The following is a 144,179-nucleotide window of genomic DNA, read 5'->3' on the forward strand; positions in this document are numbered from 1 at the left end:
CTGGCAGCCAAGAGGAGAGGGAGGGGGAAGGGACCTCACTTCTGGGGCTATACCACTTCCTGCGAATGCCCAGAAGGGACATCGTGTAATGGACGTAACACTCTAGGATTCAGAAAAAACTCCATGAGTCTGGAAATCCTAGAGTGTCACCTTGATGTCATGTCAAGGACATGATATCATCCTCCAGTTGTGCTCTACCCATCACTGAATCATCCCCTGTCCAACCCAACTTGTGTTGATCATTGGCTAGTCCCTTGCAGGAAATCTTCTGAACCTAGCCTGCCACTAGCTACCCTATCAGACAAGACAGTGACGATGACATTATCCACCTTCTCAGGACAGCATCTTTCTATGTGGTATTCTAGGACAGTGGTTCCCACCTTTTCTGTGTGGTGACCCACAAGTCCAAATTTACATGATATGGTGACCTATCATTGGCTAGCCCAAGGTTTTTTGGTGTCCTGAGAAAACTAACACCTTGGCACCCGTCTAATTCAGTATTCCATCTGTGTGGCCAGCCAGATGTTTTTGCAAAATGAAGGAGAAGGAGAAGAAAATAAGAGTTGGTTGTTGAAAATGGAAGTTCACAGTACCTCTAGTGAACGTGTAAGAAGAAGTGTTGGTTTTTATATCCCGGTTTTCTCTACTGAAAGGAGTCTCAAACCAGTTTACAATCCTCTCCCCACAACAGACACCTTGTGAGGTAGGTGGGGCTGAGAGAGTTCGGAGAGAACCATGACTAGCCCAAGGTCACCCAGCAGGCATCATGTGGAGGAGTGGGTAAACAAACCCGCCGGTTCACCAGATTAGAATCCACCACTCATGTGGAGGAGTGGGGAATCAAACCTGGTTCTCCAGATTAGAGTCCACTGCTCTAATCCACTACACCACGCTGGCTGTCAATGGGTGCTGCCCCACTACAAACTCCTAGCCAGTGGCATTCCAACATACACAGCCTTTCATGTGGAGGTTACATTCCAGCCTTTGACCACCCTCTACTTCCCCATTATTCCCTCTAATCCCCCCTAGGAAGGAAGGGCCATAGCTCAGTGGTAGAGCATCTGCTTAGCATGCAGAAGATCCCAGTTTCAGTCCCTGGCATTACCAGATAAAGGGACTAGGCGATTAGGTGATGTAAAAGACATTTCTCTGCCTGAGACCCTGGAGAGCCTTGGAGAGGGGCCATGGCTCAGTGGTAGAGCATCTGCTTGGCATGCAGAAAGTGCTAGGTTCAATCCCTGGCATCTCCAGTTAAAGGGACTTGGCAAGCAGATGATGTGAAAGACCCCTGCCTGAGACCCTGGAGAGCCACTGCCAGTCTGAGTAGACACTACTGACTTTGATGGACCAAGGTTTTGATTCAGCATAAGGCAGCTTCATGTGTTCATCTGTTCAAGATGCTAAGAAACTCACTCTAGTAACCATCAGGACAGGTTCCTTGATCAACATGAATATTCAGGGAAGAGAATAATACCAGCTAATATTTGACATGGAAGATACTGTTTCCAGGGTCAGATCTTGGTTTCCAGAGTACAAAAGAGAGTGACTAAAAAGATGGGGTGGCCGTTAGGGTGGGCTGGCCCACAACTCATTTTCAGAGGCTTCACGATCCACTTTTGGGTCCCGACCCACAAGTTGGGAAATACTGCTCTGGGGGTCCTTTGCCCCACATAGGCACAATTTCAGGGGTGGTAGAAGAAGGCCAGAACTGACCCTATAAGCTAAAATGACTAAAATTAAGCTATCATATTTTGGTCACATTATGAGAAGACAAGAGTCACTGGAAAAGACAGTCATGCTAGGAAAAGTTGAGGGCAGCAGGAAAAGAGGAAGACCCAACAAGAGATGGATCGACTCAATAAAGGAAGCCATGGCCCTCTGTTTCCAAGATCTGAGCAAGGCTGTCAAAGATAGGACATTTTGGAGGACTTTGATTCATAGGGTCGCCATGAGTCGGAAGCGACTTAGAATCATAGAATCATGGAGTTGGAAGGTACCACCAGGGTCATCTAGTTCAACCCCCTGCACAATGCAGGAAATTAACAACTACCTCCCCCCCCCACATCCCCAGTGACCCCAACCCTCGCCCTGCAATGCAGGATCAATCAATGCACTCCCGACAGATGGCCATCCAGCCTCTCCTTAAAGACCTCCAAAGACGGGGATTCCACCACCCTATGAGGCAGTGCATTCCACCATCGAACAGCCCTCACCATCAGAAAGTTCTTCCTAATGTTTAGGTGGAATCACTTTTCTATTAGTTTAAATCCATTACTCCGTGTCCTAGTCTCTGGAGCAACAGAGAACAAGCTAGTTCCCTCATCAACATGACATCCCTTCAAATATTTTAACATGGCTATCATATCTCCCCTCAACCTTCTCTTCTCCAAACTAAACAAACCCAACTCCCTAAGTCTCTCCTCATAGGTCATGGATTCCAGACCTCTGACTATTCTGGTCACCCTCCTCTGGACACGCTCTAACTTGTCAACATCCTTCTTAAATTGTGGAGCCCAAAACTGGACACAGTATTCCAAGTGAGGTATGACCAATGCAGAGTACAGTAGTAGTATTACTTCTCTTGATCTAGACACATTATTCCTATTGATGCAGCCCAGAATTGCATTGGCCTTCTTAGCCGCCATATCACACTGTTGACTCATGTTTATGGTCCACTAAGACTCCCAGATCCCTTTCACATGTACTGTTGTCAATCCAACTATCTCCCATCCTGTACCTGTGCTTTATGTTGTTTCTGCCTAGGTGAAGTACCTTACACTTCTCCCTATTGAAATTCATTTTATTACTTATGGCCCAGCTCTCCAGTCTATCGAGGTCATTCTGAACTCTGACCCTCCCCTCCGGGGTATTAACTACCCCTCCTAACTTGGTGTCATCTGCAAATTTGATTAGCATGCTCTCTATTCCATCATCCAAGTCATTTATAAAAATATTAAATAGTACCGGTTCCAGGACAGACCCCTGTGGTACCCCACTAGTCACGCCTCTCCAGGATGAAGTTGTGCCATTATGAGCACCCTTTGGGTTCGGTTGGTCAACCAATTACCAATCCACCTAACAGTAGCGGTGTCCAGCCCACATTTTACTAGCTTTGTTTCAAGAAGATCATGGAGGACTTTATCAAAGGCTTTACTGAAATCAAGGTACACTACATCTACAGCATTCCCTTCATCTACCATACTTGTCACTCTATCAAAAAAAGATATGAGATTAGTTTGGCATGACCTGTTTTTGAGAAACCCATGTTGAATGTCAGTGATCACAGCATTTCTTTCTAAGTGCTTACAGACTGTCTGTTTAATTATCTGCTCTAGTATTTTACCTGGTATTGATGTCAGGCTGACTGGGAGATAATTGTTTGGGATTTCTTTCCTCCCCTTTTTAAAGATGGGGACCACATTAGCCCTCCTCCAGTCTGCTGGAACCTCTCCTGTTCTCCTTGATTTCTCAAAGATTATTGCCAGTGGTTCTGAAATCACTTCAGCCAGTTCTTTTAACACCCTTGGATGCAGTTCGTCCGGCCCCAGAAACTTGAATTCATCAAGAGTAGCCAGGTATTCCCGTACTATCTCAGATTCTATACTATGCTGTAATCCCCCTATTGCATCCTCTGCTCCATTATTCCCAGGTTGAGCACTATTCCCCTTTTGGGAGAAGACTGATACAAAAAAGGAGTTAAGTAATACTGCCTTTTCTGCCTCCCCTGTTAACAACTCACCATCCTCTCCACGCAATGACCCGATCGTTACGTTGATCTTCCTTTTGTTATGGACATAACCAAAAAACCTTCTTTTTTTTTAAACTTCCCTGGCTAGTCGGAGCTCATTCTGCACTTTAGCCTTCCTGACTTTCTCCCTACATGTGTTGGCTACTTGTTTGAATTCCTCTTTGTTGATTTCTCCCTTTTTCCATTTCTTGTACATGCCCTTCTTAAATCCTATCTCAACCAAAAGTTCTTTAGACATCCACCCTGGTTTCTTCAAACCTCTACCTTTTTTTCTCCTCATGGGAATTGATTTAAATTGCGCCTTCAATATCTCCCTTTTAAGAATTTCCCATCCTTCATGTACTCCCTTCTCATTCAATAGTCTCACCCAGGGGATCACACCCAGTAGTTCCCTAAATTTATTGAAATCAGCTTTTCTAAAGTCTAGATGGAACTTAACACACACACAGAAGAAGGCAGCCAGAAAGCCGTCAGGTATGCAGCAGCAATAGGCTCACATTGCATACGATCCAAGCTTGTGTCCTGGATTTCTCCAATGTGCCACTGAAATATCTGTGATACATGACAACTGCTAAATATTCCTTCACACAGCTTTGCCAAAATGGTTGATCTCCAGAGCTGTCTCACACGTGCTTCTGATGAGATGCAAACAGTTTTTTTTTAAAAAAAAAAATAGCACTTCACTGTATTATGTCACTAGAGGAAGACTTACCAGTGGGGAACATTTGGAACACCATGTTAGTGTTAACTGAAATAACCTGTGCATTTTAGCAACTGTGCTTATGTAGGCTACTGGGACTTGTCTGTTTACACATGTTCTCCCTTCCCCCAACTTACATCTGTCAGATAAATCAGAAGCCTCCTAAGAAAATTTAGCACTCAGCAATATTACCTGGATAGGTGTTATGCTCTCAGAAGAATGTTGGAGGAGCAAAAAAATCAATAAATTACTCGGAAATATATAGCGGGGGGCTTTAAAATTCTGTCTTCACCTTTAAGGAGTTTCATGTCTTCTGGGGTAAATTCCTCCTGTGTAACAGACAATTTCACTTGGGGGGAGGGGGGAGAGAGAGAGAGAGAGAGAGAGAGAGAGAGAGAGAGAGAACGAAGTTATTTAGACTATTCCCATGGCTTAAAAAACAACAACTCTGAGATACAAAATCACAGGCTGGAAACTATGGAGAAATAACAAGATAGGGTCAGACTAGAAGTATTGCTCAGTCAGATGAACACCGTCTCTTGAATTTCCCAGCACTGGGCAGAAAAAACTCTCAGAGAGGGTGATTTTGGTTAAGGAATAGCCTTGAAGGAAACAAAGAAATAAATGAACATTCACTGCATAATGTAATTCTAGAGATGCAATCTACCCTCCAGTGGCCTCCAGGGTAGGGAAACCAGCTCTCCTACTTTACCTCCTCCTTTCCATATTTGTTACTTGCTGCCCCACTTAGGGCTAATGGGAGGAATTTTTTTAAATGGTGCCGCGGGAGTGGCACCTTGTTTGGCCCTAAGAATGTCATCCAAGTACATGAGATAGGTAAGACCATTTGAATATCGGATAGGGCTGTCGATTCGGTTCGTCCCGAACCGAAAAAACCGCTGAATTTCCCCCGATTTGGCGGTTTTCAGTTCAGATGGAACCAAATTAAAAAAAAGTCGGGAAAATGACGAGCCGAATTCAGCGAGTTCTGGGCGATCACTGCATAAATTCGGCAAATTCGGGGGCTCCGAATCAGCAGCATAACCGTCAGTTAGTAAGCAACTAGCAGCATTCTCCCGCGGCCAATGGTGGCCAAGCCGGGTCTTCTTCTGGCCAATCAGTCACGGTTGAGTGCGTGAGCCCAGCTGCTGTGCAGCCCGGGGAGAGAAAGAGAGAGTGTCTATTTGTGTGTGAGAGAGATCCCCGTGGGAGGGGGTGCGTGTATACATTTGCGCCTTTCCGTGGCTCTGGGGAGGCATGTTTGGAGGTAGAGGTCCCAAAATTTCAGTGTAGATTGAGGGGACCCTTCTTGAAAGAACCCCCAAGTTTTGTGAAGATTGGGTCAGGGGCTCCCGAGTTATGAGGCCCGGAAGGGGGTCCCAGATCTGCCCATTGGAATAAAGCCATTAAAAACACATTCGCGGCTTTCCACGGCTCTGGGGGAGACATTTTTGGAGGTAGAGGTCCCAAACTTTCAGTGTAGCTTGAGGGGAACCTTCTTGCAAGAACCCCCAATTTTTGTGAATATTGGGTCAGGGGCCCCCGAGATATGGGGCCCGGAAGGGGATCCCCCATCTGCCCATTGGAATAAAGCTATTAAAAACACATTTGCGGCTTTCCACGGCTCTGGGGGGGATTTTTGGAGGTAGAGGTCCCAAACTTTCAGTGTAGCTTGAGGGAACCCTTCTGGCAAGAACCCCCAATTTTTGTGAAGATTGGGTCACTGCCCCCCAAGATATGGGGCCCGGAAGGGGTCCCCCCAATCTGCCCATTGCAATAAAGCCTTTATTTGGCTGAATTTTTTCCCGAACTCCAAACTTAGTGCCGAATTTCACGGATCTGAATCGGGGAAATTTGGACTTTGGCATTTCCCAAATCAAAACGGGTTGAATTTTGCCAAATCCGAATTTTACCGAATTTTTTTTTCAATAGCCCTAATGTCGGACTTTTCAAGACATTTAGGGTGTCTTGAATCCTGAAGGAATGTCTTGCCCCCACAAACCACCCATGGACTGTTTTGATACCAGAGTTGATTGCAATTCAACTAGATGCAGGATCATATAGTTTAGTAGCAGGATCAGTGTGAGGGCTAGTAGGGATGGATTCCTAGATATACCTCCTCTGGGTATAATGTTGCTTTCCTATGAAGTGTGAACACCCTGCAAAAAGCCATTTAGATAAAAGAGTTTGCATGAAAGTCCCACTAAGAACATGCAAATGCATTCACATTTGCTTAATAGATAAAAAATAACACACACTGGCTTGTATCCAGAGAGATTTGCTCAAGGAGCAGATCTTGGGGAGAGGAACTTTGTTGAAGTACGACACTGAGCCCCTGGCCAGTGTGTTTTGGGGGCAAAGTGGGGGTCTGTACTGTGGGGGAACGTAGGGAAATGTTATTCTCTTTCAAAGGTGGAATTGACTTACCATCTTTGGACTGACTGGTTGGATTCAAGCCGGTATCCATATAGAGTATTGGGTGTTTGCCCTGACCTGGATGACCCAGGCTAGCCTGATCTTGTCAGATCGCAGAAGCTAAGCAGGGTTTGTCCTGGTTGGTTCTTGGATGGGAGACCACCAAGGAAGTCCAGGTTTGCTACATAGAGGCAGGCAATGGCAAACTATCATCATCAGATATAGGAAGCTAAGCAGAGTTGGTCCTGGTTTGTTCTTGGATGGGAGACCACCAAGGAAGTCCAGAGGCAAACAATAGCAAACCATCATAATCAGATCTAGGAAGCTAAACAGGGTTGGTTCTGGTTGGTTCTTCAATGGAAGAACACCAAAGAAGTCCAAGGTTGCCATGACAATATTGGCCTAGCCTGGTCCATCCAGGTCAGGGCAGACAAACAGAGGCAGGTTTGCCATTTCCTGCCTGTGTATAGCAACCCCATCACTTGACAACACTTTCCACTACCACCACCACTGTGTGCTCAGTTGATATATTGCCTTACAACAACCTTGTAAAATAGGTCAATGTTTAAATTCTTGTATTGCAGATAAAGGAGCTGAGGCAGAGTATCTTGCCACATGGATGATTTTGAATTCCTCGCCTCTGCTGCTTCGTCCCGAAAATTTGGATTTTTCCCTTGTACAAAAAACACCATTGTTCTTTACTTTCGTCCCATATTCCATTCCTTGCACTATTTCCCCCCAGAAAAACATTCAATTTTCAGGATCCTTTCTGGGTCAATAAATCAGCATTATATATTTTCTATATAAAAATGGCATATGCATTGTATGTGTAACTCCCATATAAGTTGTGCATTAAAAAAAAACAGTGCACACAAACCAAAGGAATCTAGAAACCTAAGGATAAAAAAAATATATGAAATGGAGCTTTAAAAAACTAGGAAATAAGGACTATTTGCTCAACCTCACCTAACCAGGAGCTGTGGCTCAGTGACAGAGCAGCTGCTTGGCATGCAGAAAGTCCCAGGTTCAATCCCCGGCATCTCCAGTTAAAGGGACTAGGCAGGTAAGTGATGTGAAAGACCTCTGCCTGAGACCCCGGAGAGCCACTGCCTGTCTGAGTAGACAATACTGACTTTGATGGAGTGTGGGTCTGATTCACTATATGGAAGCTTCATGTGTTCATGGGTTCAACCATCTCCCAGATCTAGGGGGGGCAACCTCCTGGTGGTGGCTGGAGATTTCCTAATATTACAACTAATCTCCAGGTGACAGAAATCAGTTCACCTGGAGAAAATGGCTGCTTTGGAAGGCAGACTCTATGGTGTTAAAACCCAATGAAGTCCCTCCCCTCCCCAAACCCCACCCTCCTCAGGCTCCACCCCCAAAATCTCCAAGTATTCCCCAACCTGGAACTGGCAGCCCTACCAGATACTAGTCCAACATTAACCACCACATCAAAGCCGAGTTAAATATAAAACGTATTAATTGACAAGTTTTGCAATTCTGCTTCAGTGCCAGACTGAATCAGCTAACCAATGCCTTACAGAAAATCGAGGGACTCTTTAGACAATGCATCCACTCAAAACGCAGAGCTTCCTCCTTAACATTTACAACCCAAATGTGCTGAAATCAATGAGGAGCTCCTCGCTCGAGCTCAGCGAACAAACCGGTAGATGTTTTGATGTCTTTTCGTCTGAAAGAGCAAAGGCATCCCTGCAGAGAAGAAGCCTTTGCCCTTCGCAAAAGAGAGAGGTATTGAAACTAAAAATGGAAACACCTGATGTGCTGCCAAGCAAAAGCCGGGAAATGGGGACGATCAGAAACTCTCAAGAAGGAGAGCCTGCCAAATTTGGTGCCTGGCCTTTCAAACCTTCAGGTACTAGCTGGAGACCTCCTGCTATTACAACTGATTTCCAGCCAACATAAATCAGTTCCCCTGGAGAAAATGTCTGCTTTGGCAATTGGACTCTATAGCATTGAAGTCCCTCCCCTCCTCAAACCCTGCCCTCCTCAGGCTTCACCCAAAAAATCTTCCCCCAGTGGCGAAGAGGGACCTGGCAACCCTACTTGCTTCCAGTGTATCTTGTGAGGAGGAAAATCTCAAGGGGGGATAATGCAGAGACTCTTACCAGGAGGGGGGTGGACCTAGGGTTGCCAGGTCCCCCTGGCTACCAGCCAGTTCCAGGTGGGGAAACTCCTGGGGATATGGGGATGGAGCCTGGGGAGTGGACCTCAGTGGGGTAAAATGCCATAGAGTCCACCCTCCAAAGCATCCATTTCCTCCAGAGGAACTGATCTCTATAGTCTGGAGATGATCTATAATTCCAGGGGGATGCCCAGGTCTCACCAGGAGGCTGGCATCCCTAGCTGGGTCTCTTAAAATAGGGGTGCCAGCACTGCCTTGGCAAACGTTGGGAGATTTTGAGGGTGGTGACTGGGGAGAGCCTGGGGATCTCCAGGCGACAAAGATCAGATCCCCTGGAGAAAAGGGATGCTTCGGAGGGTGGACTCTGTGGCATTGCTCCCCATGAGGTCCCTGTCCTCCACATGCTTCACCCCCAAATCTCTAGGAATTTTCCAACCTGGAGTTGGGAACCCTGGGATACAGCTCTTGCATTGTCTGGGGAATATGGAATGTTGATGTGAGATAGGGTTGCCAGGTCTCTCTTCGCCCCGGGAGGAAGATTTTTGGGGTGGAGCCTGAGGAGGACAGGGTTTGGGGAAGGGGAGGGACTTCCATGCCATAGAGTCCAATTGCCAAAGTGGCCATTTACTCCAGGTGAACTGATCTCTATCAGATGGAGATCAGTTGTAATAGCAGGAGATCTCTAGCTGGTACCTGGGGGTTGGAAACCCTAATGTGGGAGCACATTTGAAGCTTAAAATAATAATAAAATAAAATATTTTAAAGCCAATTTAATATTTTTATTAAATGAAAACCAGACTATCATTTTCATTGTCTCACTTTTATATCTTGTTATATGATCAGGTATTGTATACTTATACTACACTGCTGAGTCTTAAACAGGGTCTCTCTCTCTCTCTCTCTCTCTCTCTCTCTCTCTCTCTCTCTCTCTCTCTCTCTCTCTCTCTCTCTCTCTCTCTCTCTCTCTCTCTCTCTGTGTGTGTGTGTGTGTGTGTGTGTGTAATCTCACAACAACCCTGTGAGATATGCTAAGAGAGCGTGACTGGCCCAAGGTCTCCCAGCAAGCATCCATGGCAGAGCAGAGATTCGAATCTGGATCTCCCAGACCCTAGTCTGATGGTATAATCACTCTACTGCACAATCATTCTTGTTGACTGACTAATATTATTATGGATTCAATCACTTCTTGAGTGCCATTCTTAATCTGTTTGAAATTTACAGGGCTGTATTAATGTATCCCTAGATACTTTGAAATTATCCCTTGAAACAAATGAGCATTCCTTTAATTACTTTTAGAATTCAGGGCTGGTAGGACTCGGAGGATCTTGCTCAAAGATGTACTGATACTGTTTGCATATTTCTAAGTGATTTACAAAGAGTTGTTTTAAGAATTGTATTGTTTTCCCTTTGGTGATCTTCAATGCCATCCATCATTTAAAGTTGTCAGATAGCCAAAATGCCCCTCCTTATCTCTCATTATTCACCATATTTCATTATTTTAGAAACAGAATCGGTTTGGGATTTATGGAAAAGCCCATATTTTCCCTAAAGAAGCAGAGACTCTAATGGAGTATTTTCTATCTACAGCCAACTTGAAGATATGATTCTGTATTTATTTATCTTATATTCCAATAGTCAAGTGAGGGCCCATTTGCTAATAAATATATCCGCAGAGTGGGTCCACACCAACCAAAAAAATCAGAGAACTTCAAACAAAATTGAAGTGGGGGATAAATTCCCCCACAATTCACTAACACTAGCATTTTATGCATGGCTGTTTCCATTGCGGTCACCCACCCCGACTAGTTTGGGGCTTTGTTTTGACTATGCACGCATTTTCTCACCTTCAGAGGTCACCTCACTCTCCCTGCGCATTTTCCCCATGTTTAGAAAGCATCCAGAAATCGTGGGGAAAATAGGCAGAAATTCGGGGGAGAGTGAGGCGACCTCTAAAGGTCAGAAAATGCTATAGAGTTCACCATTTTCTCCAGGTGAACTGATCTCTGTCGCCTGGAGATGTTTTAATAGTGGGAGATCTACAGCCACCACCTGGATGTTGGCAACCCTACTGTCTCCCCAGGCCCACTGTGGACCTATGCTTAGAGTTGCCAAGCTCCAGGGACTAGCTGGAGATCTCCTGTTCTTACAACTGGTCTCCAGCTGATAGAGATCAGTTGCCTTGGAGAAAACAGCCACTTTGGCAATGGGACTCTATGGCATTGAAGTCCCTCCCCTCCCCAAACCCAGCCCTCATCAGGCTCTGCCCCTAAAACCTCCCGCAGGTGGTGAAGAGGGACCTGGCAACCCTACCTATGCTCCAGAGATGAACACCAATTGATTAATAACAGGAACTGGGGTTTAAATTTTTTTTAATATATGTATTTACACAAGTGTGGTTTTATTGTATTCTATTATAACTGATGAAGCTAGCTTTCCTGAGCCCAGCCTCAGCTGGGATGGAGGGCAGGATACAAATCGAAATAAATAATAAAAGAATAAATAATGTATCGTAGACACTAGATAATAAGTTCATGTATCTCTTGGTAGAGATACAGGAGCTAAGGAATTACTATATATTATAAGGAGGAGGAGAACAAGAAAGCCAGGCAATTTTGGTTGCTCATAAAGTTCTTTCATTTCTTGCTGTACCTACAGGCTAACATAGTAGGGGGGAAAACACTTCAAAGTGACACTTCAGGTGTACTTCACATACCTTTTCCCCAACCTTAAAGACATTTTGGAAGCAATTTTTAGAGTCCTTTATCAGTGACAGAGAGAAGGTTTGGTTTCTCAAGGGGGCTGTCATGTTTCTTGAAGACAAGAAGGGAAACCCGCTTCAAGACTTACGATGCGTCGAGAAAAACGGGCGGCTTTTTTGCATGCACAAGTGTTTGGCCACGCTCCACGAGGACAGGTGAACTTATCAGGTAATTGTTCTGTTTCTCCAACGGGCCTTTGTAACAGACAACTTTTTTTAAAAATGGTTTATCACCACTTTTAATTGGGGAAACCGATAAAGGCATGTTTATCATCGAGACTGGTTTTGAAAAGCCTTTTCTTCTTGTCGTATCAATGGACTCATGTAGTCACTTCACATTTGTTTCCAGTCCTGTTGAGAAGGTTTCTTTAATTAGTTGCACTTCTCATCAGCTTGGATGCTTTCTCCGGGGAGGTTGTAGAGGTCCATCACTTGAGAGGACAGACATGGGAATGACAAATTCAAATAGATCTTTTAAAAATCTTAGCTCTGGTTACCTCGTCTATTGTGAGCTTTTACAGTTTAATTTACTCACTCGTTTGCGATGTTCAATATTCCAGAAAAAAAGGTAAAGGTCCCCTGTGCAAGCACCGGGTCATTCCTGACACATGGGGCGACGTCACATCCCGATGTTTATTAGGCAGACTTTTGTTTTATGGGGTGGTTTGCCAGTGCCTTCCCCAGTCATCTTTCCTTTACCCCCAGCAAACTGGGTACTCATTTTACCGACCTCGGAAGGATGGAAGTCTGAGTCAACCTTGAGCCGGCTGCCTGAAACCGACTTCCGTCGGGATCGAACTCAGGTCGTGAGCAGAGCTTGGACTGCAGTGCTGCAGCTTACCACTCTGTGCCACGGGCAGAAAAAAAGCCTATTGAAAATGTGTTTGTTGCCTTCCCAAACTGGGTAGGCTTTGTGTCTTACCATTGGTCTATTTGAATCAATTAGTCAGCTGTTCTTCAAGTTGCCACTTCTTATGGCTGCACGGGGCATCTTGAAAAGAGGCAGACAAAACCCGTGAAAGAGGAGGAGTCAAAGGGGATGGAAGATATGACTTCCACTGTTCCAAAACATGTCATTTGGATGGACTGCAGAACTCCCTGATAGAAGAAGAGTTGGTTTTTATACCTCACTTTTTCTCTACCTTTAAGGGGTCTCAAAGCAGCTTACAATCCCTTCCCTTCTGCCCTCACAACAGACACCTTGTGAGGTAGGTGGATGGAGTTGCCAGATCCCTCTTCAACACCGGTGGGAGGTTTTGGGGGGTGGAGCCTGAGGAGTACAGGGTTTGGGGAAGGGAGGGACTTCAATGCCATAGGGTCCAATTGCCAAAGTTGCCATTTCTTCCAGGTGAACAACTGATCTTGATCGGCTGGAGATAACTTGTAATAGCAGGAGATCTCCAGATACTACCTGGAGGTTGGCAACCCTACAGGTGGAGCTGAGAGAGTTCGGAGAGAAGTGTGACTAGCCCAAGGTCACCCAGCAGGCTTCATGTAGAGTAGTGGGGGAATCAAACATGGTTCTCCAGATTAGAGTCCACTGCTCATGTGGAGGAGTGTGGAAACCAACCCAGTTCACCAGATTAGACTCAGCCGCTCATGTGGAGGAACGGGGAACCAAACCCAGTTGTTCGGATTAGAGTCTGCCACTCTTAACCACTATACCCACTGTCCCATGGCTAGCAGATAGGGGTGTGCATAATGAAAAGCCCGAGCTGAAGATATAACCAAAAATTGCATTTATTTATTGAATTCATTCATTCATTCGGACCCTGCCTTTCTCCCCAATGGGTTCCCGAAGCGGCTTACATCGTTCTCATTGTCCCCTTTTTATCCTCACAGTAAGCCTGTCAGATTGGTTAGGCTGAGAGAGTATAACTGGCCCAAGGTTACCCAGCAAGCTTCCGTGGCATGAGTGGGGATTTGAACCTGGGTCTCTCAGATACTAGTCCAGCACTCTTAACCACTACACCACATTGGTTGTTTCGGTTTATTACCATGATTTTCGAGAACAATGTTAGGAATCCAGGATTCATATTGAAATGAAACGACCATCCCCAAAAAAATCTGTGTTGCTTTCAACCATAGCTGCTGCTGTGCTAGCAGGAAGCATGTACTCATATCCTTCCTTGATTCTGCTCTGGTCTGGTCCAGCAAGGCTAATGCATTTTTTAGATCAATATATCTTTGGATATTATGTCCCCCTAAAAGTGACTGTAGATTCTCATTCTAATCTAAATTATATGATAAATTGTGGAACTCCCTGCCCCAGGATATGGTGACGGCTGCCAACTTGGAAGGCTTTAAGAGGGGAGTGGAGATGTTTATAGAGGAGAGGGCTATTCATGGTTACTAGTCAAAATGGATATATGTCATGATGCATGCCTATTCTCTCTAGTATCAGAGGAGCATGCCTATTATCTTAGGTGATTTTGAACACAAGGCAGGATAATGCTGCTGTAGTCGTCTTGCTTGTGGGCTTCCTAGAGGCACCTGGTTGGCCACTGTGTGAACAGACTGCCGGACTCGATGGACCTTGGTCTGATCCAGCATGGCCTTTCTTATGTTCTTATGATCCACCAAATTTTGGGCAGTCTCTATATAACGTACAACACAACATCTTGCTTCAGCACCATTTTGACTGGTGCATTTTATTTATTATTTAGCTCTTGGGGTGGGGGAATCCAAGTCTTGCATATCAGCCTGAAAAGCTCCCTTTTATTTCCCCAGCATCTTGTAGTAGCACCGTCATCCATCTCTGTTCTTTTCAATTCCGCCATTACCTCCGGTGTGTTCTTTTGTTTATATTACCAGTACTTCATTTGACTACAGCCGGTAGTTTGCTGTACAAAAGTTCTCATTTCGAGCTGTTTGCATAAGTGAGATCCCATCAGAGACCTGCCTGCAACTCAGATCTTGACAGCAAGAAGTTTTTCACTTCACAATAGGAACAGGGTGGGAAAGGGGGGAAGGGGGGAACACAATGCTGCGGAGACTGATAACCTTGAAATTAAAGTTTGAGAAGAAAGAAAGCACGCGAAGAAAGCCCTCGCCCTATTGTCCCTGCTCCCAATGATCAATACTCTGTATCTCTGCTGATCTAATTAGTAGGCAGTAGAAAGGGCCTTCCTCATTAATCAACTATTTAGTGATTTCCTATTAAAAATTTCCAATTGAATTTCTGCATAAAACATGATGCCTTTTTCTCAACCTCTTGAAAGTCCCCCCCCCCCACCTCCCCAAGCAGCTGCCTCCACAATATCTGTCGCTGGGAACCAAAATGTTGGGGTCGGCTGGGGGGCAGGGAAAGGGAGCAATAATGCTCATGAACACATGAAGTTGCCTCATACTGAATCAGACTGATGGTCCCTCGAGGTCAGTATTGTCTACTCAGACTGGTGGCAGCTCTCCAGAGTCTCAGGCTGAAGGCTTTCACATCACCAATTACTAGGGTTGCCAACCCCCAGGTACCATCCAAAATAATAAGGCACCTCCGTGCTGATACCAAATAGTTAGAAAAAAATGCAACTTCCAATACAAAAGTAGCAAAAAATCTTATTGGTGCTTACACACAAATGACAATAACAGAACAGAGTGAAAAACATTTGAAAATATATACAATATGTACAGTATAGGTTTTAGTGCAGTCTCTATGCACAACAATGATTTGCTTTTCTAGGTATATATTTCTGTTTTCTTCATTGAGTCCTATAATAGGTACAATAGTCCCAAAAGTGTCGCTTTTGGGGAAATGATGGGGTTAGGGTTAGGGTTAGGTAACCCTAACCCTAACCCCATCATTTTCCAAAAAGCTAGGATGATCATGCCCCCCTTTGCTCCCACTTTCCACCTAGGGTTGCCAGGTCCCTCTTTGCCACCAGCGGGAGGATTTTGGGGCGGAGCCTGAGGAAGGCGGGGTTTGGGGAGGAGAGGGACTTCAACATCATAGAGTCCAATTGCCAAAGTGGCCATTTTCTCCAGGGGAACTGATCTCTATCGGCTGGAGATCAGTTGTAAGAGCAGGAAATCTCCAGCTAGTACCTGGAGGTTGGCAACCCTATTTCCACCTGCCGATCAGTTGAGCACCAGAGGAGAAGGGTTGCAATTGCCTGGAGGTTTCCATAAGAGGACAAATGGGAACCCTATGCACTACCATAAGCAAGATGGGCAAGAAGAGCTGTAATAGCCGGAGATCTCCAGCTACAGCCTGGAAATTGTCAGCCCTACAACCATCCTGTGAGGTAGGGTAGACTGAGGGAGAGTGACTGGTCCAAGGCCAACCAGGGAGCATCACAGCTGAGTGGGGATTTTAACCTGGTTCTCCAAGGTCATAGCTTAACACTCTAACCACTACACAACACTACCTTGAAGAGATGCATTGGGTCCTCTATTCATTTCCAAACAACTTGTAAAAACAAACCCTCTGCCACAAAGAATTGTCTTTCTTCTATTGCCATGTTTGTGAGGCCATGCAGATTTCTATTAACTCCACACCATTTCAATATTCCTATGTTTTAAGCGTTCAATTTCGTCCTTTTAGGTTCCATTGACACGTATGTAATACGGATAAAAACGAATACTGAACCTGAGGCCACTGAGAAATCGCTCTTCTGAAATTCTTCGTATTGTGAAAATGACTGTGCTGAAGCTGTTCATAATCATGAATACAAATAAATCCTTCCAAATACCTTGGAGCACGGGGGAAGGGGTTGTATTAAATTGTATATTTGTTTAAGATGTATATTTAAAATGTGCATTCCGCATGCTGAAACAAAACATCTCAAATGCCGTGGTGATGGCAAAGAGTAGATCAGCAGAAAGCTTTGCCCTTTCATTTGTAATCATTTACCAGTGATGGCTTAGAAAGATAATTCACTGGTTTACAAAGTGATGGTTCACAAAGGTCGTTTACACATGGGAGTTTTATCTGAGGTTCATTGCTTGCTGGACCCACACTTTCCTATTATGAGTCTATGCAAGAAGAAGAAGAAGAAGCAGAAGCAGCAGCAGCAGCAGCAGCAGCAGCAGCAGCGGAAGAGTAGGAGTTGGTTTTTATACCCTGATTTTCTCGACCTTTTTAAGGAGACTCAAATTGGATTACAACTGCCTTTCCTTCTTCTCCCTACAACAGACACCTTTTGAGGTAGGTGGGGCTGAGAGAGTTCAGAGAGAGCTGTGACTAGCCCAAGGTCACCAGCAGGCTTCATGTGTAGGAGTGGGGAATTGAACCCAATTCACCAGATTAGAGTCCTCTGCTCATGTGGAAGAGTGGGAAATCAAACCCGTTTCTCCAGATTAGAGTCCATTGCTCCTAACCACTACACCATGCTGTCTCTCCATTCTGTTCTATTCAGCCGTTGGTAAATCTAGCCTGGGTACAAACCTTTGTATTTGAACCTCATTTGGGCTCCATACTGTGAACCCATTCTCAGTCCAGATATTAGAACTTTTTTTTTTAAGGGGGTCTCTAAATACTATAAGAGCCTCGTGGCGCAGAGTGGTAAGCTGCAGTACTGCAGTCAAAAGCTCTGCTCACGACCTGAGTTCAATCCTAACGGAAGTTGGTTTCAGGTAGCCGGCTCAAGGTTGACTCAGCCTTCCATCCTTCTGAGGCTGGTGAAATGAGTACCCAGCTTGCTGGGGGCAAAGGAAAGATGACTGGGGAAGGCACTGGCAAACCACCCCGTAAACTAAGTCTGCCTAGTAAACATCGGGTTACGACATCACCCCATGGGTCAGGAATGACCCGGTGCTTGCCAGGGAATTACCTTTACCTTTTTTAAGATCATGGCGCTAGGAGCTCTGCTCCCATCCCGAGTTCGATCCTGACAGAAGTTGGTTTCAGGTAGCTGGCTCAAGGTTGACTCAGCCTTCCATCCTTCCGTGGCTGGTAAAATGAGTACCCAGCCTGCTAGGGGTAAAGGGAAGACGACTGGGGAAGGCAATGGCAAACCATCCTGTAAACATAGTCTGCCTAATAAGTGTTGTGATGTGAAATCACCCCGTGGGTCAGTAATGACTCAGAGCTTGTGCAGAGGACTACCGTTACCTTTTCACTAAATACTATGTTAACTTACTTGAGAGTCAGGCTCGGTGAATGTAATTTGTTTCTTTCCAAATAAGCATGCATAGGGTCAGGCTATTCGAAAGATTTAAGGCTAAAGCTAAAATTTCCTGGAAATAGCATTCAAGTAATACATCCATAACAGACAATTACAGTATACAGGAACCCGCAACTAAATGGGGAGGAAATAATAAACTTTTAACATGGAATTAAAATCAAATTATACTTCCATAATTATAGCCAGTTTTATTTGAACAAAACGGTTGTATGAAATGAAACTCAAGCACACTTGACACGGGTGAGTTATGTTCTCCAATAATTTCAAACACATCTTTCTGAAAAGTCAAGTAGACATTGATTGCGTTTTGGAAAATTGGTTACATTTTTCAGGCTCTGTGGGGAAAGAAACACATTTAAAATGGCCAACAGTACTTCACTGCAGGCACATTACACTTATTTTTTACTGAAATGCTTCTTTTGGGTGAAGGGTTAAATTTGAACATTGTGAACCTCCACACATTAGAAGAACTAAAATGAACAAGACACAGGGCTGGCTCATACGAGTACTTAAGATGCTGGGCTAGTCCCTCAAGCATTCACACATAATGGGTTAGATCGAATGATCATGGGGGATTTCAGATGTTTTCCCCCCTCCAGCAGTTTTTTTGACCCTGAGAAAGTAGATTACCAGGATTATGGGACCTGAAAGTAGGTGGGTTGTGGTGAGGAGACAGAAGAGGCTAAATCACTCCTTCCTCATCCTTTCCTCATTGCTGCTCTGGAATCTTCTTTCTTGGAGAGAGGAAAGCCCATTGATGCCACACTGCAGGTGACCAGCGGAAGCCATATTTCTTCATTCATGCCATCTCCACTCAAATATTCACTCACGGGGTATATGAGGAATGTCTCCTGTGTCTGATGTGACTCTGGTCCACCCATCCCCACTGTCAGCGACACAGATGGGCCTGCCAGCATGGTGTAGTGGTTAAGAGTGGTGGTTTGGAGAGCTGATCTGGAGAACTGGGTTTGATTCCCCACTCCTCCACATGAGCAGCAGAGGCTAATCTGGTGAACCGGGTTCGCTTCCCCATTCCTACACATGAAACCACCAGGGTGACCTTGGGCTAGTCACAATTCTCTCTGAATTCTCTCAGCCTCACCTACTTCACTAGGTGCTGTTGTAGGGAGAGGAAGGGGAGGTGATTGTAAGCCAGTTTGATACTTCTTGAGAGCCAGCAGGGTGTAGTGGTTAAGAGTGATGGCATCTTGTGAGGTAGGTGGGGCTGAGAGAGTTCTGACTAGAGAACTATGACTAGCCAAAGGTCACCCAGCTGGCTTCATGTGTAGGAGTGGAGAAACAAATCCAGTTCACCAGATTAGCCTCCACCACTCATGTGGAGGAGTGGGGAATCAAACCCGGTTCTCCAGATCAGAGTCCACCGCTCCAAACCACTGCTCTTAACCACTACACCACACTGGCTCTCGTGGGGTAGAAGGCCAGGAGCAGATCTGAAAGCAATCCACCCCCCGCCGCTTCTCCAGAGCTCCTTTTGGGCTCCCTTTATTGCTGTCTTTTCCCCATACTGGTTAAAAAAAACAAAAACCTGAAAAATACTGAAGTTATTTTTGGGGTTTTCAAAATTTTGGGATATCAATATGCACACCCCAATTGAGATAAATAGATTTCGTACAAGGGTTCTTCATATATCCATGTGTATGGGGCAGGAAGCAGTAATGATTGCACGGGGTGGGGGCATCATTGTGGTGGAGATGTAACCTGTCCACCATTCATGACCAATATGTGGTCAGCCTTTAACAACAAGGGCTCCCCCTTGGGGAGGATGAATGTAATGCATCTCTGAAATATTTGGGTCTTTCCTGCACTCATAAGAAACATTTTACTACTAATAATATAAATGTGATGTGCTGTCTTCTCATAATAGTCAACCTTCTAGTATTACAAAGTTACGAGGGTGGCGAAGAGAGGGTCACAGCCATTTTGACGAGCTCTTTGCCATATTGTATGCTATCTATTGTACGCAGGGAGAGGGGGCAATGAAACAATCAAAGAAAAATGCACAGAGAATTTGTCACCTGGAAAACAATGCAAGAAAGACCCCGGAGTTTAGGAAGACATTTGACTGCCATTGGAAAGGCTCAAGGAGGAAAGAATCAATATTTATTTCTCGGAGAGTGCTGGCCACGGCATGTGGTATCGATGTTTTCAAGAGGACAAAAAAGCTTTTCACAGCAAGACTTACACTTTTCCTCACCCTTGGTAGTGATCTAGGCATTAGTTGAATATTATCCAGTAACACCTTTCTGGCAGCATACAGCTATGTATCTAGATATGTATAGACTCACACACGCCAGGGCTATTATGTTAACTTCTCCGTCACTTTATCCTGAGTATACGACCACCCCATCTTTTCGTATATCGAGTCGACAGCTTGCTGGTGAATTTATTTGCCTCCGGGAAACCTTCCCTGCAAAATTACAAGCTGTGCCAAAAAGCAAGATTCACTTTCTTTGAACCCCAAGAACAAAAGCGAATGCCCTCTCCCCCGCAACGAGTCTACATCGCTTGCTGATCACAGCACAGCCTATTGACATCTTTTACCAATCTTGTTCTCTCCTCAGGACCACTACTGATTGCCCTTACAAATGCATTTATAGATTACGGGGACCTCCCTCGGTTGACTTTCTCCCATATTATTCCGTGTTTGATGCACACAGGATCTCCTTAATGATCACTAGTTCTCTGACCTCTGGCGTGTTGGAAGAAGTGGTGCCATTTCCAAATGAACTGTCTCCTGACCCAGGCATGGGATTCTCTGCTAAAAATGAACTTTGATTGGCGTGTCTTTGACCCAGCCCCTCTCTGCAGTGGCGTTTCTGACCTTCATATATTTATATAGTTGCTCTCTTGTCTTGCGGTGTCGCACAGGGGAGGAAAAAACCCCAGCTCATCCACTCTGAAAAGCAAGGAAGAGAACAGAATCCATTTAAGAAAAGAATCGGGAGTGTGAAAATAGGATCTGTCAATGTGGACCCTGCTGTTAATAAAGCTAAAAGCTTCTAACTAGCTAGCTTGAAATAACCTTTGGAGACATTTTTACCCTCCTGGGATGGAAATGACACTTTGGTAAGGGGAAAATTGATTAGCTAGCTTGTGCGATGTCTACAGTGTAGTCCTACACAGAGGTACTCCAGTCTAAACCCCTTGAAAGCAATGGGCTTAGACTGTGTTAACTTTGTAGAGGATTACACCATTAGTGACGTTAAGCTCTGGTGGGAAGCTCCAGAGATGCTATATCTCAAATTATACTTGTGTGGATGATTTCAGGTGGGTAGCCATGTTGTTCTGCAGTTGTGAGCACTTGCCCCATGACAATCCCATAAACAACATCCACAGACAAGTAGTCCAAAAGAGAGATGATTTATTGGAGAATCCACAGGTTAACAGAAGCTAGGAATCAAGACGGCACTTATGAGAACTAAAAGCTTGGTGCTGGGTATAAATGAAAGAACACAGAATGACAGAGGAAACCATGGCAACCCCCCTCCCACCGGAATAAGTTCCCACGAAGTTCAGAGTCAAAATGCATAGTTGGCAGTTGACCATTGGTGAGGCTGACCTTGGGCAGCACCTGGTGAAAGCACACCATTCTCTGTCAGACTATGCCTGGCATTCTCTGTACATCACCCAGGCTAGGCCTGACAGCAGTACACATTAACAACAGCCTTATTTTGAATCAGACCCCTGGTCCATCAAAGTCAGTATTGTCTACTCAGACCGGCAGTGACTCTCCAGGGGCTCAGGCAGAGGTCTTTCACATCACCTACTTGCCTAGTCCCTTTAACTGGAGATGCTGGGAATTGAACCTGGGACCTTCTGCATGCCAAGCAGATGCTCTACCACTGAGCCATAGCCCCTCCAGTAGAAGAGCAAGATTTCAGTCCAGTAGCACCTTCAATACCAACAAGATGGATCATTGTGGATCTGAAGCTATCTCATTAAAAATATATCCCCTGGAAACAGAAATACTACATTTCTGAATTATCAGTTTTTGCTCCCTAAGGGAGCATTCAAATATGCACTTTCTGCCATTACCACAATCTTCAACCTAAGATCACACTGTGGTTGAGCATCCAGATTAGGGCTGTCAATTCGGTTCGGCCCGAACTGAAAATCAGCCGAATTTCCCCTGATTCGGTGGTTTTTAGTTCAGGAGGAACCGAACTCAAAACTGGCGGGCAACCGGGGGGGCCGAATTCAGCGAGTTCGGGAGTTCGCGAATAAATTTGGCAAATTCGGGGCCGTCAGTAAGCAGCATAACCGTCAGTAAGCAGCATTCTCCTCCCCCGGCCAATCGGTGGCCAAGCTGGGTCTTCTTCTGGCCAATCAGTCAGGATTGAGTACTGGAGGAATCAGCTGCTGCGCGGCCGGGCCGGGGAGAGAGAGAGAGAGAGTGAGAAAAATCCTCATGGGGGGGTACATGTGCACATTCCCCTCCTTTCCGTGGCTGCAGGGGGTGCATTTTTGGGGGTAGAGGCCCCAAAGGTTCAGCGGAGCTTCAGACAAGCCTTCTTAAGAGACCCCCCAAGTTTTGTAAACATTGGGTCAGGGGGTCCCGAGATATGGGCTCCACCCCTTTTCCCTCCCCCCTTTTCCATTTCCGTGGCTGCAGGGGGCGCTTTTTTGGGGGGTGCAGCCCCCAAACATTCAACATAGCGTCTGACGAGCCTTCTTAAGAGAACCCCCAAGTTTTGTAAACATTGGGTCAGGGGATCCCGAGATATGGGCTTTCCCCTTTTCCCTATTGGGATGAATGGATCACCAGATCCTGTATGCATCTCCAGAGCGGCAAATCCAAGGCAAACCTCCCGTGCTTAAATAGAATCATATTGGATTACCCAGTCCTCCCAGCCCCTCCTGATGGAACAGAAGACAGCCACAGTAAGACCTCTTTGGGGGCTTTAATCGATAATTTTTCTCCTATGTGTGTGTGTGTGGGGGGGAAGCAGAGTCTCTGTGTGTGTGGGGAGGGAGCAGTTTCTGAGGGTGAGTGGGGGAAGCCAAAGGGGGCTTTCGCCCGTTCTGCCTGGGGTGTGTGTGCCCTTTCGAGTCTCTCTCTCCCTGGTTTGAGGGGGGGCTTCAGTTGTGTGTCCTCAGGTTTTCCCTCATTCATAAGATCGGTTAGGTCTATTTTGATGCTTGCTCAAAACTGGTTTTCAAATGGTGACTTAAAGAATGCATTTTCCTGGTCCCGAGTCTGATGCAAAAGGGGAAATTCCACCCCTCCTACTCATTATGCATAGCTAGCTGCGCCGCGGTCCCATGCGCCCCCGACCCTCCGGGGGAGTCCCCACCCCTGGAGGACCAACCCCACTTATCGGGTCGGAGGGTGGAGGAGGCGAGAGCAAATGGGCAAGGCGGCGGCGCAATGGAAGGCGGGGCAGGCGGGAGAGACGGGAGGGGGTCGGGACCTGAACCCCCATCGCGGGGGGGAGCGTGCCGGCCAGCGGCGGCTGAAGTGGACCCTGGGGGCGAGGCGGGGATGGCTCCCCCCCAGGCAACGAGGGCCCTGAGGCCGGAGACGCCGGCAGCAGCCGAGGCCCGGTCCCGTGATCCAGCGGGAGGACAGGAGCCCGGCACGGTTGGAGATGGCTCGGAGGGGGTGTCGGAGGGGAGCAGGGAGAGAAAGGGGGATGGGGGCGGGAGTGATCACCCTCAAAGAGGCTGGGGCAGTCGTGCGAGGCAGCGCGACCGCGGGAGCAGAGGAGGATTGAGCCAGCGGCCGCGAAGGGCGGGGCTCGAGGCAGGCATTTCAGCGGAGGGATGCCCATAAAAGCAGCAGCTGAAGCAGAGGCTGAGGAGGAGAGGGAGGCATGTTGGGTGGCAGCCAAAACACCCTATGCTGGGAGAAGAAGGTGAGAAAAGCATTCTCACGGGAAACTCCAAGTCTGAAGCCTGGGAAGCTGATGCCCGCTGGGCTGTAGGGCGCGGTGGACCCGTCATTGGGGGTAGGTCGCGGGGCAGCATGTCAGACACCCTGTGAGGTAGGTGAGGCTGAGAGAGTGTGACTAGCCCAAGGTCACCCAGCCGGCTTCATGTGTAATAGTGGGGGATCAAACCCGGTTCTCCAGATCAGAGTCCACCACTCCAAATCACCACTCTTAACCACTACACCGTGCTGGTGGCTACAACAGTCGGCTACAACTTGACGGCACACTTTACCTTAATTGTCTCATGTGTTCTTTGAAGAGGATGCTGGTGCAACACACTTTTTAACCATTCAGAGTGATGTTGACCCTTACACAGAAGTAAAAGCAACATTAGCTGTTGGTTCACTCTGAATCTTTCCTCTACCAATATCGTAATACCTTTTTGCGCTTGATGCTGTGAAATGATCGCCCTCTGTACCGAAGGCTACATTAAGAGTTAAAGTTCTCCCAGCGTACCCTCATGAGATACCATCAATATCAAAGCAATTACCCGGGTAGGCGAAAGCTTCAGATGATGTCTTTGTGGTTTTAAATGAAAATCGAAGGAAGACAACTGTTCTAATAGGCTCAAGGTTGCACCGGCATAAAGCAATGCCTCATATCGCATTGAATTATGCTGTTTGTTTTGTTTAAAATAACAAAAAGCGGGAGAGAAAGAGCAGACACTTCTCCCGTTAAGAGCAGTTTTATTAGAACTGCGGAGTGCTAAACAGTGACAATGGTAAAGTAAGACAAAGGGGAACAGAAGGGCAGGATCGAGAAAGAAGGGAAACAGGATATAATAGAGGCATTGTTTGTTCAGCAGAGTTAAAATAGAACATACTTTTTAATGCTTCAAGCTTTTGACACCCACTCCTGTTGTGATTTAAGCTCAGGTTGCCGGGATTTGCACAACTCGACACCACCACCAAAAAAAGTCAATTTAATTGCCAACATGAGCTTGTTTCGTTGACGGGCCAAGGTTACAGAGAGTAAAATGTCAGCTGTTCTCTTTTGAAAAAGCTCAAACTAAAGGGTTCAATTGCATTAATTAACAACAACCTGTTGAATAATACCTGGATTTTCAGTCCTTGAACAAGTAATGATTGAGGCAAATACCTAGGATTGCCAACCTCCAGGTACTAGATGGAGATTTCCTGCTATTACAACTGATCTCCCGCCAATAGAGACCAGTTCGCCTGGAGAAAATGGCTGCTTTGGCAATTGGACTCTATGGCATTGAAGTCCCTCCCCTCCCCAAACCCTGCCCTCCTCAGGCTCCGCCCCAAAAATATTTCACCAGTGGTGAAGAGGGACCTGGCAACCCTACAAATACCTGTTTGCCTCTTGACCCACAAAGGCTGTGTGGTATAGTGCTTAAGGGTTAATGTGGCACCCAGGGGTGCTGTGGAACCTGCCACTACTTCCCCTGGCATCCGCCAAGCTTTTCTGACAGGGGGCAGGACCATTGTTATCAGCGGCCCTCTTTCAAATGCAAGTGTGCTCCAAGGCTGCAATGGCATCCATGTTGGATTGGGCTCCGCCTTCCACAGCAGCCCACAGGCTGAGGACCCTGGCTTAGCGAATTAGACTAGGATCGGGGAGGAAAAGTAAGACAAAGGGGAACGGAAAATGTTTTTTAAACTATTGTTGTAAGCCGCCCTGAACCACGAGGACAAGCATGATAGAAATGTTTTATGAAGTAAATAAAAAATAAGAAAAAATAAAAAATAATAAGTAAATAAAAAATAAGAAGTTGAATTTTCTGCTGACTTTGGAAAGTGTGTGTCTACGGGAAAGAGAATGTGCAGGTGGAATTCACTGGGGGGGGAAATCGAAACTCTCCTCACAAGGGACACATTGAAGCCCTAAGGAGAAACCTGATGTTTGAATGGAAGGTTATCATGAGAGTAAATGGGGAAAGAGCATATGAAATCATGCAAGAAAACGGAATGTTGCCTGAAATCTAGGGTGAAAGATGGCACCCACATGCATGTCAACTAATGCCAACTCGAGATTATTATTATTATTATTTTTAAGAGGTGATGAATTCTTTCCCACCCTCGCAGTTCCTCCGGTTTTGTTCCCTCACAATTCCTCACAATTTCACTTCAGGAAAGAAAACTCGAAGGCAACTCTGTCCTGATGCTTTCTCAGTTCTACTCAAAGAAGAAAGTAGTCCTTCATCAACCCCTAACTCTCTTGAAAGTGAAACCCATTGTCAGTAAGAGACAGAACGTGGCTCTCCATTTATTGCTTTCTGTCAATCTGAGGTGGGGTATTCAGAACCCCATTTTCTGAATGGTTGGTGGTTTTACTGAAGCCACCATCTCTTCCCTCAAATTTCCGCAGATTGCAACTGCCCTTCCGGTGAGGTTTGATGTCAGTTGTGATCCCCATGCTCATTTTATTAAACAAAATTATCCTTGAATTAGCAAAATTTCACATGCACACAATTGGATTGCATCCACTGGAGAGTTTCTGCAGATGGTAGGATTTTCATCCACAGAGTACAACTTTCTCACTCCCCCCACCCCCCGAAAATGTTGCTCCTGGGAATCCCCTGTCCCTTAGGAACAACCTTTTGGAGAACATTTTGCTCGCTAGTGAGAGATGGGAAGCAAGAAAGCTGTTCTTCCTTATGGCATGGCATGCCTTAGACAGCTTCTTGTTAGTTTGTGTGTTTTCATTGTTTTGCAGTTCTGTAATTCCAGCTTTACTACATTGTACATTGGAGGTCTTTGCTGTCTGAGGCCCTATTCAGATTACCATTCTAAGCTGGATGTTATCCGTTTTGGGCCCATTTTGGAATAAAGCGATACAAAGATGGGGGTTCATACAGCTCATTTCAATCCGTCTATGAGCCATCTCTAAAGTACTCTGACTAGTTCAAACAGCCCCGCGATTGTTTTCCTGACATTTTTGCCGGTGTGTTCTTTTCAGGCTTTTTTTTTTTTAATGTTCTGAGATTTGCATTGTAGTGCTATAGCACTAATGCAAATCTTGGAATGTTAAAAAAAGCCAGAAAAGAACACACCGGCAAAAAAGGCGAGAAAACCATCGTGGTCCTTCCCAAAGCACTCCAGGCAGCACACTGGAGCAATTCAGAGGCGCAAGGAGGATTGTTCCAGGTAAATTGGTGGAAAGCATTATTAAAGATAGAATTGTTAAGCATATAGAAGGGCAAGGTCTGCTGGGCAAAATCCAACATGGCTTCTGTAAGGGTAGGTCCTGTCTCACTAACCTATTAGAGTTTTTTAAAAGCGTCAGTAGGCATGTGGACAGGAATGAGCCTATGGGTATTGTGTATTTGGATTTCCAACAAGCTTTTGACAAAGTCCCCCACCAAAGACTGCTAAGCAAACTTCATAGTCATGGGATAAGAGGACAAGTCCTCTTATGGATTGAGAGCTGGCTGAAAAATAGGAAGCAGAGAGTAGGAATCAATAGTCAGTTCTCCCAATGGCGGGATGTGAGCAGTGGGGTGCCTTAGGGATCTGTGTTGGGACCGGTGCTTTTCAACCTGTTCATCAATGACCTGGAGTTGTGAAGTAGCCAAGTTTGCAGATGACACCAAATTATTTAGGGTGGTTAAACCAAAATCAGACTGTGAAGAGCTCCGGAAGGATCTCTGCATACTGGAAGAATGGGCATTAAAATGGCAAATGAGATTCAATGTGAGTAAGTGTAAAGTGATGCATATTGGGACAAAAAATCCCAACTTCATATATACACTGATGCGATCTGTGCTGGCAGCCACAGACCAAGAAAGGGATCTTGGGGTGGTAGTGGATAGCTCAATGAAGATGTCAACCCAGTGTGCGGCTGCTGTAAAAAAGGCAAATTCCATGCTGGCCATAATTAGACGAGGAATAGAGAATAAAACTGCTGATATCATACTGCCCTTGTACAAATCTATGGTGAGACCACACTTGGAATACTGTGTACAGTTCTGGTCACCACACCTAAAAAAGGATATTACAGAGCTTGAGAAGGTGCAGAAAAGAGCAACCAAAATGATTAGGGGACTAGAGCAACTGTCCTATGGAGAGCGGTTAAGACGCTTAGGGTTGTTTAGCTTGGAAAGAAGGAGGCTGAGGGGAGACATGATAGAGGTCTATAAAATTATGCATGGTTTGGAGAGAGTGGACAGGGAGAAGTTTTTCTCCCTCTCCCATAATACTAGAACACGGGGTCATCTGCTAAAGCTGGAGGGTGAGAGATTCAAAACAGACAAAAGGAAGTATTTTTTCACACAACGCACAGTTAAATTGTGGAACTCCCTGCCCCAGGATGTGGTGATGGCTGCCAGCTTGGAGGGCTTTAAGAGGGGAGTGGACATATTCATGGAGGAGAGGGGTATTCATGGCTGCTAGTTAGAATGGATATTAGTCATGCTGCATACCTACAGTATGTGGGAGGGAAGGTGGCATGGTATAGCCTGATCTTGTCAAATATCAGAAGCTAAGCAGGGTCAGTACTTGGAAGAGAGACCACCAAGGAAGGCTATGCAGAGGAAGGCAATGGGCAACCACCTCTGCTTCTCACTTGCCTTGAAGCCCCTTGCTAAGGTCACCATAAGTTGGCTGCAGCTTGACAGCAATTTACACACAGAGAGATAAATTATTATTTTTATTGAAGATGATGATGACGATATTGCATGGGTGTTATAGTTGTTGGACCAGAAAGTTGCAGTTGTTGGATCAGGAAGGTTTGGATTAAAATATCCATTTGATATTTTGATTGCCACATGAGGATCAGGCTGTGCCCACTGAGATCTTCCCCAACAGCAAGCAAAAAAAGCTGGATGGAGAGGGGAGGGTTGCAGTCAAATCCCTTTGGAAGATAGAGTTGCCAACCTCCAGGTCCTAGCTGGAGATCTCCCGCTATTACAACTGATCTCCAGCCAATAGAGGTCAGTTCCCCTGGAGAAAATGGCCGCTTTGGCGATTGGACCCTGTGGCATGGAAGTCCCTCCCCTCCCCAAACCCCGCCCTCCTCAGGCTCCGCCTCAAAAACCTCCCACCGGTGGCAAAGAGGGACCTAACAACTCTATTGGGAGAGGAAGAAGCAGACCAGCTTTCTGCTTTCGTATCTCTTCATCAGCAATGTTTCCCTGGCTAGTGTCTTCTTCCTTGTGTCTTTGACAGCAATCTCCAGGTTAACATACGTCACAAGGATGTTTGGAGGATATAATGGATGACTCCATCTATGGCCTGAGGCTCTTCAAGGAAGAGTGGAAAGTAATTAATAATATAATCTGATACTTAAAGTCAGAACTTGGCTAGCATCTTCTGCATCGTTTGGCAGTGTACTAACCGTTTACAGTACATTACCTCACGTTTCTGCAAATTGAATTTAATGCCATAAATTACAATGCCGTGCCATTACTATTGGTAAATCTTGTAAATAATTCAATCTCTTCAGAGAAATGTAAATAATCCAATGCTGTAATCTCGTTTTGTGGTATGCACGACTGTAGCACCTCTGGATTTCTGTTGATTTTCTTTTTAGCAAGCTCACAGTAGAAATGCAGAGCTGTGCTTTCGAAGACAATGGGATCTGCCCACCCAAACCATTACCTCCCTCAAGAAAAATCCAATACTTAGAATCACAGAGTTGGAAGAAGCCATACAGGTCAACTAGTCCAACCCCCTGCTTAATGCACGATCCACCTAGAGCATCCCTGGCAAGTGTTCATCCAGCTGCTGCTTAAAGACTGCTGGTGAGGGGAAGCTCACCACCTCCCTATGTTCTTAATCCCATGTTCATAGAATCATAGAGATGGAAGGGTCCATGGAGGCCATCTAGTCCAACCCCCTGATTAATGCAGGATCAGCCTAGAGTATCCCTGACAAGTGCTTGTCCAGCTTCTGCTTAAAGACTGCCAGTGAGGGGGAGCTCACCACCTCCCTAGGGAGCTGATTCTACTGTCGAACATCTCTTACTGTAAATTCCCCCCCCTAATATCCAGTCGGTACCTTTTCTCCCATAGTTTAAACCCTTTGTTGTGAGTCCTACTCTCTGCTGCCAACAGGAACAGCTCCCTGCCCTTCTCTAAGTGCCAGCACTTCAAATACTTAAAGAGAGTAATCATGTCCCCCCCTCAATTTCTTCTTCTCCAGACTAAACTCTCCTAATTTCCTCAGTCTTTCCTCATATGGCTTGGTTTCCAGGCCCCAATCATCTTCGTTGCTCTCCTCTGTACCCCCTAGATTCTGTCCACATCCTTTTTGAAGTGAGGCCTCCAGAACTGCACACAATATTCCAGGTGCAGCCTGACCAATGCAGTGTACAGCAGAACTATGACCTATTGCGATTTGGATGTTATGCCTCTGTTGATGCACCCCAAGATCGCATTAGCTTTTCTTATGCTATTCAATTTTAATTGGTGATTTTCTGAGGTGACTAGTCAGGGCAGTTGGCAGATGTTATGAAGTCTGGAAGTATCTGCCTCTGATAACGCTTGGATCACTGTTAAAATATAGTCCTTTCCAGAATGATATGTCCAACCACCATTTTGTCTGACGGGGGCAGTGCCTGGATTTTCCCATGCGCACACAGTTTTGTTCCCATCAGACAACAACTTGTTCTATTAGGCCCTGGATAAAACAGCTGATGACACTTTCTGAGAAGCAGATACTGCGTTATCTGCTGTCAAGTAGATCGGTGAGTTGTGTGAGAGATGAGGCAACTTTTCTCTTCATAGCATCAAGAAAAAAAATAATTTTCATTTCCCCGCTTTTATTTTTTAAAGTGTGAAATGGTAGATGAATAGCCAGTGGCTGTTAAATCTAGGGAAAGGGGGGGGAGATAACAACTTGTTTGCCATGACATGGCAGCCGCGTGCATTGGAAGCATGGAGTTCTCCTGTTGGCGAGCTCCCAATATGCCAAAATTGCAATGTCTGAAAAAGACTCATTTCTTTATTTGGATTTGAAGGGGGAAAGGTACAGTGTGGATGATTTCATGGAATTCTAGCATTGTTCATGTAAATGTGTGTACTAAAGAGTCAGTGGCTCAGTGGTAGAGCATCTGCTTGGCATGCAGAAGGTCCCAGGTTCAATCCCCAGCATCTCCAGTTAAAGGGACTAGGCAAGTAGGTGATGGGAAAGACCCCAGCCTGAGACTCTGGAGAGCCATAGGGAGAGGCCATGGCTAGGTGTAGAGCATCTGCTTGGCATGCAGAAGGTCCCAGGTTCAATCCCCAGCATCTCCAGTTAAAGGGACTAGGCAAGTAGGTAATGTGAAAGACCTCTGCCTGAGACCCTGGAGAGCCGCTGCCGGTCTGAGTACACAATACTGACTTTGATGGACCAAGGGTCTGATTCAGTATAAGGCAGCTTCATGTGTTCATGTTTTCAACATGCCCTTATTATCTATTTGGAAAGGATTCATTCCTGTTTTTCATAATGACTAAGTCGCATACACCTGGATTGTTTTATTTTCTCGTTTTTTTAAAGTCCCATTTTTAAAACAGTGAGGCTGCTGTAGGGGTATTCTGTGTTTGTGGTGGTAGTAGCCACACTCTGTAAAGTAGCAGCCAACTTGTGGAGATCCCATAGGGTTTTCAAGAAAAGAGATAAAAGAGGCTGTTTGCCATTGCTTGCCTCAGTGTATACATCCTGGACTTCCTTGGGGGTCTCCCGTCAAGTACTAACCACGGCTGACACTGCTTATCTTCTGAAAACTCACAAGATTGGGCTAGCCTGGGCCATTCAGGTCAGGGCTCTGTGTCTGAAAATGAGCAGGCAGCCCAATCTTAAAGGGGGGAAAAAATGTTTAAAATTAAAAAAGGGGGGGAATCTTCCATTGTCTCCAAGGTCGCCAACTCTACTGAAGAAGCCTTAGTGAAATGGATGGTTACTGGAACTCTATCTCGTCTTCATCGTTTAAGTGATATATTTCTGCATTTGTACAAGCGAGCCTTCCATCCAAGCTTCGGGTCTACACCGTGTCAAATTGTACAGTATTCAGTTTATTCTCGACTTACCTACAGGAAATATTTTTGGACACCTATTTTGGATGGACTTTGATGCCACACATATATTAGTCTTTCAGGTTTTGATGTTTTTCGTTGTGGCAGTGTTATGTTAAGGTGTATGGAGTTTCATTATAGAAGAGGTCAACATTAAGCCACAGAACACAATGGTGACGATTCTTGGAATTGATTTATTTTCACACACACCTATATGGTTAGTCTATGAAATATAAATATTGTTTTTCAAGTGTATATCTTAGCATTACGTTTGGTCATAAGCGCTACTATTGTTTGTGTAACCTCCAGGTGGTGGCTGGAGATCTCCTGCTATTACAACTGATCTCCAAGCGACAGAGATCAGTTCACCTGGAGAAAATGGCCACTTTGGCAACTATGGCATCAAAGTCCCTTCTCTCCCCAAACCCTGCCCTCCTCAGGCTCCACTCCAGATATCTCCAGGTATTTCCCAACCCAGAGCTGGCCACCCTACCGCAGCATGAGGAGGTGTTCTTGGGGCGAAGGGATGAGGAAGCTGCCCAGTAGCAGCTCCTCCCCCAGGAACGGCCCCACATGCCGGCATGGGCTCTCTCTTCTGGGAGAGCCCTTTTGGCGTGGCTATGCTAGCAGTGGGGGGGTGGCTCCTGGACACCGTCATGTTTGCCCTTTTGCCAGCATAGGTGCCACTTTATTAATAAGGTGGCACCTATGTCAGCACTGGGTCATGCCGGCTCCTAAGGAGCTTCACCCTTCAGGAATAGGCTCTTACTTCTTATAGCTCAAATTGATTATTTTTTGGGGGGTTATGCCATTTTGTGCCATTTGGCTTCTATTTTACCACCATTTATTTGCATGCACCATTGACATCCCATTTCTGGGCCACTGACATGAAAATAATGCTGAAAAATGTGTTAATTTGACTGAGAAATATTCAGCATGAGGAAAGAGAAAACAGTATGAAAATAAAGGATTACGGGCACATTTGTCACAAGGGAGAAATGACATTGAAATGAGGATATTCAAATCAAACGGCTCAGTTTTTAAAAATCAGTCCGCTACATAATTGTGTGTTTGTCTTCTTTTATGCATTCTCCATGTAAATGCTAATCCATTTGTAACCCAGGAATGCTAGATACCCAACTTTTTAGCATAAGGAATGGAAACCTCTTGTTAGTACAAGCTTTCCAGATTGGTTTTTCACAAGCATGGCTCTTGCCATCTTGTGTGATATTGATAGTTCTAAAGAGGAGGAGGACACTAGCTACCAGTTCTTCATAGTATTCAGATTTTTAGAAGACCCCATGTCTGTCTGTATTTCTACCTCTTGTATATTTTAACGGAAACTTAAATGAAGTACACTAGGGTTGTGCCAAAAAATATAGAGATAAATTTAGGTTTGGGTTTATTGGGCCCAATTTTTTTTTGTAAACCGGAATAAGCTGAATACCTATACTGGTAAATTTCAGTATTGGGCTTATTTCTGGGTTTACTAAAAAATTCAGGTCCATTATAGCCTATGGGGATTTTTTCAAAGCTCCTGTAGCGGCATTTTTGGAGGTGGCTCTGATTAAACGACCCTGACCTCAAAAGGGCCCCAACTAGGGTTGTGCATATTGATTAAACCCAAACCGAAAATAAACCTGAAATTTTTGGGCTTCGGGATTATTGAACACCAAAACCTGGGCATCTTCCCGAAGCCGAATAGGTGATTCCCAAAAAAAGCTGAATAATTATGAAGAATCCATGAGAGCCTTTGGCTGGGGAGCGCGGGGTAGAAATGTAATAAATAAATACATGAAAAATTAAATAAACAAATGAATGAATGGATGGATGGATGGATGGATGGATGGATGGATGGATGAAGTATACATGTCCTGACTTTAAGTTGGGAATGGTGTAGCAAAGATGTAGCTATTGCACTTTAAATGTTTTGAACAAGACTTTAAAAGAAATCTCTTTAGGGAAGCATACTTTGTCCTTTTACACCATCTGAAAGAGAAAGTACATTCTATTTGGCATTTTAACCAGCTTCATAAATCCATTATTTTATATCTGAATGTCAAATGATTCTGATTTCCAAAGCAATAAAATTATTTATGTGTATTTCAATAAGATGTCCCTGGATTTAAACTTTTGGTATGCTACAAATCACAAGCCACATGTGGCTTAGATGCTACCTCTGTCTCTTTTAATATCAGGTTCTGGGGGTTACTTTTGATTCCTCTAGAAGTAGATGAAGAAGAATTGATTTTTGAACCCTGATTTTCTCTACCTTTAAGGCGTCTCAAAGTGGCTTACAATCACCTTTCCTTCCTCTCCCCACAACAGACACCTTGTGAGGTAGGTGGGGCTGAGAGAGTTCAGAGTGAACTGTGACTAGACCAAGTTCACCAAGCTGGCTTCATGTGTAGGAGTGGGAAAACCAACCCAGTTCACCAGATTAGAGTCCGCCGCTCATGTGGAGGAGTGGGGAATCAAATCCGGTTCTCCAGATTAGAGTCCGCCATTCATGGGGAGGATTGGGGAATCAAATGTTTGAAATGAGGCCCCCAGAAATCCACACCCCTGTCCCCCTGCGATCCCCACCCCCAAAATCTCCTGCCGGAGAAGAGGGGGAACCTGATAACCCTAATAAGGAGGTCAGCTCAGATGGAAACCATAGCTGTCCTCAACCATAGTGGAATAACTCGGTCTTGTAGGCCCTGCAGAATTGTGCAAGTTCTTGGTAGAAAGGGAGTTCCACCAGGCCGGAGCCAAGCTGAAAAAGCCCTGGCCCTGGCCGAAGTCAGTGCAAATGTGTCTTTCTGTAAGGTGAAGAGTGAGCGCCATTTTACTGAAGCAGATCGGATCTTGCTATGGAACAAAAAGATTATTTGTGGTGTAGTGGTTAAGAGCAATGGACTCTGATTTGGAGAACCGGGTTTGATTCCTCACTCCTTGACATGAGCAGCGGAGGTTAATCTGGTGAACTGGATTTGTTTCCCCACTCCTCCACATGAAGCCAGCTGGGTGACCTTGGGAAAGTTACAGCTCTGTTAGAGCTCTCTCAGCCCCACCTACCTCACAGGGTGTCTGTTGTGGGGAGGGGAAGAGAAGGTGATTGTAAGCCGGTTTGATTCTTCCTTAAGTGGTAGAGAATGGCATATAAAAACCAACTCTTCTTCTTCTTCCTCCCAAAACACAACTTGGGAAAGAAAGCAGGTGCTATTTAATGCAAGGTCTCTGTCTGTATATGTCAGAAAGAAAAAACATATTAGGTACTGGGAAGTCTTCAATAGTGTGGGGAAAGTCGATTCATTCTTTACAGGCAGTTTGAAGGCGTCATATCGTAGGCGTAGCGAGGGCAGGTGTTCGTGGATACCAGGCCAGGCAGTTTGGGAGCAAAGCCCCCAGAGATACTTTCAGAGGAGTCTCTCATGACTAATCAGAGAATTTCTCAGGAGGGAACTTTTTTGTCATTTAGCGTACTGGATGGATGATCATAGCACTAGAGAGACTGCTAAACAGACCACCCACGGAACAGCTGTTTCTTTGTTCGAAAGTATGTTTGAGTTACGTTATGGCTTTCAACTAATTGCACCTTGTTGATCAAAGCTCAGTCCGCTTTTATAGGGGCCCATATTAACATGCCATTTGCATTTGTGGACTGTACGGCTGTTCCCACTTCTAAATGCAATTAATGTTTTTGCCCCCATATTCATCATTAATTTTATTTTTGTGCATGTGGTGGATCTGAGCCGCTTATAACCCGGGAACTCCATTTGAAAATTTGTCCCAAAACAAGACAAGAACATAAGAAATGCCATAAGACAGGCCATGCTGGATCAGACCAAGGCCCATCAAGTCCAGCAGTCTGTTCACACAGTGGCCAACCAGGTGCCTATAGGAAGCCCACAAACAACTGCAGCAGCACCATCCTGCCTGTGTTCCACAGCACTTCATATAATAGGCATGCTCCTCTGATCCTGGAGAGAATAGGTAGGCATCATGACTAGTATTCATAGCTCCATGAACATGTCCACTCCCCTGTTACCTAGAAGGGTATTACTCTGTTTAGGATCGCACCACTATTTACAAGAAATATAGATGGAGTGTAAACAAGGGATGCTGGCAATCCCTGTGAGCCTTGGGGTGGGGGAGACTTCTGAGACATCACTTCCTGTTCTGAAACAGAAAGTGACATCATTATTAGGGGTTGCCAGGTCCCTCTTCCCCACCGGCAGGAGGTTTTTGTGGAGTGCCTGAGGAGGGTGGTGTTTGGGGAGGGGAGGGACTAGGGTTGCCAGATCCCTCCTTGCCACCAGCAGGAGGTTTTGGGGGCAGGGCCTGAGGAGGGCAGGGTTTGGGGAGGGGAGGGACTTCAATGCCATAGAGTCCAATGTCCAAAGCGGCCATTTTCTCCAGGTGATCTCTATCGGCTGGAGATAGAGGAGCTCTCCAGCTAGTACCTGGAGGTTGGCCATCCTAATCATTATGCTCTAGATTCATTAAGCATCATGACTTCTGTACCTGTTCCAAAACAGGAAGTGACGTCCAGGTGCTGATGGAAGCCATTTCCCTCCCATTTCTCCACCGCCACTCCATGAATGAGGGTGGGTGGCAGGAAGCATTGTTGGGAAGTCCCCTGCCAGAATCGGGTAAGGGGGAACCTGATAGGAAACTGGTCTGAGGGAAACTAGCTTTATGCTGGGAAATGGTGCTACAAGTTTACAGATGTCTTTGTTCTCCTTTACTCACATACCCGCTCTGACTCTGGCAGCTGTAGCCTACAATAAGAGCAGACTGTTGAGGGCCACAGAATCTTCAGATTCAATAGCCTCAGTATGCCCACCTCAGGGTTGCCAGTTCCCCCCTTGCTGCCAGTGGGAGCTTCATTGCAGTGGGGCTGGGGGATGATCAGCTTCCGGTAAACCCGGAAGTGATGGGGACACTCTAGCACATCCCTGCAAGAACTCTATGGAAACCATAAAGTTTTTAGAGGAATGTGCTAGAGAATTGATATTAATCACCCCCCCCCTTCAGCTAGCCTGCTTCCGCTTGCCGGCCAGCTGAGGGATGGTGGGTAGCCCCTTTAATTGTTGGGCAATTGCCCACCATTACCTGGTATCTGGCAACCCTACCCCACCTCCAATTGGCACATCTGCTCAAGGTGACCAGAGACATCTCAACAGCGATGTCCTCTTCCCAAGACATATGCCAAGGCGGCCTCTACAGGTCAGTGCTGGTCCCTACAGATTGGGAGAAGGTGTCAGGCAGACCTCCTCCATATCCATGAACGCCTGGTGCAATATAAGAAAGAAGAGCAAAAAGAAAATTGCATTTCAAACACATACAAATAGACTGGGGATTGTGGTCAAGTACTGTATCTAACAAGAAAACTTTTTTCCCCTTTGTCAGCTCCCAACAAAAAAAAAATATTGAGTGTGTATTGGCCCACGAGATCTAGACCCAGCAACTTAATTTTCTCTCTGTGAATTTACTCGCTACTTTCCCCCCACTTTCTCAACTTCTATAATATGTTTTTGCCTTATCATATTTCCAGGCTGCTCGAAAAAAACCTTTGGCAAAGCTGAAAATGTATTTCCAATAAAGCTCTCTCTCCCTCTCTCTTTCTCTCGTTCTCGTTCTCTCCCCAGTTCTATGGATCCAATTATTATGCTTTTGTACCAGTCTGGTCAAGGGCAGACTTTCAAAACAGAGCAAACACAGCCGCTCTTTCATATGTGACAGAGCTGAGCAGTTCCGTTCCCGAACAATTTCTTTGGGTCCCCGGCAAATTAAACAACCCCAAGCAGCGTTGAACTTTTCACCACAGCCTAATTCAGCTGAACAATTGTCTGTAAACTCAGACGGCTTCTGGGTTACTTGGATGAGTTGATGCTGTCATTGTAGACTGGATTATGGGCCTCTTTCATTCAAGGTCACCGGTTCAACTCTGGGTCACTTAAGGCCAAGTTGTGCTTTCAGTCTGAGTGCTTAATATAACCCCAAGGGAAATCTCTTGTAAGCACCGCTTACAACTGTGTTTGCTGCTCTTGGGATGAATTGTCCTGATCCAAGGGGACAATTTGTAGCAGCTAGAACAGCTTGTTCGTAGTATGTCAATGTCAATATTGCCCTGACCTGGATGGCCTAGGTTAGCTCGATCTCGTCAGATCTCGGAAGCTGAGCAGGGTCAACATTGGTTAGTATTTGGATGGGAGACCACCGAGGAAGTCCAGGATCGCTACACAGAGGTAGGCAATGGCAAACCACCTCTGTTAGTCTCTTGCCTTGAAAACCCTACAGCAGGGGTGGGGAACCTTTTTTCCGCCAAGGGCCATTTGGATATTTATAACATCATTCGCTGGCCATACAAAATTATCAGCTTAAAAATTAGCCGACCAAGCCCCAAGCAGGCAGCTGCCCCAGATGACCCCCCCCCCGGCGTGGGCAAGCAGGCAGGCATCCAACCAGTGGCAAACTCGCCCATCTGGTGGCACAGGATGGTCTGTTGCACCAGCTGGATGCAGCCGCCCAGCCATACACCGGAATTGTTCCTGCTCCGCATGGTTGGGGCCATATTCTACAGCCGGCTCCTGCTATCTCTGCCTGCTGGGATGAAATGAGGACACACTGGCTAAGAGCTACCCCGCCTGTGCATTCTGGCTCTGCCCCCCTTTAACCCATTGTCACCACTTCTGCCCCCAACCCTCTTGAAGTACAGAGGGAATACGTTTCTCCATGGCCCGGGTGGGAAAGGGTTAACACAGTTTCTTGGGCGGTCCGAGCAGCTCCATAGCTAACAACTCTTCTGCAAGGGGGGAAAAAGGTTCCTTTTCTCAGCAAAACAAACTCACATCAGCCTTGAATAGAGGCTATTCCTGTCCGCCGGAGGGGGCGGATCGCCAGTCTTAGAGCCTTTTGAGCTAGAGATCTGCCAGGAACCACGAAGGGCCAGACCAAATGCTTTCGCAGGCCTTAAATGGCCCCTGGGCCTGATGTTCCCCAACCCAGCCCTACAGGGTTGCCATAAGTCAGCTGCGACTTAATGACACTTTCCACCACCACCAATGTCAACATTGGGTGGACTTTTGGCTGAAATATCTTCTTCTCGCTTTAGTGGTGCTGGCACAGAGACCAAAGGAAAAATATGTGTGTGTGTGTGTTTGTGTGTGTGTGTGTAAAGTGCCATCCGGTCACAGCCGACTTCTGGCAACCCAGTAGGGCTTTCAAGGCAAGAGACTAACAGAGGTGGCTAGCCATTTCCTCTGCGTAGCGACCCTGTTATTCCTTGGTGGTCTCTCATCCATAGGGTTGCCAACCTCCCGGTACTAGCTGGAAATCTCCTGCTATTACAACTGATCTCCAGCCGATAGAGATCACTCCACCTGGAGAAAATGGCCGCTCTGGAGAGTAGACTTTATGGCATTGAAGTCCCTGCCCAACCCTCCCACCCTCAGCCTCCACCCCAAAAACCTCCCACCGGTGGCAAAGAGGGACCTGGCAGCCCTACTTCTGGAGTATAATTTGATTGTACCTTCAGCCTGACAGCTCCCTATGTATAAAAGCTGTGGTGGAGTTTTCAGGTTTTCAGTGATGGAAAATGCTTAACAGGATCAACAGAAACATCCCCTGCACATCAGGAGGTGATTATTCTTTTGCAACAAACCACAAATTAATTTTTAAATCTGAGTGAGCTTAAAATGCTATTAGCAGGTGGGTGCGGGGGGAGGGAGGTGGAGGGAGAAGTGGTTTCAAGGCAAATATAATGGGGTTACTCCCGAGGGCACAGATGCACTCTTGGATTGTGGCCACGGCCCTCCCAGCTTCAGTATTCTGCAACGAGAATTCACCTTTAATACCCTACAGGACAGAATCGACTAATACCTGGGCATTAGGCTTGCGTCGTCGGGGATTTCGCTGGGATATGAACTGTGATCTTTTAATGTGATAGCTTAGTTCATTAACCCACCAATACCACCTACACAAATCTTTTGTGCTTGAAGGGCAAAGCATTGAATCACATTACACTGCACATTACAATGAGTTACTGTCAAGTGCCGGGGACTTTTTTCCCCGAGCCTTAATAGCGCAGTTGGAGTTGTGTACGTGCGGGAGAAAGGTTCGCGAGGACCTCCGCCATCTGAAATAAACATGAGGGCTCCTCCCATTAAAAAAGATCAATAGTGTTCTACAAGGGCATCAGTTATGCTATTGTCAGAGGTGGCGCATTGCAGCATGTAAGCCAAGACCCCAAGTGCTGGGCACTTCAGTTTCCTGTGCTGCGGACGCAACACGGAACGAATGATAATTGTCACACTTTTCGGCTCGATTCCGAAGAGAAAGGGACATGGCAAGCGTAGGGATGCCAAGCTATTGGTCGAGGTGGGGGGAATCCCTTGTCCCCCATTCCTGTTACCCAGATCAGCAAAGGGCAGGGTTGCAACCTCCAGGTACTTGCTGGAGATCTCCCGCTATTACAACTGATCTCCAGCCGATAGAGATCAGTGCACCTGGAGAAAATGGCCGTTTGGCCATTGGACTCTATGGCATTGAAGTCTCTCCTCTCCCCAAACCCTGCCCTCCTCAGCCCTCCTCCGCCTCAAAAACCTCTCACTGGTGTCAAAGAGGGACCTGGCAATCCTAGCAGTAGGAGAATTGTTTTTTAAAAAAACTGTGACAACATCTGCGATATCATGCCACTTCCAATTAAAATATGAAAGAGATATAGAGGAGGAGGAGGAGAAGAGTTTGTTTTTTATATGCCGACTTTCTCTACCACTTAAGGGACACTCGAACCAGCTTACAATCACCTTCATTTCCCCTCCCCACAACAGACACCCTGGGAGGTAGGTGGGACTGAGAGAGTGTGACTAGCCCAAGGTCACCCAGCTGGCTTCACGTGGAGGAGTGGGGAAACCAACCCGCTTCACCAGATTAGCCTCCACTGCTCATGTGGAGGAGTGGGGAATCAAACCCGGTTCTCCAGATCAGAGTCCAACGCTCTAAACCACTGCTCTTAACCACTACAGCACGCTGGCTTTAGGAATCGGTAGAAACTCTAAGGCAGGGGTGTCAGACTTAATTGTTATGAGACTTAATACTGGCCCCCCTGGACTGCAGCAGCAGCGTGGCTTCCAAAAGCCGGCACGCCAGTGTCCCGGGAGGTTTTCCTGGGGTGTTCTGGGGGGACGGAGCTGCTGTTAGGCAGCTTCCTAACCCCTTTCAGCCTGGGAACACCCCCAAACACAATGGCGTTGCTGTGCCACCTTTCAGGTGGTGCAGCATCACTGTTTGCCATGGGATCTTTCCCATTGTCTTAGGCAATGACTGTTCCCCGCCTGATTCCTTAAGTGATGAGAATTGTGTCTCAACTTGAGCGTTTATGAAGAAGAAGAAAAGTTGGTTTTTATGTGCCAACTTTCTCTACTACTTAAGGGAGACTCAAACCGGCTTGCAATCACCTTCCCTTCCCCTCCCACAACAGACACCCTGAGAGGTAGGTGGGTCTGAGAGAGAGTGACTAGCCCAAGGTCACCCAGCTGGCTTCGTGTGTAGGAGTGGGGAAACAAATCCAGTTCACCAGATTAGCCTCCGCCGCTCATGTGGAGGAGTGGGGAATCAAACCCGGTTCTCCAGATCAAAGTCCAACGCTCTAAAGCACTGCTCTTAGCCACTACAGCACGCTGGCTCTAGGAATTGGTAGAAACTCTATGGCAGGGGTGTCAGACTTAATTGTTATGAGGGCCGAATATGACATAAATGCCACTTGGTCAGGGCGGGCCATGCCTCGCCAGCCCAGATCAGGACTAGGGAGGTGGTTGCCTCGGCTGGTGAGCCCACAACAGACTCACCAGACCAGATCAAGAGTGGGCGGGGGGGAGGTGGCTGCCTCGGCTGTTCTATGGTTTTACCATAGAGTTTCCAGTGATTGCTAGAGCTACTTATGGTGCTTCCAGTTTTTATCAGAATTAATGTGATGCCACGGTGGTAGGGTTGCGAGGTCCCTCTTCACCACCAGTGGGAGGTGTTTAGGGTGGAGGGTGGTGTTTGGGGAGGGGAGGGACTTCAATGCCATAGAGTCCAATTGCCCAAGCAGCCATTTTCTCCAGGTGAACTGATCTCTATCGGCCGGAGATCAGTTGCAATAGCAGGAAATCTCCAGCTAGTACCTGGAGGTTGGCAACCCAACACGGTGGGCATTGTGGTTGCTCCCCAACCCCTATCCCCACCCACAACCCTCTTGCCAGTTTCCAGGCACTGTAAATCTAGCCAAGAGACAGAAAGGGAATTAGCATGCCAGATAGGTTGAATCTGAACTGCTCCTTGCAAGGAATGATCCAAAATGCCAACAGACAAATTATAGTTCTGTTGCAAAGGGTCTGCTCCTTTGGGGAAGCATCCTAGTTTTGAAATGCATGTTGGGTTTGTTAATTGCTCACAGGACATATTTAATAGATATTACTTGCTATTTGGAAATCGCTGTATAGGGAAGGTTGTTGCAACATTCAAGTCACATGGCCTTGCCAAAATGAGTGGCAGAAGATTTGAAGAACATGCTGGTTCCTGAATACTGGATGCTGGGTTGCTTTGATAACTTTTCAGTCGACACAAATATTTGCTTGCGCTTCTCCAAGCATAACTGAGACAAAACAGACAACTTAGGGCTGGCAGGATTCTACTGTCTCCCTGGAATGGAGGCAGGCGGATTAGCAGTGATCAAATAAGGGACTGAGTCCATCTTAGCCGGTAGCGTCCTTTAAAATTGTCACGTGCAGAACTGTGCCTAGAATTTTCCAAATGCAATTCCAATACTCATATCCAGAATCTACCTCCAAAAGGCTCCAGTTTGTTTATTTATTCATAGAATCATAGAGTTGGAAGGGACCACCAGGGTCATCTAGTTCAACCCCCTGTACAATGCAGGAAATTCCAAACTACCTCCCCCCCACACCCCCAGTGACCCTACTCCATGCCCAGAAGATGGCCAAGGTGCCCTCCCTCTCATGAGCTGCCTAAGGTCATAGAATCAGCATTGCTGACAGATGGTCATGTAGCCTCTGCTTAAAAATCTCCAGGGAAGGGCAGCTCACCACCTCCAGAGGAAGCCTGTTCCACTGAGGAACCACTCAGTGGAACCACCAAGGCAGCTAACAGTAACCATAAAAATGTATTTCACACTAAAACATTAAAATCAGTAATACCATTTTATCATAAATCTGTCCATATGTATGTGTGATCAAGTGACAGAACTCAGATGTGTATATGTGTGTGTGCAAAGTGACATCAAGTAGAAGCTGACTTATGGCGACCCCCTCAAGGGGCTTGCAAGGCAAGTGAGAAGCAGGGGTGGTTTGCCATTGACTTCCTCTGCAATCTTCTTCTTTGGCTTCCATCAAGACAAGACCACAGAGTCCACCCTCCAAATCAGCCATTTTCTCCTGGGCTACTGATTTCTACCATCTGGAAATCAATTGTAACTCCAGAAAAACACTAGGCCCCATCTGGGGGTTGGCAACTAGGTTTGCCTATCTTCTTCTTTGGCCTCCACCAAGAGAAGACATGCTTGATTCCTTTCTGGATCTTCTAAATAGTAATCTCTTGTGGCAAAAAAAGTATTATTTCCTTGCAAAAAGAAAGAAAAATCCATTTATCTTGTGATAAATGACTAAATTATTCTCCACATTTTTCATCCTGTTTGAATAATGTCCATAATGAAGTGAGAGAATTAAGCTTGATTAAATGAGGTCCCTGGAGAGTGCACTAAGGCATCACTAGAGGAAAAAGGCAGGTGGCTACAGTCCGAGTCTTGACATTCTCAAGAATCTTTTCCTTTCGAACCTGTGTGTAGCAGAATTTGTCAGTATATTATACAGAATATGACATTGTAGTCTATTCATATAGGTTGTTTATACACGGGTACTTTCACTCACATTCACCCCCACCCCCCATCTGTCTTGGTTGTTCCTTGGAGTTACGCATGAGTTTTCTATCCATTAGAGATGACCTCGCTGCCAGCCCTCACAAATCCTGTGACTTCCTGTCCCTCTATTACAGGGGTGGGGAACGTCAGGCCCAAAGGCCGTATAAGGCCCACAAAATCATTTGGTCTGGCCCTTCATGGATCCTGGCAGATCTCTAGCTCAGAAGGATGCTGCCCTGCCTGAATCTCTTGGGCCCAGCTGGGGACCTCCGAGCTCAAAAGTGAGTCACTCTATGTGGCAGACACTCAGAGCCATCTCCGTTCGTGCCTCTTGGCTAAATGTTTGACCAAATATAGCAGGCTAATTTTTAAGTTGATAATTTTGTATGATGTTATAAATATCCAAATGGCCCTTGGCAGAAAAAAGGTTCCCCACCCCTGCTCTATTAACCCAATTCTTCCCTCTACCCTGAGCTCAGACTGCTAGAATTCCAATTCCCCATTCATAAGACAAAGTGTGAGACACAGAAGCTTGGTTTCTCTCACAGCAAAAAGACAGCCAATTGCAAAGTAGCATGTCAAGGGTCGGGGAGTCAGATGATTCCAGCTTCCTCTGAGTTCTTTCTGACCAAAAGGCTTTTAAAAATGAGAGTTGGGTATCTTGCCTCCTTCCTTTCAAATACCTCCATTTTTTTTGTTTTTGTTCTTAAAATGCTCTTAAAATTCTTTTTTATGCAGCAACTGGATTTCGGGGGGGGGACTTTTCTCTCACTACAACCAATTACAAAGCAGCATTTCAAGGGGTGGGGACTGAAGTACTTCCTGATTTGAGCTTTGTCTCCCACAAAAAAAGTGTGGGCCCAGCGAGCAGTGAACCTCAGGTAAAATGTGTGCATGTAGCCAAAGTCAGATTTGAATGGAGTGGAAAAGAATGCATGTGTCTTCTGAAAAGGAATGAACCCATGAAACCACTTTATACTGAATCACACCACCGGTCCATCAAAGTCAATATGTAGGGTTCCCAAATGCTCAGTTATGGCAGGGAATTTCCTGCCGATTAACAGGGCTGCCCGCCGCCTCTCAACTGGCAGGCAGGCAGGTCTTAACTCGTCTTTAGACTAGTCCTGCTTTCTTTAGACGGCCCCTTTCAGGACCTAATCGAATACACCTGCCTCTAGTTATGTCTATAACACTGCCACCTTGGCCATTATTCTCGAGACTGGCTAGGAGGCTCTCTGTGGATCATATGGGATGCACTTCACACAGTGATGTGGTAGGTCGTTCTGTTTGTGTGTGTTTTGCTCCCAATTGATCACACACGAGCTAGAGACTTAACTTAGTTTTGTTTTGTAGAATTTGCACACCAAGTACTGTGCAATCTCCAGTGCTGAGCATGGCTAGTGATATAACAGCGGATGTTTCTGCGACTGAAGAAACTCGAATGTGAAATGGGTTTCATACCGGATGCCCGTCTCGCTTGCCATTCACTATGACTTTGTAGCAATACAGTTTGTGAAGCTAACTGTGATCTGTTATACTCTGATATAAGCGCCACAATTGGCCACTCACTTTTTCAGACAGCAGTGTCTCATGAACCTTGCAATTTGCTATAATTCTTGTACAAGCGGTAGTTTTTGTTTCAGCACTGTTCTGTAAAACTTATATTATTTACTAATTGGTTAAATTTGCCTAAATTTGTTGTACAATAATTTTGAATTTGTTATGCATAGATTACTGTTATACTGATGTGCTAAGTATTTGCAATCCCACTGCATCCCATTGGGATTTATAAATATATTTAAAAAATCTTTCTATGTGAATGTAACAGCTCGTGTATTCTTGCATTTGAAATAACAATTTATTATCAGTAACTTACTATAGACATTGTTTTATTGTTAACACCATATTTAGTCACAGCTGGAGATCTCCGGCTATTACAACTGATCTCCAGCCGACAGAGATCACTTCCCCTGGAGAAAATGGCTGTTTTGGCAATTGGACTCTATGGCACTGAAGTCCCTCCCCTCCCCAAACCCGCCCTCCTCAGGCTCCGCCCCAAAACCAAAGCCCCCAGGATCCATTTCAGATGAGGAAAATGGTATGGGAGGAGGCTGACGCCATTTCTCCTCTTTCACCATGACTCTGATTGGGCCTTGTAAGTTTGAGAAATTAGTTTTCAAGGCAAGAGCTATTCAGAGGTGATATGCCATTGCCAGCCTCTGTGCAGCAACCTTGGACTTCCCTAGCTCCAACCCTGGAATTCTTTGGTGGTTTCCCATCCACCTGCTAACCAGGGCTGACCCCGCTTAGCAACCGAGATCTGACGAGATTGGGCTACCAGCATGGCGTAGTGGTTAATAGCAGTGGACTCTAATCTGGACAACTGGATTTGATTCCCCACTTCTCCATATGCATGGTGGATTCTAAGCTGGAGAACCGGGTTCGATTCTCCACTAATACACATGAAACCAGCTGGGTGACCTTGGGCTAGAGTTCTCTCTGAACTCTTTCAGCCTCACCTACCTTACAAGGTGACTGTTGTGGGGAGAGGAAGGGAAGGCGATTGTAAACCGGTTTGAGACTCTTTAAAGGGAGAGAAAATTAGGGTATAAAAACTAACTCTTCTTCTCCTTCCCTGGGCTATCCAGGTCAGGGCTAAATATGTCTAGAATGTACATAATTTGCATCGAGTGCCCCAATGGCATCAAAGCAGGCTGGTTATTTTCTGCATTGCCCCCAGCCAGTTGTCATAGATCAGTTCTGCAAATTGGCTACATTACAGATACCCCTATTCATTTGAAGCAGGGACTTAAGATTCATTGATTCTCCATTCTCTCCCACTCCCTCTCTCTCTCTCTGTTTATACACTACCAATAAGGACTCCTCATTGGAAAGAAAAATCTGATCTGAGCTGTAAAATGAGCGTGTATCTTCACCCCACCCCTGCTAATAGTGGTCTTTACTCACAGCCCACAGTAAATATGGCTGATTGAACTGCTTGCAACCATTAATTTAACCCATTAGTTTAAGCCCGCCAAGAGAAAATAACTTTCAGGAATGTATTTATTTGCAGTTGGTTCTATGAACACACAGCTGGCTAAGGATATGTCACGGAGTACTTGCTGTTAAATGGTCATTCATTATTTACTGTCTGCTGTTCAGGCACTGGGATGGACCTCTATAGCCATATGTTTAAGCACCGGTGGCGTTTCCCCAATACAGCAGCCTCTGACACTTCATCAGCAAAGAGCAGAAAAAGATCCAGCCACCTCTCTTGGCATCTCCCCTGCCGAAGCAGCATAGGAAAGAAATGCTTTTAAACATCAAATAAAGCCAATATCTACTACAAATATCATTTAGAGCGCCAGCGTGGTGTACTGGTTAAGAGTGGCAGACTCTAATCTGGAGAACTGGGTTTGATTCCCCACTCCTCCATGTGAGCAACGGCTGTAATTTGGAGAACCTGGTTTGATTCCCCACTCTACCACATGAGTGGTGGACTCTGATCCGGTGAACCGGGTTTGAGTCCCCACTCCTCCACATGTAACCTGCTGGGTGACCTTGGGCCAGTCACAGTTCTCGCCGAACTCTCTCAGTCCCACCTACCTCACAAGGTGTCTGTTGTGGGAAGAGGAAGGGAAGGCAAATGTAAACCGAGAAAATTGGGGTTCTCCTCCTCCTCCTCCTCCTCCACTCTCTGCTTGACTCTAGGTGTTCCTAGTTAGTAAAGTAAGGTATTTCATATACGCCAAGCCCTGTGCTTCTTCCATAATCATGCTGATGTTTTCCTGGCAAAGTAAGATGTCCTAAGCATAAGCCCTCAGTGACAAATATATTATAAATGAGTATTAAGTGACATTTTTATCACTGCTTTTGTGAAATGTTTTGTCATAATCAGCTCCTGGTACTATCCCAATTAGATGCGCATGAGCATGTTGTGTGTTTGTAATTGCCCCGACTCTGTGTATTTCAAAGGTAACCTTTACCTTGTTGGAACAAGGCGAATATCGTTTCTTGGGCAAAATGATATTGTTGACCCACGAGAGAAATCAGCTTAACACATGGCTTCACCCCGCCTCTGATGGAATGCACTATATTTCTCCTTGAATGGTGAAAATGGCCTGATTCTAAATGAAATTGTTCACAGGCTGTCTAAATGCACGGCATAATTTATCCCATCCTGCATTTAATGATGGTGAAAGCAAAAGGAAATGGAAACGGCTAATTTATACTAAGTAAAGAGACAATTTAACACCTGGCTTTGGAATACATGAGTCGTTTCTTTGAAAAATGAAGGGAAAACTTGTGGAAATCCCTCACCAAGGATCTAGATTCAGTTCATCTGAACTGGCCCTTATTTTTTGGAATGAAAAACATATCCTTATTTTCCCCTATGTTTATTCCAAAGAGAAGAGTTCTCCCTCGACCATGAGGAAGGGCATAAAACCGAGAAGCCTCTGAACTGAAGATGATGGACAGTAGATTCTAGACAGACAACAGGAAATATTTATTTATACAATGAGTGATTAAAATGTGGAATTCACTAGTGATTAGGGTTGCCAGGTCCCCTCCTCCTCCTCCTCCTCCTCCTCCTCTTCTTCTTCTTCTTCTTCTTCTATCTAAGGCAAACTTTTTTTTACGGTCAATTCCTGATATCTGATGGAGAATTAGTGTAACCAAAATGGCAAAGGATCTGATACTGCGGCTATCGGTTAGTCCTGTATAACATCCTTCCCTCATGTGTGTGTTTTTTTTCCTTGGTAGTCAGTGGCCACTGTGGAATAGCAGGTCATCATTCAGAAGAATGGCAACTCCATTGGGAAGAGCAAAAACTCCTGTGAGAAGCTGTAGACGTTACAATTTTGCAAGAGGGAGCAGAGGTGTGTTACTCCACCTTTCCTTCTTTATACTTCTTCATATTTCATCTTTCTTCTGTAAGGTCATTAGATATCCCTTCATTGATGAAAGGTGTACAAGCTCTTCTGGTATCCGAATGATAACACCACATGATGTTATCATAGAATCATAGAGTTGGAAGGGACCACCAGGGTCATCTAGTCCAACCCCCTGCACAATGCAGGAAATTCCAAACTATCTCCCCCACACATACCCAGTGACCCATACTCCATGCCCAGAAGGTGGCCAAGATGCGTTCCCTCTCATTATCTGCCTAAGGTCACAGAATCAGCATTGCTGACAGATGGCCATCTAACCTCTGCTTAAAAACCTTCAGGGAAGGAGAGCTCACCACCTCCCGAGGAAGCCTGTTCCACTGAGGAACCGCTCTAATGGTTAGAAAATTCTTCCTAATGTCTAGATGGAAACTCTTTTGATTTAATTTCAACCCGTTGGTTCTGGTCCGGCCTTCTTGGGCAAAAGAAAACAACTCAGCACCATCCTCTATATGAAAGTCCCTCAAATAGTAGTAGCTAGAGCTTCAGACTGTGGGTAGGATCCAGACAACTTTTTTTGCACAAGATCCCCCAAGTCTTCTTCTTTACTACAGCTGTTGCCTAGACTTTTTAGCTGGTCAAAGGGGACATTCTCCTCTCTTTTTTCGCCATTGGATAGGGTTGCCAAACTTCAGGTGGGCCCTGGCAATTTCCCAGAATTTCAACAGATTTCCAGAGAGTAGAGGTCAGTTCCCTTGGAAAAAATGGCTGCTTTGCTGGATTGAATGGAAACAGCATTACACCCTGCAAAGTTCACTTCCCTCCCCAAATCCTGCTTTCCCTGGGCTTCACCTCCCAAATCTCCAGGGATTTCCCAACCTGGACTTGGCAACCCTACTTGCGAAAAAGCTGATTGGATCCTACCTAGGTTTGCCAACCTCCAGGTACGAGCTGGAGATCTCCTGCTATTACCACTGATCTCCAGCCGATAGACATCAGTTCAGCGGGAGAAAATGGCCGCTTGGGCAATTGGACTCTATGGCACTGAAGTCCCTCCCCTCCCCAAACCCTGCCCTCCTCAGGCTCTGCCCCCAAAACCTCCCGCCGGTGGTGAAGAGGGACCTGGCAACCCTAGTCAACACTAATCCAACCCTAGGTCTAGTAAGACCTGGGTTCAAATCCCCATTCAACCACGAGAGTTACTGAGCGACTTTGAGCCAAGCATACATTCTCAACCTAACTTAGCATGTGAGGCTGCTGTGAGGATAAAAGGTGGAAGGGAGGAAAAACGTTTGCCACCCTGAGCAACTGAGAGAGAACATTTTGAATAAAAACATCCCAGGTCCGGGAACTGCCACTTCACCCCTTACAAAAGAAATGAGCTAGGAGCAACCGCAAAGAGCTCTTTCTCTCCAAGAAGCACGTGCCACCCTCCTTGTCCCCCCTGAACAAAGTATGGCCTGAAGCGACTTGATGATGGACGGGCATTTTGTCAGGCCTACCTGTGCCGGTTTAAGCTCCTTAGCTGAGTCAGGAGCAAGCCACAACAAACAGGCCGCCATGCCTCAAGGTGACCAGAAGAATGATCACCCCGTGTAACAGCAATTTGATATTTTATTGATAACGGTGTCAGTCGACAGCGGGATGAAGCCGGGCCCGGGCTGCCGTCGAGGCGCTCGCCGGAAGCCGTCAACGCAGTGACATTTTGATCTTTTATTCATTGTCCTCACAAATGAAGTCTGGCCGGCTGATCTAAAATATTCTATTTGTCCAGCTGCCTCGGAGAAATATGGATGCAGCAAACTTGTAACTTGTAAATCAATACGCCCGTAGTGATTTAAAGTTGCCTTCAGTACCGGCTTATGCAAGAGACGAAAAAGCGGAGGAGGAAAACTCGAGGCCGGGAGCATGACAGGGTAAAAAATAAAATAAAAAATCACCAACACATGAGACTTGGAGAGTCAAATTATGGAAGCACAAACGCCTTCCTCCCAGATTATGTGAGACAGATAGGTAGGTTGCCAACCTCCAGGTAGTAGCTGGAGATCTCCTGCTGTTACAACTGACCTACAGCTGATAGAGACCAGTACATCTGGAGGAAATGGTCGCTTTGGCAATTGAAGTCTCTATGGCATTGAAGTCCCTCCCCTCCCCAAACCCTGCCCTTTTCAGGCTCCGCCCCCAAAACATCCCACCGGTGGCGAAGAGGGACCTGGCATTGGCAACCCTACAGATAGGGTTGGGAAATACCTGAATATTTGGAGGGTAGAGCCTGAGGGAAGGGTTTGGGGAAAGGAGGAACTTCAGTGGGGTATAATGCCATAGCGTCCACCTTCCAAAGCAGCCATTTTGTCCAGGTGAACTGACCTCTATCACCTGGAGATCAGATGTAATACCGGAAGGTCTCCAGCCACAACCTGGAAGTTGGCAAACCTAGAGACACAGCCATGTTGACTTACCTGGTGATGTATGTTGTTTTGAGATCAGCCAGCTCCAGCTTCGCATGGGCCTTGGGGGCTAGAAAATAATTGCCCCCTCCCCTTTGGAATAAGGGGATTAAGGTTGTAGAACCAACCAGAAGTCTGAAAACAGAAATGAAGCAAAACGTAAGGATTAACATGACACATTAAATCAGTAGTGTCACGCATAAGGCCAGTGGGCTGGATTTGGCCCCTTGAAAGCTCTTATCCGGCCTGTGGGCAAGCCGAGCCAGCCCCACCCCCAGTTCCAATCTTGGCTGGCGAGGCATGCCCGGCCCGACCCGACCAAGTGACATTTATGTCATATCTGGCCCTCGGAACGATTGAGTTTGGCACCCTGCATTAAATGATGCAGTAGAACTCTCGTTTCAGCAAGCTATACACTGTAGTATAGATCACAATTCCTAACAATTTTTCCAAGTAACTTTGTGAATCATTTAGTAACAGTGCAAGTCTATTGCCTGCTTAGAAAATCCCTCTTGAATATTTTAGTTTTGTTTAGTTCATGGAAAGCGATAAAATTGGTTCTGGGATCGCACAGTACTCAGTTTGTTGCAACTTTCTGTTCTTTTGGCTCTTCTGACCCTCTGCGTTGGCAATAGGCATCACTTTGTGTGTGCGTGTGCAATGCTTTAGCAATGTGTAGACGGAGTCCTGAGCACTGGGGAAACAGTGGGAGCATGCATATAAGCAAAATGAGAAAGCATAATGAATGATCACAAGGGTTGTCAACCTCTAGGTGGTGGCTGGAGATCCCTCGCTATTACAACTGATCTCCAGGCAATAGAAATCAGTTCCCCTGGAGAAAATGGCCGCTTTGGCTATTGGACTCTATGGCACTGAAGTCCCTCCCCTTTCCAAACCCCGCCCTCCTCAGACTTCGCCCCCCAAATCTCCATGTATTTCTCAACCCAGAGCTGGCGACCCTAATGATCACCTTTCCAAATGATACTTGAAAATGGCACGCAGAAAGGAAGATTTTACAACTCGTTATCTGGTGTCCTTCATATAACGGTTCTAGGAAATAATGAGACAGTAAAGCACACCATCAAGGTAAAGTCATTTTGACAAATTCACTGTTGATGTAATCCCATTAAAGCTCAGTAGAGGTAAACTGTGCATGAATTTGCCCCATTAGTTCTTTAAAAGTGCATTATGGACGACGTTCGGGTGCTAAATTACTTGCGCTTCTCGGCATGTACAAATCTGCGACGACGCACACCCCGATCAAGAGGGTAATTAGACAAGGAGGGATATCATGAGTGATGTCTCAGCATTTATCCTTGAGGACTGGAAATGGATCTGTTATTACGGGGGTTAAAACTTGCTTGAGAAGTCATTGCGTTGCCGTAAAAACAGTTGCACCGGGGTTCAATGTAGTCCTCTTTTGTTTCGAGTGTAAATAACATCATCATTAATACATCCAAGCCTCTTTGCTCTTAATGAACTGATCAGGTTATATCCCACACATAAGCGTCACAATGATGAGGATCATTATGTTATTGTCAAAAGAATCGGCACATGGCATTCATAATCCTGACGCTGAAGCAACCGTGTTCAAAAGGCGGATAAATGAAGCGGCTTTGGAGGACTCATTAAGAGTGTCAAGTCGCACCATTGTGTGTTTTGCCGTAGTTAATGGGCCGGGTGATGAAAAGCAATTTACAATCGACCAGAGCTTGTAAATATGAAGAAGAGATGTGCAAAAGGGGTCAGAAAAATGCCTCTAACAAAGGGATGAGGCAGCCAAAACCAGGCACAATATCTGGGGCCTGATCTTGAACCTATGAAAGGATTCTCCAGATGAATAGGGGAGGGGCTGTGGCTCAGTGGCAGAGCCTCCACTTGGCATGCAGAAGGTCCCAGATTCAGTCCCCGGCATTTCCAGTCAAAGGGACTAGGCAAGTAGGTGATGTGAAAGACTTCTGCCAGAGACCCTGGAGAGCTGCAGCCAGTCTGAATAGACAATACTGACTTTGATGGACCGAGTGTCCGATTCAGTATAAGGCAGCTTCAGGTGTTCATGTGTTCAACACTCTGAACATATGTGGTTACCATATGCCAAGTCAGACTACTAGTCTACCAGGGTCTATATAGTCTTCTCCAATGATCAGTGGCTCTCCACAGTCTCAGGCAGAGGTTTTTAAACTAATCCTATTTCATAAAGGTAGATGCCTGGGACGGAACCTGGGATCTTCTGCAGGCAAAGCAGATATTCTGCTACTAAACCACAGCCCCCCCCCCCCGGAAGGTTCTCCAAGATACAGGGCCAGCATGGTGTAGTGGTTAAGAGTGATGGAGAACTGTGTTTGATTCCCCGTTCTTCCACATGAGGGGCAGACTCTAGTCTGGTAACTGTGTTGGTTTCCCCCCCACTCCTACACACGAAGCCAGCTGGGTGACCTTGGGCTAGTCACAGTTCTCTCAGAGCTCTCTCAGCCTCACCTACCTCACATGGTGTCTATTGTGGGGAGAGGAAGGGAAGGAGATTGTAAGCCAGTTTGATTCTCCTTAAAAGGCAAAGAAAATAAGCATATAGAAAAAAACTCTTCTTCTCAAATTAGAGTGGCCAACCTCCAGCTATTACAACCTCTCCTGCTATTACAAGTGATCTCCAGGCGACGGAAGTCAGTTCACCTGGAGAAAATGGCTCCTTTGGAAGGTGGGATCTATGACATTATACCTCTCTAATGTCCCTCCCCTCCCCAAAGTCCCCCATCCTCAGGCTCCACCCGCAAATCCTCCAGGTAGCTCCCAACATAGAGCTGGCAACCCTGTCTCAAATTGTGTTGGACTTTAAATCCAAATTCAACCTAGAAACAAAATGGTGTCAGAAGTGACAGGAAAAATAAAGACTGGATAAAAAAGATGCTGGAACTGACCGAGATGGCGAAACTTACAGCTTTGATAAATCAGAATGATAATGAACAATTTTGGGGGGAATGGGAGGCTTGGAGAATGTACTGTGAAAATTATTTTTTATCGAGACCATTTAAAGGATACTCATTGATTTAATCCCTTATTCATACTTTGTATTAATTTTTATATTAGGCATTGATTTCATAATGTTGGTGTCCCGAGGCCGCGGCCCCCCGGCCTCCCCCGACCCTCCTGGAGCCTCCCCACTCCTGGGGGAGCAAACCCACTTACCGGGTCAGAGGGGGATTATACAATTTAATTTTAGACGGAAGAGGGAGAGGGGGAAGTCACCTTTGATTGTTAAATTAGAATACTATTTGTTTTTCTCTTTATTATTATTATAATATTGTTTTTATAGATAAATTAAATGAAGAAAAAAATATTTTTTTAAAAAAGAAGTGACAGGATAAATAGCAGGACCTGCTCTTGGGGGATGTGGGATCCACAGAAATGATGAGGGGGAAGTCTGTAAGGGAGGTGGGAAACAGCAAAAACTGTCCCCCTCGACTTGTGGAAATTTTTTGTAGGATGCAACCCAATGACTACTAGAGTACAGGCCGTTCGAATTCCGGGGTAGTGTAAATAGAGCAGATTTGTACATATGTCACCGTCTACTTGAAAAAAACAAGCAAACACTATCGCTAAAACAACACCATTTTAAAGACCCATCCAACCATTCTCCTACAATATTTTTGTCTGAAGACAGGCATTTCAAGTTTTGGTTGGGAAGACGCTCATTTGCATTTGAATACTAATTCACATTTCCTTGAAGTGTCGGTCTCTAATATCTTATTAAAATGTTTGTAAACTGCATACAACGTGGTGAAGAAAACACACACACACACAGAAATAAATGGAGGAAAATAAAACCCATTTGTGACAAGCGTGTCTATGTATATATTCCCAGAAGGAATTAGACTGGGGGGAAGGTGTCATTTGTACCGTGAGATAATTCAATGAATTCTAGTCTAATTTGAGCTCTTTAATTAGGATCACATGCATACGCACAAGCACACACACACATTTCTAGAGGCTGCTCAAGAAAAAAATAGTTTTGCTTCTGGGACTTTGAATGCATCCATGCACATTACGGTGTCATATTCTCAAATTTAGGAAAAGCTCCTTATATTTCTCCTTATTCTCCTCCCACCGCATATATCAGCCTATTATTCCTCCCCCCCCCCCCGATATTTCCTCCCACTTTCAGTCCCCATGAGGTGATTTTGAAGTATAGCAAATTTTGTAGGGATGTTTAAGATGCTGGGTTGGATTCTATGAACTGCAAATGGCAGGCATTCGCCAAGCTGGTTTTACGCTGCTTTTCCCCTTCTTTGGAATACCCGAGTAGGGTTCCCAATAACACCTCTGCAAATGCCGAGAGATGTTGGGGATGGTGTCTGAAGAGGATGTGATATCACTTCGGATGACATTCTAGGCTGCCTTCCCTAGCCTCTATGGTCTTTACCACTGAGATTAATGAAATTCCTAGACCATCACTATGTGGAGTCCATTTTTTCTCCTGCTCCTCAGTTCTTTGGGGGTGGGAATTGGATCTGGGCACAGGCAAATTGCTGCCCCAGCTGGATAAATGGGAGGTCTATTCCCAAGTATCTTGTTAAACCCCAAAGGACAGTGTTGGTTTGGGTCAAAGGAATCCCAGAATCTTTATTAAGAGGGCCTAATTGCTCTGCAATAGCTCTTGCCTCTGTGGATGTCTATCTCACTGTTTCTGCCGTTCTACCTGTTTCTTTCCTGTCTGTTTTTCTACCACCTCTGCTTCTACCTTGCCTTCAAAGCCCCTTGCAGGGGTCACCATAAATTGCTGCCACTTGACAACACTTGACACACATAATCCATGCCTGAATCTCTAATCCTGGCATCACCATGGCTCAAGTATGTTAAAATGAAAAAGGGGCTAAGGTAGGATAGCCAACCTCCAGGTGGTTTAATTACACACCATACAGCAGGCTAATTAGTGTATACTTAACCTCCAGGTGGTGGCTGGAGATCTCCTGCTATTACAACTGATCTCCAAGCAATAGAGATCAGTTCTCCTGGAGAAAATGTTTGTTTTGGCAATTGGACTCTATGGCAAAGCTTCTTAAACTGTGGGTCGCGACCCTGTATGGAGTGAAATGGGTGTCGGGGTGGTGGTTTTGGATTTTTAATTTTTTTGGAGGGATAAGCTTAAGTTCATGCGAGGCAGATCATGAGAGGGAGGGCATCTTGGCCATCTTCTGGGCATGGAGTAGGGGTCGCTGGGTGTGTGTAGGGGAGGTAGTTGTGAAATTCATGCATTGGGCAGGGGGTTGGACTAGATGACCCTGGTGGTCCCTTCCAACTCTATGATTCTATGATTCTACTGTTGCTCCTGGGAATACACCTAGAAGCCTGACTGGGGAAAATTAGATTAGCAGTAGGGATACTAGCCTCCAGGTGGGACTGGGGGATCCCCCAGGATTACAGCTCATCTCCAGTGATGTGTGGATGCTCTGGTATTTGGATAAAACTCTACGATAAATATAGCTTCTACCATAGATCCTAGTCTGAAACCCAACATGGTGTGGTGGTCAAAAGCAGTGGTTTGGAGTGATGGACTCTAATCTGGAGAACCAGGTTTGATTCCCCATGAACCCAGCCAGGTGACCTTGGGCTAGTCACACTCTCTCAGCCCCACATGCCTCACAGGGTGTCTGTTGTGGGGAGGGGAAGGGAAGGAGATTGTAAGACAGTTTGATCCTTCCTTAAATGGTAGAGAAAGTCGGCATGTAGAAACCAACTCTTCTTCTTCATAGATTTTTTGCCCAAATACAAGTGAATGAGAGGGAAGAGGATGTATAAAGATGTTCCTAGTCAGGAGTGAGTCCCACAGAAGGGCTTTGGTTTCTAAATTTTTTAAAGCGCCCTAGTTTTATGAGTTGCTAAGAAACCATCATTTCCATTGAAGGGTCGGATGGAGACTTGGGTGTCTCTGCTTTAGATACTGACGTTGGAACATTTGTGCCTGAGGCGCTGAGTGGAGGCGCATTGGGGAAATAGCTCAGTTGGCACTTCACAGAACGGCTCTGAGCGGTGCGACGCTCTCGGAGTTTTGAAAAAGTCAAAACTGCAGGAAGAAGAGGCAGGAAATGAAACTGTGTTTCAACCAGAGGACTCGTCATCGAGGAAGCAAAGATGGTGCTGAGAGACTGCAGCTCCTCAGAGTGGAATCCCGACACGACGGAAGGGTGGCAGTACAAGACCCGAGCCATTATTCCCCATTTTGAAAGGTGCCAGTCAAAGCAAGCGATAGGAAAACGAGTTGAGTTGTGAACCCGGGAGGCCTTTGCGGCAATCAAAGGAAGCCCTTTTGCGATTGTGTGCGAAGTGAAGGCTTGTCGGGAGCAAAAACTAAATGAAAGAGATTTCCGCAGTCCGTCCTAAAAGCCCGTTTGCCGTTTATCTCTTTCGTCCTGCAGTGTCCATCTCCCCTTTGATGTGGATGTTTTTCGTATCGTTTCGCAAGGACTCTTACACTCCTAAAAGCATTTTTATAAAGTGTTGCCGTGCCATGCACCTTTTTATGGATACAGGGGTCCTTGTGAGATTTGCCAGCAAGAACTGAGCAATTTGGATCCAGACACTGCTGAATGTATTTTAACAAGCCCACATGTTTTGCTACATTTCCTTCTTGTTTAACTAGTTTTGGTCTAGAGTCTAGAGTCTTACACAGTAGCGCGAAGGTCGTTCACTGTCAAATACTAGAAGGCTCAGTTCACCTCTGATTTGCTACAGGGATGTGCTGAGGATGAAATTCTGAGAATCTCAAGGCATAGTTACTCCAATTGTGCTTCAGATAGGGATGCTTTTCAGGCTTTTCAGGCTTGGTAAGTAGGACCTATGTTATCAGCCAGTGTGTTGTAGTGGTTAAGAGTAGTAGACTCTAATCTGGGGAACCTGATTTGATTCTCCACTTCTCCACATGAGTGGCAGACTCTAATCTGGTGAACTGGGTTGGTTTCCCCACTCCTCCACATGAAGACTGCTGGGTGACCTTGGGCTAGTCAAAGCTCTCTCCAAACTCAGCTCCACCTACCTCACAAGGTGTCTGTTGTGGGAAGAGGAAGAAAGGTGACTGTAAGCCGGTTTGATTCTCCTTAAGGATAGAGCAAATTGGGGTATAAAAACCACTTTTTCTTCTACATTATCATCATCATGGCGTGACTCATTTGATCAATATCAGTATTTTAAAACACTGAGAAACTTTCAGAAGTTAGCCATGTTGTTATGCAGTTGAATAGCTAGATTCCTGTCCAATGGCACTTGAAAGAGACCAACATGTTTTGAGATCAAAGCTCCCTTTGATGATGAAGAAGACCTTTAAGGAGTCTCAAACTGGCCTGCAATCCCCTTCTCTCCCCACAACAGACCACCTTGTGAGGTAGGTGGGGCTGAGAGACTCCGGAGAGAACTGTGACTGGCCAAGGTCACTCAGCAGGTTTCATATGGAGGAGTGGGGAATCAAATCCGATTCTTCAGATTAGAATCCATTGCTCTTAACCACTACATCACACTGGCTTTCAGATATCTGTTGAAGGGGGCTTTGACTCTTGAAAGATTATACCCCAAAGATCTTGTTGGTTTCTAAGGTGCTACTGGACTGGAATCTAGCACCTGTATGACTCTTTGATTGATCCTTTGAGCGCAGAACACAGGGGTCCTTCTCCTATTGCCACCTCCAGGTACTTGCTGGAGATCTCTTGCTTATTGCAACTGATCTCCAGCCAATAGAGATCTGTTCACCTGGAGAAAATGGCTGCTTTGGCAATTGGACTCTATGGCATTGAAGCCCCTCCACAAACCCTGCCCTTCTCTGGCTCCGCCTCAAAAATCTCCAGGTATTTCCCAACCCGGAACTGGCAATCCTACTCTCCAAGCTCTATTGGGCATGGTCCACTTTTGACAAGGATCACTGAACAACAAAAGAGGGAAAGAAACCCAACCTAAAAAAAACCCAGAAGCTGGGTACCCAAGGTTGCCATTGTGGCTTGTTTTATTATTTTTAATGTTTATAACCAATATATAAATTGAGCCCCATGGCACAGAGTGGTAAGCTGCAGCACTGCAGTCAAAAGCTCTGCTCACGACCTGAGTTTGATCCCGACGGAAGTCAGTTTCAGGTAGCCGGCTCAAGGTTGACTCAGCCTTCCATCCTTCCAAGGTTGGTAAAACGAGTACCCAGCTTGCTGCTGGGGGTAAAGTGTAGATGACTGGGGAAGGCACTGGCAAACCACCCCATAAACAAAGTCTGCCTAGTAAACGTTGAGATGTGACATCACCCCATGGGTCAGGAATGACCTGGTGCTTGCACAGGGGACATTTACCATTTTTAACCAATATATAAGCAACTTAAATTAAAAATATTTTTCTATTCTATAATTTTATCTTGTAGATACCAACCTTGGGTACCCAGGCCTCCACTTTTGACAAGGCCCAGCAAAGAAGAAATAACTCTGCCTTTCCTCAGGCAGCTCTGTTTTCCTTTCGTGAGGGTTAATTACAGTGGAAACATCATCACAAAAGCAACTCCTGCGAATATTAACATTCTCATTGTGTTGTACCATTTTAATATCGAAATTATACTCATTGACGTGTTCAAAAGCTGACGAGTGCCAAGTATTCCCTGTGCACTTTCTGTTTAGTGGCTGGGCCCAACAGATGGAATTTTATGCCACGCGGCATTAGGCTACTGTTAAATTTTAATTTCAATTAATGGTCTTTACACTCTTTCTTTACACACCAGGGATATTTCATGCATTCATTTCCTTTCTAATCAGCTTTTATTGCTGAATTCAATCTGAATCTCTGGAAGTCATTAGATTCTCAAACATTTGCAGCTGAATTTACCAAGTTTAATGAAAATTAACGTGTCCTTTACTAGAGAGAAATAGCCAGACTTTGAGCCCTTTTATTCTTCCTGATGGGACGGTTGTTCTGCCATAGCCTGTTAGGAGGAGACACGGAGGAAACACATTCAGGGTTGGAAGCAGGTATTATTATTACTCATCTGCAGGGGAATGGACCTGAAAGTGTGTTGGAAGGTGGACACTTATGATTTAAATGATCTCTTCCATCTCACCTCTGATTGGCTGGCATGTGAGAGACCCAAAGCCAGATGCGTGTTTGTTTTTGATCTCCATCCTGTTTCTTTTCTTGGCTGGCCACCTACAATTTTGACCTCCTCCACCTTTGGTGCAGGTGTGGGAGGTATGAGTAGAATTACAAGTAGGGTTGCCAATAAGGTTGTGCAAAAAAAAAATTCGGTAAATTTCGGGTTTGGGTTTATTGGGCCTTATTTTTTTCAGTAAACCCAAAATAAGCTGAATACTCATACCAGTAAATATGGGTATTGCCATATTGACCGGTATGGTATTCAGCTTTATTTCTGGGTTTCCCCAAAAAATTCAGGTCCATTATAGTCTATGGGGGGAAAATATGAAGCTCCTGTGGGGGCATTTTTGGAGGTAGAGTTCCCAAATTTTCAAGATAGCTTCAAAAGACGCTCCTTGCATGAACCCCAAAGTTTGGTGAAGATTGGGTCAGGGGCCCAATTTTATGGGGTCTCAAAAGGGTCCTCCCCTCCTCCACAGAGAAGCATGGTAAAGTTTACAATGCTTCTCTATGGAGGAGGGGGCAACCCCTTCAGGACCTCATAAAATTGGACCCCCTGTCCCAAAAGTTACCAGACTTTGGGGTTCATGCAAGCAGAGTCCCTTGAAGCCACACTGTGAATTTGGTGACTCTACCTCCAAAATCCCCCACCCCCAGATAATTTTAAAAGTACTTACTTTTCATAGTCTGAAATGGGTCCTTCCTCTCCAAAGAATCACGGGCCTTGAATGCTTGCAATGGGCCTGCACAATTGTGCACTGCAAGCATTCATGGGAAACTGTGTTTTTCCATGCCTCTTGGGTATGGATGCGGCCATGATAGACAGTGAAAAATAAGTACTTTTAAAGGCTGCTTTGGGAGACTGCCAGATCAAGGTTGAGAAACCTCTAGAAATCTGGGGATGGAGCCTGGGGAGGATTGGGTCCTCAGCAGGGTGCAAAGCCAGAGATTCCACCCTCCAAAGCATCCATTTTCTCCAGGGGAGCTGATCTCTGCAGTCTGGAGATGAGCTGTAATTCTGATGGATCCCCAGGTCCCACCTGGAGGCTGGCATCCCTAACTTTAAATGCTAACTTTATTATTATCATATTTCCAATACCTTTCAAAACCTTTGTAAAAAAAAACCTGTAAAATCAGTTGAAAACTGACTTTCCCAATGAAGCGCTGCATGTTGAAGCAAACACGACCTCAGAGGGGCCCCCTCTTTGGTTTCTATGATTTCCAATCGGATCTTTGTCTCAACATTGAACAAAGAATCAGTACATGTGTTTACAGAGGGGAAAAAAGTTAAATATGCATGGCCACAAAGCACGGCACAACCTCATTTTCTCTTATTCAAACACATGAAAAGTGAAAGAAAATAATATTTCCCCTTTTCCCGCATCAGTCTTTTCCAAAATGCTGATGAAAACAAAAGACCCTTTCTCTACGCAGATGATCCGAAGAAAGGGAGAATGATGCTAATTGAAAAGCTGTAATTTTTTTCCTTCAAAAGCTGTTATGTGTTTTTGTCTGGAGGATTTTTTTTTTTACGCCAGCGTTTTCGCATAAATAGCTTTCAACAATGGCTGCTCCAGATTTATGGATTTATCAGACTGGAATTTCAATAGCCTGAAGAAATCGAGCCAGTCAAATAAAATAATAATAATAATAATAATAATAATAATGAGCCACCTGCTCCAATTAATATATTCCATTTCTTCTGTGAGCATTTTGCATTGCGCTTCCCCCTCCTGTTCCTAATGAAGAAATTCATCACCGCGAGCTCGCCTATTTCATCAAGGACAATGGTTGAAATCTTAACTCTGCTTCCTCTTGTTTTCCATTCAGACTTTCCCCCCTCAAAAGCCTGCTGCAGAAATAAAAAGACGTTTACTGATGCACTCTGAATGTCTTTGTGGAGAGCTTAATTTTGAAACTTTTCCTGAGTGTAAAGTGCTGAGTGAATCATTCCGTGAAATTTACGAGCCCCTCTTTCCTTTGATCGGGCACCGTAGCTCTGCTTCAAATGCAGAATATTAGCTGTGTAGCCAGCCCAGATTTTGCTGCACAAACGGATCTGGATCTGTTGCAACAGTTTATTGCTCGTGATGCATTTCCAGCCTACCTCCCCTTTTATTTTTGGCTTTTGTTCGGGATTCTTTTTTATTGTGTTGGGGACTAACTGGGCTCTTTGGATTGCTACCTTTTATTAGCTGTGTTTGCTCAATGTGATAATAAAGGGTTCCTTTTTTTAAAAAAAATCATGGAGTGAATGGTTACAGGATGAGAATTAGCCATTTCTTCACACAGATTTTTTTTTCCACTCAAAAGATTATAATTTTTAGGTTGGATGATCAACCATTATCTCTTAGTATTTGAACAAGCCAGTTTATACGTGGATGAAATATTAAGGCACATGCTATATATGGGGTCAATGAAATCGCTGCCCTGTAAGTGACTAGAGAAATAGGGAACCTCACAAAATATTGAAGAAGACGAAGTCGAAGACGAAGATGATGATGACGACGACGACGACGTAGAAGAAGAAGAAGAAGAAGAAGAAGAAGAAGAAGAAGAAGAAGAAGAAGAAGAAGAAGAAGAGTTGGTTTTTATACCCCGATTTTCTCTACCTTTGAGAAGTCTCAAGCCGGTTTACGATCAGTTTCCCTTCCTCTCCCCACAACAGACACCTTGTGAGGTAGGTGGGGCTGAGAGAGCTCGAAAAGAACTATGACTGGCTCAATGTCACCCAGCAGGCTTCATGTGGAGGAGTGGGGAAAGAAATGAGGTTCGCCAGATTGGAGTCCACCGTTCTTAACCACTATACCACACTGTAGGTGAAGGCAAAGCCACAAAGGGCACAATCAAAAAGGTTTTCCATACAAGCTAATTCACGGTTGATTAGGCCACGGGGCAGTTTTGTGGTTCCCCAGTTTGAATGACGCATGAGGCGCTCATTGGTTAGTGGCTGACCTGTTTGTCCCTGAAATAGGCAGCCGATGGCTAGAGGTTTTGAAGCAGCCATCTAAGCCTGGACAAGGGGGGGGATTCGCTGTCTGTTCTTAGGGGCCTTCTTCAGATTGGTTTTGAAGAGGACACTTTTGAGCCCACTCCACAGTCTTCTGGGTTGGTAGATTTATTAGCCCTGTCCTAAAGATTGATTAGGTCATAACTAGGTTGGGCAGCAGAGCTGGCCCAACCACTAGGCGAACCTGCCATGCCAGATTTTGAGGGGCGCAAAAAGGGGATTTGAGCTTTCTCTACTGCATTGAGGGAAGGTTGGCTTCAAGTGGTTTATATAATCTCCACATCTGTTGATTCCGGTTTTCTACTGCTGCCATGATGGACCACGGAGGGCTTTCGAAGAACTCTCTCAGCCCACACAGAGGCAGACAATGGCCCATAACCTTTGAACATCTCTTGCCTTAAAAACCCTACAGGGTCGCCATAAGTCAACTGTTACTTGATGGCATTTTCCACCACCACCACTGGTCTCGCGTCTAGCTGTTATCTTTAGGTATGAGAGGCAAATTCTATTATTCTGTTATTTAGTGTATCTCCTTTTATGCACACAGGATTCCTTATTCCTGTGCCAGAAACCACATCAGCTACAAATCAAGCCCCCTTTTCTCTGGGTCCTACACTGTACACAGGAACAGCACTGTGGTGTAGTGGTTAAGAGTGGTGGTTAGCAGTGGTAGACTCTAATCTGGAGTACCGGGTTTGATTTCTCACTCCTCCACATGAGCGGCAGGAGCTAATGTGGTGAACTGTGTTAATTCCCCACTCCTCCACATGAAGCCAGCTGGGTGACCTTGAGCTAGTCACAGCTCTCTTAGAGCTCTCTCAGCCTCACCTACCTCACAGTGTGTCTGTTGTGGGGAGAGGAAAGGAAGTTAGATTGTAAGCCAGTTTGATTCTTCTTTCAGTGGTAGAGAAAGTCGGCATATAAAAACCAACTGTTCTTCTTTATAGTTGGTTAAGAATAACATGGGATCCACGTATAACAAAACAACTAAGTTTATTTCGTTTGTGAACCTCTAGTCTGATAGCTGACATGGTTAACAGAGCTGGGAGGTGCAGTATACTTAACGGTTACAGTGTGATTTCTTTCAGTGTGTCAAACTTAAAGACAGTAACTAGACAGCTTTTAGAAATCCTTATTTTTATTCAGGAACAGCAGCCAAAGCCTGCCTGTGTAAAATCATATACTACAGTTCCTAGTGTTTCCCTTGAAAATAGTTTCACAGGTTAGTCGTGTTGGTCTGCGTATAGTAGAAGAACTAGCTTCAAGTCCAGTAGCACTTAAGAGACAAACAAATTTTCCAGGGTTTGAGCTTTTGAGAGTCACAGCTCCCTTGGTCAGATATCTGATGAAGGGAGCTTTGACTCTTGAAAGCTCATAACCCCAAAAATCCTGTTGGTCTCTAACATGCTCCTGGACTTGAAGCTAGCGTTTCTACTGTCCCAGCACGGTGTGGCGGTTATAAGTGGTGGACTCCAATCTGGAGAACCAGGTTTGATTCCCCACTCCTCAACATGAGCGGCGGACTCTAATCTGGAGAACTGAGTTGGTTTCCCCACTCCTCTACATGAAGCCAGCTGGGTGACCATGGGCTAGTCCTCTCTGAACTCTCTCAGCCCCACCTACCTCACAAGGTGTCTGTTGTAGGGAGAGGAAGGGAAGGAGATTGTAAACTGGTTTGATTCTCCTTAAAAGGTAGAGAAAGTCGGCATATAAAAACAATCCTCCTCCTCCCCCTCTTCTCCTCCTTCTTCCTTATGAAACAACCTACATAGTCCAAGGTATCTCTGTCCCTTCTTCTTCCAAAATCCAACTCCTCTATTTGTTGGTTGGTTGTTGAAATTTAAACTCACCTCAGATTTGTCCCCCACAAACACACTTCAGGATCCTATGCATCCTGTTTGAATCCAATGGGTCCACGCTGACTGGGGAGAAAAAGGGTAGAACGTTCTCCTGCCCATCACATTTCCATACATTTGGAGTCTTGTGCCTGAGTTCTGGGAGGGAAGGTGGCATGGAATAGCCTGATTTCATCAGATCTCAGAAGCTAAACATGGTCAGAAGAGAGACCACCAAGGAAGACTCTGCAGAGGAAGACAATGGCAAACCACCTCTGCTTCTCACTTGACTTGAAATCCCCTTGCTGGGGTCACCATGAGTCAGCTGCTACTTGATGGCACTTTGCACATGCACACACACACATCTGAGTTCTGGGCACTGACACAAATGATCCTTTTTATAATTATGACTATCTTCTACAGCAGGGGTGTAAAACTCATTTGTTACAAGGGCCAGATATGACTAGGGTTGCCAGGTCCCTCGTTGCCCCTGGTGGGAGGTTTTTGGGGCGGAGCCTGAGGAGGGCAGGGTTTGGGGAGGGGAGGGACTTTAATGCCATAGAGTCCAATTGCCAAATGGGCCATTTTCTCCAGCTGAACTGATCTCTACCGGCTGGAGATCAGTTGCAATAGCAGGAGATCTCCAGCTAGCACCTGGAGGCTGGCAACCCTAGATATGACATAAATGTCACTTGGTGGGGGTTGAGCCATGCCTTGCCAGCCCAGGTTGAGAGGGGAGGGGATTTAGGGTTTCCAGGTCCCTCTTCACCACGGGCAGGAGGTTTTAGGAGAGGAGCCTAAGGAGAGTGGGATTTGGGGAGGGGAGGGACGTCAATGCCATAGAGTTCAATTGCCAAAGTGGCCATTTTCTCCAGGTGAACTGATCTCTATCGGCTGGAGATCATTTGTATAGCAGGAGAGCTAGAGGTTGGCAATCCTAAGGAGGTTTCTGCCTCTGCTGGCTTGCAGGGTGGATAAGTGTTCTTAAGGGGCCGGATCCAGCCCGCGGGCCTTATGTTTGACACCCCTGCTCTACAGTCCTCTTCAAGGAACACTGAAGTTCAGACACTTGCATTGCTTCTCCTTCTAGCTGAAGAGAGCGGCTGTGTTAATGTGGGGCCCACACGCTAACACATTTGGCCTTTCTTACATCTTCTGTTCTCTGTGGGGTGCACAAAAATTAGTTTTGGATCAAAGCTGTCGGCGCAGTTGACTGACATTTCCCCTTAAGGATACCTCACTGCTTGCTCTGACCTTGGTTTATTGAAAGGAGTGTGTCTGAAAGCACTCGATAAACAGTTTAAGGTAGAAGTTGGACGGGTGATGATCTAGTGAAAACAGAAATCTGAGCAAAGACGATAATGAGATGGACCTTGAAAATAACTGCCCAGGGAAAGCCCTTTACACAGTCTTTTATGAGACATCCAGCATAAGTTTTATCTTGTTTAACTTAGTGGTTGAACAATTTCTCATTATATAGAGATGATGGGGGGGGGGGGACTTTTACTGATGCTTTCTTTGAGCTCTTGCTTTTCCAAGGTGATAGGGAAATCATGTTTGTGCCCGTACTTTAATAATCCACCGCTTCTGAAGCAAAAGCGTTTTTCATAGATAAACATCGCTTATGATGTGGTGAGAAAAAAGATTTGTGATTTCAGATTTGAGGATGTATATTAAAAACACACTGGTGTTATTGATGAGAAAATTAAAATCTGAAACCTAGGGGATACGTGAGCCTAATGCGCCAAAGAATGTTTTTTTCAAGTACTTGAAGGGCTGTCATATCGAGGATGGTGCCGAGTTGTTTTCTGTTGCCCCAGAAGGTTGGACCACAACCAATGGGTTAAAATTAAATCAAAAGAGTTTCCATCTAGATGTTAGGAAGAATTTTCTAACAGTTCAAGTATTTCCTCAATGGAACAGGCTTCCTCAGGAGGTGGTAAGCTCTCCTTCCATGGAGGTTTTTAAGCAGAGGCTAGATGGCCATCTGTCAGCAATGTTGATTCTATTACTCTAGGCAGATCATGAAAGGGAGGGCACCTTGGCCATCTTCTGGGCATGGAGTAGGGGGTCACTGGGGGTGTGGGGGGGAGGTAGTTGTGAATGTCCTGCATTGTGCAGAGGGTTGGACTAGATGACCCTGGTGGTCCTTTCCAACTCTATGATTCTATTCTATGAGATTACTGACAAATCTGAGAGATTACATAATAATGGCTATCCAAAAGTAATAATAAAAATAACACTGATTACAGAAACAAGTGAATGTTTGATATAAATCTACTGTTTTATTTATTTTGCCCCAGAATGCAACTGTGATATTAGACCTAAGTGTTCTGTCTCATATGAACCATACTTACGAACGAAAGATGGAGTATTTATTCTGCATGACTTAACCTTTATCTCCCTCTCAGAGACGTTGAGTGGCAAAAATTAGAATAATGATAGAGATTAAAATGTTCGCCTGAAGTCAAATACTTGATACAACAGACAAATCTCAAATGCAGATTTGAAAATGATACAATAATGTTAAATTCCATTCTTTTTGCACCAATGAGCAGTGACTCATGCAGAAAAGAAACAATGCATGTTTAATTCAACACAGGAATTTATTTTAGAGATTCAAAGGTTTGATTTCATCTTTTCCTTTGGTAATTGGCAGTATGTTTAACAAGAAGTCGTACCAACAGAGTGGGGGGGGGACAAGAACATAACCAGCAGCCCTTTCAGGAAAGTTATAACAAAATTAGGTTTATATAATTTATTCACAGAGTTGCTGTTGATTGGTGAAGCAAAGACAAACGGGGCAAGATGTCACTTTATTAGACACTTGACATGCAAATTGAAAGTGTTTAATTGGCATTAATATGTGTTCCTGTTCTATAGCCTGTGGATACCTATCCTAAACCTTTGCCAAATGACCCCTCAGATATTGCAAGACCCATGGTTCTCAGGCAGCACAACAGACATTTCCAACTATATAGTCAAGGGATCAAAGAGGAAGAAGGCATGTTTATAGGAATACTTATAATGTTCAGCATTTTAATTAACTACAGACGCATTTCTGTCTCTTGGCACGGGCAAGCCACAACTCCATGTGAATAGTATTTTTTCTGCTGCAAGAAAAAATCGTGGCGTTATTTAACCGATCAATACAACATTAGCTATGTGAGAGAACCTAACTAGAATTTAGAAGAAGAAAAAGAGGAGGAGGAGGAGGAGGAGGAGGAGGAGGAGGAGGAGGAGGAGAAGGAGGAGGATAATTTATTTTTTAAAATATTGTATTAATTTTATAATATAATAGGTATACAGAAGGAAAAAGAGGGATGGATTAAATAGAAGGGTATCCATCTTGCAATAATGAAAAAAAAAGACATAAACATAAACATCTTAAAAACGAATCAAGCAGACAGCATTATTGTTCTTTCTTACTGTTGCTCAGGCAAGATTATACATATGTTCAAAAAAATAAATAAACCCTCTACCTCTAACAGCAGGCATAGTGATTTCCTACTCTAAAACATAAAATTCCATTGCTATTTTATAATGTTGGGTTTCTATTTTTATATGCTGACTTTCTCTACCTTTTAAGGAGAAACAAACAGTCACCTTCCCTTCCTCTGCCCACAACAGGCACCTTGTGAGTTAGGTGAGGCTGAGAGAGTTTGGAGAGAACTGTGACTGGCCCAAGGTCACCCAGCTGGCTTCATGTGGAGGAGTGGGGAAACCAACCCAATTCACCAGATTGGAGTCCACCGCTCCTAACCACTACACCATACCAAGGAGCCCATACCAAGAAAGGGAGTTTAATAAGTTTCACATGATTTTTTTAAAAAATTATGTGTTTCCGTTGTTATTTCAAGATATGGGAGCAACAATGGGAGAAAACGCATGGTCGCTTTAGCCTCCTTTATTCCCTGTTTCCGCCAGGATTCAGCCAGGATCGAACGCACATTCGGTGAAACGCATGCATTTGATCCTGGCTGAATCCTGGCTGAAACAGGGAATAAAGGAGGCTAAAGCGACCATGCGTTTTCACCCAATGACAATTTAAGAGTACAGCATCTATGCAGCAAAGCAAACATGAATCACAGCATCCAGGATGTAAATGACACTGATCTTTTTTTTTTTTTTTTTTTTTTGAGGGGGGGGGAATAGTGAAGAATGCAATTACATATGGAACCAAAAAAACTTTGGATTCAGTAAATGCATTTTTGTTTTCGTGGCACTCTTCCCCTCAGGACCTGGAAACCAAATTCCTACCATGGGTATTGCCTGTGATTCATCTATCTATTAAAAACAACCCCCCTCCCACAGATTCAGCCAAGTAACCAATTAAGATCAACAACTGTATAAGGATTATTTCAGCTTCAGCTTCCTATTTTTTTCGTGCCGTCAGCAACGTACAAAGTTTTTTGCGGCTGCTAGCTCGCTTTCCCTTATGGGAAAAAATTGTTACACTTCAAGTATACATTTAGGTGATGCTAAAAGCCTACTAAATATGCCCATTTTTCATAAAAGTTGGCAGGCTGCAAGCTTGATTTCTGAGTAGGGTAGTTCTCAGAGACAATGAAATATACTGAAGGTATCTAAGATCTGATATAATCAATAAGCCATTTGTTGCCTGGTTTTTTTAAAAGGTTATTATCATTCTCAGATTGTTTCACAACCCACTGCCAAATTAACTCTCAGTGAACTACTACAGAAGGCACCTGCCCAGTTCTGTCTGTTTAAATCCCCCTATTTCTTGGAAGTATGACTTTGTGGAGGTACAGACTGCTCCATCGGTCTTCTCAGTATCTAGTATGCTTAGGGTTGCCAGCCTTTAGGTAGTAGCTGGAGATCTCATGCTATTACAACTGATCTCCAGCTGATAGAGATCAGTTCCCCTGGAGAAAATGGCCACTTTGGCAATTGGGCTCTATGGCATTGAAGTCCCTCCCCTCCCCAAACCCTGCCCTCCTCAGGCTTCACCCCCAAAAACCTTCCGCCGGTGGCAAAGAGGGACCTGGCTACCCTAGGTATGCTCTGAATGAGCTCCATCTTGTTATATCTGTGGTATTTATTAACTTGTTGGTACTTTTGAATTGCAATGTAGATGTAATGTATTTTTTAGGATTTTATTATGCGTATGTTGTTACATTTTGTTGTTACCTGCCCTGAGCCCAGCTTTGGCCGGGGATTGGAGGCCGGGACAGAAATTGAACTAAATAAATAAATCTTAAACAGATTGAAATGTATGTGATTGGGTGCAAGTTCATAACAATATGTTTGTTTGTAAGCAAGGATACATCTGATAGCTGCAAGAAGCCCTTTTTACCTTTCCTTATCCTGGGAGGGCGGGGACAAGGAGTATACCATCGGTGAACACTGTTATATGACTTCCGGAGAAAACCCAGAAATGACACCGCTAGGGCTGTACATATCAGCTTTACTGATGTTAAAAACACACACCAAATACCTTTTCTGTATTTTCTGGGTGTTTTTTTTTTTTACTGGTATGGGAAAAGGCGGCAGTAAAGGCAACCAAAGAAGCAGATCCCGGATAAAGCCGAATGCCTGGAGAACACTTGGGTCTATTTACAGTCCCCTCAGCAGGATCAAGTCTAAGGTGGGCAAAAGGGAGTTAAGAAACAGGAATGCTGAAACAACTCCTCACTTTCAGGGTTGGACTCGGATGTGGAAAAAATGGGATGGCCAACCTGTTGTTGGGTTTGGTTCAGTGGGCAGGGTGTGGAGGGAATAGGGTTGCCTGCTCGGGATTGGGAAATACCTGGAGATTTGGGGTTTGGAGCCTGAGGAGGGCGGGGTTTGGGGGAGGCGAGGGACTTCTGGGAAGAAAAATGCCATCGAGTTCACCTTCCAAAGTGGACATTTTCTCCAGAGGAACTGATCTCTGGAGCCTGGAGATCAGTTGTAATAGTGGGAGATCTCCAGCCACCACCTGGAGGTTTGGCATTATTGCACGCTCCTCTGAGGGCATGCTAGAAGCGCCCCTGTTTAATTATATTGTTCAGTCTATGGCTGGGGAAGAACTGACAAAGCATCAACTCTGTGTGGGTATGCGAAACAGCTGCACTGAGCTAGCCATGCTGTTTGCTTTTCTTCGAGCTGTTTCAGCGCTGCCGTCTGATACCTCTCAGCGCTGATTCTTCCAAGTCAGGTAAGGAACAGAAACCGTCACATATTAAGCGACAGACTGCTACAAACCACAGCCTGCCATGCTTTCTTTCGGCTGCATTGAAGTGCAACTGCTTATTGAGAGTGCGTAGCTCTAACAAGTTATATGGACTCCCCTCATTGTTTGTTGGATTGCTTATGTGGTGCTTTGGTGGGAAATTAGAGCCAAGTTGTTAAATGAGCTATCACTTTGTTGTTTCTTTGCCACTTTGTTCAACATGAAGGTATATTGTTGTTGGTTTTTTCTCCCTCCTGGAGGTTGGCAATCCTAGGAAGAAAACTCTCTGTTCATGACTGGAACCTAACGCTGCATATGAACGACATTTCCTAAGTGAAAGTGTAAGAACAAGGGTTCCCAAAGTATTTATGACTCTATGTATTGATTCATTTCAATCCTTTGTATCCCTGCCTCTCCAGAATCTGCTCAGATCCACAGTGTCAGGTCAAAGCGAGTGTTTTCCGAGCATTTGCCCCTCGCCAAATGACAATGCGAGCCGGGGAGCGTTCGCCAGTCACCGAAGGAAACCTTAGCCGTCCGATTGGACTAAATGATGATGTCGCCCAAGACAAATGAAGGCAATTGAGAGAAAAAGTGTGTGCGTGTGAGTGTTTTAGCAGTGCTAAAAATGCACACTAAAAATAGTGTCGTTTCAACTCCTCCTGATTATGATGACTGTTGAACAAGCATTTTATGCAGACAGTCTGCTGGATGCTGGTAGGGCATTGTGCCGGCTGATCCAGACAGAGATGGAAGCAGTAACAGAAGGGATGCTGCGGCTTTAAGAGGGAATGCTTGAACATGCTGTTAGGCTCAATAAAGCAATTAGAGCTTGTCCTCTTCTTCCTTTTGCCTCTAGCAACTGCATGACTGACAAAAATTGAGGATATGAAGTTGGGTCCCTCTTGAATGTCTGCCTTTCATAGGGTTGCCAGGTCCTTCCTGGCAATTGGTAGGAGCTGTTGGAAGGCGGGTACAGGGCAACCCAATGCACTGGGGTGGGGGAGGATGTCATCGTGCAGGGATGCTAATCGCTCCCCCTTAGGGTTGCCAACCTCCAGGTACTAGCTGGAGATCTGCTATTACAACTGATCTCCAGGTGATAGAGATCAGTTCACCTGTGGAAAATGGCCGCTTTGGCAATGGGACTCTATGGCCCTGAAGTCCCTCCCCTCCCTCAACCCTGCCCTCCTCAGGCTCCACCTCTCAAAATCTCCCACCAGTGGCAAAGAGGGATCTGGCAACCCTACCCAGGAGATAGCCCGCCATTAGCAGGCACCTGGGAACCCTAGCCTTTCATCTAGTTGATGTGAGCCATACCGGAGAAAGATGGCAGACGTACAAAGAACCTCACCTTTCCATTTGGCTAGGGCGTCTAGAGCACTGAGCCTCAGTCCTGTGGGGAGAATGCAGTGCAATCCTAAGCAGAGTTCTAGCCTTCGGAGCCCACTGACTTCAATGGCTTTAGAAGGAAGTAACTAGGCTTGCTAGCCACCCCTCCATGTCCCTGCCCCAGAAACACATCCACCACCCCAATCCCTGCTACTCAGAGCAGAAGTGGAAGAATTTTTTTTAAAAAAATGGCTGCCAATCCAATAGTGTGATGTCACTTCCAAGAAAAACCACAGAGTGTACTAGAGAGTTCCAACAATTCCTAGAGTAGTGAAATGTCACTTCCAGAGGAAACCACAGAGTTTACCATAGAGTTTCCAGTGATTCCTAAAGAGCTGTGATGTCACTTCTTGGTTTTCCTGGAAGTGATTGCACATTGTCACTGATGGCTACCCTGCATGTCCCTCCCCGGGTCTCCTGCTGATTGTCCAGTCAGGCCAGGCCTAGCAACCATAGCCATATTTCTGCTTAGGATTGCCCTGGTGGTCTTCTGTCTGTATCCCAGCCACTAGAGCTGGGAAGGGATACAGAAAGATAATCATACAGACCCACTGAGATAAAACACAAATAAGGCTAGTGATGTTCAAGCCATTTGAGAAGTGCTTCCAGAATCCTGTATGTTCATAAATAGCCAGGGTTCAAGGATTTACACAGTCATATCATTTCTCAAACTTATAGACAGGAGAGTAGTTTGAATTGCAGACTTACAGCATGGACAATCGAAACATTCATCACAGGTTCCTGACATGTCATCTATCAGGAAGGCCAAACTGAGGCCGAATGGAGAAGTCAAAAAGAAATATCGTTGACAGTTACTGTGGTTTATTTGTGGAAAACAGGAGTTTTCCCGGTTCTTCTTCACAGGGTGAAGACGAAAACTTAGAAATGTGTCATGCTCCTCGCTCAATGCTGATTTTTTTAAATCCTACCTTTAAAATGACTATTCACGGTCCCGATGCAAGAAGAGAAAGTCAAACAAATTCCTTCCCCCACCCACTCGCCTGCTCCTTCATTCCTTCGCTTGCATAGCCATTAGCAATGGTCTTTTGCATAGCTAAGCTGCAGCTGTGATTCTTCATGCTTCCTTCAGTGAATGCTTCGAGGCAGGGACGGAGCAAACAAAAAAGGTCACGTTAAAGGGTCTCTTAAGAAATGGGAAGCTGGTATGCGCTGGCTTCGCAGTGACGTCTGTAATGACGGTTCAGCGTGAACAAATCAAAAAAATATTCAGGGCACTTCAGCCTGGAACACGCTGGTAATCACCAAGCATAAACGGTCTCATGTATGTGCTAAAAAAAAGTAATAATAAAGTGTGAAAGATAACAGTGTGTACATTGTTAGGGAGCTGCGATTGGCTCTCTGTTGAGTCCATGCTTGATAGAAAATTTAGCAAGTGCGCGAATTTAGCATCCCTTCTGCATATGTATATGTGTGTGTGCCTGTGTGTAGAGTTGTGAGAGCCTCCAGAGACTTCAAAGATGTACGATTTCCTTTCTAAATGAGCAGTTCCTTTATCTGATCCCGAAAATCTTGCCTTTGAATTCTTACCCTTTCCGAGACAAGTTGGCTGGAGTGAACTGGAAGAAGCAGGCACCGAGTGAGTCTCTTAACAGATCTTCACATGAAAGGCGGCTTCAAGTGCTGAAAGAAAAGGGGGGAGAGCTGTTTCAGAAGATCTTTTTAAAAAACTGGGGGGGGGGGGAGAGCGGGCGCCTTTAGAAATGTAAATGTGTTCCCAGCATCTCAGAATTCCACCTGCATTTCTGAGGGTTTGTGGACATTTTCCATTAATTTCATTCAATTAATCTGAGCCGAAGAGGGGGATTTCTTTTTATCCCCTTGAGGTGGTTCCCTGGGTCTGGCGAAGTGGAAATAATTTTGGGGAAGCTGCCGTTGGTCTTTTGGTCTGTCCAAACAAACACACACACAAAAATCCCAGGTCGCCTTAAAGACTAACAACGTTTATTTCAATATGTTTTATTATGCTGCTGGACTTTTGTTTTGCTTCAGCAGACTAACATGCAATCTTCTAGTCTGATGATTCATCATCTTGAACTGAGCCTACTTATAGGGATGCCAACCTCCAGGTGGTCAGCACAGGAGCGAATGAATATAACAAAGTGCAAATATTTATATAAATTGCTACAACATATAACATAGAGTCACAACTATATACTTATTGAACAAACAACCTAAATTATCTTTCCTACTATGTACAATGTATATTACAACAATCCAGTTGGAACAAACCAGACTTGAAAATTCAAAGTATAGGTATAGTCCTTAGGTTATATTCATGAGGAAGTCTTTGTTCCTCTTCAAGCTTTAAATGGTGTTACTGACGTTGCCATGAGATGATGCCAAAAATTGAAGTATATAGTTGTGACTCTATGGACTCTATGGCACTGAAGTCCCTCCCCTCCCCAAACCCCGACCTCAGGCTCTGCCCCAAAAACCTCCCACCGGTGGCAAAGAGGGACCTGGCAACCCTTGGTCTGACCCATCAGGGTTCTTCTAATCTGATGTTCTTATCAGGGGAAGGCCTCGGCCTCTATGCCCTGTTGTTGGCCTTCCAGAGGAACTGCTTGGCCACTGTGTGAGACAAGATGCTGGATTAGATGGGCCACTGGTCTGATCCAGTTGGGCTCTTCATATGTTCTTCAGTTCTTAGTTTAAATAGCTTATTTTGGGTGTTTTCTTCATTAATGTCTCATTCACTTGCACTCGAAATGGCTCCTGAGCCTTACCCAACATTGCTAACCTGTTGTATAGCTCTAGAGATAAAGAGTCACCTGTGCAATGAGGCTAGTGTTATGGATAATACCAAACATTCATACTGGGATGGTCAATCGCTCCTGAACCCCCATCTGTTCTGATTAGGGTTGCCAGGTCCCTCTTCACAACCGGCAGGAGGTTTTTGGGGCAGAGCCTGAGGAGGGTGGAGTTTGGAGGGGGGAGGGACTTCAATGCCATAGAGTCCAATATTAGGATCAGTACCATAAACAATAGAATATACGATTTTATTTTGAGGTAGACGGAGGTGGTGGGGAAGTCAATATATATTTTAATTGATTAATATATGCAACAACATATGGAATTTTTATATGCTTAAGATTTATACTTTCAATTGTTGTGAAAATGATGCTAAATTTACTATATACTTGAAAAATGAATAAAAAATATTTTTTTAAAAAAAATGCCATAGAGTCCAAAGGCCAAAGCAGCCATTTTCTCCAGGGGAACTTATCTCTATCGGCTGGAGATCAGTTGTAATAGCAAGAGATCTCCAGTAAGGGCTTCTGTGATAGAGTATATACGGTAACTCAGGAAGGAGATGCACGCTGAAGCCGGAGTTCAACACCTGTTTTGTATTTAATTGGAAGCAAAGATTGAAGGTTTTTACTAAGCTAGTATCCCACTTGGGAACCTGTGGACATTGCTGTGGCTTAATAGTGTACCTTTGTGGACTTTGTTATATTCTGGAATTACCATTACATGGATGTAAGTATATAATAATTTTATATTATATGTACCAATGTGAATATAGATGTGATAATATTTTTAATACAAGTATTTATATATAGGAGATAATATGGGGCTGAAGAAACCAAGGTGAAACGGCCGTCCCCCATCTTTGGATTTATATTCACTGGATTCACACCAGATGAACATATTATACAATTGGAACCAACCAACTTTGATAGACTTAAGAAGAGGACTTTTTTGCCTGGTTATTCTATAATCCATGTATATATTGTACATTGTGTAGTCACTGCTGTTAGTGTACATTGTATAGTCACTACTGTTAGGTCTATTTGTCTCACACTGCTGTCTTTGATGTTTTGCACTTATTAACATTTGCATTTTTGCTACTTGGCTCTGTGCATTTGTGTACCTTTTACCCGTGCTAAGTACCTGGAGGTTGGCAACCCTAGTTCTGATACACGGCTCTGTTTTCTAATCCGCAGTCTACACTCCTTTGTCACAATGGCTGTAATGAATAGGAAATGGCACATTAGGAATTCTGCCTTGTGATGATAATAATTTTAACGAGGATCGTGATTGGCACTGTCAAGCGGATCCATCTTTATGACAACTTGAAAGCTGTAATCTGGTGGCTGTGTTGTGATTCTTCCCAAGTAGGTATTGAAGCCATAGAAAAAAATGTGACTCTCTGCAATCTGTGGGAGAAAATAAAATCTTAATTGTATTGAAGAATGAGTGGTTATGTTCTTTGTCCTGGAACGTTCGTATTTCCAAGAGACATCTCCAAGACTTGTGCATGAAAGGGAAGAGGCAGAGGGGAAATCAGCTAAAATAATAGTCCATTCTCCAAAATACCGTGGTATAAAGGCATACAGAATTCAGTAGGGTAAAGTCATTCAACAAAGATAGGCATTAGAAAACATGATGACTATCCACTCAGCTGATTTGTTCAGAATTTTGTAATTAATGTGATAGCTTTTTTTTAAAGGAATTTCCTTCAGAACTCTAGCTGGATGGATTTCAAAAGGGGGAGGGTTTACAGAAATTAAAAGTAGAAAGAAAACCCAAACACCAAGCAAGTATATTCTTAGCTATTAGAAAGCATAAGGTTTTGGAGGCTCTCAGATGAGATAACTTTAGTGGGTGCCTTAAAATATGAGAGGTGGGGTGGAACTAGAGATTCTGAAACCTCTGCCTGCTCAGCTGGAATCCTGGGGTTTACAGCTTTGGATCCGGGCTTTGGGTGGGAAATTTTTTACCGCAGTTACTTCACTTCAAGTTGGGTGTTACTGGTTCAGGTGATAATTCCACATGGTGTTTTCAGATTCTGGATTTTTGGGACCATTCTTTTCAATGGACAGCCAATTTCAGGTTCTGTTGCAGTAGTCTTTGAAGGCAATGCCACCAAATTGACTCCAAATGTAGTCCTCCCTCCCTGGTTTTCAAGCACATGCAACAAAGGGGTGTATTTTACTGGACCCCAGAGTATGTGAGTTGTCAGGGAAGGTGATTGGCTGAATTTGTGCTCCTCCCTTGCAAGGGACTCATTGAAAGGCAGGATGCTGTTGCCTAGGAAGCCAGTTGTATCAAAGAACAACAGGACTGCTGGGGGGGGGGTTGTTTCATTTCACTAAGAAGCACAGATTACTAACAGCATTATAGGAAACAGCTATAATGACCCAAAATAGTGATTTTCATGTATATTTTTGGCTTGGAAATTGGTATAGATCATAGGGTTGGAAGGAACCTCCAGTGTCATCTAGTCCAACCCCCTGCACAATGCAGGGAATTCTCAACTACCATCCCCATTGAAATGGACAGCCAATTCCAGGGACTGGTGCAGCAGTTATTAAGGATAACGGTACCAACACAGTTCCCTCTCTGCAACTTGTCAGGGAAGATGATTGGCCGAATTTGTGCTCCTCCCTTGCAAGGGACTCATTGGAAGGCAGGATGCTGTTGCCTAGGAAGCCAGTTGAATCAAAGAACAACAGGACTGCATGCTGCATTCCCTCCCTGTCTTTTGTCTGCAAAGGTGATTGGCTGGAAGATCAAGACTGTGCTCCTCCCTTGCCAGGATCTGATTGGTTGGAAGGATGGGTTTGCCTGGGAGACCAGTGGAATCAAAGAACAACATGCTGAGTGCATTCATATGCTGCTGCTAGATTTGTAAGCACACACGCTGAAAAACAACAAAGATTTTTTTTTGGGGGGGGGAGGTTATTTCATTTCACTAAGAAACACAGATTACTAAAAGCATTATGGGAAACAGCTATAATGACCCAAAATAATGATTTTCATGTATATTTTTGGCTTGGGAATTGGTATAGATCATAGGGTTGGAAGGACCTCCAGGGTCATCTAGTCCAACCCCCTGCACAATGCAGGGAATTCTCAACTACTATCCCCCACACCCCCAGTGACCCCTGCTCCATGCCAGAAGATGGCAAAAAAAGCCTCCAGGATCCCTGGTCAATCTGGCCTGGAGGAAAATTGCTTCCTGACCACAAGTGGTGACTGGCATTACCCTGGGCATGTAAGAAAGGGCCATGAGAGCCAAAGACTGACACAACCCTTCCTGCCCTCCCTGTCATGATCTGCCTAAGTTCACAGAATCAGCATTGCTGTCAGATGGCCATCTAGCCTCTGCTTAAAAACCTCCCAAGGAGGAGAGCCCACTACCTCCCGAGGAAGCCTGTTCCACTGAGGACCTCTCTAACTTTAAGGAAGTTCATCCTAATGTTTAGCCGAAAACTCTTTTAATTTCAGCCTTATGGTTCTTGTCCGACCTTGTGGGGCAACAGAAAACAACTCAGCACCATCCTCTCTCTGACAGCCCTTCAAAGTGCTTGAAGATGGTTATCATATCACCTCTCAGTCTTCTCTTCTTCAGGCTAAACATACCCAGCTCCTTCTACCTTTCCTCATAGGGCATGGTTATGCACACCCCTACTGTCTACCAGTTGCCAAAAGGGAGTCAATTGTTTAATAGACTGTCTGCTTGTTGGTATCTGAAGCAGTTAGCTGTGACTCACAAAAGCTCATACCCTGCCCAAAATTTTATTAGAATTTAAGATGCTACTGGACTCTTGCTCTTTTCTACAATTCAATGTGCTGATTATTACTTTTGAAGCCTACATTTTACTTGAAAACCTTTTAAAACATATATCTTAGGGACTATACATTTCTGTATATACCTTTGTAATGTCTATAGTCATCTGACTAAGAACTTCTTGTCGGTTAGAGAATGACCAATCTCTTTGCAGGCTCTCTCAGTTGTAGCCCCCATCTAGTGGAGTGACTTATGTTACTGTCTGAAACAGCAGAGAATATGCTTTTGGGGGTAATATGAATGGCCTCTGAGATATTTTTGATTGGTTTACTACACAGATTTACTTTTCCTAGGGTACCAACCTCAAGTTGGGCCTTAGATTGCAGAGCTCAGTTCCCTTGAAGGAAATGGTAGCTTTAGACCATGGGCTCTATGCTAGACCATAGAGTCTAGGAGAAACAGAAGACCTAGAGTGACATCACATCCCTAGTGAGCTCTATGCTTACGAGGCATTGTTCCCAAGTTTCTCCAGGAATATCCCAAGACAGAGTTGGCAACCCAATCTTTTCCATTGCTTTCGTGATGTTCTGAAGTTGGCAAATTAGTCTAAAATATTTAGCTACAGTTCGACTTAAACCAGAATTGAGATTGCATGCCATTTATGACCTTAATTAGGTTGAGGTTGGGGTAAATTCAATTTTATTTTAATGTGATAATTTGTAGCTATATGTTAAAAAAGAGAAGATTCCGATACGCTGCAAACAAAAATAATAACAATGATATTAAAAAAGAATGACAGTTTGCAATTATAATGTCCTGCTGTAAAACAGAAATACCTGAAGGTTAAAAGTGCTGCGTTGGATTGAATCCGTCACCTTCATAAGTCATGGGTGGCGCTTATTGGATTTTTAAAAAGAGTGTTATCGATCTGCTTAGGAGAAAATGTATTTAAGAAGTGCCCCAGTGGTGTAATTCAGCTCATTATGAAACACTAAATAGCTAAGGGGCATTAAAATAGTATTTTGTGGGGGAAAGGGAATCTATTTTTAACAAATTAGCTTTGAGCCGTTTGTCCAGAGAATCCATGTTTTCAATCTATGGCCGCATTTGGAATGTAATTGAAAACCGGCTCTCCGGCCAACGTGTCAATCATCCTCAAACTGAACCAGGTGTGCGGGGATTCACTACAGGGCACGGGACTCTTGTGCCCTTTATGCTGGGCTGTTTCCCTCGCGGTCACCCCACTGACTGCTTCGGGGTTTCCTTTTGATTATGCATGTCCTTCCTGACCGTCAGAAGTTGCCTCGCTCTCCCTGCGTGTTTCCATGTTTTGCCCATGTTTTCATAGAATCATAGAGTGGGAAGGGGCCACCAGGATCAACTGGTCCAACCCCCTGCATAATGCAAGAAATTCACAATTACCTCCCTCCCACATCCCCAGCGACCCCTACTCCATGCCAGAAGATGGCAAAAAACCACTCCAGGATCCCTGGCCAATCTGGCATGGAGAAAAATTGCTTCCTGACCCCAAAGTGGCAATTGGAGTTTTCCTGAGCATGTATGAAACGGCCACAAAAGCCAAACACTGACACAACCCTTCCTGCTCTCCCTTTCATGATCTGCCTAAGTTCACAGAATCAGCATTGCTGACAGATGGCTATCTAGCTTTTGCTTAAAAACCTCCAGGGAAGGAGAGCCCACCATCTCCCGAGGAAGCCTGTTCCACTGAGGAACCGCTCTGTCAGCAAGTTCTTCCTAATGTTTAGCCAAGAACTCTTTTGATTTCATGTCAACCCATTGGTTCTGGTCCGACCTTCTGGGGCAACAGAAAACAATAGAGATGTTCTTCAAATGGAGGCATCACTCAAGACCAGGGGTGGGAAGAAGCCGTGGCCATTGTGGGGGAGCTAAAATACTGGCAACCAAGATCAAGTTAATTCATGCCACCATATTCCCTATTACTATGCACAGGTGGGAAAGCTGGACAATGAAGAAAGCTTATAGGAAGAAAGCAGATTCCTTTGAAATGTGATGTTGGAAAAGATACTATGGACTGACAAAAACAACAACTAATCAGTGGGTTATAGATCAAATCAAGCCTGGACTGACCCTAGAAGCTAAACGACTAAACTGAGGCTATCGTATTTTGATCACATTATGAGAAGACAAGAGTCACTGGAAAACATAATTATGCTAGGAAAAGTTGAGGGCAGCAGGAAAAAAGGAAGACCCAATAAGAGATGGATGGACTCAATAAAGGAAGCCACGGCCCTCAATTTGCAAGATCTGTCAAAGGTGGGACGTTTTGGAGGACTTTCATTCATAGGGTCGCCATGAGTCAGAAGCGACTTGATGGCACTTAACACACCCAAAGAATACTATCAAAATAGCTTAGATTAAACTTGAAGCTGATTTGCTGATAACAGATTTTTCAGTTTCTGTAAATCGGCCCCCAGGCTCTTTTACCGGAAGATGCTGCATTATTTTCTGCACACCATGATCAATAAAGAGCAATTGATTATTTAGGCACATCTATAATAGTCTGAAAATATAGTGGGTGCCTAAGAAGGAGGAACATGTTGTTCTGTTCAAATATTTCAGAGCTAGAATGTACTTTACTGGATGTGTGTTGAGATTCTTGACGGTGAATCTAAATGGGCCAAATTTAGAAGAAGAAGAAGAGTTATTTTTTATATGCCGACTTCCTCTACCACTTAAGGAAGAATCAAACTGGCATACAATCACCTTCCCTTCCCACAACAGAAACCCTGTGAGATAGGTGGGGCTGAGAGAGTTCTAAGAGAGCTGTGACTAGCCCAAGGTCACCCAGCTGGCTTCGTGTGTAGGAGTGGGGAAACAAATCCAGTTCACCAGATTAGTGTCCGCCACTCATGTGGAGAAGTGGGGAATCAAACCCTGTTCTCCAGATTAGAGTCCACCAATCCAAACCACTGCACTTAACCACTACACCACGCTGGCTCCCACCACACCGGAGCTATCTCAGGAAGGTCAGATCATGTGGGAATGCTATTATAAGTGTTTTCAGACTAGTGTTGCCAGCTCCGGATTGGGAAATATTTGGAGATTTTGGGGGTCAAGCCTGAGGAGGGCAGGGTTTTGAGCGGGGAGGGACTTCGATGCCAATAAGTCCATCTTCCAAAGCGGCCATTTTCTCCTGCTGAACTGATCACTGTTGCCTGGAGATCAGTTGTAACAGCAGGAGATCTCCAGCCACAGCCTGGAGCTGGCAACCTTATTTCAGACAGAGAAGTCAACATCAGGAGCTTGGATCTGCCAATGAGCGTAGCCTTCTTTCTTCCTCTTTCCTGCTACTGTCCAAAATTACCCCTTATATGTTGCTCCTTGGGGATAGGGGACCTCTAAATGCCTCATTTCTAGGAGAATTTTCTGCTCCGGTGGGAAGGTGAGAAAATTGTGCTCCATGCCCAGAATTCCTTCCACGTGCAGAAACAGTCTAATGGATCCATTGCTGTGGCCAGAAAAGGAGAACATTTCCCTCTGTCTTCTTGTTGGAACTGGATGCTTAGGTGGAATAAGTAAGGCAACCTCAGTAGAATCATAAAGTTGGAAGAGACTACCAGGGTCATCTAGTTCAAGGTCACCTACCAGAATAGGACAGAATATGGAGAAACAGAATGGTTTCCAATTGGCAAAGGTGTTAGACAAGGATGTATTTTATCTCCCTACCTCTTCAATCTGTATGCAGAACATATCATTAGGAAAGCTGGATTAGATTTAGAGGAAGGTGGAGTGAAAATTGGGGGGAAGAACATTAACAATTTGAGATATGCTGATGATACTACATTACGGGCAGAAAATAGTGAAGACTTCAAACGACTACTGCTGAAAGTTAAAAGAGAAAGTGCCAAAGCAGGACTGCAGCTGAACAACAGATACCCTGGACTGCCAAAAAAAAATCAGTAGGTTTTAGATCAAATTAAGCCTGAACTGACCCTAGAAGCTAAAATGACTAGGGCTGTTGATTCGGTTCAGCCCAAACTGAAAATCAGCCGAATTTCCCTTGATTCGGTGGTTTTTAGTTCGGGACGAACCGAACTCAAAAATGGTGGGCAACCGGGGGGCCTGAATTCAGCGAGTTCGGGAGTTCACGAATAAATCCGGCCAATTCGAGGCCGTCAGTAAGAAGCATAACCTTCAGTAAGCAGCATTCTCCTCCCCCGGCCAATCGGTGGCCAAGCTGGGTCTTCTTCTGGCCAATCAGTCAGGATTGAGTACTGGAGGAATCAGCTGATGTGCGGCCGGCTGGGGAAAGAGATAGAGAGAGGGAAATCCTCGTGTGTGTGTGCGGGGGTGCTTGTGCACATTCGCTCCTTTCCGTGGCTGCAGGAGGCGCATTTTTGGGGGTACAAACCCCAAACTTTCAGGGGATATTCAGACAAGCCTTCTTAAGAGACCACCCAAGTTTTGTAAACATTGGGTCAGGGGGTCCCGAGATATGGGCTCCCCCCTTATTTCTTTCCATGGCTGCAGGGGGCACATTTTTGGGTGTGCCGACCACAAACTTTCAGCGGAGCATCAGACAAGGCTTCTTAAGAGACCCCCCAAGTTTTGTAAACATTGGGTCAGGGGGTCCTGAGATATGGGCTCCACCCCTTTTTCCTCTCCCCCCTTTTCCATTTCCGTGGCTGCAGGGGGCACTTTTTTGGGGGTGCAGCCCCCAAACTTTTATCATAGCTTCAGACAATCCTTCTTAAGAGACCACCCAAGTTTTGTAAAGATGGGTTCAGTGGGGGCAGAAATATCGGCTCCCCCCCCTATTCTCTTTCCGTGGCTGCAGGTGGCGCATTTTTGGGTGTGCCGACCCCAAACTTTCAGCGGAACTTCAGACAAGGCTTCTTAAGAGACCACCCAAGTTTTGTAAACATTGGGTCAGGGCCCCCCGAGATATGGGCTTTCCCCTTTTCCCTATTGGGATGAATGGATCACCCTCGAGAGATGCATACATATGGATCTTATATTGGATACAAATGGAATCATATTGGATTACCCAGCCTCCCAGCCCCTCCTGCTGGAACAGAAGACAGCCACAGTAAGACCCCTTTGGGGGCTTTAATCTATATTTTTTTCTTTTCTGTGTGTGTGTGTGTGGGAAAGCAGAGTCTGTGTGTGTGTGTGTGGGGAGGGAGCAGTTTCTGTGGGGGGGGGGGAAAGCCAAAGGGGGCTTTTGCCGGTTCTGCCTGGGGTGTGTGTTCCCCCTCCAGTCTCTCTCTCCCTGGTTTGAGGGGGGGCTTCATTTTTATTCTTCAGGTTTTTCCTCATTCATAAGATCAGTTAGGTTATTTTGATGCTTGCTCAAAACTGGTTTTCAAATGGTGACTTAAAGAATGCATCTGCCTGGTCCCAAGTCCAATGCAAAAGGTGAAATTCCACCCCCTCCTGCTCATTATGCATAGCTAGCTGCCTCTGTCCCTTTCCATGGTTTGCAAACTCCCAGGTGTCAGGTGTTGCTTTGCACTGTTGCAAAGGTGTTGCATTGCGTGCTTGTGTTGCTTTGCAGTTGTATTGTTTTGCAAAATTCTTCACACCTGCCCCGCCCTTTGCATGTTTGCAAAGGTGTTGCTTTGCAGTTGTGTGAAGTGTATTCTGGAAATAGAAAGACAGGTCAGATGCTGGAGACCTGATATTGATATCTGTCTATCTATCTGTTTATCTATCTGTCCATCCATCATGTCTGTCTGTCTGTCTGTCTGTCTGTCTGTCTGTCTGTCTGTCTGTCTTTGAAACTCCTTAAAGGTAGAAAAATAAGGGGTATAAAAAAAGGCTATGTCAGAATTTTAAAGGCACCCGCAGGCTCAAAACGTCTGGGGACTCCTATTCTGAAAGTGTTTTAATTCCGCCCCCCTCTCTCTCTCTAAAAAAAAGCAAAGGTTGGTTGCTTTTGGTTATAGAATTTGGTTATAGAATGATGTGGGAATGAAGTCGCTGACGTAACTCATATGAAAGTGAAACGCTGAGGAGGTGAATTTGGAGATTTATTTGAGAGACATTGCGAAGGAAGCAAAAGGATTCTCTATCACAAAGGGGGGGAGAATCCTCTGAGCTGGAGAAAATGTTTTGTGTTACTCAGTTGCAACTGATTCCTACCCAAAACAGAACCTGAGCTCAATTTAAATGTTTCTGGGAGGAACTTTGACAGGCTTACAGTTGTTTGGAAAGTCTAAAGATTTTTTCCAGTCAGGCACAGCAGTTTTTGATGAGTAGGTGTTTCGACATTATTACTTGTCCTAGCTCTCAAGAAGTTGGAAGTGGGTAGGCCACGCACTGAAATGTACATATATATGTGTATACAATTAGATTTTTCTTCAGTTTTACATCTAAGTGCCAGACCTAAAATAATATACTAAGGATTTTTTTTTTAATTGCTTAGAAGGACAAGTAACGAAACTAAATTGTTCAAGACTTTCTATTCCTTGGCTCCATCATCAACCAAAAGGGAGACTGCGGCCAAAAAATCGGAAGGAGATTGAGGCTGGGAAGGGCAGCCATGAAGGAGCTAGAAAAGATTCTGAAGTGTAAGGATGTGCCACTAGCCACCAAGATTAAGTTAGTTCATGCCATGGTATTCCCTATTAGTTTGTATGGGTGTGAAAGCTGGACAATGAAGAAAGCTGATAGGAAGAAAGTAGATTCCTTTGAAATGTGGTGTTGGAGGAGAGTGATACGGATACCATGGACCACCAAAAAACCCCAAATCAGTGGGTTATAGATCAAATCAAGCCTGAACTGACCCTAGAAGCTAAAATGACTAAATTGAGGCTATTGTATTTTGGTCACATTATGAGAAGACAAGAGTCCCTGGAAAATACAATTATGCTAGGAAAAGTGGAAGGCAGCAGGAAAAGAGGAAGACCCAACAGGAGATGGATGGAGTCAATAAAGGAAGCCACGGCACTACTCTTAAGTAAGCAATTTGAGGGTTGTAATCAAAGTCCTTGCTGCCCTGTGGCACACAAGCCACTCTGGAGACAGACCTTGACGTTCTCATTCAGGCAAAACTATCAATGGAAGTCGCGTTTTAAACGTGAACATTGGATATCCGTGTTTGCCTGGGAGCTCTTTCTCTGTTTCCCTCCAAGCTCCCTCAGGAGCGCACTGCTTTTAAGAGAGCGGAAAGGAAATCGCACCCAAAGGCCTAATAGAACATGATGCTTACTCTCCACGGAGGCCGAAACACATTGGATACATATTTCCTGTACATTCAGATTGCACTTCCCGTTTTCTTTTCTGCATTAGAGAGGGGTTGCCAAAACGAGACAAGCGATTCTCCTCTTGTTTCCGACCGCAAAGGACCACGAAACCCTGCGCAGTTGGAAGGGAGTTCAATTTAGCGCAGTCCCTAGTGTCTCCGGGCCTCTCAGCTTTCTTCCTTTTGGGCTTTGTCTTCATCTTGTTGTGAACCTTCCCCCCCCCCTTTCTCGAAAGATGATCGGGCCTCCGTTTCTGCAGGCCGAGGCAGGGCGCTCCGCCGAGGACGTCTAATGGTTTCAATTATTCATTAGGCAGCCAGGGAAAGGAGAAAAAGAAATTGACAGCATGACACCTGCCGCACAGACGATGGAGCTAAGTATTTTAAGTCATGTGCAGGCATGCTCTAATTTCTCTCCCTACAAATGTCCCGACGAGCTCTCTCTGGCTGAAACCGTTGCTTTCATTCAGACATGAGCCAGTCTAAACTCTTTGTACCCAAAGGAAATGGAATTCCCAGTTCCTTGTTCATCCTGTGCATTTCCAACGGAAAGGAAAGACTTCTCTGTATTTGTTCATTGAAATATTTATACCCCACCTTTCCTCGTGGTTAGGGTTGCCAACTTCCACATGGGGCCTGCAGCTCTCCGGGAATTATAACTGCTCTCCAGACAACAGAGATCAGTTCCCCTGAGAAAATGGCCGCTGGCTCTCCCATTTAATTAAAACATTAAAACCAAGAGATCAAAGCCCAGATACCCCCACCAGCATGGTGTAGTGGTTAAGAGCGGTAGTTTGGAGCGGTGGACTGTGATCAATGAACCGGGTTTGATTCCCCGTTCCTCCACATGAGTGGCAGAGGCTAATCTGGTGAACTGGATTTGTTTCCCCACTCCTCCACATGAAGCCAGCTGGGTGACCTTGGGCCAGTCACACACTCTCAGCCCCACCTATCTCACAGGGTGTCTGTTAGGGTTGCCAGGTCCCTCTTCACCACTCATGGGAGGTTTTTGGAGCAGAGCCTGAGACGAGCATGGTTTGGGGAGGGACTTCAGTGCCATAGAGTCCAATTGCCAAAGCGGCCATTTTCTCCAGGTGAACAGATCTCTATCGGCTGGAGATCAGTTGTAATAGCAGTAGATCTCCAGCTAGTGCCTGGAGGTTGGAAACCCTAGTGTCTGTTGTGGGGAGGGGAAGGGAAGGTGATTGTAAGGTGGTTTGATTCTTCCTTAAGTGGTAGAGAAAGTTGGCATATAAAAACCAACTCTTCTTCTTGAAATGATTAATTTCAATTGGCTTAGACTAGAGTAACTCTCTTTAGGAATGCACTGCTAGAATCATAGTATCATAGAGTTGGAAGAGACTACAAGGGTAATCTAGTCCAACCCTAACAAAAGTCAGTCGTAATAGCAAGAGATCTCCAGCTAGTACCAGGAGGTTGGCAGCCCTAACAAACACACACACTGAGACATGGGCCTCCTCAAATTTGATAATGAAGATGAACTGTACAACTGGTGCTTTAGTGGTGTTTCCACACACAAGCACTAGGGTTGCCAGGTCCTTCTTCACCACCTGTGGGAGGTTTTTTGGGCGGAGCCTGAGGAGGGCGTGGTTTGGGGAGGGGAGGGACTTCAATGCCATTGAGTCCAATTGCCAAAGGGGCCATTTCCTCCAGGTGAATTGATCTCTATCAGCTGGTGATCAGTTGTAATAGCGGGAGATCTTCTGCCGCTACCTGGAGGTTGGCAACCCTAGTTAAACATAAGAACATAAGAAAGGCCCTGCTGGATCAGACCAAGGCCCATCAAGTCCAGCAGTCTGTTCACACAGTGGCCAACCAGGTGCCTCCAGGAAGCCCACAAACAAGATGACTGCAACAGCATTATCCTGCCTGTGTTCCACCGCACCCAAAATAATAGGCATGCTCCTCTGATACTAGAGAGAAAAGGTGTGCAGCATGACTAGTATCCATTTTAACTAATAGCCATGAATACCCCTTTCCTCCATGAATAGTTGTAATAGCAGGAGATCTCCAGCCGGTACCTGAAGATTGGCAACCCTAGGAAGCGCTCTAACTGGGACTTTGTTTGCCCAGTTCATCTGAACAATTGTCTTTTCAGAAATGCCGCAAGGTTGGTGCACTTTTGATTCTGAGACAGCTCAGTTCTGACTGTGTCCCCAAATGAATATAATAAAACGCGCCGTCTAGAAAGAAATGATGCAAAAAGAATATAACTGGCTTTATCTGATAAAACGCAAAGTGAGATCATTAATCAGCTCAGTTCACAGCGCTTGTCTTCTTTTATTTTGGCTCGCACTCATGCACATAATTTGCATGCGTCCCGTCTGAGGGATAACTGCCAGTAAACAAAGCAGGACCGACAAACGTGGCCATGTTTCGTAATCTGTGAGGCTAAAGAACACAGGGAAAACAAAAGAGATCCATCGTACTCCAAGCATGGCTACGGCCCCTAACCATTCAAGGGGCTTTGTTGCTGGTTGCGGCGTCATGGTTAGAATGCCAGACTGGAATCTGGGAGATCCAGGATCAAATCTTCCATTCCAAATCCATTCAAATTTTCACTTCACGGCAGGATGCTGCTGCAGTCGTCTTGCTTGTGGGCTTCCTAGAGGCACCTGGTTGGCCACTGTGTGAACAGACTGCTGGACTTGATGGACCTTGGTCTGATCCAGCAGGGCTTTTCTTATGTTCTTATGTTCTACCATGGTAGAATGAGGAATTGAACCTTGGTCCCCAGCTAGGGTTGCCAGGTCCCTCTTCGCCACCAGCGGAAGGTTTTTGGGGCAGAGCCTGAGGAGGGCAGGGTTTGGGGAGGAGAAGGACTCCTATGCCATAGAGTCCAATTGCTGAAGCGGCCATTTTCTCCAGGTGAACTCATCTCTATTGGCTGGAGATCAGTTGTAATAGCAGGAGATCTCCAGCTAGTACCTGGAGTTTGGTAACCCTATCTCCAGTCCTGATTTGGATGGCTCTGGTTAGCCTGATCTTGTCACCTCTCCAAAGCTAAACAGGGATCCGCCCTGGTTAGGGCCTGGATGGGAGACCACCAGGGAAGTCCAGGGTCACTACAGGTATCCTACAGGGTCACTACAGGAAGTCCAAGGCAGGTATGACGCTGAAGGCAGTGATGATAAGGACAATGATTTGTTTTATCAGAACAAGTTTCCTTAAAGAAAGAAAAAATCTCTGCCACACCAAAAGTGTGAGTTTTTATTTCCTAATACAAACCTGAAAATATTGCATGTCATTCTAAACCAGGAACATGCGAAACAACCCTGGGAAACTTCACTGATTCTTTCTGCTCCCATTTATATTCCTCAATATGCACATCAAATTTTGCTTCAGGAGTCTTTATTTTAAAGTTTATGGCCGCGCTGGGGATCGTGAAGCAGCAAAAGTGTTTGTTATGGCATCCTATGGAAAGCTTCAGGTATCCATTAGACTTAATGTAACCTTAGGCAGAGTAAATTCTACATAGTAGAATTGTAACAGAATCCACAGTATCTACAGAGTAGAATTTACACAACAATTCTACACAGGCTGGCAGTGTTAATATGTCTGTCTGTTGTTGTTGTTGTTGTTTTGTGTGTTTGTGTGGGTGTTAAGGGCCATCAAGCTGCTTCCGATATTGCAGAGCTTGAGAAGGTGCAGAAAAGAGCAACCTAAATGATCAGGGAAGTACAGCAACTGCCCTATGAGGAGCCGTTAAAATGCTTAGGGCTGTTTAGCCTAGAAAGAAGGCAGTTTTAAGGGGAGACATGATAGAGGTCTATAAAATTATGTGTGGTATGGAGAGAGGAGACATAATAGTAAATAATAGTAGAACGTGGGATCATCTGCTAAAGCTGGAGGGTGAGAGATTCCAAACTGATAAAAGGAAATATTTCTTTACACAACACATAGTTAAATTGTGGAACTCCCTGCCCCTGGATGTGGTGATGGCTGCCAACATGGAAGGCTTTAAGAGGGGAGTGGACATGTTCATGGAGGAGAGGGGTATTCATGGTTACTAGTCAAAATGGATACTAGTCATGGTGCAGACTTTTTCTTTCCAGAATCAGAGGAGCATGCCCATTACATTAGGTGCTGTGAAACACAGGCAGGATGGTGGTGCTACAGTCCTCTTGTTTGTGGGCTTCCTAGAGCAACCTGGTTAGTCACTGTGTAAACAGACTGCTGGACTTGAAGGACCTTGGTCTGATCCAGCATGGTCTTTCTTATGTTGACTCATGGCAACCTTTTGCATTAATGACCTCCAAAACGTCTTATTGTCAACAGCCTTGCTCAGGTTTTGCAAATGGAGGGCCGTGGCTTCCTTGACTGTGTCAACCCATCTCATGTTGGGCCTTTTTCCCCGTGCTGCCTTCCACTTTTCCTAACATTATTGACTTTTCCAGTGATTCTGGTCTTCTCATGATGTGACCAAACGAGGACAGCTTGGACATTTTAGCTTCTAGGAGCAGTTCAGGCTTGATTTGATCTAGAACCCACTGATGTGTCTTTTTGGAGATCCACAGTATCCATCACACTCTCCTCCAACACCACATTTCAAAGGAATCAACCTTCTTCCTGCTTCCTTCATTGTCCAACTTTCACAGCCATACATAGTAATGGGGAATATATTATCTAGCAATGAATGCAATTCATTCAAGGAAGGCACATAGGGTTTCCCTGCATCCTTCTCCATTCCTACAGACCCTTCCAATCAGAAAAAAAAATCAGTCCCAGGATCCTGGACACTGCATCGCAAAATGGCTGCTTACAGAAGGGACTTCAATTTCAAAAGAGAGAGAGGCAATGATTCTATCCCCTTGCCCTTCCTCACTCAATAGGGTTAACCACCTCCAGGTACTAGCTGGAGATCTCCTGCTATTACAACTGACCTCCAGCTGATAGAGATCTATTGACCTGGGAGAAAAAGGCCACTTTGGCAATTGGATTCTATGGCATTGAAGTCCCTCCCCTCTCCAAACCCCACCCCACTCAAGCTCCACCCCAAAATCCTCCTGCCAGTGGCAAAGAGGGACCTGGCAACCCTACCTCCACTGGAAGTTGAGGGGGAGTGCCTGGACCAAGGTCACCCAATGATAGGGTTGCAAGGTCCCCTAGGCCACCGACAGGGGGTGGTGAGGTAGGGTTGCCATCTCCAGGTTGGGAAACTCCTGGATATTTGGGGATGGTGCTTGGGGAAGACACAGACTTCTGGGGTACAATGCCGCAGAGTCTACCATTTTCTCCAGGGGAATGGACCCCTGTAGTCTAGAGATGAAATGTAATTCCAGGGGATCCCGAGGTCTCACCTGGAGGCTGGCATCCCTACCCAATGAGTTTCCAGGGAAGAGTGAGAATTTGAACCTAAATCTTCCAGCTCTACATCTGACACTCTCTCCAACATGCCACCCTGATAAATACATAAACACGGATGATATTGGAACAATGCATCTCATTCCGCAGAATTTTATTATCTGCAAGACTCAGTTGCTAAACAAGCTAAGGGGGGAATCAATAATAAATTATATTATGTTGCAAACATTAATAACTATTGTGTTTCTTTTATAATCTCTCCGCAGGAGTCTAACATAATCTAAATGCTCCGGTTTCTTCAATTGTTCCCCTTGGCCACCACTTACGAGAAAGCAGGCGTAATGAGTAGAAAAATCACGGGGGAGGGGTGTTTTGTGATTGCATTTTGTGATTATATTTGTATTTTTTTTTGTCTCTGTTTCCTGCCCCCTAACCTCACATTAAATAATTGGAATGTATACAAGAGAGCATATAAGGAAAAGTCAACATGAGAGCCAGTGTGGTGTAGTGGTTAAGAGCAGTGGTTTGGAGGGTGGACTCTGATCTCGAGAACCGGGTTTGGGAAGGTGATTGTAAGGCATTTTGATTCTTCCTTAAGTGGTAGAGAAAGTCGGCATATAATAACCAACCTTTCTTCCTCCTTAAAAGGTAGTGAAAATTGGCATATAAAAACCAGCTCTTCTTTTTCTTCTTCTAAACAGGAGGCCTATCATTATCTCTTTTTTATTAAAAGAAAGCTTTAAAAAAGTTTCATGGACAGTGGTGATGAGTGGGAGTAGAAAAAACAACTTTGTAGAACTCCTGGGACCCTGTTGCATATTAATCTCCAAATATATTCCAGTGCTCATTTTTAGTTGATGGGCAGGTTAACACATGTGCATCTGAGCCCAGCCTACTAATACCCCATATTTCGTGTGAGCGGGCAGGGCTTCATCATTCCTGCTTGTAGTACGAATTTAGTAGACCCCGGCATTACACCTAAGTAAATCCATTTCCTGCAAACTTAATGAAGAAATGATCATATAGATGTGCTTGGATAGTCAAGTTAATATCCGATCAGCCCATAAAGCCCCGCTTAGGATGATTCTTAATCCTTCTTCTGATATTACTTTAATCAAATCATATTGCAAGTAGAAAAAGGTGCCAAAGAAGGAAAGTCAGACTTCATTTGATCATTACTCCAAGATCCAACTTGCAGGGAATAAGCAAGTTACAGGGCAATGCAATCCTAAACCCAATTTCCTGGAAGTAAGCCCCATTGAGTAACTTAAACTTACTTCTGAGTAGATCTGGGCTAGTGTGTGGATTATGTGCCATCAAGTTGCTCCTGATCCTATGAATTAATGACCTCTAAAACATACTGTCATTGGTTGTTTATGCATAGGTACTTTCACTCACGTTCACCCCCAGTCTGTCTTGGTTGTTCCTTGGCGTTATGCATGAGGTTTCCGTCCATTAGAGATGATCTCGCTGCCAGCCCTCGCAATATCCCCGTCTTCCCATTCATTTGTTAACCTGACTCTTCCATCTTCCCTGAGCAAAGCCCATCTGAAATCCTTATGCAGAAGGCAAAGTGGGGGCACACAAGCTAGGTTTCTCTCACAGCCAATTACAAAGCAGCGTGTAAAGAGACGGGGACTGAAATACTTCCTGTTTCCTTGGAGCTCGTTCTGAGCAGAAGAAAAGCTTGTTAAAACTGAGGCTTGGATTTCTCCTTCCCCCCTTTCAGATTGCTCTGTTTTTGTTCTTAAAATGCTTTCTTATGCAGCAATTGGGAGCCAGTGTGGTGTAGTGGTTAAGAGTAGTGGTTTGGAGAGGTGGACTCTGATCTGGAGAACTGGGTTTGATTCCCCACTCCTCCACATGAGCGGCGGAGGCTATTCTGGTGAACTGGGTTGGTTTCCCCACTCCTCCACATGAAGCCATCTGGGTGACCTTGGGTGACCCTTCCCCTCCCTACAACAGACATCCTGTGATATAGTTGGTACTGAGAGAGCTCTAAGAGCTGTGACTAGCCCAAGGTCACCCAGCTAGCTTCATGTGTAGGAGTGGGGTGTTCACTTGGAAGTGACATCACAGCATTCATGTTCCTCTAGGAATTGGGTCATTACCTCAATGGTCTTTACCATAGAATTCCTAGAGCATTGAGGGCACTATGATGTCCCTTCTGGGTGATCACTTGGAATGATATGGAGTTCATGAGGTTCCCCCTCCCCAGGATGTGCTCTTCCACGACATCTTCCCACTATTCGCTGTGTGAGAAATAAGCACAAAAAAGACATTTCCCCATACATAGTGTGTTAATAATAGTGTACAACATTAACAGAATTAAATAAATTGTGGTCATTCAGAGAAGACAGCATTAAACAAATCCTTTTATATAATTTTTGGGGGAGGTTAAAATAATGCTTTCAATCCTAATTATTCTTATAGCTCTTCTCTTTTTGTAAGGTTTTACGTATTTGATACAATCAAGAACACAAAGGTTGCCCCCCGTGTCCAAAATTAGGACAGCAAGAAATAATTTATCTGTTTTTGCCTGAGTGCTTCGATTCCCATTTGCAGCAAGAAATCCCATACTGGAAAAGGAGAAATCAATTCAGTATGGTTGTATTGCTTGCCTGAATATCTCTTATGTAAATCCAAAGAGCTGTTTATCATCCCATTGTCGGTAAAAGTCAATAAATAATATTTTTTCCTGTGCCGTGTAAACGGAAAATGATAAAAGAGTATGAAAAATTATGAGCTAGTAACCAACTGGCCTTCACTGTGGGTACCGGGAAATTCGTAACACTTTTCAAATGAAATTTCCTTTGGTAGCTTCTCATACACAGTAGTTAACATTGTGCAGAAAAGAACAACTAAAATGACTAGAACAACTGCCCTATGAGTAGCAGTTAAAACACTTAGGGCTTGAAAAGAAGGTGGTTAAGGGGAGACATGATAGAGGTCTCTAAAATTATGCACTGTGTGGAGAGAGTGGACAAGTAGGAGAGTTTCTCTCTCTCTCTCATAATACTAGAATGTGGGGCCATCTGCTGAAGCTGGAGAGTGAGAGATTCAAAACAGAGAAAAGGAAGTATTTCTTCACATAACGCATAGTTAAATTGTGGAACTCCCTACCCCAGGATGTAGTGATGGCTGCCAACTTGGAAGGCTTTAACAGGGGAATGGACAAGTTCATGGAGGAGAGGGGTATTCATGGCCACTAGTAAAAATGGATACTAGTCATGATACATACCTATTCTCTCCAGGATCAGAGGAGCGTGCCTATTATATTAGGTGTTGTGGAACACAGGCAGGATGGTGCTGCTGCAGTCGTCTTGCTTGTGGGCTTCCGAGAGGCACCTGGTTGGCCACTGTGTGAACAGACTGCTGGACCTGATGGACCTTGGTCTGATCCAGCATAGCCTTTCTTATGGGTGGGGAGGACGGAATCATAGCCTGAAAATGCAGTCACTGTTAATGCCCCCCCCCATTTTGTTGCATGTATGATGCTCTGTATGTGTGCAGTTCCTTTACTGCTGACCCCTTCCAGAGGTGTGGTGGTGGAATGTGCCTTCAAGTCCCATCTGATGTATGGTGACCCCGTGGGGTTTTCAAGGCAAGAGATGTCCGGAGGTGGTTTGCCATTGCCTGCCTCCACTTGGGCCGAGAGAATTTGGAGAGAACCCAGGTCACCCAGCAGGCGTCATGTGGAGGAGCGGGGAATCGAACCCATTTCTCCAGATTAGAGTCCGCCGCTCCTAACCACTACACCACGCTGGCTCTCTCCTTCCACTGGTAGCCCTCCCACAAGCGCATAGCCATGCTTGAGAGATAGATGTGCCTAGAAGGGGTTGACATGCTGCTGAAGTTCATGAATTTATGCATTTAATTTGAGAATCCAGGTTTCTATGACTAAACTGAGACTATTGTACTTTGGTATCACGATGAGAAGACCAGAATCACCGGAAAAGACAGTGAACCCACCAGATAGCTAATCCTCCAATCTGTTCCTGTGGGACTGAACACACAAACACATGATGCTGCCTTATACTGATTCAGACCCTTGGTCCATCAAAGTCAGTATTGTCTACTCAGACCGGCAGCGGCTCTCCAGGGTCTCAAACAGAGAGGTCTTTCACATCACCTACCTGCCTAGTCCCTTGAACTGGAGATGCCAGGGATTGAACCTGGGACCTTCTGCATGCCAAGCAGAGGCTCTACCACTGAGCCACTGACCCTCCCCAGTAAGAAGAGTGTCTCCCCTTGAGATAGAGACCATTGTGGTGAAAAGAAAAAGAAAGCAAAACCTCAGGCTCTTGTTTCAACCACAGGGAACAAGGCATTTACTCAGCCAAGCTAGGTCTCAAGTTGCCAGAGTTCAAGGAGGAGTTCACCTCCTCAGCTTTCTCCCACTCTTTTCCTTTCACAAATTGGACATACTCCCCACTGCCACCACCAGGCCACTAGAAACACTCTGACCACCCACCGTTAGACCCTCTGCTCAAATTCAAAATCCTTTCCTTTAATTCAACCCCCTGGGACTCAGTAGTAGGGTTGCCAGGTCCCTCTTCGCCACTGGCGGGAGATTTTTGGGGTGGAGAGGAGGGCAGGGTTTGGGGAGGGGAGGGACTTCAATGGCACAGAGTCCAATTGCCAAAGCGGCCATTTTTTCCAGGTGAACTGATCTCTATTGGCTGGAGATCAGTTGTCATAGCAGGAGATCTCCAGCTAGTACCTGGAAGTTGAACAAAAATAATATCAATAGTACTAGTAAGTTAGTTGTAGAAAATAGAGTACACACTCAATTGCTAAGCAATTCACGAAATTCACACTTAAATCCATAACAAATCACAAATCACATTCCATGATCGTATGCAGGGAAATATATATCTGTTACTCCAAAAATGAGTTATTTACCCTCTCTACTGAGACAAGTTCGACACTAATGGTTGTTGTGCATTCAAATGGCAGCTTCTTAATGGCCTTTGTAGCCGCTGTGGAATGTCGAGGTGGAGCGTGCCTATTTTTAAAGCAAAGGAAAATGGTGTTTGCAAGCTTGCGCAGAACGCAACCCCGTGCCCTTTATCTGTCAGGGAGCCTGAGCGTATAGAAAATCACTGAGGCTGTGATAAGCTTACACCTGAAGCTGGGGCTGATGGATGTTTGCCTTCTCCAAGGTGAATCATTTCCCCCCTCCTTTAAAACGTATTGGGCTTTTTAAAAGCTGTCGAAGAAGCTGCCTGGGACTTGGCAGGGAGCAACGCCCTTGGTCGCCTAAAGAAGTGGTCGGCTTGGCTGGGATGGTGTGCAATAAGGGATTGCATTCTAAACAATCTGTTCTAACATTAGCTTGAGAGCCAGCATGGTGTAGTGGTTAAGAGCAGTGGTTTGGAGTGGTGGACTCTGATCTGGTGAACCAGGTTTGATTCCCCGTTCCTCCACATGAGTGGAGGAGGCCAATCTGGTGAACTGGTTTCGCTTCCCCACTCCGACATACGAAGTTAGCTGGGTGACCTTGGGCTAATCGCAGCTCTCTCAGCCCCACCTACCTCACAGGGTGTCTGTTGTGAGGAGGGGAAGGGAAGGTAATTGTAAGCTGGTTTGAGTCTCCCTTAAGTGGTAGAGGAAGTCGGCGTATAAAAATCCATTCTTCTTGTAAAAAATTAGCACAAAGTACCAAACAAAAGGGGTAAGGATGCCATCCTCCAGGTGGGACTAGGGTTGCCAGGTCCCTCTTCGCCACCAGCGGGATTTTTGAGGGGCGGAGGCTGAGGAGGGGAGGGTTTTGGGAGGGGAGGGACTTCAAAGCCATAGAGTCCAATTGCCAAAGCTGTCATTTTCTCCAGGTTAACTGATCTCTATCGGCTGGAGATCAGTTGTAATAGCAGGAGATCTCCAGCTAGTACCTGGAGGTGGAACCAAAATTCACACAGAAACCATATATTCAATATTTGCAATTATATTCTAATGATTCATCCCCCAACAAACAATAAATACAAGAAACATCCACAATAGTTGTATAGTACAATTTCACCAAATATGATTCACAGGTAAGTATATAAATATTTCTGTCTAATATTATTTCTTTCTTTTACAGCAATATGTTCATTCTTCAGATGTCAAACAGGTGAGGAAGATGGCCATTTCGTTCTTCATCAGTTCCTCTTGATATTTTCAGTTGATATATACTCCCTTTTATCTCAAGTTACAATTCTAAACTCCCCATGGGTAGATAACTGGTCCTTCTGCCTAGCCAGGCTAGTATAGTCAGTCAAAATTCAAAGGTTCCCCGTTTCTGTGTGAATTTTGGTTCAGGTACTACATACACAGAAGCGTCTATCTTCTACCAGTACCTGGAGGTCAGCAACCCTAGGTGGGACCTGGGGATCCCTCGGAGTTACAGCTACAGAGATCAGTTCCCCTGGAGAAAATGACTGCCCTTGAGGGTGGACTCTATGTCATTGTACCCCACTGAGGTTCCAGTCCTCCCCAGGCTCCATCCTCAAATCTCTAGGAATTTACAAAACTGGATCTGGCAACCCTACCTCTCCATCCCTTGCTGGTGGCCAGAGGGGACCTGGCAACCCTTGAAAGGTCTTTTCACAGCAACTCCTATTGGTAGGGAAAGTTCTAAATTTCTCATCTCTGAGGTTTTGACTCGGAAACCTCGCTTAGATTTGGTTTCTTCTGTGCTCCCATCACATGCAATTTACCTTTAAAAACCCACAGAAGAGTGGCGATCTCTGTTGGCCTCCATACAGCCATTGCAACGATGTGCAATTTACCTTGTTGAAGATCTGCATCTCTTTTGGCCCTAGATGTTGAATTACTTCCAGGCCTGGTTGCAGAAGGTCATGGAATCATAGAGCTGGAAGGAACCACCAGGGTCATCTAGTCCAACCCCCTGCACAATGCAGGAAATACACAACTACCCACACACCCCGAGTGACCCCCTACTCCATGCCTAGAACATGGCCAAGAGTAAGCATTGCTGACAGATGGCCATCTAGCCTCTGCTTGAAAACCTCCAGGGAAGGAGAGCTTACTACCTCCCGAGGAAGCCTGTTCCACTGAAGAACCGCTCTAACTGTTAGAAAATTCTTCCTAGTGTCTGGATGGAAACTCTTTTGATTTGCTTTCAACCCATTGGTTCTGGTCTGACCTTCTGGGGCAACAGAAAACAACTCGGCACCCTCCTCTCTACGACAGCCCTTCAAGTACTTGGAGCTAGGTTATCATAGCCCCTCTCAGTTTTCTTCTCTTCAGGCTAAACATACCCAGCTCCTTCAACCTTTCCTCATAGGACTTGATCTCCAGCACCCTCACCATCTTAGCTGCCCTCCTCTGGACATGTTCCAGCTTGTCTACATCCTTCTTAAATTGCGGTGCCGAAAACTGAACACAATACTCTAGGTGAGGTCTAACCAGAGCAAAGCGTTACCATCACTTTGCGTGATCTGCACACTATACTTCTGTCGATAAAACCCAAGATCGCATTTGCTTTTTTAGCTACCACATCACACTGCTGACTCATGTACAGGGTTTGGTCTACTAAGACCCCAAGATCCTTTTTGTCTTCTTCTGCTCAGCTTGTTCTTGTTTCTTTCATAAATCAGGAAGAACTCCTCTGAAAAAAATCAGTAGTGCTCTATCGTGCATCGTTAGATGGCATTTCTTTTTTTTGTCTGCTAACTAGATAGTGGATCAAAGTTGCGGACAAGAGTTTTAAAAAATATTATCTTTTTGGGGGGTAAAGTTGGGTATCCATAGAGCTGTCTAACTGCAGAGGTCATGGAAGGGGGGTGCAAATAACTCACAAGCAGCTCAATTGAGAGAAAGAAACATATGGTTGTCTTAGTATTCTGGCTAATAGGCAATTGATGGAACTCAAGTTCTGTCTTATGTGATAGGGACCTGCATCCTATCAGACTGCTCCATCATGCATCTAAAACAGAATTTAAAGTCTCCCACAAACAACCTTCATCCAAAGTCTTTTCATTCCATTTGTGATACCAAATCAATGGCAAAGACTGAGAAATTGAGCTTTTTAGTAAAATGGATAGTACTTCAGTATAGATTTTTTTAAAAAAAAACAACAACTATTCCAACAGCAATAGAAGAAGAAGAGTTGGTTTTTATATGCCGACCTTCTCTACCACTTAAGGAAGAATCAAAGCGGCTTACAATCACCTTCCCTCCCACACCCCACAACAGACACCCTGTGAGGTAGATGGGGCTGAGAGTTTGGAGAGAACTGCAACTAGCCCAAGGCTCCACCCCCAAAATTTTCAGGTATTCCCCAATAGGCGACCCTACTCACATCAAATAGCCGTGGAGCTATTTTGAAAATTTTATAGAGGTGTTCTCAAATAGGTAGGGTTGCCAACCACCAGGTACTAGCTGGAGATCTCCTGCTATTACAAGTGATCTGTAGCAAATAGAGATCAGTTCACCTGGAGAAAATGGCCACTTTGGCAATTGGACTCTATGGCTTTGAAGTCCCTCCCCTCCCGAAACCCTCCCCTCCTCAGCCTCTGCCCCAAAAATATCCCGGTGGTGGCGAAGAGGGACCTGGCAATCCTACAAATGGGGGGATCTCGAAAAAGTTGAAGGGTTTCAGGCTGAGCATGAGGCGCTTGCACATCACTACATATTATTAATGTTGTGAACCCCTTCATTCAAAATCTACAGGGATACAAGTTTGGAAGAAAAATGGATTTGCCGTGCACTTTCAGGCAGTGTTACTAGATTAATTTTGTTTAGGGTTGCCCGGGTACTGCAGTTCTTGAACAGAGTAGAGTTAGGCGTTAACTGACAACTTTCTGCCCTTTAAAAAAAAATGTCCTGACAATTCATTTAACGTTGCTGGATATGTCATATAGCCCATCCTTTTCATTGGCAATTTGGAGATTTGTGGCTGTCTGAGCTTTAAGAGACACCCTTATATTGCGGAATGTGATTACCTCTGACAGCCAAGAACGGAGTCTTTGCAAGAAACCATCAATAGAAACTTGAATACTTCCTGAGTACTTGATGGCAGGTTGGTTAATTTTTTTCCCTTTCTTTAGGGGATAGCACTTGGGATATCATCTAGATTTGGCAGCAGGGCTGTTTAGCGTGGAAAGAAGGCAGTTAAGGGGTGACATGATAGAGGTACTAGATAGATACTAGATACTGGATAGATACTAGACTGTGGGGTCATCTGCTGAAGCTGGAGGGTAAGAGATTTGAAACTGACAAAAGGAAGTAATTCTTCACACAAGGCAGAGTTAAATGGTGGAACTCTCTACCCCAGGATGTGGCGATGGCTGCCAACTTGGAAGGCTTTAAGGGGGGAGTGAGCATATTCATGGAGGAGAGGGCTATCCATAGCTACTAGTTGAAATGAATACTAGTGATGATGCACACCTATTCTCTCCAGTATCAGAAGAGCATGCCTATTCTCTTAGGTGCTGTGGAACACGGGCAGTATAACGCTGCTGCAATCGTCTTGTTTGTGGGCTTCCTAGAGGCACCTGGTTGGCCACTGAGTGAACAGACTGCTGGACCTGACGTACCTTGGTCTGCTCAAGCATGGCCTTTCTTATGTTCTTAAGGGGGTTAGGCAAATTCATGGAGGAGAGGTCTATCAGTGGCTACTAGCCACGGTGACTAAAGGGAACCTCCACATTTAGAGGCAGTCAATCTCTGAATCCCAGTGCCAGGAGGATACATCAGGGGAAGGGCTCAGCCTCTATGCCCTGTTTCTGGCCCCCAGAGGAACTGGTTGACCAATATATGAGACAGGATGCAGGACTAGATGGACCGCTGGTCTGATCCAGCAGGGCTCTTCATGTGTTCTTATATTCTTAAATGTTATTGTATGCTTTCTTTAGCATGTTAAAACGATACAAGTTTGGGTGCACTGTGGAAGCATATTCAAATTTAATCAATTCATTAAAAGATTTGTGAGAATGCAGAGAATTAATCAACTTAAAGATTTTTGGGTTAATCAGTTGTCCAAACAAATAAGAATTAAAAATTAAATCTCCCCTGGAACTCAGTGTATGTAAGCATATACAAAGGCTGAATAACTTTTATTACCATTCATTTGACCGTGGCTTTTATTTGTAGTTTATTTTTTAAAAAAATACCTCTAGCCACTCAGCTTTTGAAATTCACCTTTTCATTCCATCAGCTCTCCGGCTCTCTCCCCCGTCCTTTTCTCCTCTGGCTTCCTGTCATTATTCAGTTCAGCTTGAGAAACCGTACGTATCAAGGTATGACATATTGGCATATCTTTTTGTTTGTCTTTCAGCAGCACCATCACATTGAAACACGGGAAGAATGTGCCGTAAAAAAGACTCGGAAGCTGCATTTCCAGGCTAGGATCCTCATAGTTAGGGTTGCCAGCCTCCAGGTACTAGCTGGAGATCTTCTGCTTTTACAACTGATCGCCAGCCGATTGAGATCAGTTCACCTGGAGAAAATGGCTGCTTTGGCAATTGGACTCTAGGGCACTGAAGTCCCTCCTCTCCCCAAACCCTGCCCTCCTCAGGCTCCGTCCCCAAAATCTCCAATTGTAGCGAAGAGGGACCTGGCAACCCTATTAGTCAACAACTTATAGATATCGAGTTGCAGAATGAGATGCCCCTTCTTCCAAGACCATATAGATTACTAAAGAGTTGGGAGGGATTTTCTACTGCTCCTTATCTAACGTCCCTTACTTTTGCTAAATTCCGATGGACCTTCTCAAGAGCTCGTTTTAATGCCTTTCTGTCGGCTTTGCTTAGTGGGAGATTACAGCATTTACCTTTGGAGAATCCATATTTAATTGTATTGTGAATTTTATTGAGATGTCAGAAATAGGCTGATTTTGCCCTTGTTGACCAGAGTTTTTAGACAGTCGGATGATTTTAATGTTACTTATTTACTCAAGGATAAAGATGTCATTATTTCCTTCGCAGTGGCAAAGTTTTGTTATATAGCCACTAGAGTGTGGAGATCTCTGGTTGATGTAACAAAATTATAATCTTGGTTCTGTATTGATTAATTTTGGGGCTTTTTATCTGTTGGTCAAATGACTGTAAATAAACGAAACTGAAATGTTACATCCGGCTCCCGTAACAAATGAGTTACACAATCTTGTGTTAGGGTGTTTTTGTTGCGGTTCTCTTGGCTTTAAAAGGGAATTATCTAATCACAGATAAAGCAACAAAAAGTAGTTCTTACACATCCCCCCAACATTATGGTAAAGTGTCCACAGAGCAAGTTTTTATCAGCTACTCCATAGGTACCGGATTTTTCTAGCTCTCAATAGGATACCAACAGGCTTCAAATCCTCTCTTGTCTATTACTGCCTTTCCCCGACCCCTTTCATCTAATATTAATTAGGCAATGCTAGCTTTACGGCCACCTTGTAATTCCCTTCAATGATCAAGGTACTTTTTGTTCTCCACCTTTCGCAGGGTCCTCTGTGGCTTTAATGCTCTGCTATCCTGTTGACAACCGTAAAGTCAATAGACAGAGGACACAGTGGCGGAGACGGGCCAATACGGGCATGAAAAGTCTTGTAACTCATTATCCCCCAGGAGTGTGGAGGATGCTGGGTGATTAATTCAGCTTACACTTACATTTCCCGTGTAATTAAATGTGACTTCTTTCATTTATTAGTCAACACCACCTTTTTCAACTTTGAAAGTAAATAGAGCAATCTGATCCAGCTGATAAAGCAAGGGACCCACAAGGACTTGCAGGGGGTATCTCGTTTTCCCCTCACATGAACACATGAAGCTGCCTTATACTGAATCAGACCCTAGTTCCATCAAAGTCAGTATGGTCTACTCAAACTAGCAGCAGCTCTCCAGGGTCTCAGGTAGAGGTCTTTCACATGACCTACTTGCTTAGTCCCTTTAACTGGAGATGCCGGGGATTGAACTCAGAACTTTCTGCATGCCAAGCATATGCTCTGCCACTGAGCCATGGCCCCTCCTGTAGTGTTTTCTCTTTCCCTTCTCCGAATGCCCCCAGAGCTTCTCCCCTTTTCCTGCTACCTTCTTTCCTTCCCATTCAACAGCCAATCTACCTTTATCTGCCCCCCATCTTCAGCTCTCCCCCCTCCTGGAAGCTTCTACCTGGGAAAATCATGACCTAGTTGTTTGGTGTGGGCTGCTAGGCAAGGCCCACTGGCATGGTAGGGAACCTGCAAGGACTTTGGGGGAGGGGGGGAATCTCACATTCGCCTGTATCCCCCTCCATGCACAATATCCACTTTATCTACTCTGAGTCCTGGCAAACTCTTATATCCTCTCTCCCTGCCTCATTGTTTCCTCAGCCTAGGGTTGCCAACTTCCAGGTACTAGTTGAAGATCTCCCGCTATTACAAGTGATCTCCAGCCGATAGTGATCAATTCACCTGGAGAAAATGGCCACTTTGGCAATTGGACTCTATGGCGTTGAAGTCCCTCCCCTCCCCAAACCTCACCCTCCTCAAGCTCTGCCCTAAAAACCTCCCACCGATGGTGAAGAGGGACCTGGCAACCCTACCTCAGCCATTCACCAACCTACCTTTTCTTTCTCCTATCTTTAGCTATATTTATTATTTATTTCATTTATATCTCACCTTTCTCCACAGTGGAGACCAAAGCAGCTTACATCATTCACCTTTCCTTCTTTTTATCCTCACAACAACCGTGTGATGTAGGTTAGGCTGAAAGTGTGTGACTGGCCCAAGGTCACCCAGTAAACTTCTATGGCAGACTGTTGATTTGAACCTCAGTTTCCCAGGAAGAATCAAACTGGTTTACAATCACCTTCCCTTCTCCTCCGCTCAACAGACACCCTGTGAGATAGATGGGGCTGAGAAAGCTCTAAGAGAGCTGGGACTAGCCCAAGGTCACCCAGCTGGTTCATGTGTAGGAGCGGGGAAAACCAACCTGGTCCTCCAGATTAGCCATCACCGCTCATGTGGAGGAGTGAGGAATCAAACCTGGTTCACCAGATTAGTGTCCGCCGCTCATGTGGGGAATCAAACCCGGTTCTCCAGATTAAAGTCCACTGCTCTTGACCACTACACCATGTGGAAGAGCCACGTTTATGCTTCTCCCCTGGCCATCTCCCACTGCCCAGTCAACCAGTGCCTTGTGCCTCAATTGATTTTAGAAGGGGGCGGGACAACAGCATGCCTGGCCTCAAGATACATGAATGAATGGATGCATAATTATATAGCTTTAATTATAACACATTGAAAATTGCCTCATTCCTTACAAACTCTTTGCGGTTGTATTTCAATTCAACTGTCTTCGCTTCCAGCGAAGAGTCAACATCTCACAGGCCAGTTTGATGGTTCTATTTCGGCTGCAATCTACACCTCTGATTAGGAGTTTGGAAAGGAAATCCCATGAGGACTGGAGGAAGAAATTGGACGTCTCTAGTCTAGAGAAAAGAGGGGGGCAATTAAGGGCAGAATATGCCAGCAGTTTTCAAAGGCGTACAGGTTCCAGATAGGAAGTGACAATTGCTCACCCTTCTCGCTGAAACTGAGGCGAGAAACGAGAAGGGAGCTTATGTTAAACATGAGTGGGGGAAAAAGTCTCTGTGAAAGACCACTTCAGCACTGTTAAAAGATACTAGCAAGGAAATAACAGAGAAAATTGCTTTCATGCCCTCTTGTGGGATTCCCACAGTTTCTAAGTGGCCGTTTTTGGAAACGGGATGCCTGACTAGATGGAGTATTCCATCATGATGTAGTGGTTAAGAGCAGTGGTTTGGAGTGGTGGACTCTGATCTGGAGAACCGGGTTTGATTCCCCCACCCCTCCACATGAGTGGTGGACACTAATCTGGTGAACCAGGTTGGTTTCCCCACTCCTACACACAAAGCCAGCTGGGTGACCTTGGGCTAGTCACAGCTCTCTTAGAGCTCTCTCAGCCCCACTTACCTCACAGGGTGTCTGTTGTGGGAAGTGGAAGGGAAGGTGACTGTAAGCTGGTTTGATTCTTCCTTAAGTGGCAGAAAAAGTCAGCATATAAAAACTAACTCTTCTTATTATATTGAATGTATATCAATGGCTTTTAAGAATCTTGTAACTGATAATTTTATATGTAGCCTGCAATGCAGCCCTGTGTTTTAAACAATTTTATAGTGTGCATCTTGTAATAAATATAGGGTTGCCAACCTCCAGGTACTATCTGGAGATCTCCTGCTATTACAACTGATCTCCAGATGGTAGAGCCTGAAGAAAATGGCCACTTTTGGCCATTGGACTCTATGGCATTGAAGTCCCTCCCCAAACCCCACCCTCCTCAGGCTCTGCCCCAAAAACCTCCTGCCAGTGGCGAAGAGGGACCTTGCAACCCTAAATAAATATAATTATGTTGTTGTAGTTTATGGTTTCTAGCTCAGCCTTTGAAGCTCCCCCTACTTATCTGGTTGAGTTCCCCCTCTCTTTTGTTGTTGCTCTTTAGCAAGTATTACCCAAATACTTCTAGGCAGGCATAAGGACTAGGTACTTTGGAAGAATGAAAACAGCATAGGTCAAGAAGTGGAACTATGTCCCCAGTACAATTGTCTGTGGGCTCCCCTTCCCCAAAGTTCCCCAGGAGTGGCTCTCTGATACTTGGAACTAGAAAAGAGCCCCTTGTGGGCAACAGGAGGATAGCACTGGGTTTTAACTGGCCACATTTTTCTCTCATTAGAGCCCTGCCATCTAAGGCAAATATTGGCTATAACAGGAGGATTATTTGTGTAGGGTCCGTTGAAAGTGGGGTCCAGATTTGGCCCTGAACTAGTGCGTCCGTGCTTTGCTAACAATGATTCTTTTATGGACAGGCTTGGAAATCCCTCTCCATTCCTTCCCCCTCCCCCCGTCTGTTTCCCCGCATGAGAAACAGGATGGGTTTTTGATACCAGATGTTCTTCCGAGGCACAGGCCAAAATATTTAAAATTCCATTTGACAGGTCTTCATCATTATTATTCATTATGCTCTGTCAAAGCTGTTTAATCATGTGTAGGGCCTACAAAGGATTCCTTTCCCTTTCTCTTTCGAACAAACGTGCTTTTGAAGGTAAGCTTGCATAGCAAATAACTTATCTGATAGAAATAATTACAGACAGGAAAGCGGGGAGGGAATCTAATCTAATCTGTTGGGAATTAGCTCTCGCATTCATTGTCCTCAGGACCATTTTTATCAGAAGGAGCTTTGAATAATTAAAGGTCCACTGATGTGACTGCAAAGGATGGCGAAGTTCCCTTCGATTGGTGGTCAGAGTCAAGTCTTGGAAGGAAGATATGTAATAAACGAAGACACTGACAGGAGAAAGACAGAACCGTTCTTAATTAAGTTGAAAGACATCTTCTTCACTTTAATGATTCTTCTCGAATGACCAATAGTTCTTAAGCAGGACCACACTAAAGCACAATGGCCAAAATATTTAATATTTAATATATTCCACTTATCCTTTAATATAGGCATCCAATATATATATATATACACACACAATTTGTTTGTTATTTAAAAAAAATCAGGAAGGGTGAGTGCCTTCTTTCCATTATCAAATGACTCAACCAGTCTCTGTCTATCAACCTCAAATAACAGATAATGAAAAAAGAAACAAGTGACTTATTGTACCTATAGTGCCAGATCCACAAGGCCAGATCCTATTGGAAAATGGAACTGAAAGACATCTGATGAGACACAAATAGAAGAGAAAAGCACGGGGCACCTCAAAGACAGACGACAATCATACCCAGTCTCATGTACAAAGCTGGAACATCACAAAAACACATAAATGGGTCAAATGAGAACATGAGAACATGCTTTCCATCTTGAAGAACAGTTACCGTCATAATGGGATGGAGAATGAGCAGCACACACGTGACGTCTTTTGTGGGTGTTTTGATGGCCAGCTACTCTAAAAGCCTTTTGAGAATTTTGGGGCTTCGTGCAACTTCAGTTTTCGCAAGACTCCCATGATCAGAAATTCAGAGTTGGTGCGAAAATGCAAAATTCAGAACATCCTCGATGCCTAGCCAGAGAAAGTTATTTGCTCCTGGTTCCTTAACTGGACAACTTTGTCAAGCACAGTGAGTTTTTAAAAGGCTCAACATCCTTGTATGCAAGCAGCAAAGGCAGGTGAGATATTGGGCCCCCTGCTAATCTTCTGGATACGTTCGCCTAGGTGTAGTGCTGAAAGCTAACGGTGCCATCTTCAGCAGAGTTAAAATGATAATTGAGTACTGTCCAGTCACAACCAACTCGTGGCTGACCCCTCATGGGGTTTTCAAGGCAAGCTATGAGCTCAAGTCGTTTGCCATTGCCTTCCTCTGCATAGCAACCCAGGTCTTCCTTGGTTGTCTCCCAACTAAATGTTGACTATGACTGATGCTGCTTAGCCTCCAAACTCTGATGAGTTCAGACTATTCCAAGCTAGTTTGGCTGTTAGTCAACATTGTTAGGGCCTTATGAGTCAATTGAAGTCCAAATCAGTAACTCCCTGGATTCAGTCTTGCCCCTGTACAAGTCACCAGGCAGTGTCATACAAAGTACTCGGGATAAGTGAATGTTCTCTGTTTTCTTTTGCTATTTCTTTTGATATTCGTTTATCTCTTTGTTCAACTATTTTGTTTCACTGCTTTTTGCTGTTGGTTTTGTAGATTTGTTTGCATTGTACACTTGGGTTTTTATGCTTATTTATATGGTATATCTATATCTAAGAATACAATCACTTTTATGTAGAATATACTGTACATATGTATAATGCTGATCTATTGACATACTGATCATGTTGAAATTGTGTATATTTTAGGGGTTGAATTGGCAGAAGAAGAAGAAGAAGAAGAAGAAGAAGAAGAAGAAGAAGAAGAAGAAGAAGAAGAAGAAGAGTTGGTTTCTATACCCTGATTTTGTCTAGCTTTAAGGAGTCCCAAACCGGTTTATAATCACCTTCCCTTCCTCTGCACACAACAGACACCTTGTGAGGTAGGTGGGGCTGAAAGAGTTTGGAGAGAACTGTGACTGGCTCAAGATTATCCAGTGGGGAATCAAACCCGGTTCTCCAGATTAAAGTCTACCGCTCTTAACTGGAAACTCAAAAAAAGCCTTTATAGGCTTTAAAAATTTTAAATGGGGTGCAGCCTTGCTCTTCTCACCACTGGCATACCCAGGGCAAAAGCAGACAGGAGGCTGCCTAATGGCAGCTCCTCCCCCCCCCCCACTCGGCCCACCCAGGGAATGCCTCCCAGGATGCCGGAACACCCCTGGAATGCCATAGGCCTTGATGCCAGTGTGATGCTGGCAGAAGGCCCCATCAGTGTCCCAGTAGCCCGGACGCCGGCCCAGGGCGCCCTAACGCTGGCTCCGCACCTTCCTGGCCTCCTAAGGGCTTTCACCCTTAAAGTTCAGGAATGCACTATTAGAAAAAGAAGAGTTGGTTTTGACATGCCAACTCTCTCTACCACTTAAGGAAGACTCAAACCAGCTTACAATTACCTTCCCTTCCTCTCCCCACAACAGACACCCTGTGAGGTAGTTGGGGCTGAGAGAGCTGTGACTAGCCCAAGGTCACCCAGCTGGCTTCATGTGTAGGAGTGGGAAAACAAATCCAGTTCACCAGATTAGCCTCCCCTGTTCATGTGGAGGAGTGGGGAATCAAACCCAGATCAGAGTCCACTGCTCCAAACCACTGCTCTTCATCACTACACCACACTGGCTCTTACTGTAAAAAAATTTTTTTATTAATATCCAGCCAGTACCTTTCCACCCACAATTTAAACCCATTATTGCGAGTCCTCCTCTGCTGCCAACAGGAACGGCTCCCTGCCCTCCTCTAAGTGAGAGCCCTTCAAATATTTCAAGAGAGCGATCATTCAACCTCCTCTTCTCCAGACTAAACATTCCCAACCCCCTCAGAGGCCAGGAATTGAACCTGAGATGTTCTTCATGGAAAGCAGATGCTTTATCGTGGGATGACAACCCCTCCTCTACCAATTTGTATTCAGATTTTTGGCATATGTTCTTAAAACACCACTGAGGATGAGCCCCCCAAATCTCAGACGGCCAAAGCCCTCGACCTGGCTGCCCTGTCTCCAGTGTTTCCTGTTCGACAGCAGCAAGGAAGCTTTGGAGAAATGCTAATGACTCGAGGTCTCTCCCCAGATCTCCTGCTGACGCATTTGCTGTCACTGATGCCGGTGTTCTTTTCTCAAAGGGCATCGCTCTACCACAACCTCCAGCAGAAGAGATTTATTTCAGTGAAGCAGGTCACAGAAGCAATCCAATAGCTCCTTCCACCTAAATTGAAATGATGCGGATGAAACCCAATCAAAACTGACAACCTTAATTTCTGTCTCAAATCATCTGTCCGGGCTACATGATTATACTTCATTCCATGAGGGTTTGTTATTATCCACTTTGAAACATGAGCAGAGAAAGAGATGGACACTGAGACGGAAAGATGCTATTAAACTTGATTAGATGTACACTGAATTGGACACCCCATAAAGAAATGGGAGTGGAGCGTCAAGAAATTTCTGGCAGTCCAATGAATCCCAAACCACAAAATACAAACGCAGGTTTTTTTCCCCCCAGATGTTAAAAAAAACAAGTCTTTCCTTCCAGTATGACAACATGCTTTATCACTGACGGAGACGTACAAGCTTTAAAAAGCCCGTTGCACTAGAAAATTATCTCTCTCGGCCTGCGAGCCGCATCTGCTTTCTGGCTCTGGAGAGCGGCTGTTGTTTCAGCAAATATATGACAAGGACATAGATGAACAGAGACAATTAACTGAGTTTCTCATGGGCTTTGTGTAATGGACAAGCCAGTGATTGGAAACCAAGCCCGCCCCGCCCCGCTCGCCCAATTCTGCAACCATAGCAGGCTAAGTGGCTTGATTGGATTTCCTACCTACACCAACTCAAGTCAAGGTTGCCTGCAGTGTAATGTTAGCTCTATGCAACAATAACCTCAGCCACAAAGGTTATTCTTTTAAAAATGGCAACTAGCTCTAAGAACACCATATTCCTGGGGGGAAAGGTACACACAGAGACACCTGAGAAACCAGGGGCATGTAAGGGTGCTTGGTTTGGAGTTGCATGTAGTTTAAGTACTATTTGGTTGTTTAGATTAGTTTGTATGTATATTTAGATATTGTAGCGTGTGTTACCTTGTAGGAATGTTATAGGAACTTTTTAGGAATGTTTAGTGATGACGAATAAGAAATAATTGGCATAAGCAAATATCAGGTTGTTTATTTTGCTTTAATTGTAAGCTCCTTAACAACCGAGGTTCCTATTTTTGTGGTAACCCCAAGATACTAGCTGGAGATCTCCTGCTATTACAACTGATCACCAGCCAATAAAGATCAGTTCCTCTGGAGAAAATGGCCGCTTTGGCAATTGGACTCTAAGGCATTGAAGTCCCTCCCTCCCCAAACCCCACCCTCCTCAGGCTCCACCCCAAAAGCCTCCCGGTGGTTGCAAAGAGGGACCTGGCAACCCTATTAAGTCAAGAAAAAAGCAGAAACTTTCAAGGCCAAAAGTTATACCATTAAAAGTGAAAGAATTAAAAGGTTATGTCAGTGTACAATGTTTATATAACTTTTTTACAGGTTAAAAGCCTACCAAATAAATAGACTCATATAACACAATTAGACATAGAATCATACAATCAAACTCAGACCATACGTATTTCGGCCATACTGTCTTCTTCAGTGGTCTAAACAATCACTCCAGACTACAAAATATACATCAAATTACAAAAAAATCTTTCTATGTCCGTTGTGTTTGCAGAATCACAATTAGCCTATAGCCCTGCAAAACTTCTTCCTCCATTTAAGGCTTCCTTACACATGAAAATTACAGCCATAAATAAAACGTCAACATCTCACAGTCTCAAAGTAGTCTCAAAGTCTGGAGTAGTTATCTAGTATTGTAAGTAGTTTAACCTGATCGGGGTTGCGGCCATTTTAAAAATGACGTGGAATTTACCTTGATTGGCTGAACAGATGTTCTGGCCCTTTCTTGCAGGTCCAAATTCAGCCTCTCTCTCTCCTCTCTTTGCATGCACATATTCATCACTCCCCAATCTGTTTTATTTCCCTCTCCAGTCTCGGAGCATTCCAACACAGAGAGAGGCTTTCGACCTTGACTCACGTAACAAGGTTGGCTCACTTCATGTCTGTTTTGCATGCCCTTTTAAAGTTTTCGCCTAGGGAATCGAGAAAGGTCTAGGTGAAACAACTCGCTCAGTCAGAACTCATTTCACGGAACGCAGCACGCGATGTGAAGCAGGTACCACCGATACATGTTTAGGGGTGCCAACTATACCAAAAGTAGTGAAAAAAACTGCATTGTAGGTTCTTGTCCATGATGATAACGGCTGAATTCCTTTCACTGTCAATCGATGCAGACCACACGAGAAGCTGGCATTTCATTGAACAAACGATGGTGAAAGTGATTGTCTGAACACAGGACACTCCACTAACAAAGAAGAGGAGGAGGAGGAGGAGGAGAAGAAGAAGAAGAAGAAGAAGAAGAAGAAGGAAAAGAAGAAGAAGAAGAAGGAAAAGGAAAAGGGAAAGGGAAAGGGAAAGGGAAAGGAGGAGAGTTGTTTTTTATATGCTCAAGAATGCACTGTAAGAGTTGTTTAACAGTGGAATCGGCTCCCTAGGGAGGTGGTGAGCTCCCCCTCACTGGCAGTCTTTAAGCAGCGGCTGGACAAACACTTGTCAGGGATGCTCTAGGCTGATCCTGCATTGAGCAAGGGGTTGGACTAGATGGCCTGTATGGCCCTTTCAAACTCTATGATTGTATAATTCTATCTCCAGTTAAAAGAATCAGTTGGTAGGTGATATGATAGAGCTCCCTCTGAGACCATGGAGCCAATCCAAGTAGACAATACTGACCTTGAAGGACCAACGGTCTGTCTCTCTGTCAGTCATAGTGGTATGTTGGTTGACTGTTCAACCCTGCTGATTGCATCTTGCGAACAGCTTCCAAACAAACTGTTCAAGTGATGCGCATCTCTGAAACAGGAATTTGGGTAAACCTGAGGAGTTGTCAAGCCTTTCATATTCTGCTCTCCATTTCCAAGACATCATCTTCTGAAGAATGCCATCTCTTGAGCATTGGTGAGGACTCCCTTCTCTACATGAAGTCAGCTGGGTGACCTTGGGCAAGTCACTTTCTCTCAGCCCCACCTACCCCACTGGGTGTCTGTTGTGGGGAGGGGAAGGGAAGGTGATTCTAAGCTGGTTTGATTCTCCCTTAAGTGGTAGAGAAAGTCGGCATATAAAAACCAACTCTTCTTCTTATTCCCCAGATGTGGAACTCTAGTCTGCTAGTCTGTCACTCAGAGAAGGTCTTGCAAGTTCATTTGAGGTCACTGTTAGTTGTGGATTTTAATGGTAAGTCACTTTGGAAACCAGAAAGGCTGGAAATAAAGGTCGAAATAGAGATGTGCATTTGGATACATCTAGTCCAAATATATATCCAAAAATGTCTTATCAGTACTTTCTGGATATATTTCGGTCTCTGGATGGTATCTGGGATTTTTTGGGGATACCAAGAAATATTCAGGGAGAACTGGGAATATCAGGAACCAACATTTTATGGGCATTTCTCCCCAGAGAAACAATGGAAGATAGTGGGGGGGCACCTTCTTTAGGGGCCCATAGAATTGGACTTCTTTGTCCAATTCACCTGAAACTTGGGGGTTTATTTCGATCATAGGTTCCAGCAACTCCACTACAATTTTGGTGCCATTAGCTTGGCAATTTTGGTGCCTGCTGTAAGGAACAGTACTAATAGAAAGTCCATCATCAATCTTGCTGAAAAGAGAATATGGATGATAGCCATGCCGACATAAAGATTTTTTAAATCCTGTCTTCCCAACTTTCTTGCCAACACCACAGAGGTGAAGCTGAGTGACACTATTGCAACAGTGAAGATCCAGGTCGTTTATGCATGGGTACTTTCACTCACATTCGTCCCCAGTCTGAATCGGTTGTTCCTTGGAGTTATGCGTGAGTTTTCCGTCCATTAGAGATGACCTCGCTGCCCACCCCTCACAATATCTGGGTCTTCCCATTCCTCTGTTGAGTCGACTCTTCCCTCTCCTCTGAGCATAGTCCAGGTTGAAATCCCCGTGCATTAGGCAAAGTGCGGGTCATGCAAGCTTGGTTTCTCTCACAGCCAATCACAAAGCAGCATGACCAGAGGTGGGGATTCAAATGCTTCCTGCTTCCTCAGAGCTCTTTCTGAGCAGAAGAAAAGCTTTTTAAAACCGAGGCTTGGATTTCTTCCCCACCCCCTTCCTTTCAGATTGCTCCGGTTTTTTTCTTGTAGTTCTTAAAATGCTTTTTTATGCAGCAATTGGGTTTGGGGGGGGAGATTTTCTCTCACAGTAAGCACTACAAGTAAGCCAATTACAAAGCAGCATTTAAAGGGGCGGGGGCTTGATTTGAGCTTGGAGACTGTTGGTGCATAGTTTCCCAACAGGAAAGCATGGGTCCAGCAAGCAACGAACCTCAGGTAAAACTCCCATGCATAAAAGACCCCAATGTAGACAACTGACTTGTTCATAACCTGAGGTGCCATTTCCGACTTTAGTCAGTGGGAGGAGTAAAGGGATTTCAGGAGGAGGACATGGACCTTAGCAAGTTTCAAAGGCCAATTGGAGATTAAATTGCAACAAATCAATGTCTTTTATGAGCATTTTTATTACTTCCTTTTCCTGTTTCATCATAACTCCATCAATGTTATTGATACAAGCCAAAGAACTGCTACTTTTAAGCAAAGAGATCTGTGCATAAGATACCAGGCTATTAAACTGTTTGTAAAAATAGTTACCCAATGTCCTGAAGCAGTAAATTATCAAGAAATACGGGTGCTTCTCTGGCATATATTGATGTGTCTGTCTACTTGTGGGTAGGGCTGTCAATTCGGTTCGGTCCGAACTGAAAATCAACCGAATTTCCCCTGATTCGGTGATTTTCAGTTCGGACGGATCCGAACTCAAATCTGGCGGGCAACCGGGGGGGGCGAATTCAGCGAGTTCGGGAGTTCGCGAATAAATTCGGCCAATTGCCCCCCCCTTCAGGGCAGCCCGCTGAAAGGCGCGGGCTGCCCTTTAAACTGAGCTGCGCCTCCCAGCTGGGAGGCTCCGATCAGTTTAAAGGGCAGCCCGCCTCCCTTCAGCGGGCTCCGCTGAAGGGGGGCGGGCTGCCCTTTAAACTCATCTGTGCCTCCCGGGCGGGAGGCACAGATGAGTTTAAAAGACAGCCCGCCCCCCTTCAGGGAAGCCCGCTGAAGGGGGGCGGGTTGTCCTTTAAACTCATCTGTGCCTCCCGCCCGGGAGGCGCAGATGAGTTTAAAAGACAGCCCGCCCCCCTTCAGGGAAGCCAGCTGAAGGGGGGCGGGCTGCCCTTTAAACTCATCTGTGCCTCCCGCCCGGGAGGCGCAGATGAGTTTAAAGGACAGCCCGCCCCCCTTCAGGGAAGCCAGCTGAAGGGGGGCGGGCTGTCCTTTAAACTCATCTGTGCCTCCCGCCCGGGAGGCGCAGATGAGTTTAAAGGACAGCCCGCCCCCCTTCAGGGAAGCCCGCTGAAGGGGGGCGGGCTGTCCTTTAAACTCATCTGTGCCTCCCGCCCGGGAGGCGCAGATGAGTTTAAAGGACAGCCCGCCCCCCTTCAGGGAAGCCCGCTGAAGGGGGGCGGGCTGTCCTTTAAACTCATCTGTGCCTCCCGCCCGGGAGGCACAGATGAGTTTAAATGACAGCCCGCCCCCCTTCAGGGAAGCCAGCTGAAGGGGGGCGGGCTGTCCTTTAAACTCATCTGCGCCTGGCGCAGATGAGTTTAAAGGGCAGCCGCGCCTCTCCAGCGGGCTCCGCTGGAGAGGCGCGGCTGTCATTTAAACTCATCTGAGCCTCCCGCCCGGGAGGCTCAGATGAGTTTAAATGACAGCCCACGCCTCTCCAGCGGAGCCCGCAGAAGTGGGGCGGGCTGCCCTTTAAACTGATCTGCGCCTCCCAGCTGGGAGGCTCAGATCAGTTTAAAGGGCCCCCGCGCGCCTTCAGGGAATCCCTGAAGGCGCGCTTCGGCCGAATTTTCCCCCGAACTCCGGATCCCCCCGAATTACCGGGGATCCGAAGCGGGGGAGTTCGGACTTCGGACCGTACCGACCCCACAAGGGTCAAATTCGGCCGAATCCGAACTGTACCGAATTTTTTTTTTTGACAGCCCTACTTGTGGGGGGGGGGGCTGACCTGATGGCCCAGGATAGCCTGATCTCGACAGATTTTGGAAGCTAAGCAGGGTCAAACCTGGTTAGTATTTCAATGGGTGACCCCCAAGAAAGTCCATGGTTGCCACACAGAGGGGGGCAGTAGAAAAACACCTCTGATTGTCTCTTGCCTTGAAAACCTTACAGCAGGGGTCCCCAGTGTGGCACCTGCCAACACATCTGGTCACCACACCTCAAAAAGGATATTGCAGAGCTTGAGAAGGTGCAGAAAAAAGCAACAAAAATCATCAGAGGGCCAGAGCAACTGCCCTATGAGGAGCGGTTAAAATGCGTAGGGCTTTTGAGCTTGGAAAGAAGGTGATTGAGGGGAAACATGTTAGAGGTCTATAAAATTATGCATGGTATGGAGAGAGTGGACAGGGAGAAGCTTGTCTCCCTCTCTTATAATACTAGAACGCGGGGTCATCTGAGGAAGCTGGAGGGTGAGAGATTCAAAACAGAGAAAAGGAAGTATTTCTTCACACAACACATAGTTAAATTGTGGAACTCCCTGCCCCAGGATGTGGTGATGGCTGCCAACTTGGAAGGCTTTAAGAGGGGAGTGGACATGTTCATGGAGGAGAGGGCTATCCATGGCTACTCTTCAAAATGAGTACTAGTCATGATGCATACCTATTCTCTCCAGTCTAAGAGAAGCATGCCTATTATATGAGGTGCTGTGGAACACAAGCAATATAATGCTGTGGCAGTCGTCTTGTTAGTGGCTTCCTAGAAGCCCCTGGTTGGCCACTGTGTGAACAGACTGCTGGACTTGATGGGCCTGGGTCTGATCCAGCAGGGCCTTTCTTATGTTCTTTTCTGGTGCCCACCTAGTGTTTTTAGGAAGTGGACAGGGCCAGGTAGGGCTTTTGCCCAGCAAGGTGTCTGATTGATATTGGAGATTTGATTGGCTATGCATATTTTTTTTTTAAATGTTACTTTGGCACAGTGGCGGACCTACATTTTTGGGGCCCTGGGGCCCTTCGCAACCAGCAACAATAGGGCAACATCCAACAAGGTCCAAAGGGCCTTGCTTCCCTTGCAAGGACCTAGAGGCCCAAATGGCAGAGAACAGGGTGGTGGGGTGGAGTCCTTGAAAATGGGCCATGAAGTGATGCAATTAAACTACAGTACTATTAAGCCATGCACCAACAAAGGATCTGACAATCCAGCTGCCAAAATGTAGGCTGTGAATAGGTCCTGGCAAGCTCAGTGAGCCCTTACAGCAGGGGGTTCGAGCACAGCAAGCCCCCGAGAAAATTGTGAAATTTGACCAATGACAGGGACATTTTGAGGCCATATGAAATGGGTATTAGAGCATATTCTAAAGTCAATAGTAAGTACTTCAACCCATCAGCTTATGATTCTATCACTTAAAAAACTCCATCAATTTTGTTGAGAAATTCACTCATTAAAAAAAGTTGCTTCAGGGGGCCCCTCTGGGATTGGGGTCCTGAAGCTTAAGCTTCATTAGTTTCACGGTAGATCCGCCTCTGCTTTGGCAGCAGCTGTGACCTCAGCACAAGGATCTAGACTACATTACTAAAGTTAAACTGTGGCAACAATTTTGTGGATGGCTCTGCCTCCTATGGAAGCCATTTTGCCGCATCCATTTTGTTGCTGTGACCACCATGCCCAGTCAGAATTCCAGATGTGTCCTTAGGCTCAAAAAGGTTGGGGACGCCTGCTTTTAGAGTTGCTAACCTCCAGGTAGTAGCTGGGGATCTCCTGCTGTTACAACTGATCTCCAGCCGATAGAGATCAGTTCCCCTGGAGAAAATGGCCGCTTTGGCCATTGGACTCCGTGGCATTGAAGTCCCTCCCCTCCCCAAGCCTCGCCCTCCTCTGGCTTCATCCCAAAAACCTCCCACCGTTACTGAAGAGGGACCTGGCAACCCTAAGTGCCATTCTTGTGTGGGTGTGCGATTTTGACACATTGTTAAAAAAAAAATCATCCAGCCTTTGCAAATAAGAAAAAAAAATCTAGGGATGAAGAACAATAAATGGAAGTTTACCATTAACTGATCTGCAGGAAGAATGGGTTGCTGCATTTTCTAACCTCCTGCCTGTCACATTTTCACGACACCCTCTCCCCTTTGACTCTCTTGCTGTCTAATCACACTTCTGCCTCTCAACCCGCATTAAATACTGAGTCCCTATCAGCTGTCATATTTATGCAGGTCAGGTGTTTGGAAACCATAATAGCAGCTCTCATACACTAAAATAGCAACATTTAGAGGTCTTTGTCTCTTCACAGGTTTCTGACAGGTCCATTACTAGTTCATGAGCGAGCGACATTTGGTAAAGAAATGAAAATAACTGTTTAAAAGCTACCGAGCTAAATATGGTTCTTCGTTAAGGTGTTACTAGGGTTGCCAGGTCCCTCTTCGCCACCGGTGGGAGGTTTTGGCGGAGGGCAGGGTTTGGGGAAGGACTTCAATGCCCTAGAGTCCAATTGCCAAAGTGGCCATTTTCTCCAGGTGAATTGATCTCTATCGGCTGCAGATCAGTATTAATAGCAGGAGATCTCCGGCTAGTACCTGAAGGTTGGCAACCCTAGGCAATGCGCTCCTTTGCACGCTGTAAATCAGTGCCCGCTCGCAATGACAAAGGTTCCTTTGGAAACCACAAATGGTAAACGCTGTCTCCCAGATTACGATTTTGAGCAAGTCCAGAAACATCAAACAGACAGGGTCACAACAGAGAGACCTCCTGTGGACAACATGTTTTGCACAATCCCCCCCACCAAAAAAAAAAAAAAAAACCCCACACCAGCTCACTCTAGCTGCGTCACAAGCAGATTTTTTTTTAACCACCCCATTTCAAAAGTAGTTTGGCTAATAGATTTGGTCACTTGTTGATGTTACAACACACCCAGAACCATTTGTTTTTTTGCACCAGATCCTTGTGTGAGCAAATTACCATGCAGAAAGACCAATGACTGGTGTTATTAATTCAGATCTAGTCACACAGGATATAAGGTTTATAAATTTCGGATATAATACCTTGTAAAGTGCATTTCCAGATGTGTTTTTAATAATCATGTTTTGTATAATTTGACCACTGAGGAAGGCCGAAACGCGTATGGTCTAATGGTCATTTATACAGTGTTGATTACTTTTGTAACACTTTATACTGGTGGTTTCGTATGGAGCCTGGAATCCAGGCCCAGTGTTTTAATCCATTTTATTGTGTCCACCAAATAAATATATTGCTTTAGAAGAATGTTTGGTTTCCAGCTAAACCCTTAGGTTCCGTGTACTTTTCTGGTTGAGTCCTGTCCCTCCCCCCCCCCCCGTTTTTTTTGGTTGACAGCCCTTATGACCCATGAGTTGAGCCTGGGATTTTTATTTATGTATTGTTTATTTATTGTTTATTATTGTATACCTCCCTTTTCACTCCAAAGGGACCTTATGGAAGAAAAGGAGGAGGAGGAAGAGGAGGAGGAAGAGGAGGAGTTGGTTTTTATATGCCAATTTTCTCTACCACTTAAGGGAGACTCAAATTGGCTTACAATCACCTTCCCTTCCCCTCCCCACAACAGACACCCTGTGAGGTAGGTGGGGCTGAGAGAGCTCTAAGAGAGCTGTGACTAACCCAAGGTCACCCAGCTGGCTTCATGTTGAGGAGTGGGGAAACTAACCTGGTTCACCAGATTAGTGTCCGTCGCTCATGTGGAGGAGTGGGGAATCAAACTCAGTTCTCCAGATCAGAGTCCACCACTCCAAACCACCTCTCTTAACTACTACACCTAGTTCTCCTCTTCTCCTCTTCTCTATTTGATCCTCACAACAACCCTGTGAGATCGGTGAGGCTGAATGAGTGTTTGTGGTCTAAGGTCACCCTGCAAGCTTCCAGGCCAGAACGAGGATTCAAACCTGGGTCTCCTAGATCCTAGCCCAACACCTTAACCACTACACCACACTAGGATTTGTTTGGGTCACCACTGCCTGAGTTGGACAGCCACTGCACAAATTGGCTGTTGTGACAATATTCTGTTTCCTTGTTCTGGGATTCCAGGAGCTTTTGTATCTGTGTAGTGGTGGTGGGAAGTGTCGTCTGGTCACAGCTGACTTATGGTGACCCCGGTCTCCAGATTAGAGTCCACAGTTTTAACCCCTACACCATGCTGGCTCTCATCTTTGTAGTAGGTGAATTGAAGTCTAAACCAAGTTCATGGATGACCTGAGTCAGTTAGTTAAAAAATGTAGGAGGGGGAATTAAATTTGATAACACTGACTTAAAGGAGCATCACATTTTATTTACTTACTCACTTACTTACTTATAGTCCACCTTTCTCATTGGACTCAAGGCAGGAGAATTGAACTCAGTTCTTCAGATTAGAATTTGCCACTCGTGGAGGAGAAGGGAATCAAACCCGGTTCTCCAGATTAGAGCCCGCCACTCTTAACCACTGCACAACGCTGGGATATAAGTGAAAGAAAACAGTAAAAGCCTATAGAGATTCATAAAAGATTACAGACAAGATACTTAGGTATTAATATCCCAGAGAGGTGGTGGAGTAAAAGTCATAATTCAATTGTGCAATTTTCATTATGTTATTCTTTAAGGGAGACTCAATTTAAGGTGATGTTTCGATGGTATATGACCCCAGCAAAGTTAAATAAGATCCTGAAAACTAATGCAATTAAGTGCTGGAAATGTCATGGGAACATGACGATTTCTTTCATATGTAGTGAGCCCTGCTCCTATGCCCAAAGGTACTGGAATCAAATTACTAAGGTAATTTTTCAAATCACAAGTAAAAGAATAAGATTGGAGACCTTAATTCTGTTATTGAATGTTTTAGAGGAAGGTCAAAGGGTTCTAGTTCTATTACTGCGGGACCTTATAGTTGCAATTTAAAAAAAATAGCTGAACAAGAACATCAGTGCCAGTAATTAAAGGGCTGGTTAACTAAGGCACTGAGGACTGTAGAAATGGACACTTTGATGGACAACATATCAACAGAATGATGTAGCGATGTCAAAATTGGCCCCGACATCCTGCTTCTGAACTCACCCTGTGATGATAAGTGGACTGAATAGCCCAGACTAGCCAGAGCATGTCCAAAGCTCTGGCAAATTAAGCGGGGTGGGGGTTGGCCATGGTTAATACTTGGATGGGAGATAGGGTTGCCAGGTGGCTTGGAATGGCAGGCAATTGCCTGCCAACACGTTCACTGGCCCACAGTAAGGAAAAGCATGCATGGGGCCATGAGCAACATGATCGCTTCACTTCCGTTTTAATTCCATAAGTGCCGCAGCTATCCATGACTACTAGTCAAAATGAATACTAATGACGTATACCTATTCTTTCCAGTGTCAGAGGAGCATGCCTGTTGTATTAGGAGCTGTGGAACACAGGCAGGATAATGCTGCTGCAGTCGTCTTGCTTGTGGGCTTCCTAGAGGCACCTGGTTGGCCACTGTATGAACAGACTGATGGACTTGATGGGCCTTGGTCTGATCTAGCATGGCCTTTCTTATGTTCTTATACCTATTCTCTCTATTAATGGAGGAGCATGCTTATTCTATCAGGTGCTGTGGAATGCAGGCAGGATAATGTTGCTGTGGTCGTCTTGTTTGTGGGCTTCCTAGAGGCCCCTGGTTGGCCACTATATGAACAGACTACTGGACTTGATGGGGCTTGGTCTGATCCAAAAGGTCTTTTCTTATGTTCTTATGAATACTAGTCATGATGCATCCCTATTCTCTCCAGTCTCAGAGGATCATGCCTATGATATTAGGTGCGGTGGAATACAGGCAGGATGCTGCTGCTGCACTCGTCTTGTTTGTGGTCTTCCTAGAGGCACCTGGTTGGCCACTGTGTGAACAGATTGCTGGACTTGATGGGCCTTGATCTGATCCAGCATGGCTTTTCTTATGACTTGAACCCCACAATCTTGGAATGCATTTCAGTAGCACAGCCATTACTGTCTTCCTCCTAGAAGACCAACAAGCTATCCTAGTGTCACAAAAGAGAAATCTTTTTTTTTTCAGGGCATGAAAGCCAATTTCTAATTTGCCAAATAAACCATTCATATGTGTCATCATATACTCCCCCAACATAAATGCTTCCTTATAATTTAAAAAAAAATCGTCAAGGGCATAAAAGTGTGAAAGAGAGCTTAGAGGGGTTTATTCATTAGTGGCATTGTATGTTTTCACTGTTCTAGTTGAACATCTATAAATAACCTTTGAGGAACATTTTGAACATAATGGGATTCATGTTTAATATGGGGAATGGTTTTCTCTCCCTCAGGACCTCAATTAAAGTATTCAGAAGAGGGGAGGGGAATTAAAGATGTATTTCAGGAAGATCCTGTGAAAGTAAAATATTCAAACTCCCACTAAGTCCCTGGGCAGAAAAATTTGCTCATGCAGTTACACTCTCTAAGAAGAAAAGATGCCGCTGATCATTGTTAAAAATGTAGGGTTAGGGAAGTACAAATAAAGGCAGTTTAGCTAACCACATTCGGTACAAGTAGAGAAAAGCATCATAACTAAAAGAGATAGAGATTCTCCCGCCCCTGTTTTAAAAATGAAAACAAGGCTGTCTGACATTGGAGACATTTTTTCATTAGTAACTGCATGCCATGGCTTTTGCAGACTCGGGTTGCACCAGCAATGGCTGTTCATGATCAAAACAATGCCATCCTGGAGAATTATTGTGGCAAAAATAGATTGTAATTGCTTCACAGTGAGGCAAATGCCCCTTGCCTCCACATACTGTTGGGAATTGTGCTGCAACTGAGCTACATCAAATGTTTCCAACTGGATTCTCTTGTCCACAGAATAATGCGTAGGGCTTTTGAGCTTGGAAAGAAGGTGGTTGAGGGGAGACATGATAGAGGTCTATAAAATTATGTATGGTATGGAGTGGAGGGTGAGAGATTCAAAACAGGAAAAAGGAAGTATTTCTTCACACAACACATAGTTAAATTGTAGAACTCCTTGCCCCAGGATGTGGTGATGGCTGCCAACTTGGAATAAGGGTTGGTGTTTATATGCCTACTTTCTTTACCACTTAAGGAAGAATCAAACCGGCTTACAATCACCTTCCCTTCCTCTCCCCACAACAAACACCTTGTGAGGTAGGTGGGGATGAGAGCTCTAAGAGAGCTGTGACTAGCCCAAGGTCACCCAGCTGGCTTCATGTTGAGGAGTGGGGGAACTAACCTGGTTCACCAGATTAGCATCCGCCGCTCATGTGGAGAAGTGGTGAATCAAACCTGGTTCACCAGATTAGAGTCCACCACTCCAAACCATCACTCTTAACCACTACACCACACTGGCTCTTAAGGAGAATCAAACCAGTTTACAATTTCCTTCCCTTCCTCTCCCCACAACATACACCCTGTGAGGTAGATAGGGCTGGGAGAGTTCAGAGAGAACTGTGACTGGCCCAAGGTCACCCAGCAGGCTTCATGTGGAGGAGTGGGAAAACCAATTTGGTTCACCAGATTAGAATCCACCACTCATGTGGAGGAGTGGGGAATCAAACCTGGTTCTCCAGATTAGAGTCCACCACTCTGAATTACTGTTCATAACCACTACACCACGCTGGCTCTCAAGTAAAAGAAGATCCAGGCCCTCACGCCAATTCCACAGGTACTAAATTTCTCAGCAGTATGCTTTATGGGAGCTTTTCAGCAGCTTTGCAGGACCACAAGTCAACACAAGACACTTTTTGGTCAACAGTCAGACGCTGTTTCCTTTCGAGAAGTAAACAAGCCCGAAGACATATGTGTTTTTATTGAATTATTTTATGATTTAAATGTATTTTTAATTGTTCAAAAGTTTTCATTTTTTATGTTGGCCACCTCAGTGGTCCTGTTTGGGTGGAAAGGCGGTGAAGAACTGGGTTAAAAGAAGAAAGACAATGCTAGAAATAACAAAGTTTTGTTATATTTTTTGCACCCTCTCAGTTTTGCTCTGGATCGTTCACATAATTTTTTAGACAACTGATCTTGCTTAACCACAGAAGTGTCTTTTTTTTTTTAGTTTGTGCTGTTCTTACAGCATAATAGTTTGGCTTTTATACACACACACACACACTAAATTCTTTAAAAAAAAGAGAACTGCTTTTTTCAAGAACTTAGAGAAAATGGCGGAACAAGACCAGGAATGTGAACCATCATTGATTGTTGATTAAATAAATAAACCCATTTTCAAAAGACTCCGTAAATAGCAAAACTGTTTTTCAATCGTCTATGTACATATTTATATTGCAGGCAATTACAGCAGCAAAGAATCCATTATGGTTAGAAGAGAAAATATAAATGTTCTCAATCATATACACTTATCTCATTTGAAAATGTTGCTGGTGGAAATAGGTGAAACGAATTATCCTGAGGAATTGCGAGTTAGAAATGAGTTGAGACGGATTTTTTTTTGGGCGGGGGGGATCTGCTTTTTCCTTTGTTGCATATCGGGGTCTAAGAATGCACCTGGTTATGAGTGTTGTTATGCTTTGGTATCTAGTTTCTATCCTCCAGACTTTAGTAAGCTTTGGGGACATTCTTTCACAGAGAAAAGTTATTGCTCACCTGGGAGAGGTTGGGAGATAGTTATTTACACTCTTCTTTTGTCGGCCAGATGGAACCAATTCCATCTTCCTCCACTGCTCGCTTGCTTCCTTCCTTCCATTCCCTCACAACAGATAGGTGCACTCCCATTGTGTTCTGATAGAATTTGCAATTCACAGGCATTCTCTTAATTTTTACACGAGTTGGTAATCTGTTGACTTGCCCTATGATTACATGTTCATAGAATCATAGAATTGGAAGGGATCACCAGGGACATCTAGTCCAACCCCCTGCAGAATGCAGGAAATTCACAACTATGCCCTCCCCACACCCCCAGTCCCCCTACTCCATGCCCAGAAGATAAGAATATAAGAACATAAGAAAGGCCATGCTGGATCAGACTGAGGTCCATGAAGTCCAGCAGTCTGTTCACACAGTGGCCAACCAGGCCTCTAGGAAGCCCACAAGCAAGATGACTGCAGCGGCATTATCCTACCTGTGTCCCACAGCACCTAACATAATAGACATGCTCATCTGATCATGGAGAGAATAGGTATGCATCATGACTAGTATCCATTTTTACTAGCAGCCTCCTCTCCTCAAATCCAGTTCTCCAGATTAGCATCCGCCACTCATCTGGAGGAGTGGGGAATCAAACCTGGTTTTCTAGATCAGAGTCTACCACTCCAAACCACCGCTCTTCACCACTATACCATGCTGACTACATGTAAGGCACAGCTTTTTCTTACCAGACAAAATTCCACCACAAGAGACAGGGTAGCAAAAATTTTTGCAACTGGCTATGAGGCTCCGAGAACATACACCCTGACTCTGTTCAGTCCTAGTTCTTGTGTTCCCCAGGTTTTTCATACTTATTGTGAATGAAGGTGCTGTTGTTGTTGTTATTGTTAAATAACAGAATATGGACTTCAATGTGAACAGAAGAATTTGGATCTTCCCAGATGTATTCTCTCTCTCTCCTCCCTCCCTTTGACCTCCAATTCATCTTCAGAATGCATATGCAAATCTGAGTTGTTGTGTGGGTTGAAAGACATCCTAGGATGGCGAGTGGTACATACAATGAATTGAAGCGCATAACTCTTTTTCTGGAGCGCACTCCGAGTGATTACCGAACTGAAATTTTTAGCCATAATTACCTTAAGTAAGGCATTTAGAACTGACAAATATGGCCCCAGCCTGTCATCTCGCTACATTAACCTTTCAAAATTATAGCTGATTGCACGTCCATTGCCTGATTATTTATGAGTGGGCAGAAATATCTGAAACAGAATCCCGGATGCCGAAGTTTCCATTTAAGGATTTTCCTCCCCTTGATACGGTTCCAATCCCATCAAAGTCCTATGAGGAAAGGTTGAAGGAGCTGGGTATGTTTAGCCTGAAGAGAAGAAGATTGAGAGGGGATATGATAACCATCTTCAAGGACTTGAAGGGCTGTCATATAGAGGAGGGTGACGAGTTGTTTTCTGTTGCTCCAGAAGGTCGGCCCAGAACCAACGGGCTGACATTAAATCAAAAGAGTTTCCGTCTAGACATTAGGAAGAATTTTCTAACCGTTAGAGCGGTTCCTCAGTGGAACAGGCTTCCTCGGGAGGTGGTAAGCTCTCCTTCCCTGGAGGGTTTTAAGCAGAGGCTAGATGGCCATCTGTCAGCAATGCTGATTCGATGACCGTAGGCAGTTCATGAGAGGGAGGGCACCTTGGCCATCTTCTGGGCATGGAGTATTTTCTGTTTGCAAAGAGGCAAGGGTGTGGTGGGTAACAGAGCGATCAGCACATGAAACTTAGAATCATAAAATCACACTGGGGGTGTGGGGGGGAGGTAGTTGCGAATTTCCTGCATTGTGCAGGGGGTTGGACTAGATGACCCTGGTGGTCCCTTCCAACTCTATGATTCTACGATTCTAAGTTTCACGCGCTGATCACTCTGTTACCCACCACACCCTTGCCTCTTTGCAAACAGAAAATATGGAGGCCGAGGCATTGTCTACGAAGCAGGCCGCTGGGATTCAACCCATCATCACTGAAGTGTGAAGTTCTAATTGTATTGCTTTTCATAATGTATCTGCTAGATAAATATTATTCAATACCTGCGGATTACACTAGTGGGAAAAGGGAGAGGTTCTACTGCAGGGAAGATTTATGCCTACTAGATTCTGGGCTGTCATGATTAAAAAATTTCCACCCATTATGCGAATCCTATTGATCATTGCAGGAAGCCGAAAATGGGGCTGTTCATCGATTTTGCGTGGCTACCGAATGCATTAGGGCCCTGATGCGGTTGACGGGGAGGGGCGTTTTGCAAAAGGACCTCAGTTAAGCTAATCGGAGTCTCGAGGAATGCGCACAATGCAATAAGAAATCTTGTAATTTGCGAGAGCGCGCATAATGTGGTCCTCTGACTCTTCCGAGCCATATCAGCATAAGAATGAGATGGGAGCCTTCCCAGGAGACAACGGTGAAATGGTGCAGAGCTTTGAAGCCGGTTTTCACCAACACAGCAATTACTGGGTAAATTGGGTTTTAGCTTCTCCACCATCATCCAAGACACTCGACTGAAAGCAATTAGTCCGCTGGACTTCTTGAGCTGGGGGAGGATTCAAGAGATGCTGTCAACCCTCTAAGATGAAAAAAATATTAGTCAGCTGAATTACAAAAGCAAAATGGATAGAAATGCCGGAGGATGTTGAAGTATTGTTTAAAATTCAATTAAGGATAAGAGTCACCGGTCCCTTTTTTTCCAAGGATACGTCTACCTTACTGTATCCTGGGTTTACATTCATTATCAAACATACATGCATTCAGATTGAAAAGAAATATCCATAATGGATTTTAATTTCATTTGCAAGTTTCTTAAAAAAAACAAAATGTCATTTGAAAGCAAACTGTAGTACAAACAAACGTGAATACAAATCGTATATTCATCACTTCATTTGAATTGAAGCCTGCTTTTCAATGAAAGAGAAAAAAAATAGAAGGAAAAGATCAGACTTTTGAGAATAAGCATTTAGTAATAACGAAATACATCATGTAATTGTGTTACCAGGTTCAGGGACAAGAACTTGATGGGCCTTGGTCTGATCCAGTAGGGCTTTTCTAATGTTCTTATGCCTATTATATTAGGTACTGTGGAACACAGGCGGGACAATGCTGCTGCAGTTGTCTTGTTTGTGTGCTTCCTAGAGGCACCTGGTTGGCCACTCTGTGAACAGACTGCTGGACTTGATGGACCTTGGTCTGATCCAGCATGGCCTTTCTTATGTCCTTATGTTCTTATCCATTAACTAGCAATCCTTTATTCTACAAGGTATGGACATTTGCAGCCCAGCTGTAGCCGACTTATGGTGTCCCTGTTGGGTTTTCAAGATAAGGGCAAGCTAAGGTTGCCAACCTCCAGGTGGTAGCTGGAGATCTCCTGCTACTACAATTGATCTCCAGGTGACAGGGATGGACTCTAGGGCCCTGTTCCCCACTGAAGTCCCTCTCCTCCCCAAAGCCTGCCCTCCTTAGGCTCTTCCTCCAAAATCTCCAGGTATTTCCCAACCTGGAGCTGGCAACCCTAGGGCGAGCTGAGGTGGTTTGCCATTGTTTGCCTCTGTGTAGTGATATGTCTGTCTCATCGTATCAATATTCAATCACAATAAAACAGTTGGAAGTTGACGATTCAAAGCGGTTTGTTTTTATTGGCCAATACACAAAAAGCCTGGTGAAAATTGCCTAAAGCGCAGAGCAATTTACACACACATCAAAGGGTTGCAAGCATGGATATAGACTTCGATAATGGGTGGTTACAGAGGCGTAATACACATGTAAGACCCAACTGCCCAATACTTGGGACCTCTAAATTAGCATAGCCTGTAACAGCATTGAAGGCGTTGCAGAGAAAGTTATGATCTCATGTCCACTAATGAGCAAGAAGAGTTTTCAGTGTCAGGTGCTGCTATGTTTTGATCCTAAGCTACTGAAGTTCTTATCTTGGATCCTCGCACTTGCTAAGGCTAACTAAGGGAGTGTTCCTAGCTGGCCCGAAGAGGGAAGGGGGGGCCCAGCTTATGAGAGCATACTAAGATCTTCTATAGCTTCTCTAATTAACTTCTAACAAGCAAAGCTGGGCCTCTTATACTCAAGGCCTTTAACATATGTGTGCTTGGTGTGACTTTATAATGGATGCCAACTCTTATATGCTGAGTCTGGCATATTCATAAGTGCAGATTATACTTTATTGATTACAAAGAATATATTTCAAATCAAAGAATCCATTTCTAATACATTTCCCATAGAATATAATGATTTCAGGCATTACAGTAGCAACCCTAGACTTCCTTGGTGGTCTCCCATCCAAGTACTAACCAGGGCTGATCCTAGGGTTGCTAACCTCCAGGTATTACCTGAAGATATCCTGCTATTACAACTGATCTCCAGCTGATAGAGATAAGATCACCTGGAGAAAAGGGCTGCTTTGGCAACTGGAGTTTATGGCATTGAAGTCCCTCCCCAAACCCCACCCTCCTCAGGCTCTGCCCCAAAAACCTCCCCCTGATAGCGAAGAGGAACCTGGCAACCTTATCTGACCCTGCTTTGCTTCTGAGATCTGACAAGACTGGCCTAGCCTAGGGCATCCAGATCAGGGCTATAGCCAATTTAGTGTACATTTATTTGAAACACAGTCCCACATTGAACTGTGGCCATTAACGCATGGGCATGTGCAGATTTGTTTGTAGCTTTAATATAGCATGTTTCTGCAAAAACCTACATGCACGGGAAAAGGAACACCTGGCCAGAGCTGCTACTGCTCCACACACCTCCAACCCACCCTCCCCGGCAGAGGCAAGGGAAGCCAGTGGGGAGTGGCGGGGGAGAGAGTGAGCCACAGGGTTGGGGGGAGCTGCTGCTGCTGCTGTCACTATCAGCCCTGCCAGGCGTCTTCCTGCATGGGAGTTGAACTCTCGCGGTTCCAGCAGATTATAAATTAAAGTCGCTGCAAGCCGGTACTTTGTAGACCCGGGGAAGTTCTGGTGTTGGGCGGGTCGATCACCCAGGCCATGCATGTAGGCTCATAAGATTTGCCATAAGCCCGGGAATTTGGCTGGATAAAGGGCCATGTGTTAACAGCCTGTGAGACTTTTTTCTAAAGACATGAGCATGGGATTGTCGCCTCAGCCTTCCAATATGTGATCTTGCTATGGGCCAAACTAGACGGTACGGTGGCCATGGGTCGATGCCATTTTAAAGAAGAATTTGACCATCTGAAAAGGCCACGAGGGCCCAAATCCTGATCAGGCCAGTGGTGCAGCAGGAACAGGGGGACTTGTACACCCCCTTTCTTACGTGCAAACAGTGAGCCCTGTTTCAGTACTTCAAAAGACCTGAGGACAGACAAGATCGCCTGGTCCCACTGTGCTGCCCTAGTGACAGTTGTACGTGGCCAAATTATTATTTTTAAATGTCATTGGAATAGGGTTCCCATTTGTCCGGTTATGGCGGGCAATTGTCTGCCAATTAACCGGGCTGCCCGCCTCTCCTCAGAGAGTCAGTGGGTGGAAGCAGGCCAGCTGAAGGGGGGAAGCGATCCGCGTATGCAGTGCGATGACATCACTTCCGGGTTTACCCTGGAAGCGCTGGCATTGTGACGGGGACGCTCTAGCATTCTTCTTCTAAAACTCTAGGGTTTCCGTAGAGTTTTTGGAGGACAGTGCTAGAGCGTCCCGTGCGATGACAGTGCTTCCAGAGTAAACCCGGGACCTGGCAACCCTACCTCAAACTTGCCGCCTGTTTGGAACGCTCACCCAAAGCAATGTTATCGGCAGGGGTTTTTTTTACATTAAAAGTCAAAAATGACTTCAGATTAGCAGAACTCCCCACTGCCTGTTAATAAGCGACATCCTTGACTGTCGGTCACCGAGGCCTTTGACAAGCTTAATCTCTAAAATGGCTTCCTTCAGGATCTAATTTGGGGATTAATTGCCGTCTTGCAAATAGAGCTCGTGAAACGACTCAGCATCCTGCTTGGGTGTCGTCACAGTGACAGGTTGTCATGGGAGCTTGCGACATTGTCGCTGGGTAATGCACAACGCGTAGGAGGGACTTGTACCTCTTTCCAGTCCATTAGGCATGAGGGCATGGTGCATGCTTTAAAAAAACACAAAAACAATGACAACAAACCATAATATTAATTAAGTCGCCATAAACAATGGGGCCCTTTCTGCCTCCGAGGCAAAGTTGTGTGCTGTATAATCAGGCCATCCGATCGTTCCAGACCATTTGGCGAGCAGCTTTACTTTGTATGAACAAATGAAGTTATATAGCCATTTAATGGTGCTTTCGAAACAGAAGTTGAATGCAAACAGGAAGAAAACAGAGACCTCATCTCGAGACATGATGAGCCTGCAGCTGATCTGTTATCTCCTTAACTACGTATTGGCCATTTATGTTTGGCTGTTTCCTCGCGGTCACCCCGCTGACTACTTTGGGGCTTTGCCTTGATTCTGCATGCATTTCCCAACAGTCAGAGGTTGCCTTGCTCTCCCCTCGTGCTTTCCACGTATTTTGCCCGCATTTTCTGGATTCGTGTTTAGCAAGCATCCAGAGAACGTGCAGAAAGGCGCGGGAAGAGCAAGAGGACCTCTGAAAGTCAGAAAATGCATGCATAAACAAGGAATATGCATGCATAAAACCTTTAAAGGTTTTGACCTTTAAAGCCTTACCCTCGTATCTTCAGGACCGCCTCTGCTGGTATGCCCCCCAAAGGACATTGAAATCGTCTGATGAGAATTTGCTGGTGGTCCCTGGCCCTAAGAGTGTGCGGCTGTCCTTGACAAGAGCTAGGGCTTTCTCGGCCCTGGCTCTGGCCTGTTGGAATGCTCTGCCGGGTAACATCAGGGTCCTGCGGGAAAGAGTTCCTCAGGGCCTGTAGGACAGAGCTTTTCCACCAGAACTACAACTAGAGTTCCCAATCTCCAGGTAGTAGCTGGAGATCCCCTGCTATTACAACTGACCTCCAGTCGATAGAGATCAGTTCACCTGGAGAAAATGGCCGCTTTGGCAATTGGACTCTATGGCGTTGAGGTCCCTCCCCTCCCCAAACTCTGCTCTCCTCAGGCTCGACCCCCAAAACCTCCCACCAGTGTCAAAGAGGGACCTGGCTACCCTACCTACAAATGAGGACAGCTGCAGATACCATCATCACTGGACTCCCCCCTGTATGGTACCCACAGTTTAGTACTTGTCCACCATCTTTGTTTGTCATGAGCTTGTTATGGGGTTTTAGGATTGTATTGCTGTTTTTATTGTTTCGTATGATTATGGACTGTATGTTATATACTTTAATGATGTCACCCGCCCTGAGCCTGCTTGCTGGGGACGGCGGGATTAAAATCTGAGTGATAGATAGATAGATAGATAGATAGATAGATAGATAGATAGATAGATAGATAGATAGATAGATAGGTAGGTAGGTAGGTCGGTAGATAGATCGATCAATCGATCGATCGACAGACAGACAGACAGACAGACAGACACAACAATCAAGGCAAAGCCCCATAGTAGTTGGTGGGGTGACCGCGAGGAAACAGCCATAATAAATGGCCATTGTGTGGGTTTTCAAGGGGAAAGCCATTAAGCCAGTCACATGACTTTTCTTGTTCTCTGAGATTTTGAACTCCGTCACCTTTCCACCGCCAAAGGTAGGTACCCTTGAAGCGACCTTGCTTACCAAAGCACAACAAGAAACGTAAAAGCAAGGAGGAAAGATCCCAAACAATGCCTGTGAGGATCTACTATGGCTTTGGATTACTAAGCTGTGCGAGTCTCCCTCCCCCCCTCCCCAACTCTGACAATCAGTCACACTATCTGCTAAGAGCAGCTTCAGGATAAATTTGCCTGCACAAGTCGATGCGCAACCCCTTCCTCCCCCCCCCCTTTCAAAGGAGTTTTTAAAGCTCATTACGGTGATAAGTACCAAGACAGAATGGGAGAAAATGAGATAAAATGTAAATGAAGGCAGAAGACATTTTTCGGCTGCTGTGTTTCATCTAAATGACCTCCCATGGGGTGTTCTTTTTTTCTTTTTTTTAAGCGTAGAGAAGCAGCTGAATGCCATTGTGGCGTGTTCTTTTTTAAACCTCAGGGATCGACTGGCTCCCCCCACACACACACACACACCGTATTTTGGAATCTAAAATATGGAAGGCTCGAGTGGTGTAGTGGTTAAGAGCAGTGATTTGGAACTGTGGATTCTGATCTGGAGAACTGGGTTTGATTCCCCGCTCCTCCACGTGAGCAGCGGAGGCTAATCTGGTGAACTGGGTTTGTTTCCCTGGTCCTACGCACGAAGCCAGCTGGGTGACCTCGGGCAAGAGCTCTCTCAGCCCCACCTACCTCGCAGGGTGTCTGCTGTGGGGAGGGAAGGGAAGGTGATTGTAAGCTAGTTCGGGTCTCCCTTAAGTGGTAGAGAAAGTCGGCATATAAAAACCAACTCTTCTTCTACTTCTACCCAGCAGGCTTTTCCCTGAGAGCATTTAGGACCACGATGCAATGACAGATGAGAGAAGCCGATGGATTTTCTCACCATTCTGAAGGACTAAATATGAAGATCCCCCCATCTATTTCCTCTTGTGAACATGCCGGGAACCATCACGCTTGTCAGGAGAGCAAGATGACAAATGATGACGATCGCATACTCAATCGCCACACCAGAAAGATGGCACCTCTTAAAATCCATCTCACACGGAACGCCGCTTCATCTGTTTCTGTCCCGATGAAGATTCGCCAACACTTTATACACGACTTAATAATGGTTTAGTTTGAAATCTGGGTGAGGAATGCACTGGGAGAAATGTGCTCCCATCAATCTTCTATCAAGCAAGGAAGGGAGAAGGAGGAAAACAAATTAGAATGAACCAGGGCGTGGAAATCCCATTCATTTCCTGGGGATTCTGCACATACTTAATTCCCCCATTGAAAGTACCGGGATTAAAAGTGTGTTAAATTGCGGCAGGATCAGGGCCTACATTATTACGCAGGATTGGTTCAATCTCTTTTTTCTGAGCTGTTCATTTTTTTTACATCAACTGATTCCATACTCTCTACTTATGAGAGTCCATGAACACATGAACACATGAAGCTGCCTTATACGGAATCAGACCCTCGGTCCATCAACGCCAGTATTGTCTACTCAGACCAGCAGTGGCTCTCCAGGGTGTCAGGTCTTTACATCACCTACTTGCCTAGTCCCTTTAACTGGAGATGCCGGGGATTGACCCTGAGACCTTCTGCACGCCAAGCAGATGCTCCACCACCGAGCCACAGCCCCTCCCCATGGTCATTTTTTGGTGATCTGTTCTCTTGTCCACAGGATCCTAAAGATGTTTTCGTGGAAGCAAGTCCCATCTATAAGACCAGCAATATAATGCCAAGTAATTCTGTATGCATACCTAGGAGTAAGATCTACAGAACATTTGGGGAAGGGCTGTGGCTCAGTGGTAGAGCCTCTGCTTGGCATGCAGAAGGACCTAGGTTCAATCCCTGGCATCTCCAGTTAAAGGGACTAGGCAAGTAGGTGATGTGAAAGACCTTTGCTTGACACCCTGGAGAGCCACTGCTAGTCTGGATTGACAATACTGACTTTGATGTACCAAGGGTCTGATTCAGTATAAGGCATTACTCTTGAGCAGCACTGTGTGTGCACTGAAATGTGTTCAAAATCATTCACATGCAAACACTGAGCTTTAAAAAACTCCAATATTTTGGTGTTCATCTAAGTAGTGGTGAGAGGCAGTATTGCATAGTAGTTACAGCAGGGGTGTTAAACATACGGCCCGGGGGCCAGATCCTGCCCATTGAGGGCTCTTATCTGGTCTACGAGCCCGGCCCAGCCTGACCAAGTGGCATTTATGTCATATCCAGCCCTCGTAACAAATGAATTCAACACCCCTGGGTTAGAGATTCAGATTAGGATCTGGGAGAACCAAGCTTGAATCCCCATTCTACCATGGAAGTTTGGCTGATGTCCTTGGCCCAATCATGCTCTCTCAACCTAACCTCCCTCCCAGGGTTGTTGTGAGGCTAAAAATGGAGAAGAGGAGAATTACGTAAGTTACCTTGGGTCCCCCTTGAAGAGAAAGGTGGGGTATAAATGAAGTATGTAAATAAATAAATAATCCCCAGTGACATTAATGGCTGCCGACCTTTTTCGTTCAACCACATTTTCCTTCTTGCACAATTTTGAAAACCACCACAACAACAAATCAATACAAGCCTAATCGGCTGGCATTTGATTTGTTCAGAGCTCAAATTATTGGATGATTGACTCACATCTCACTGCTGCAGTCAGGCAGTCAGTTTGACTGTTGGACACCTTTGCAGCGAAATTCTTGGGATCTCGCATCTCGGCACATCTGAACAGCGATGACGCTCCCATCAAAGTTCTCGCAGTTCCCGCCAACAAACCTGCGAACTTACCAGAAAATGAGAGGGAAGGGCAAGAAGGGAAGAGTCAGTACTTGGCTATCATGGCCCTTTCTTACTTGTCCAGGATAATACCGATTGCCACTTTGAGGTCAGGAAGGAATTTCCCTCCAGGCCAGATTGGCCAATGTTCCTGGAGGTTTTTTGCCTTCCTCTGGACATAGAGCAGGGGGTCACTGGGGGAGCTGGGGGGAGGTTTTTGAATTTCCTGCATTGTGCATGGGGTTGGACTAGATGAGCCTTGAGGTTCCTTCCAGCTCTATGTTTCTGTGGTTCTAAATCAGTTTCGCCTTCTTGGAATTGCCCCCCAGAAACTCATTTGATTGACTTGTGCATAGACAGAGGTTTCAATGCAATCTTCTTGAACAAGTTGTCACTTCTCCATCTTTAACCAGCCTTATTGTTTCCCCCTCTCCTCATTTGTTTTTAATAATTTTATATCTTATGATGTAGTGGTTAAGAGTGGTGGTTTGGAGTGGTGGACTCTGATCTGGAGAACCGTGTTTGATTTCCCACTCCTCCACATGAGTGGCGGAGGCTAATCTGGTGAACTGGATTTGTTTCCCCACTCCTACACATGAAACCAGCTGGGCTAGTCACAGCTCTTTCAGCCCCACCTACCTCACGGGGTGTCTGTTATGGGGAAGGGAAAGGAAGGTGATTGTAAGCCAGTTTGATTCTTCCTTAAGTGGTGGAGAAAGTCGGCATATAAAAACCAATTCTTCTTCTTCTTTAGGACAATTTTTGTTTTTTAAGGAAACATGGAAACACTGTAAGAACTTTTTTTTAAAAAAATGCCGATTTCAACGCTTGTTCTCTTTTGTACAGTGACTACGGCGCGGACTGTGTAATTATATCTTGTAGAATAATTAAACAGCTGAAATGGGTTTTAACACTCCGCCTGATTGTAATGAATCTTTATGGGGGACTGTAATTAACCTCTGCAGATGCTAATTATACACCAGTAGGGGACCCTGGAATTGCTGACTGTGCAGTCCTACGGAAGGCTCCGGAGGTGACTGGGGTTCCGTTACAGCTTGAAGCGGGCCTGCGGGTGGACACTTTGCAAAGAGACTCGTGTGCCTCCATCTGTGTGTCTTGAACGCAGCTGGGGTTCACCGTCAAGTTGCCAGGGCTTGAGCCGGCTTCATTGGCGGATTCTTCTGCTTATCTTTAATTGTGGATCCAAATCCGCCCCTCCTTCCAGCCAAGTTAATCATACGTGACGCGAATGTACCTTCCCTCGTCTTGATACCAATGGTGATGAAATAGGGTTGCCAAGGTACTAGGTACTAGGGTTGCCAAGGGTTGCCTAGGTACTAGCAGGAGATCTCCTGCTATTACAACTGATCTCCAGCCGACAGATATCAGTTCACCTGGAGAAAATGGCCACTTTGGCAATTGGACTCTAAGAACCAGCTAGGATTTGGCTCCTGACCCCCCCCCCCTCCCCAGTGGTTAAGAGCAGTGGACTCGACTCTGGAGAACCGGGTTCAATTCCCCACTCCTCCCCATGAAGCCTGCTGGGTGACCTTGAGCTAGGGACAGTTCTCTCCGAACTCTCTCAGCCCCACCTACCTCACAAGGTGTCTGTCGTGGGGAGAGGAAGGGGAGGCCATTGTAAGCCGGTTTGAATCTCCTTAAAAAGGTAGAGAAAATCGGGGTTTAAAAACCAACTCTTCTTCTTTTCCCCCTCTCTCTTAGCCTGCCTTTCAGTATCAATGCCTACTGCAGAAACTGGTTGACACTGTTTCCGCTCATCCCTGCTAGCAAATTAAGCATTTAACACACCGATGGATGTACAAGCACATGTAAAATTATGGCTGTCATAGAAAAACAAGCCAAGGGAAACGATCCAGCATGCCTGGCTTTGGCGTAGCTGCCTTCGCTCTTCCCTCTGCCCCACCTGAACTCATTAACTCTTTTCTCGAACGCTGCAAAAATTAGCGTTTAATTGATACGTTTTCATAATGCCCCACATTCTGCCTGTGAAATTCTTGTAAACGGTGATTATATGCATTTCTAAAATGCCAGTCACTACAGTGGCACGAAGCCAACGCTGTCACAACATTGTCTCGGGAGGTAATTTGAAATTTGCTTTCCAGGGAACGTGCTTTCAGTGCTGGAAGCAGGTTTGGCGGGCGGGCGTGTTTGAAGCCGGCATTCGGTCCTGTGCTCATTGACGGTGGCAGGAGACAAGGACCCAAGAACAGGGGAGACGGGCTTTGAAATGGGAACCGGTGTGGGCACATCCATTAGTGCTGCCAACCCCCAGGTACTAGCTGGAGATCTGCTGTTACAACTGATCTCCAGCTGATAGAGATTAATTCGCCTGGAGAAAATGGCCGCTTTGGCCATTGGACTGTATGGCATTGAAGCCCCTCCTCTCCCCAAACCCCACCCTCTTCAGGCTCCACCTCCAAAATCTCTGGATATTTCCTAACTTGGAGCTGGCAACCCTACCCATTCAATCATCCAATCCCATAAGAGTGAAAATTGGCCAGTTTGAAAAGCCTTACAAACCCTGCTCATGGTTCCCCAGTGCGTGGGAAGGATGGATAGTTCCTATAGGAAAAGTGTAACACTAATAGGCGAGGAAGGCTTTAAATCACTGTACCTTCAGCCCTTCCTGAGCCAGTGTGGTGTAAAGGTTAACAGCAGTGGACTCTAATCTGGAGAACCAGGTTTGATTCTCCACACCTCCATGTGAAGCCAGCTAGGTGACCTTGGGCCAGTCACAGTTCTCTCTGAACCCTCTCAGCCCCACCTAGCTCTCTAGCTCTCTATCTTAGCTGATAGAGATTAGTTCACCTGGAGAAAATAGCCGCTTTGGCAACTGGACTCTACGGCATCAAAGTCCCTCCCCTCCCCAAATCCCGCCCTCCTCAGGCTCCGCCCCAACAATGTCCAGGTATTTCCCAACTCGGAGCTGGCGACCCTAGCTGAAACAAACCGACCCCGATCCAGAGCACGATGGTGTTCCCTGGGACACGCTCTTGAACGGGCTGCATCCCATCCTGCGTACTGTTCTTCGAGGTGTCTGGGAAGCGATCTTTTCCGTCAGGTAGGATCGTTCATCGCAACCGGAGCTCCGGCAGACAAACTGTTCTCTAGGATGCTAAAGGGACACGGAGTGTAATCCCAAATTGGCTTATCTCTGATGGACATTTTGACAAATGATTGCCAGGAAGATTCTAACGCCGCTTGGAGTCGGTCAGATCTCCAGAAAAATAATTGGGCAGCTCTTCCCTTAAAACAACAACCGTCATCCTGCTTTCTCAGTGTGTGACATTTACTCTCCTGGACTCCCACTTTTTAAAAAATACAACACTAGTCCTTTTCATTATAATTACCAGCAATGCCCTTTATTTATGCTGAAGACTGGCTCCCAGAATGGGATTCCTCTACCAGAGAGCAATTGTAACCCCTCCTCGGCCACAGAGGTGCCCCTGCGGGAAATAATTCGGTTGGGTAATTACGGCATTTGTAATTTATAGGGTTGCCAGGTCCTTCTTCACCACCGGCGGGAGGTTTTTGGGGCAAGAGGTTTTTGAGGAGGGCAGGTTTGGGAGGGGAGGGACTTCAATGCCATAGAGTCCAATTGCCAAAGCAGCCATTTTCTCCAGGGGAACTGACCTCTGTCGGCTGGAGATCAGTTGAAATGGCAGGAGATCTCCAGCTACTACCTGGAGGTTGGCAACCCTGGTTTTGGCACCGATCTCTATCGGCTGGAGATCAGTTATAATAGTGGGAGATCTCCAGCTACCACCTGGAGGTTGGCTACCCTAAGCACAGTGGCCAGCATGGTGTAGTGGTTAACAGCAGTGGTTTGGAGCGGATCTGGAGAACCGGGTTTGATTCCCCACTCCTCCACATGAGCGGAGGGGGGTAATCTGGTGAACTGGATTTGTTTCCCCACTCCTACACATGACGCCAGCTGGGTGACCTTGGGCCAGTCACAGATCTCTCAGCCCCACCTCCCTCACAGGGTGTCTGTTGTGGGGAGGGGAAGGGAAGGTGATTGTAAGCCAGTTTGATTCTTCCTTAACTAGTAGAGAAAGTAAGCTTATAAAAACCAACTCTTCTCCTCCTCCTCTTCCTCCTCCTCCTCCTCCTCCTTCTTAACCACTACATCACGCTGGCTCCCATGTCTATGTCTTATCAGATTCACCCTGAGTCTTCCTCCGCTGTTGCTCTAGCTGTCTCCCTTGTCTTTTCATCGCCCTCAGCCCCTCAGTAAACCAAGTGGCTACTTGCGCTCTAACAAACTGGACTCGAACAAGGTACTCAGCCACTCTTCCGATTAAAGTTGCATTCTATGATACTCTAAATTCCTCTTACCTTTGTTTATGGATTTGAAAGTGTTACAGATCGTACACAGACCTGCAGTTATTCCCATGACTTTGGTAGACAAAATGGCTGCCACTTCCATTGGAACGGCTGCCCATTGGCCTGTGTAAAGTCCAGCTGTTGCAAACATTACCCCACACAACTGCCTTCCATGTGCTGTTCAGACATAGGCCATTTATGCAGGGTCAATTTTGGTGCTCGCTCAAAGCTCTTTTTTTAAATGTGACCTTTAAAAAGCCTATTCATGGTCCCAATGCAAAAGGAGAAATTCTGCCTTCCCTGCTCCTTCATTCCTGTTTGCATAGCCATTGGCATGTGCATAGCTAACGTGCTACTGTTATTTTGCATGGTTCTTTCAGGGGATTCTTCGCAGTGGGGATGGAGCAAACACCAAAGTTTGCGTTAAAGGGGCTCTTAAGCAATGCGAAGCAGGTATATGTCGGCTTCGCAGTCACTTCCAAAATGACTGTTCAGCGTGAAAAATTCAAAAAAATATGTGGGGCACTTCAGCCTGGAACGCGCTGCTAATTACCAAGCATAAATGGCCATAGGGAACATTTGCGGAATTCTGTTTTGACTCAAGAAATGTGATTTCTCCAAATGGTTCAGTTTATTTCTGGGCCAATGACTGACTCAACCTGGTGAAAAGAAATGTGCTTAAAAAAAATTCAGGAAGGAAGGAACTGGCTTTTAGAAATGTCCGCCATCAAAATATTGTATCTCTGCGAGCCAAATAAGACCTTTGTTGTTTTGAAATGGGATATTTTATCTGCCGAGGATAAAATGGACACCTGGGGGTGAGGTGTTCCAAACAGGAATGGAGATTGTGTACATCTGAAGGAAAAAAATAATAATTGCCACCACCACTGGTCTGAAGAATCAGTTGGATTACAACACCGCTAGCCACAGGCTTTAAGTTCTCGGCTTGGAGCGAAAAGTATAAAATTGCTGAGTTCAGGCCGTACCAACCCTTTGTTCCACAATGAGATGTTTTTAGGATTATGGGCACCCTTTGCCAGTTTACTTGGGAGGAGAAGCAAAAGACAGGCATGGCGGTGGTCTCATTCAAAAGGGGTTTATGCAATTTGGCCGCAAACAGATTTCACTTGAACTCTTCACCCAAATCGTCCCCCTGCGACAGCCTCATTTTCCTGCCCATCAACCCAATCTCCCCAGTTTCTTTGCCACAATTCGTTTTTAAAAAACAGACAATTCAATACAGCCTTTATAGAGTTTCTTTTGAATTTCTTCTATGTGTCCATTGAAGCTGCTCCAGCAAACCTCCCGGAAAATGACAGGTTTAATCTGGCCAAACACAAATGGCTTCCCACTAAGTGAAGCATCTCTGGGAAATGCCTTTGTTGTGGCAACCATGAAGCTGCCTTATACTGAATCGGACCCTCGGTCCATCCAAGTCAGTATTGTCTACTCAGAACGGCAGCGGCTCTCCAGGGTCTCAGGTGGGGGTCTTTCACATCTCCTGCTTGCCTGGTCCCTCTAACTCACTGGTTCCCAACCAGGGGTCCGTGGACCCCCAGGGGTCCGCGAGAACTAAATTAAGGTCCGCAAAACAAAGTTATAAACCCATAATAAATTAATATTTTCAATTAAAAGTTCTCTATTATAAAAATATATATATTCAGATATTATTCTAAGCTTAATGTTTAACTAACAGTTATGATTAAAGTTTATTTTCAAATTCTCAGAATTTTTATTTTGAATCTTGGGGTCCCTGCACTGAACACAAAAGTCCTAGTGGTCCCTGGTCAAAAAAAGGTTGGGAACCACTGCTCTAACTGGAGATGCCAGGGATTGAACCTGGGACCTTCTGCATGCCAAGCAGATGCTCTACCACTGAGCCATGGCCCCTCGCCTACCATGTCGCCATGGTAATGAGTAAATCAATCTTGGTTAGCCAGGTATGAAGGGTAGGGTTGCCAGGTCCCTCTTTGCCACCAACGGGAGATTTTTGGGGCGGAGCCTGAGGAGGGCGAGATTTGGGGAGGGACTTCCATGCCATAGAGTCCAATTGCCAAAGCGGCTATTTTCTCCAGGTGAATGGATCTCTATCAGCTGGAGGCCAGTTGTAATAGCAGGAGATCTCCAGCTAGTACCTGGAGGTTCACGGTCAAAGGATCACCAATACTGTAAGGTAAGTTAAGCAAAGTAACAGTACTAGGCTTTAAATTGATATAAAACACAAATCAAACTTGAATAAGTGCAAGTATTTAACACGAAAATTTACTTAGCATAACAACAACCAACACAAAAGGTGAATAGTGCAAAACACAGACATGATATTTACATATAACAAAACAGTATAGAGTGGCTTCTTCAGCCAATAGTTCAAGCTTGGTTTTTCAAAACTATAAGGAGAATAATAAACTCTCTTAATTCTGTTCAAAATAGTTGGTGTCATTATTTAAATAAATACAAACCATTTTAATTCTATTCGTTATAGTTCAATGTATCACGTAGTGAACATACCTTCAAGCTTGATTATTCGAAATTTGGTTTGTCAAAGAATAATGTATAAGGATCTTAGAGCTCCTCTGCGACTGTATGTTCCTTCATAGCTTCTCCTTGAGCATGCTTAATGAGAAGTACCTGGAGGTTGGCAACCCAAATGAAGGGATATGAAGTAGGGTAGACAACCTCAGGTGGGGCCTGGAGATTTCCTGATATTGCAACTTATCCCCAGACTGCATAGGTAAATTCCTCTGGGGAATTGGAGGGGAGACACGATGCTATCAGATCCTTGCTGAGCTCCTTCCTGTCTGTAAACCACATCTCCAGGTATTTTCCAATCTGAAGTTGGCAACCATAACTATGAGAGACTTGATAAACTTCCTTGTTCCTGTTGCCTACTGGTATGGCAAAACTAGTGGAACTGTAACATCCTCTGGTAGACCACAATATACATGAACACTCATGAAGCTGCCTTATACTGAATCAGACCATTAGTCCATCAAGGTCAGAATTGTCAATTCAGACTGGCAGTGGCTCTCCAGGGTCTCAGGTAGAGGTCTTTCACGTCACCTATTACTAGGGTTCCCAACATCCAGGTGGTTCCTGAAGATATCCTGCTATTACAACTGATCTCCAGACGACAGTGATCAGTTCCCTTGGAGAAAATGGCTGCTTGGAAGGTGGACTCTATGGCATTATACCCTACTGAAGTCCCTCCCCTCCCTTTAAGGTTGCCAGCTCTGGGCTGGGAAATATCTGAAGATTTTGGGGGCGAAGCCTGAGGAGGGCGGGGTTTGGGGAGGGGAGGGACTTCAGTGGGGTATGATGCCATAGAGACCACCTTCCAAAGCAGCCATTTTCTCCAGCTGAGTACTCTTAAGATGTGTAAGGATGGCAAGAGGTACCCAAGCCAACCACTGACAGCTGATCAGACTAGGGTTGTTCAGCCGAGCCTGGCAATTAGCAGGAGGTTTTGGGGGATGGGGACATCGAGGGCATGCAATGTCACAACGTCACTCTATAACAACCATAGAGTTTCCAGCAATTCCTACAGATACCCATCCTCACTACCAGGTTGTATCCATAAGTGTCATTGATGGGCAATGGACAGGTTTTTCTAGTGATTGATATTTATTAGTATCGGATGCCGTCTTTTTTATTAATTTATTAATTATACGGAGTTCAGAATTTTTAAGAGGTTTTAAGGTATGTTTTAAGTAAAGGTAAAGGTAAAGGTCCCCTGTGCAAGCACCGGGTCATTCCTGACCCATGGGGTGATGTCCCATCTCGATGTTTACTAGCCAGACTTTGTTTTACGGGGTGGTTTGCCAGTGCCTTCCCCAAAGGTATGTTTTACTTGATGTTTTATTATGTATTGTTGTAACCTGCTCTGAGCCTGGGTTGCTGGGAATGAGGGTGGGCTATAAATATAAAGAATAAATAAATAAAATAGCTGCCATCAGCAGCAGCCCTAGTAACCCCAGACCAGATTCAGTGGGTTAGGCAGGAAACATATATGTGGCATGATCTGAACTCTTGACCAGACCCCTGGGAGTTTGGCAGGGCGGAGACCTATAGAAGTGGTGCTGAGCGAGGCTCTGACGTCGTTTTCAGTCACATACCCAGAAGTGATCCCACAGTGTTGTTCTAGCAATTTCCCATACCGCTATGGTTTTTACCATAGAGATTTGGGAGATTCCTAGAGCATCACATGAAACCATGATATCACTTCCTGGCATGTGACCCAAAGTGACATCACAATGCCAGTCGTCCCATTTTACTCCTGCTTCTCCACTGAGTAGAAGTTGGGTGCCTCGGGCTGGGGACGGGAGGTTTTGGGTCAGCATCTCACAACACAAAGATGTGCACAAGGTAGGAAAACATTTGGCACATTACTAGGATGAGTTTGGAGCCAGGGTAAGTTTGCTGAAAGGCTGCCAATCCCTCAGTGGAAGCATTTTAGGGTTGAGGAGTTTGAATTGGTTGCCCAGTTTCTGTTGTATTAAATAAAGCCTAGTTGAAGAAGCAGAAAAAGAAGCAGAAGCAGAAGAAGAGGAGGAGGAGGAGGAGTTGGTTTTTATACTCCGATCTTCTCTACCTTATAGGAAACACAAACCAGTTTAAAATTGCCTTCCCTTCCTCTTCCCACAACAGGCACCTTGTGAGGTAGGTGAGGCTGAGAGAGTTCAGAGAAAACTGTGACTGGCCCAAGGTCACCCAGCAGGCTTAAGGTGGAGGAGTGGGGAATCGAACCCAGATCACCAGGTTAGAGCCCGCTGCTCATGTGAAAGAGCGTGAAATCAAACCCGGTTCTCCAGATTAGAGTCCACCCCTCTTAACCGCTGCACCATGTTGGCTCTCTTAACCCATTTCCAAATCTGGTGCCTCCATTTTCAGGGCTCTGGACATCTCTGCTCAGCTCCCTCCACACCCAGTGGTTGACCCATGGTATTTGAC

This window comes from Euleptes europaea, chromosome 15 (assembly GCF_029931775.1).
Source record: "Euleptes europaea isolate rEulEur1 chromosome 15, rEulEur1.hap1, whole genome shotgun sequence".
Classification (NCBI taxonomy): Eukaryota; Metazoa; Chordata; class Lepidosauria; order Squamata; family Sphaerodactylidae; genus Euleptes; species Euleptes europaea.